The sequence below is a fragment of the Rhinoderma darwinii genome, chromosome 12 (genome assembly GCF_050947455.1).
Source record: "Rhinoderma darwinii isolate aRhiDar2 chromosome 12, aRhiDar2.hap1, whole genome shotgun sequence".
NCBI lineage: Eukaryota > Metazoa > Chordata > Amphibia > Anura > Rhinodermatidae > Rhinoderma > Rhinoderma darwinii.
The window spans coordinates 3,864,037-3,989,036 of NC_134698.1; the positions used below are offsets into that span (position 1 = coordinate 3,864,037).

The 125,000-nt window shown below is 43.5% G+C and overlaps 4 protein-coding genes and 1 non-coding gene across 7 annotated transcripts in view; 3 read left to right on the forward strand and 2 right to left on the reverse strand.

Moving 5' to 3' along the window:
• CASQ1 (calsequestrin 1) overlaps nt 1–11,194 on the reverse strand; it is a 62,615-nt gene extending 51,421 nt beyond the window's left edge. The window contains exon 1 of the mRNA XM_075844540.1: nt 11,186–11,194. Coding sequence (XP_075700655.1) covers nt 11,186–11,194 — 9 coding nt within the window. The remainder of the gene's footprint in view (nt 1–11,185) is intronic.
• Nucleotides 11,195–51,911: 40,717 nt separating this feature from the next.
• On the forward strand, nt 51,912–60,849 carry KHDC4 (KH domain containing 4, pre-mRNA splicing factor). 3 transcript variants are annotated; one of them, XM_075844877.1, is made up of 14 exons: nt 51,914–52,022; nt 52,947–53,205; nt 53,353–53,481; nt 53,567–53,646; nt 54,195–54,247; nt 54,361–54,524; nt 55,122–55,333; nt 55,415–55,475; nt 55,985–56,042; nt 56,793–57,052; nt 57,176–57,319; nt 58,133–58,245; nt 58,928–59,016; nt 59,487–60,849. In XM_075844877.1, the coding sequence occupies exons 1-14, from the start codon at nt 51,994–51,996 to the stop codon at nt 59,681–59,683; spliced, it is 1,848 nt and encodes a 615-aa protein (XP_075700992.1). In that variant the 5' UTR covers nt 51,914–51,993; the 3' UTR covers nt 59,684–60,849. The 3 variants fall into 3 exon arrangements, with proteins under 3 accessions (XP_075700991.1, XP_075700993.1, XP_075700992.1); XM_075844876.1 differs by lacking the exon at nt 59,487–60,849 and having other exon boundaries at nt 51,912–52,022; nt 58,928–59,459; XM_075844878.1 differs by lacking the exon at nt 59,487–60,849 and having other exon boundaries at nt 51,913–52,022; nt 58,161–58,245; nt 58,928–59,021.
• Nucleotides 55,542–55,671, forward strand: LOC142665358 (small Cajal body-specific RNA 4). Its single transcript, XR_012851490.1, has one exon.
• A 6,960-nt stretch (nt 60,850–67,809) lies between the features above and the next one.
• NOP9 (NOP9 nucleolar protein) lies at nt 67,810–84,968 on the forward strand. The gene is made up of 11 exons (XM_075844737.1): nt 67,810–67,894; nt 68,399–68,675; nt 69,503–69,946; nt 70,968–71,048; nt 71,123–71,264; nt 71,401–71,593; nt 71,879–72,019; nt 72,098–72,217; nt 83,562–83,792; nt 84,011–84,116; nt 84,504–84,968. Exons 2-11 carry the CDS (start codon nt 68,420–68,422, stop codon nt 84,659–84,661), a joined length of 1,872 nt encoding a protein of 623 aa, XP_075700852.1. The 5' UTR covers nt 67,810–67,894; nt 68,399–68,419; the 3' UTR covers nt 84,662–84,968.
• A 28,258-nt stretch (nt 84,969–113,226) lies between these two features.
• Nucleotides 113,227–125,000, reverse strand: part of LOC142665314 (uncharacterized) — a 17,000-nt gene continuing 5,226 nt past the window's right edge. The window contains exons 2-9 of the mRNA XM_075844989.1: nt 122,209–122,379; nt 121,536–121,637; nt 121,207–121,287; nt 120,450–120,773; nt 117,074–117,181; nt 116,507–116,599; nt 115,941–116,021; nt 113,227–115,140 (exon numbers count right to left, since the gene is read on the reverse strand). Of these exons, the coding sequence (XP_075701104.1) occupies nt 113,941–115,140; nt 115,941–116,021; nt 116,507–116,599; nt 117,074–117,181; nt 120,450–120,773; nt 121,207–121,287; nt 121,536–121,637; nt 122,209–122,379 (2,160 nt within the window). The 3' untranslated portion in view covers nt 113,227–113,940. The remainder of the gene's footprint in view (nt 115,141–115,940; nt 116,022–116,506; nt 116,600–117,073; nt 117,182–120,449; nt 120,774–121,206; nt 121,288–121,535; nt 121,638–122,208; nt 122,380–125,000) is intronic.

A 125,000-nucleotide genomic window follows, 5' to 3' on the forward strand; every position in this document is an offset into this window, starting at 1 on the left:
TTATACCAGCTGTACATATATAATTATATACAGAAGATTCCCAGGTTATACCAGCATGCTCCATATCACTATATACAAGAAGATGTATAACTTATACCAGCTGTACATATATAATTATATACAGACAATACCCAGGTTATTCCAGCATTCTCCATATCACTATAAACATGAAGATGTATAACTTATACCAGCTGTACATATATAATTATATACAGAAGATACCCAGGTTATACCAGCATGCTCCATATCACTATATACAAGAAGATGTATAACTTATATCAGCTGTACATATATAATTATATACAGAATATACCCAGGTTATACCAGTATGCTCCATATCACTATATACAAGAAGATGTATAACTTATACCAGCTGTACATATATAATTACATACAGAAGATACCCAGGTTATACCAGCATGCTTCATATCACTATATACAAGAAGATGTATAACTTATACCAGCTGTACATATATAACTATATACAGAAGATACCCAGGTTATACCGGCATGCTCCATATCACTATATACAAGAAGATGTATAACTTATACCAGCTGTACATATATAATTATATACAGAATATACCCAGGTTATACCAGCATGCTCCATATCACTATATACAAGAAGATGTATAACATACCAGCTGTACATAATTATATACAGAAGATACCCAGGTTATTCCAGCATTCTCCATATCACTATATACAAGAAGATGTATAACTTATACCAGCTGTACATATATAATTATAGACAGAATACACCCAGGTTATACCAGCATGCTCCATATCACTATATACAAGAAGATGTATAACTTATACCAGCTGTACATATATAATTATATACAGAATATACCCAGGTTATACCAGCATGCTCCATATCACTATATACAAGAAGATGTATAACTTATACCAGCTGTACATATATAATTATATACAGAAGATACCCAGGTTATACCAACATGCTCCATATCACTATATACAAGAAGATGTATAACTTATACCAGCTGTAAATATATAATTATATACAGAAGATGCCCAGGTTATACCAGCCTGCTCCATATCACTGTATACAAGAAGATGTATAACTTATACCAGCTGTACATATATAATTATATACAGAAGATACCCAGGTTATACCAGCATGCTCCATATCACTATATACAAGAAGATGTATAACTTATACCAGCTGTACATATATAATTATATACAGAAGATACCCAGGATATACCAGCATGCTCCATATCACTATATACAAGAAGATGTATAACTTATACCAGATGTACATAAATAATTATATACAGAAGATACCCAGGTTATACCAGCATGCTCTATAGCACTATATACAAGAAGATGTATAACTTATACCATCTGTACATATATATTATATACAGAAGATGCCCAGGTTATACCAGCATGCTCCATATCACTATATACAAGAAGATGTATAACTTATACCAGCTGTACATATATAATTATATACAGAAGATACCCAGGTTATACCAGCATGCTCCATATCACTATATACAAGAAGATGTATAACTTATACCAGCTGTACATATATAATTATATACAGGAGATCCCCAGGATATACCAGCATGCTCCATATCACTATATACAAGAAGATGTATAACTTATACCAGCTGTACATATACATTTATATACAGAAAATACCCAGGTTATACCTGCATGCTCCATATCAGTATATACAAGGAGATGTATAACTTATACCAGCTGTACATATATAATTATATACAGAAGATACCCAGGTTATACCAGCATGCTCCATATCACTATATACAAGAAGATGTATAACTTATACCAGCTGTACATATATAATTATATACAGAAGATACCCAGGTTATACCAACATGCTCCATATCACTATATACAAGAAGATGTATAACTTATACCAGCTGTAAATATATAATTATATACAGAAGATGCCCAGGTTATACCAGCCTGCTCCATATCACTGTATACAAGAAGATGTATAACTTATACCAGCTGTACATATATAATTATATACAGAAGATACCCAGGTTATACCAGCATGCTCCATATCACTATATACAAGAAGATGTATAACTTATACCAGCTGTACATATATAATTATATACAGAAGATACCCAGGATATACCAGCATGCTCCATATCACTATATACAAGAAGATGTATAACTTATACCAGATGTACATAAATAATCATATACAGAAGATACCCAGGTTATACCAGCATGCTCTATAGCACTATATACAAGAAGATGTATAACTTATACCATCTGTACATATATATTATATACAGAAGATGCCCAGGTTATACCAGCATGCTCCATATCACTATATACAAGAAGATGTATAACTTATACCAGCTGTACATATATAATTATATACAGAAGATACCCAGGTTATACCAGCATGCTCCATATCACTATATACAAGAAGATGTATAACTTATACCAGCTGTACATATATAATTATATACAGGAGATCCGCAGGATATACCAGCATGCTCCATATCACTATATACAAGAAGATGTATAACTTATACCAGCTGTACATATACATTTATATACAGAAAATACCCAGGTTATACCTGCATGCTCCATATCAGTATATACAAGGAGATGTATAACTTATACCAGTTGTACATATATAATTATATACAGAAGATACCCAGGTTATACCAGCATGCTCCATATCACTATATACAAGAAGATGTATAACTTATACCAGCTGTACATATATAATTCTATACAGAAGATACCCAGGTTATACCAGCATGTTCCATATCACTATATACAAGAAGATGTATAACTTATACCAGCTGTACATATATAATTATATACAGAAGATACCCAGGTTATACCAGCATGCTCCATATCTCTATATACAAGAAGATGTATAACTTATACCAGCTGTACATATATAATTATATACAGAAGATACCCAGGTTATACCAGCATGCTCCATGTCACTATATACAAGATATATAACTTATACCAGCTGTACATATATAATTATATACAGAAGATACCCAGGTTATACCAGCATTCTCCATATCACTATATACAAAAAGGTGTATAACTTATACCAGCTATACATATATAATACATTCCAGAAGATGCTCAGGTTATAGCAGCATGCCCCATATCACTATATACAAGAAGATGTGTAACTTATACCAGCTGTACATATATAATTATATACAGAAGATACCCAGGTTATACCAGCATGCTCCATATCACTATATACAAGAAGATGTATAACTTATACCAGCTGTACATATATAATTATATACAGAAGATACCCAGGTTATACCAGCATGCTCCATATCATTATATACAGGAAGATGTATAACTTATAGCAGCTGTACATATATAATTATATACAGAAGATGCCCAGGTTATACCAGCATGCTCCATATCACTATATACAAGAAGATGTATAACTTATACCAGCTGTACATATATAATTATATACAGAAGATTCCCAGGTTATACCAGCATGCTCCATATCACTATATACAAGAAGATGTATAACTTATACCAGCTGTACATATATAATTATATACAGACAATACCCAGGTTATTCCAGCATTCTCCATATCACTATAAACATGAAGATGTATAACTTATACCAGCTGTACATATATAATTATATACAGAAGATACCCAGGTTATACCAGCATGCTCCATATCACTATATACAAGAAGATGTATAACTTATATCAGCTGTACATATATAATTATATACAGAATATACCCAGGTTATACCAGTATGCTCCATATCACTATATACAAGAAGATGTATAACTTATACCAGCTGTACATATATAATTACATACAGAAGATACCCAGGTTATACCAGCATGCTTCATATCACTATATACAAGAAGATGTATAACTTATACCAGCTGTACATATATAACTATATACAGAAGATACCCAGGTTATACCGGCATGCTCCATATCACTATATACAAGAAGATGTATAACTTATACCAGCTGTACATATATAATTATATACAGAATATACCCAGGTTATACCAGCATGCTCCATATCACTATATACAAGAAGATGTATAACATACCAGCTGTACATAATTATATACAGAAGATACCCAGGTTATTCCAGCATTCTCCATATCACTATATACAAGAAGATGTATAACTTATACCAGCTGTACATATATAATTATAGACAGAATATACCCAGGTTATACCAGCATGCTCCATATCACTATATACAAGAAGATGTGTAACTTATACCAGCTGTACATATATAATTATAGACAGAATATACCCAGGTTATACCAGCATGCTCCATATCACTATATACAAGAAGATGTATAACTTATACCAGCTGCACATATATAATTATATACAGAAGATACCCAGGTTATACCAGAATGCTCCATATCACTATATACAAGAAGATGTATAACTTATACCAGCTGTACATATATAATTATATACAGGAGATACCCAGGTTATACCAGCATGCTCCATATCACTCAATACAAGAAGATGTATAACTTATACCAGCTGTACATATATAATTATATACAGAATATACCCAGGTTATACCAGCATGCTCCATATCACTATATACAAGAAGATGTATAACTTATACCAGCTGTACATATATAATTATATACAGAATATACCCAGGTTATACCAGCATGCTCAATATCACTATATACAGGAAGACGTATAACTTATACCAGCTGTACATATATATAATTATATACAGAATATACCCAGGTTATACCAGCATGCTCCATATCACTATATACAAGAAGATGTATAACTTATACCAGCTGTACATATATAATTATATACAGGAGATCCGCAGGATATACCAGCATGCTCCATATCACTATATACAAGAAGATGTATAACTTATACCAGCTGTACATATACATTTATATACAGAAAATACCCAGGTTATACCTGCATGCTCCATATCAGTATATACAAGGAGATGTATAACTTATACCAGTTGTACATATATAATTATATACAGAAGATACCCAGGTTATACCAGCATGCTCCATATCACTATATACAAGAAGATGTATAACTTATACCAGCTGTACATATATAATTCTATACAGAAGATACCCAGGTTATACCAGCATGTTCCATATCACTATATACAAGAAGATGTATAACTTATACCAGCTGTACATATATAATTATATACAGAAGATACCCAGGTTATACCAGCATGCTCCATATCTCTATATACAAGAAGATGTATAACTTATACCAGCTGTACATATATAATTATATACAGAAGATACCCAGGTTATACCAGCATGCTCCATGTCACTATATACAAGATATATAACTTATACCAGCTGTACATATATAATTATATACAGAAGATACCCAGGTTATACCAGCATTCTCCATATCACTATATACAAAAAGGTGTATAACTTATACCAGCTATACATATATAATACATTCCAGAAGATGCTCAGGTTATAGCAGCATGCCCCATATCACTATATACAAGAAGATGTGTAACTTATACCAGCTGTACATATATAATTATATACAGAAGATACCCAGGTTATACCAGCATGCTCCATATCACTATATACAAGAAGATGTATAACTTATACCAGCTGTACATATATAATTATATACAGAAGATACCCAGGTTATACCAGCATGCTCCATATCATTATATACAGGAAGATGTATAACTTATAGCAGCTGTACATATATAATTATATACAGAAGATGCCCAGGTTATACCAGCATGCTCCATATCACTATATACAAGAAGATGTATAACTTATACCAGCTGTACATATATAATTATATACAGAAGATTCCCAGGTTATACCAGCATGCTCCATATCACTATATACAAGAAGATGTATAACTTATACCAGCTGTACATATATAATTATATACAGACAATACCCAGGTTATTCCAGCATTCTCCATATCACTATAAACATGAAGATGTATAACTTATACCAGCTGTACATATATAATTATATACAGAAGATACCCAGGTTATACCAGCATGCTCCATATCACTATATACAAGAAGATGTATAACTTATATCAGCTGTACATATATAATTATATACAGAATATACCCAGGTTATACCAGTATGCTCCATATCACTATATACAAGAAGATGTATAACTTATACCAGCTGTACATATATAATTACATACAGAAGATACCCAGGTTATACCAGCATGCTTCATATCACTATATACAAGAAGATGTATAACTTATACCAGCTGTACATATATAACTATATACAGAAGATACCCAGGTTATACCGGCATGCTCCATATCACTATATACAAGAAGATGTATAACTTATACCAGCTGTACATATATAATTATATACAGAATATACCCAGGTTATACCAGCATGCTCCATATCACTATATACAAGAAGATGTATAACATACCAGCTGTACATAATTATATACAGAAGATACCCAGGTTATTCCAGCATTCTCCATATCACTATATACAAGAAGATGTATAACTTATACCAGCTGTACATATATAATTATAGACAGAATATACCCAGGTTATACCAGCATGCTCCATATCACTATATACAAGAAGATGTGTAACTTATACCAGCTGTACATATATAATTATAGACAGAATATACCCAGGTTATACCAGCATGCTCCATATCACTATATACAAGAAGATGTATAACTTATACCAGCTGCACATATATAATTATATACAGAAGATACCCAGGTTATACCAGAATGCTCCATATCACTATATACAAGAAGATGTATAACTTATACCAGCTGTACATATATAATTATATACAGGAGATACCCAGGTTATACCAGCATGCTCCATATCACTCAATACAAGAAGATGTATAACTTATACCAGCTGTACATATATAATTATATACAGAATATACCCAGGTTATACCAGCATGCTCCATATCACTATATACAAGAAGATGTATAACTTATACCAGCTGTACATATATAATTATATACAGAATATACCCAGGTTATACCAGCATGCTCAATATCACTATATACAGGAAGACGTATAACTTATACCAGCTGTACATATATATAATTATATACAGAATATACCCAGGTTATACCAGCATGCTCCATATCACTATATACAAGAAGATGTATAACTTATACAAGCTGTACATATATAACTATATACAGAATATACCCAGGTTATACCAGCATGCTCCATATCACTATATACAAGAAGATGTATAACTTATACCAGCTGTACATATATAATTATATACAGAAGATACCCAGGTTATACCAGCATGCTCCATATCACTATATACAAAAAAATGTATAACTTATACCAGCTGTACATATATAATTATATACAGGAGATACCCAGGTTATACCAGCTGTACATATATAATTATATACAGAAGATACCCAGGTTATACCAGCATGCTCCATATCACTATATACAAGAAGATGTGTAACTTATACCAGCTGTACATATATAATTATATACAGAAGATACCCAGATTATACCAGCATGCTCCATATCACCATATACAAGAAGATGTTTAACTTATACCAGCTGTACATATATAATTATATACAGAAGATACCCAGGTTATATCAGCATGCTCCATATCACTATATACAAGAAGATGTATAACTTATACCAGCTGTACATATATAATTATATACAGAAGATACCCAGGTTATACCAGCATGCTCCATATCACTATATACAAGAAGGTGTATAACTTATACCAGCTGTACATATATAATTATATACAGAAGATACCCAGGTTATACCAGCATTCTCCATATCACTATATACAAGAAGGTGTATAACTTATACCAGCTATACATATATAATACATTCCAGAAGACACCCAGGTTATACCAGCATGCTCCATATCACTATATACAAGAAAGTGTATAACTTATACCAGCTGTACATATATAATTATATACAGAAGATACCCAGGTTATACCAGCATTCTCCATATCACTATATACAAGAAGATGTATAACTTATACCAGCTGTACATATATAATTATATACAGAAGATACCCAGGTTATATCAGCATGCTCCATATCACTATATACAAGAAGATGTATAACTTATACCAGCTGTACATATATAATTATATACAGAAGATACCCAGGTTATACCAGCATGCTCAATATCACTATATACAAGAAGGTGTATAACTTATACCAGCTGTACATATATAATTATATACAGAAGATACCCAGGTTATACCAGCATTCTCCATATCACTATATACAAGAAGGTGTATAACTTATACCAGCTATACATATATAATACATTCCAGAAGATGCTCAGGTTATAGCAGCATGCCCCATATCACTATATACAAGAAGATGTGTAACTTATACCAGCTGTACATATATAATTATATACAGAAGATACCCAGGTTATACCAGCATGCTCCATATCACTATATACAAGAAAATGTATAACTTATACCAGCTGTACATATATAATTATATACAGAAGATACCCAGGTTATACCAGTATGCTCCATATCACTATATACAAAATGTATAACTTATACCAGCTGTACATATATAATTATATACAGAAGATGCCCAGGTTATACCAGCATGCTCCATATCACTATATACAAGAAGATGTATAATATACCAGCTGTACATATATAATTATATACAGAATATACCCAGGTTATACCAGCATGCTCCATATCACTATATACAAGAAGATGTATAACTTATACCAGCTGTACATATATATTATATACAGAAGATACCCAGGTTATACCAGCATGCTCCATATCACTATATACAGGAAGATGTATAACTTATACCAGCTGTACATATATAATTATATACAGAAGATACCCAGGTTATACCAGCATGCTCCATATACTATATACAAGAAGATGTATAACTTATACCAGCTGTACATATATAATTATATACAGAATATACCCAGGTTATACCAGCATGCTCCATATCACTATATACAGGAAGATGTATAACTTATACCAGCTGTACATATATAATTATATACAGAAGATACCCAGGTTATACCAGCACGCTCCATATCACTATATACAAGAAGATGTATGACTTATACCAGCTGTACATATATAATTATATACAGAAGATACCCTGGTTATACCAGCACGCTCCATATCACTATATACAGGAAGATGTATAACTTATACCAGCTGTACATATATAATTATATACAGAAGATACCCAGGTTATACCAGCATGCTCCATATCACTGTATACAAGAAGATGTATAACTTATACCAGCTGTACATATATAATTATATACAGAAGATACCCAGGTTATACCCGCATGTTCCATATCACTATATACAAGAAGATGTATAACTTATACCAGCCGTACATATATAATTATATACAGAAGATACCCAGGTTATACCAGCATGTTCCATATCACTATATACAAGAAGATGTATAACTTATACCAGCTGTACATATATAGTTATATACAGAAGATACCCAGGTTATACCAGCATGCTTCATATCACTATATACAAGAAGATGTATAACTTATACCAGCTGTACATATATAATTATATACAGGAGATACCCAGGTTATACCAGCATGCTCCATATCACTATATACAAGAAGATGTATAACTTATACCAGCTGTACATATATAATTATATACAGAAGATACCCAGGTTATACCAGCATGCTCCATATCACTATATACAAGAAGGTGTATAACTTATACCAGCTGTACATATATAATTATATACAGAAGATTCCCAGGTTATACCAGCATGCTTCATATCACTATATACAGGAAGATGTATAACTTATACCAGCTGTACATATATAATTATATACAGAAGCTACCCAGGTTATACCAGCATGCTCCATATCACTATATACAAGAAGATGTATAACTTATACCAGCTGTACATATATAATTATATACAGAAGATACCCAGGTTATACCAGCATGTTCCATATTACTATATACAAGAAGATGTATAACTTATACCAGCCGTACATATATAATTATATACAGAAGATACCCAGGTTATACCAGCATGTTCCATATCACTATATACAAGAAGATGTATAACTTATACCAGCTGTACATATATAGTTATATACAGAAGATACCCAGGTTATACCAGCATGCTCCATATCACTATATACAAGAAGATGTATAACTTATACCAGCTGTACATATATAATTATATACAGAAGATACCCAGGTTATACCAGCATGCTCCATATCACTATATACAAGAAGGTGTATAACTTATACCAGCTGTACATATATAATTATATACAGAAGATACCCAGGTTATACCAGCATGCTTCATATCACTATATACAAGAAGATGTATAACTTATACCAGCTGTACATATATAATTATATACAGAAGATACAAAGGTTATACCAGCATGCTCCATATCACTATATACAAGAAGATGTATAACTTATACCAGCTATACATATATCATTATATACAGAAGATACCCAGGTTATACCAGCATGCTCCATATCACTATATACAAGAAGATGTATAACTTATACCAGCTGTACATATATAATTATATACAGAGGATACCCAGGTTATACCAGCATGCTCCATATCACTATATACAAGAAGATGTATAACTTATACAAGCTGTACATATATAATTATATACAGAAGATACCCAGGTTATACCAGCATGCTTCATATCACTATATACAAGAAGATGTATAACTTATACCAGCTATACATATATAATACATTCCAGAAGATGCTCAGGTTATAGCAGCTGCACATTTGTTATTTATTTTAGCTATTTTAGGTCTCCTGAGTGAACAGTTGCACCTCTAGTTCACGCCCTGAGGTCAGATCACTCCTCTGACCTTTAGTTCTAATTCCACAAGGAGGACTCGTTCTGTGAGAACAGGACTATTTCGGAACTAAAATAGGCTGCTGCGGTGGGATCGGTCATGAGAAGGGGGCGATCACCTCAGTGTAGTTTGGAACTACTGGAATTTTTGGGAAGGAGAAGCTGAGATTGTGAAATGAGTAGAATAGGGCTATTATGATAGAGAACTAGTGCCATCTTCTCAAGCCCAGTGGTCCGGAGTGATCCAGTCTCCAACACAAATTTCCGCTACTGTTTCCCACATACATTATGAATACCTCTCCCATCATGCCCTAGGATAGAACCCAGATTTCATTTTTAAGCTGGGGGGGGGGGGGTTGTGCTCTTGTCGCCACCTGCAGTAAAAATTGCCAAGAAGTATCTATACATAGGCAAATGGCCAACATCTACTCAGGGCTGTTGGCCAACTATGATCATCTTCAATATAGAACAACAATGGAGGGTCTACAGACAACATGGAAACCTTAAGGAGCAGTATGCCATCTCTAGGGTACTGTACCTGCTGGTGTTAATAAAGTTGGGTGAAGATCAATCATAGAGATCGCAAGTAATGTCTTGAAGACTAAAGACGGCAATAGTTGAGTAGTTTTCTCCCTGATCCAACCATCACCGGCTATTAAATAGGTTTTCCCACCAGATACATCGATGACGTTTTTTTTAGGATATGCCATAAATGTCGATTGATAGGGGTCGCATGGGTCGTACATGCACTGTTTGCTAAAACTAAGTATCAGTGAGACGATTCAAAGCTCAGGAAACATATGGTTGACCGATTTCAGTTAATGGGCCAACCAGTTGCCCTTCGAGTGAAGTTGACTTTGGCTGTAGTGGTATCGAACTTGGGGGAAAATCCTGGTCACCTTGAATAGGCATTGATGGTGGTGGTGCGCACGTCAACCAGACATCTATAGCACATCATATATACATGTCATATCTATATGGTGGGAAACCCCTTATATATTGTGTTCTGCATGTGAAGCAGCCGCGGTGGTCTTCATATTGTAGAATTATGAATGTTTTCTCCAGAAGAGCCATGTATTTCATAACTAATAAATCTCCTTTATGTTCGTCCAGGCGGGATGGGCGTCCCGCCATTGGAAGGATCCAGAAATTATTTCTGCTGAGCATATGTGGAGTGTTAACCATTCAAATGCCTGTATAACACTTCTACTAATATTCCCATCACTGGAACATTATATGTATACTATACAGGTGGTCATAGTACAATTTTATTATACTGTATACTCAGAACACTACAACCCCCAACATGACTCAACCACTAGACATGATCATCATACAAATCCATTATTCCCTATGCAAAGGACAGAATTCTGCTGGTTGCCATTAGAAACAGTCAACAAGATTGTCGCCAGAGATTTTAACAACTTAGCTGAGCTTATATAATGCAGTGGGACAGTTAGTTTTTCCTACATCGGATTACTGTACAGAGGACACTTCCCAGAATGCAAATCATCAGAGTACATTCCGTGCAGACACTAAACAAACAGGAAATGTGGGGAGATTTCAGGTCTGAAGCCTGAAGAATAGTGAGTACAGCTCTGGATTATAATACAGGATGTAACTCAGGATCAGTACATGATAAGTAATGTATATACACAGTGACTCTACCAGCAGAATAGTGAGTGCAGCTCTGGAGTATAATACAGGATGTAACTCAGGATCAGTACAGGATTAGTAATGTCATATATTTACAGAATGACTCCACCAGCAGAATAGTGAGTGCAGCTCTGGAGTATAATACAAGATATAACTCAGGATCAGTACAGGATAAGTAATGTTATGTATGCACACAGTGACTCCACCAGCAGAATAGTGAGTGCAGCTCTGGAGTATAATACAGGATGTAACTCAGGATCAGTACAGGATAAGTAATGTAATGTATGTACACAGTGACTCCACCAGCAGAATAGTCAGTGCAGCTCTGGAGTGGGTGGAGTAGGACGTGTGGAGAGAGCTGCTGAGACTACCGTGCAGGCCTTGGATCCAGGGACTTTCCTTATTCTATCTGCCCAGGCCTCATACCATCTGCCTGGGCTTGGAAAGTACCCTGAGGGGGGTTCCATCCTAGGATGGAGCCTCAGACCTCTACCTCCCGGAGCATGCCAGCGGGGGGTAGAGGGTCATCCCAGCTGGCTGGGAATATGCAAACAGTCGCGGGGGTGAGGAGATCATCTCGGGGCAAGGCTGTCCTGGCTCCCCCTGACGCTGGAACCCTGGATAAGGGTATGGAGACGCGGTCCGGCAGGGTGATCGAGGTGTTGTCATCTGGAGAAGGACCAGCGCCGTCCGGACATTTGGATGACGGTCGTGTGGAGGAATGGGGACAGCTGAGGACCGGAGAGACGGTGGAGAACTTCAGCTCCCGTCTGGCTATGCGGTTGGAGGAGTATCGGGACCTCAGGAAGTCGCTGCAACGGCTCCGTGCGGACTTGGCGGTCGCCAGAGGAAGAGCTGCAAAAGCCTCAGGAGGTAAGAGGTCCCGATACCTTTTAAATGTGAAATCCTTGTTGGAGGAAATAAAAGAAGTGGAAGAGAGACGTGAGGAGATTTTGGCAGGCGGAGGGGTGTTTGGTGAAAAATTAAAAAATGAAGAGAGGTTTGCCGAGATGGCAGAACCTATAAAAATAGAAAGTGTGGAGGAAGACACAGCAAAGGAAAATGTGGTGGAGAAAATGGAGCATGAGAATGCAAAGTCCAGAGAAGGCTCAGATTCTGAGGCACCCAGGAGCAGTGAGGAGGAGGAGGGTGGACTCACAGCTGGGAGAAATCAAGAGTGTTTTGATACTGACAGTGAGCGGCCTCCAGGATTACTTACACAGATCCGTAACGTGGAGTCGCCGGTATCCTTCCAGGGATTTTGTTTTGGTGCGGAGTTACCCGCAGAGGAGGAAAAGCAAAAGAAAAAAAAATTTAAGAAGAAAAAAAAGACAAAGGAAAAAAAATCTGCTGAAGGTTCATTTAAAATGGTGTATACAGCAAGATCCTTCCTGTGCTCTGAGCCAGATGAAAGTCAGGATCAGAGCACAGGTCCCGCAAGACCCCAAGCTCAAGCCTCTGCAGTGGGGCTGGAGCGGGAATGCGGGGAGAGTGTTACGGGTCCGGCATTAGAACACGTGGTGGTCAAAATGGCGCCGGACGCCAACCCCTGCAAAGGGGGCGGTACTGGTGGCCTGGTGACGCCAGGGGGTGTGTCCCCGTGTCCGGTTAATGGCGAGCCCGGGAAACTGGTCTCTGATGCGAGTCAGCGGTCTGGAGAACGGGTAAACCAGAAACCGGATGTGGTGTCTGAAAGCCGGAAGTCTGTCGGTGTCGCAGTAAAGCCGTCAGACGTTCCGGACAAGGGCGGTCACAGAGGGGGCTCCGGCTCTGTTGGCCACTCCTCTGTGGGAGGGGGAGTGGTCCGGCGCCGGAGGCGGCTCCAGTGACATCAGTGGCTCCTTCGTCCGCATCACTGAAAAGTGGTGTAGGCGAGAAGGGGGCTGCTGGCGTCGGGGGCGGCGGTGGCCCCTTTCCCAAAAATGTTCCGCACATAGAAAAGATGGAGGTTAATGAGGCGGAGGGCACAGCGGGGACACCGCTTATAACATCTGGTAGCGTCCCTGCAAAGGTGCCTGATGATGCGGAGACTGAAGCAGTGTCTACCCACACAAAATGTACAGAAAAAATACATAACATAGGACCAGGCCTGGCCAGAAGGATGACTGCAGGGGGACCTGGTGGGTTAAATAAAAAAGTTGCGGCTGTGGATGTGGGAACTGCTGGGGGTATGCAGGTGTCTGTAAATAAAGTTGCTGGAGTGTCTGCTGGTAATGGGGTGTTGAGTGCTGTGTCTGTAGGTGGTGAGGTGGTGGGTGGTGGGGATGGGGTATCAACCAGGGGCAATGGGCCTGGCGCTCCTCTTGCTGTGACATCCGGCAGGTCTTATGCTGGTGTGGCAGCGGGGGGACAGCGGGCCCACCCATCTTCATCCTCAAGGTCCGGGGACGGTAACTTGCAACAACGTCTCTTGGACGCTTTAAGAGAGGGAAAGCAAACCCTAACCATAGGGGGAGTGCAGAAGGACCTGTCTTTCTGGATAGACAGATATGGTCTAAATGCCTTCCGAGAGCAACGAGGAGATCAGTGGTCGCTCCCAACAGCCGGGCAGGCTGTAGCCAGGAGGAATGTGGTCCGTCTCCGGTGGCGTGGCAATGATGCGTGCCCTCCCAGAAAGAGGGTGGTGGAGCTGCTGCTGGGGATGGGCTTCAAGGCGAGTGACATCTTTGCCTTGATACATCCTCATGGCTCGGTCGAGTTTGACATCAGCTTTGTTCACCTAGGGGGCCTTGAGGTCTTCTGGGGGAACTACGAGCTGATGAAGGACGAGCCTGGCTGGCGAGACTTTGCTGCACAAGCAATTTCTCGCCAAAGTGGTCCCAAGAGAGTGACCGTTCTTACCCGTAATGAGTCACTCTCTTGTATTGATATCATGACCTGGTTGGGAAGGTACGGAGAGGTAGTAGAGATGCCACGGAAGAACATGGATGAGTTTGGCATCTGGTCAGGGGCCTGGACGTTCATGGTTAAATTAAAGCGTCTGGGACAGACGGTGTCCCACATACCATCGTCTGCTTTCCTGGGAAGAGATCGGATCCTTGTCTTCTACCAGGGGCAGCCGAAGTTGTGTCACCGGTGTGGCGACCCCTCACATTTGAGTGCAGGCTACAAGGTGCAGAAGTGTGCTCATTGTGGGGGGATTGGTCATCTAGCCGCATCGTGTGACCGTATTCGGTGCAACCTGTGTGGTGACTTAGGTCACCCGTTCAGTCGGTGTCCTCGCTCTGTTGTCAATGCTTGTTCCAAACCTGCGGAGGATGAAAGGAGGGAGGCCTCCGTGGGTGAGGGTGCGGGCAGGGACGATGGGGCACAGGGGCAAGGGAAGAATGCAAAGAAGGGTCCCCCTTCTTGCCAGAGAAGGGCGGAGAAGCGAAGGAAGGAGAGGATCTGGAGGGCGCTCCAGGAAACTGGGACAACCTCTGATTCGGATCTGGATGCCCCCCCTGAATCTGATGCCCCTGGGGAGGCCGAATTGAATGGGGAGATGAGGAGGATCCAAAGGGAGCAGAGGGCTGAGGACTCTCAGTCCTCCCACTATGAAAGTGTGGGAGAGGAAGAGAGGACTCAGCCTACAGCAAAAGGGACACCGGGCAAAACCCAAGGGCCAAATACATCTGGCCCCGCCCTGGCCCAGGAAGGTAAATCCTGTACCCCCCTGGTGCGCTCTACTGATCGATACCATGCTCTCGTGGACATTCCAGCCTCTCATACTAAGAGGGAGGGCATGGTAGGGCACCCTAGAGTCGTTGAGCCTCCCCTGCTGCAGGGGCCGTTGCCCCCAGAGGGGGAGGTTGACCTGGTACTTGGGGATGAAGATGGGAATAGGGTGGTGAATATGGACTCCTCAGTTTGCAAGAAGCGAGGCAAAGAAGGGGGGTCCTCATCAGATAGAGGGGGGGGTGGGAAGAAGAAAGCCGTCTAACTCAAACATCCATGATGGCGGCACCCACTCCGTTGACGCTGGCATCAATTAACGTTGCCAGCATTAAGTCAGATAGGGCGAGATTTGCAGCCTTTGATTTTCTTGGCCGAGTTGAAGCCGACATTTTGTTTTTGCAGGAGACCAGGCTGTCACTTTTGGCAGACGTCGTTAAATCTAGGAGGGAGTGGCGACGCGGGCCCTCCTACTGGTCTCTTGCGGCTGAGCCCTATAGCGGAGTGGCGGTCCTTTTCACCGCACCGGTAACATGCCGACGGATGATTGAGTTAGAAATGGGGAGGTGCTTGATCTTAGATGTCCTCATGAGGGGACAGGAATTAAGACTAATCAATATATACGGACCCCAGAGCAAATGGGACCGTAAAAGTCTCTTCATGAGGATTAAGCCTTTCCTTTTTTCAGGTCGACAAGTTATCTTTGGAGGGGACTTCAATACTGTCATGAGACCCCGAGATAGAGGAGGTTCCGGAGATAAAAAATTGACCTACGATAGTGTAGCATTAAAAAATATAGTTAGCGATGCTCGCCTGGTGGATATCCACATCAGGCATACCCCAGGCCACTCGGGTTTCACCTATCGTAGAGGTAGTTGTAGGTCTAGGATAGACAGGTTTTTTTTGAAGGAGGAAGCCATCTCTTCACCAGTGTCCGTTGTTGAGGTGGAGTTCTCCGATCACTGTATGATTATTTTCTCTTTGAACATTGCAGAGTCCCTCCAGATGGGAAGAGGTATATGGAGGCTGAATTCTACTCTCTTGGAAGAAGCGGAGATAAGACAGGCCTTTGAGGATTTTCTTCAGAGCCAGGTACCTTTGTTGGATCTCAGTGGTACTAAGTCTGAGTGGTGGGAGTTGTTTAAAGTCCGGGTGGCAGGATTTTTCCGCAGGCTCTCGAGCCTCAGGTCCATGAGTAGGTACCGCCTATATCAGGAACTGAGGAGGAAACTCGAACATCTGGTCTCAACCGGGGGTAGTGGGGAGGAGATCTCCGTGGTGAAAGCTTTGCTCAGGAGGTGTCAGTATGATAGGCACACATCTTTAGTTCTTGAGAGGGATTTCGGGAGGTACCGCTCGCCCGACCCCTACAGGAACTGTAAGATGTCAGTGAGTCGTAAGGTTGTGACAGGACTGATTGATAGTACAGGATCTCTGAAGAGATCCAAATCAGGTATCTTGGAGGTCGTCAGATCCTTCTACTCGCACCTCTTGGGGAAGCAAGATCCAAACCGAGACGAGATGTCGGCTTTCCTGGCTGAAACCATCCCTGAGCCAGGGGTAGACCCCTCTCTCGGTGTTTTGATAGATTCGATCAAGGAAGAGGAAGTGGGATTGGCGATTGATGGGCTTGCCCTCAAAAAATCGCCAGGGCCGGATGGCTTAACATCCGAGTTTTATAAGACTTTTAAAGGAACCCTAGTTCCCCTCTTGACTGAGGTGTTTAATGAGTGCCTTTCCTCGGGTACTTTGCCAATGTCAATGAGGAGGTCGGCCTTGATCGTTTTATCGAAGGGTAAAGACTCGACCCGTATTGAGAATTGGCGTCCCATAGCGCTGCTCAATACGGACAGAAAGGTTCTCGCAAAGGTGCTGTTTAATCGGCTGGTGAAGTTTGCATCCCGGCTCCTTTCGCCGGTCCAGCATTGCTCTGTTCCAGGCCGCAGCACATTTAGTGCTGTCCTCAGTGTCAGAGAGGCAGTGGAGCAGGGAAATTCTGGTCGGTGGGAGGGGTACATCCTGTCCTTGGACCAGGCCAAGGCTTTTGACCGGGTGGACCACGAGTACCTCTGGTCGGTCCTTCTGAGGTACGGCCTACCGGGGGGGTTTGTCAATTGGCTACAGACCTTATACACTGGGGCTGAGACTTTTGCGCTGGTGAACGGTTGGGTTGGAACCCCCTTTGAGGTTGGGTCTGGTGTCCGCCAGGGTTGTCCCTTGAGCCCTTTGCTATATGCGTTCGCAATTGATCCTTTTCTTAAAAGGATCGATCGTGGGCCATTGGCGGGAGTCGGGGCCGGCCTGGAGGGGCCGGAGGCCACTCAGAGGGTGGTTGCGTACGCAGACGACGTCTCCATTTTTGTCTCCTCGAGAGGGGAGGCAGAGTGGGTGATGTCGGAAGTGGAGCGTTACTCATTGGCATCTGGGTCCAAGATCAACCGGGATAAGTGCAAAAGTCTCTGGCTGGGAGGAGGAGATCCTGGTTTTGATCTCCCGGACACCCTTCCAGAGCCTCAGGGGTCTGCTAAGATCTTAGGAGTCGAATTTGGCCCGGGTGATTACCCCAAGAAGAACTGGGAGGATAGGCTGAATCTAGTTGCCCAGAAGGTCGACCAATGGAAGGGTTGGTCCTTAACCCTGAGGGAAAGGGTTCACTTGGCCAAGGCCTACCTGGTGCCCATGTTGCTTTACCTGGGCAGTGTGTGCATCTTGCCAGAACCTCTCTGGACTCGGGTCTATAGCCTGTTCTTCCAGCTGTTATGGGGGAACAGGCTCAACCTAATCAAGAGGGAGGTTACTTACCTACCAAGGACACTAGGCGGGTTAGGTATGGTTAACCCGGTGGTGTTCCTAGTGAACACCTTTGTTAAGATCAACCTGGCAAACCTCTGGCAAGAGAGGGCTCCTTGGTGGATATCCTCCTGCAGGGGGTGGTTTCGGCCTTTCTTCCAGGAATGGGAGAGAGGAGGGCAAGTGAAAGACCTGCGTACACCTCACGGACATCTCCCGGCTTATGCCACCCTGGCGCTGAAGATTGTTCGCCGGTGGGGTCTGGAGGTGTGGGAGATCAGGACCATGTCGAGAAAATTTCTTGACAGGAGGGTCCTGATGACCCACTTCCAGAAGCCCCTGGCGCTCAAAGACTGCCCAAGTAGTGACCTCGGGGTGGGATTAAAACTTTTAAATTCAGCGAGGATTCCCCAGAAGTTTTGGGATCTGGCTTGGCGTTGCTTCCATGGGAGACTGTATGTGAGGGACAATCTAAAGTGCAGAAGCTCTGATGATCGGGATTGCCCCCGGGAGGAGTGTGGCGGAGTGCTGGAAAGCATGGAGCATTTCCTGCTTCATTGCCCTTTCAATACAGAGGTATACAAAAGGGTGGGAGCCTCCATTGGTTGGCCAGGCCTAACCAGCCTCTCCTATGCTGGGTGGGCCTATGGAGTGTTCGGAGACCTCGGTGGTAGGGACCATTGCACCTTGTTTCTAGTCAGTATAGTGGTCAGGCACTTTATGTGGAATGCACGATGTCTAGTTTCTACCCAGAAGAAAATCCTCCTAGTGGATGAGGTTGTTAGCAATATCATGGGTGACCTGGTGAAGGTGCATTCTTTGGAGGTTGGCAGATTTGGAGCATCCAAAGCCTCTCGTCTTTGGAGGGGCTTTTCCTTTTGGGTGCCTTAATGTGTCTGCCTTCATGAGGGAGGGGGAGTCGTCACCGGTGCTCAACTGGAGGTGGGGGTCTGCGTTCCGCTGAGGCACCAATAAAAAATATAGCGATAGGACTCGGAATAAGGGAAAGGTGAGGGTCAGCATAGGGTCAGCTTTCAATAGGGTCAAGAAAGGGTTAGTAATAGGGTAAGGAGATAGGGCAAGCGATAGGGAGGGTGCAGCGGTGGACGTGGTACCTTGGCCTCTGGGGGGGAGCTGGGGGGGGGCTTTCCCTTCTCTCTATCTGGTGATGGGCTAGGTAAGCACTGGAAGATTTTTGTTTTGTTTAGGATTGAAATGGCAGGAAAAAGGTTTACAAGCGACCGAACTTGGTGCTTTCGGGTACGGTGTATTTTGTATATGGTTTGGTATTTGGACAGGTTGGTGACGTGTATTGTATTATAATGTAGAAATGTTGTTAGAATAGGGATAGACTTAAGGGGGTTAATAGATAGGTTGGGAGGGGGTCGGGGGGGGGGGGGGGGTTTGCCTGACCCAGCCCCGGACTATGCGGACATGGGAGGACATGGGGCGGGGGGCTGGGCTGGGGTGTTGGGTGTGGTGGTGGGGGCCAGCATCTGGACTATGCGGACGTGAGAGGACATGAGGCGAGATGCTGGCTGGGGTGGTGGAGTTTAGGTAAGAAGGGTAAGGTTAGGGAAAGTCAGGATGTGTATAGTGTGATTAAAAAATATATATATATAAAAAAAAAAAAATAATTGGGATTAGTATTATTATATTTTGGATTTTTGGGGTTATTATTATTATTTTATTATTATTATGTTGTTGTTTTATTATTATTATCATCATTATTATGTTGTTTGATTATTATCATCATTATTATGTTGTTTCTTTAGGCCCTTGGTTGACGCGGGTCGGGGGATTTTCTGTTGGTACTTTGGATTACGTTTATATGATGTTTGTATATATTCTAGTTATTGTTTAGTTTCGGATGAAGTGTAGATGTAAGTATATAAGAGTGGGGTGTATGTGGCCGGGTCTGGTATCGTTTTCTCTTCTCATATACAGAGATGTATATAAGAAAATTTGTTTATAAGAATTGGGTTGTGACTTTTTGGTTATATGGAATTAGTTATGTATTTGTTTTTCAGTTTATGTTTTGTAAATTTATATAAAATAAAGAGATACAGGATGTAACTCAGGATGAGTACAGGATAAGTAATGTATGTACACAGTGACTCCACCAGCAGAATAGTGAGTGCAGCTCTGGAGTATAATACAGGATGTAACTCAGGATCAGTACAGGATAAGTAATGTATGTACACAGTGACTCCACCAGCAGAATAGTGAGTGCAGCTCTGGAGTATAATACAGGATATAACTCAGGATCAGTACAGGATAAGTAATGTAATGGATGTACACAGTGACTCCACCAGCAGAATAGTGAGTGCAGCTCTGGAGTATAATACAGGATGTAACTCAGGATCAGTACAGGATAAGTAATGTAATGTATGTATACAGTGACTCCACCAGCAGAATAGTGAGTGCAGCTCTGGAGTATAATACAGGATGTAACTCAGGATTAGTACAGGATAAGTAATGTCATATATTTACAGAATGACTACACTTTTTAAGTAGGTTTAATATCTAGGTTCAGTGCCTAAATCCTCATAAAATCCTCTCACATTCCACATACAATACAATTCACGTTAATAGGAGATTTTATTCCCCTTTCTCATGCAGCCGGAAAAACCATAAGTGACGCGCTCATTATCTCAGCGGATTCCACACAGAAAAGCCATGGATTAGCCCCATTAAATGATAATGGGGCTAATCCACGTGCGGATCCACTGACATAACTGTGGCAGAAATCCAAGTGTCAGCCTTCAGCAAATTCTGAACGTGTGAACACAGCCTAAGATAGTGAATACAGCTCCGGAGTATAATACAGGCTGGAGTCAGGTGAGGTCCTTGGCGCTTTTATAACATACAGTATACATAAGGGACATGAAAATCTCAAAGCCTTCTCTGCAATATACCAAAAAAAAAGACATTCCGATGCACTGCCTGCTGAGGGTTATCCTCCACCCGCATCACTCAAGAACATACAAACAGTAACACTCCACCTGCACATCTATCTATCTATCTATCTATCTATCTATCTATCTATCTATCTATCTATCTATCTATCTATCTCATATCTATCTATCTATCTATCTCATATCTATCTATCTATCTATCTATCTATCTATCTATCTATCTATCTATCTATCTATCTATCTCATATCTATCTATCTATCTCATATCTATCTATCTATCTATCATCTATCTATCTATCTATCTATCTATCTATCTATCTATCTATCTATCTATCTATCTATCTATCTATCTATCTATCTATCTATCTATCTATCTATCTATCTATCTCTCATATCTATCTATCTATCTATCTATCTATCTATCTCATATCTATCTATCTATCTATCTATCTATCTATCTATCTATCTATCTATCTATCTATCTATCTATCTATCTATCTATCTATCTCCTATCTATCTCTATCTATCTATCTATCTATCTATCTATCTATCTATCTATCTATCTATCTATCTATCTATCTATCATCTATCTATCTATCTATCTATCTATCTATCTATCTATCTATCTCATATCTATCTATCTATCTATCTATCTATCTATCTATCTATCTATCTATCTATCTATCTATCTATCTCATATCTATCTATCTATCTATCTAATATCTATCTATCTATCTATCTATCTATCTATCTATCTATCTCATATCTATCTATCTATCTATCTATCTATCTATCTATCTCATATCTATCTATCTATCTCATATCTATCTATCTATCTCATATCTATCTATCTATCTATCTATCTATCTATCTATCTATCTATCTATCTCATATCTATCTATCTATCTATCTATCTATCTATCTATCTATCTATCTATCTATCTATCTATCTATCTATCTCATATCTATCTATCTATCTATCTATCTATCTATCTATCTATCTATCTATCTATCTATCTATCTATCTATCTATCTATCTATCCAGACATAGATTATTTTGGCAGGTTCCCACCCAGCTGCACATAGACATACACCCCAATCATCATATATATTACTCACCCCTCTACCCATCTTCCTCCCACGTTACAGATGGGAATCGGTGGCCCTAAAATAAAATAAAAAAAAGAAAAGTCCCAAATAAAAGTGAATTGGATAATTCTTTCTTTAAATAGCAGCCGGTCTGAATCTCCTTCTCGGGGAAGAAGCACTTGTTGAAACTGGAGCTGGTTCGGGGACAAACTCCTCCCTCTCTGGGGGCACCCGGGACCCTCCTCCTGCCCCCCTGGATTCTGGTGCCAGATGAAAAAAAGTTTGGCTGCGTCTAAAGTCCATCGGATTCTGGGGTCAATTCCAAAACAAGCGCCCATCCCCCTCGCCCCATACCCCCCATACCCACCGTGTCCCTTCCAATGGCTGTCGCCTCGTCTTCCTCCTCTCCTGTGTGTCACATTCGATTCTTTCTTTCCTCCATTCTACGATTGTCTCCTCTCTGCCCCCTCCCTCCTTGTCCTTATTTCTAAATTTATCTTCCTTTTCCCCGGATCATCCCTCGCCTCATTCTTCGCTCGTCTCCGTCCTCATTTCTTCATAAAATTCCTGGTTTTTCATTAGGACCGTCCTCGTCTTCAGTTGCTATAAGAATCGCCTTTGGGTCCTTCCTCCGATATACATCACGGTATGCTTCATTATCTCCTGACATCTCCGAGTAACCCTTACCCTCCCAGTCCCCGACCTCCACATTGGAGCTACTTCGGAAATTGCTGTAATTCCCTGATATTATGATATTACACCCATTCATTCCAATGGACACTGTGTAATACCTCATCTCCCCTGTGGTGGCACTGCAGGGAAATGAAACACTTGCTGCCAAATTACCCCAAAGATCACAGTCGATCACTGAGGTCCCCGGCACAAAGTGTGATCAGGTTATCATTGGAGGACCCTTCTAACAAAAAGAGATTGTCCTAAGCAGATATTTAAAGGGATTGTCCACTTTGAGTTATCCTGATATTTCGTTGAGACATGTAGAGACAATATCTACAGGGGTCTGTGAGCCCGACCAGTGACCTGTATGAAGTGGTCATGACTATTTCTTCAGTGGTGACACAGAGGCAGCACCTTTAATCTAGGAATCAGTGGGGATGATCTACTCATATTTCATCATAACATATCAGAAGATACCTAAAAGTGGAGTTCCCCTTTAAAAAATTGTAAGGCATGGAGAAGTCTAAGCAGTGGGATGCCCTGAGAACAGCTTCTAGTTGGGAGACCTCTCTAATTAAAAAATTATTGTCCTAATTGGAGCTCCCCTTTAAGGTATTGCTATTTAAAGGAATTGTCCACTATGAGTTATTTTCTGATAAATTATTGAGACGTGTCAAGAAAACTAGTGGAGTTCCCCTTTAAGCAATTACCCATTAAGAAATTCTTATATATACTAGGGCATGGAGAAGTCCCAGTAGTGGGATTTCCTGCAAAGAGCTTATAGTTGGGAGACCTCTCTAACAAAAAGAGTCCTAAGTGGAGTTCCCCTTTAAAGAATTGTAATTTAAAGGGATTTTCCATGTCAAGATAACATCAGCAGGAGTCTGTGATCCCAACCAGTTACCTGAAAGAAGGTATAGTGGCTACTAAAGGGGAACCCCTTTGACTGAACCATAGCGCAACTCCACCTGCACTACCGAGCTCTGCCTTGCCTTCATTCTAGGAATCAGTGGCGATCACCTACTCATATTTCATAATAACAGATCACAAGAAAACTAAAAGTAGAGTTCCCCTTTAAGCAATTCTCTTTAAAAAAAAAACAACTGTGGGATACCTGGACCTCTCTAACAAAAAGCGATTGTCCTAAGTTGAGTTCCCCTGGAGAAGTCGATACCCTGAGAACAGCTTATAGTTGGGCGGTCTTTCTATTCTCAGTGGAGTTCCCCTTAAAGCAATTCCCCTTTAAAAAAAAAACTCTACATAAGATGCAGTCCCCTTTAAGATTTCCTGTACAACGATCATAGACAGATCCTCCCTGCTTAATAGGATATTTACTGCGGTCCCATAGATTTTGACCCCCCTCGTTGACTGTGCCGCTCACCTGCCCCCGGCCTCGCGCAGCGCGGACAGACCGCCCTGTAGCTCCGGTGCAGCTGGGTAAATAACATTAATAGATTTCAACACATGCTCCGAAATAACCAAAAAAAAAATAGAAAATTCCCTCTGGGTAAAAACATCGAATTTTTTATGCTTTACGGTTTCAGTAATGTCGTTGCCATTGATGAGGAAAGTACAGGCGTGCGGTTTTGATTGGTAGAGTGTCAGCTCTTTGGGCCAGAGGGGTTCTGTTTAGGAACTGATCTTGTGCTATATAAGAAGTGAATATTACGATTCCGGTCTGGGGTCGAGGGCATCGGCTTGTGGTTGGTAATGGGGAGTCGCAGTACATTCATCTGCCTCCGAGAGATGGCACTGATAAGAATTGGCACATTACACGGGCGGTCTGAACCAGCTGCCGCGCTGCCCCTGGACAGTCTGAACTGGAGACTAGGGCTGGGTGCGGGGATTCCCACGAGCTGCCAAATGTAAATTTAATATTCTCGTCCTACGCATCCAACGGTCAAATGATATCAAGTCCCCTGAAATAGTAGAAAGGGCCGGGGGTCGGTGTTCAACTATGGAGAGCAATGTGTATTTATAACCCTAACCATGGATAGATAGATAGATAGATAGATAGATAGATAGATAGATAGATAGATAGATAGATAGATAGATAGATAGATAGATAGATAGATAGATAGATAGATATGAGATAGATAGATAGATAGATAGATAGATAGATAGATAGATAGATAGATAGATAGATAGATAGATAGATAGATAGATAGATAGATAGATAGATAGATAGATAGATAGATAGATAGATAGATAGATAGATAGATAGATGATAGATGATAGATAGATAGATATGAGATAGATAGATAGATAGATATGAGATAGATAGATAGATAGATAGATAGATAGATAGATAGATAGATAGATAGATAGATAGATAGATAGATAGATAGATAGATAGATAGATGGATATTAGATAGAAAGATAGATATGAGATAGATAGATAGATAGATAGATAGATAGATAGATATGAGATAGATAGATATGAGATAGATAGATAGATAGATAGATAGATAGATAGATAGATAGATAGATAGATAGATAGATATGAGATAGATAGATAGATAGATAGATAGATAGATAGATAGATAGATAGATAGATAGATAGATAGATAGATAGATAGATAGATAGATAGATAGATATGAGATAGATAGATAGATAGATAGATAGATAGATAGATAGATAGATAGATAGATAGATAGATAGATAGATAGATAGATAGATAGATAGGAGATAGATAGATAGATAGATAGATAGATAGATAGATAGATAGATAGATAGATAGATAGATAGATAGATAGATAGATAGATAGATAGATAGATAGATAGATAGATAGATAGATATGAGATGATAGATAGATAGATAGATAGATAGATAGATAGATAGATAGATAGATAGATAGATAGATAGATAGATAGATAGATAGATAGATAGATAGGAGATAGATATGAGATAGATAGATAGATAGATAGATAGATAGATAGATAGATAGATAGATAGATAGATAGATAGATAGATAGATAGATAGATAGATAGATAGATAGATAGATAGATAGATAGATAGATAGATAAATAGATAGATAGATAGATAGATAGATAGATAGATAGATAGATAGATAGATAGATAGATATGAGATGATAGATAGATAGATAGATAGATATGAGATAGATAGATAGATAGATAGATAGATAGATAGATAGATAGATAGATAGATAGATAGATAGATAGATAGATAGATAGATAGATAGATAGATAGATAGATATGAGATAGATAGATAGATAGATAGATAGATAGATAGATAGATAGATAGATAGATAGATAGATAGATAGATAGATAGATAGATAGATAGATAGATAGATAGATAGATAGATAGATAGATAGATAGATATGAGATAGATAGATAGATAGATAGATAGATAGATAGATAGATAGATAGATAGATAGATAGATAGATAGATAGATAGATAGATAGATAGATATGAGATGGTACACGTGCATAGCGGCGACAGCCACATATCGGTGTCATTACTGGGGGCTACCAATCAGATCTCTTCATGTAGAGATGATGGTGGTCTTCATGCCCTTGGTTGACAATCTTGGGTAGATGTTGACACCACCAGTTCTTCCTGGGTGATTGTTTCTTCCATTGACTACTCCGCATTTGGCATACTGAGGCCACCAATCAGATCTCTGGAGGGTAAAGTCACTCTCATGGCCTGCCTTACATTATTTGCCTAGCCCCCCTTGACTAGTAGTCCTACATGTGATGGCAATGGCAGGACTTGTGCCCGGTGGGTCGACATGATTGTGAGCTTCTTAACCGTTCTGAATGGTTGTGGTGCCAGAGGATCAATAAGCGACAAGGAGGCAAAAAGTAACTTCTAGTAGGAAGCCACCTCTGGACATCAGCATGTGGTGGTGAGAGGTGCATGTAGGACCCCTTGGCTGTCCCATCCTTGGGAGCGCTATCCTATTGCTTGGCTATAAACAATGGCCTACATTTACCTAGACTGGTATAAAGGAGGCGGTTGGAGTGATTTGCACCAAATTTCTTGAAAGCTTCTTCAGAGTATTCGGTTTCTCGTCATTTTCATTCTATTTTCCTAGTATTTCCTGTTGAAATTTTACCATGAGCTCAGGTGGCGTGTTGCAGGCCCCATCGCGGTCCCCTATATCTCATTTTAACCTGTCACTTCCACTCTGAGGTCTTCTTCCTGCAGAGGAGAGGTGACAGGAGCTGAATTGAATCTTATCCACCACCTGCTGTTTACTCCAGATTTATGTCTTCCCAGGATTGTTTCTTATATCGCTTGTGACTTATCTAGAAGGATGTCCAACCGTTCCCGGAAATTGATTCCGCATTGTAAATCTAGGGGTCAATTCATGTAAAAACAGGATTATAGTTTGAAATTATAGGAACTATATAAAGTCAATGGTCAGTACTTTTAATGAGCATGTTCATATGGACTGAAGCTGGACTGTGGTGGCTTGTTCTCCTCCCTACTGGCATCTTCATGATGAATGCACGAGAATCTCTCTCGGTTCCAAATCTTCTTTCTCTCAGGCTCTTCCTACTTTTCATAACTGCAACTTCAGGTCAATGATTGAAATAAAGATCTTCAAGGGCAATTTATTCTAAAGGGGGGGTTTCAATTGTAGTGGTGCCTACTGTGGAGACGGTGAAATGCCCCTCCGACCCCAATTTTATAAACGGTACAGGAATTTAACTATTACAGGTATCCATTGATGGGATGGTGAGGAGTTTAATGAAAGTAGTCTAGGATAGGAAAAGGTACCTACAATACTATTGTATACACTCTAAATAGGTCCAAAATTCTTTATCGGGGGTCAGGTTTTTTTTGGGGGTTACATGGTAAAATTCTGGCTTCCTGCATCCACCACTAGGGGGAGCTCACTGCATAGAGATTTACACAACTCCCATTATCTCCTATAATAAATATATGTGCAACATATAATAACTACCCAATAAATATATGCAAAATATATAATAAACATATGCAATGAGCACCCCCTAGTGGCAGCAGAATTTTTTCATACAAAGCGGACCTGTCACCTGCCCTGACGTCTATTTTAATAAATAATTGTATTTTACATAAAATAACAATTCTGGAGCATCTCTGTCTTAAAACGTTACATTGTGCCATTCCTCTGTTAGTCCTCCTGGAAATCTATGAATAAATTGACAACTGCGTGTTGCCAGTTGGGGGCGTGTCCCTACACAGACTGACAATGTCCAATCAGTTCTGACAGTAAGCCTGTGTAGGGACACGCCCCTTTGACAAAGGGAATGTTAACACCCAGTTTTGAATTTATTCATACATTTCCAGGAGGAATAGCAGAGGGACGGCACAACACAAAGTTCTAAGAAGAGATTTCATGGGGAATACAAGCATTTACTAACACAGACATGTCAGGAGAGGTGACCGATCCCCTTTAACTTCACATCTTTTGGGAAAGTTGAGTGACAACCCTTGTGGGAGTTGTAATGGCGGCCATTTTGGTTGTCACCCAGCTTTCCCAGGACTTTGATTTCTCCTTTAAGGTGGATACTTGAAGCCTCGGAGGGACTGAAATCTGTTTTTAATGAATTTGTGTTGTTCCCGTCTAATACTTTGGGTTATTTGACCTCATGTTGTGTCTTATTTTGCTTTTTGTTCCTTGCAGGCTGTAATTGGAGGTTGTCTGGTGTTCCCCGCGGTGGCATCTCGGGGACCTCTGACCTCGGTGGACGCGGTGCTCTTTTGATGTGCCCTGAGCGGTGCCGCAGGTGGCGAGGTCGGTCGCTTCGTTGCGTTGACACAGCTGAACGTCTCCGCAGGTAGTAGGGTTGACAAACAAAGCGAAGGACTTATCCGGACTGAGGAATGCCGAGGGGTCCAGACTAAGAAATTACGACTAATGCAGAGTACAAATTATAATCTCAGAGAGGCTTTCCAAACGATGTTCCTTTAAGAACCACAGTTTGGACGCAAACCAGTGCCCCCATAACAGTAACAGCACAAGGAGCCCCATATCACTGCCAGCCTCCTCCCTTACACCACGACAATTTTACCTTGCCTTTACAAACAGCTATCTGATCCCAGTGTGCTCAGGTGCCAAAACTCATCTCTGGGAACACCAAAACATTTCTGCCTATGGTCGTACCATTTTCAAGATCTCTGCTTACTGTCAGTGACAGGGAACATTCTTGTTTACACCTAGAGGCTGAAACGACAGACCTTCTATTTCTCACAGCTGAGTGTTCGTTACCATTGTCTCCAGTCTAGGCAATTCTCTGTGAGCTACATAGACCCAGGCTTATACATGCACTGATACATTGCAACAAACTATCAGGAGATGTATTTAGCTCACAGAAGATTGTCTAGACTGGATGTAATTGTAACAAACACTCAGCTGTGAGAAGTATTCGATCTGTACAGCGTTTTCAGCCTCAGGATGGGAACAAAAGTATATTAGGAAGTCGGAGAACGTAAGACCCCTGTAATGTCGGGGCCCCCCCGCGGGTCTGTGGCCCTTTTGGTGTATGAATTCTCTTATTTATGTGGAGCTACGTATGAATGCGGGCGGCTTATCGGTGAGGTCATCCTGTGAACGGCGGCAGCATCTGTGAAACCTCCGTTATGTAATGTGCCATCCCGGCGGCTAATGAAGCGTGAGGACCCAGATGTCAGCATGGAAGTCCAATCAGGTGTGGAAAACGCGGAGAAAAGAGCGAAAACAGCGAGGAAAGCCAAGCGCCATAAAGCCCGGATCACCCCCTATATTGTCCCGTTCCCATATATATAATTTCTCCCACAATTCCATGCTTTACAACCATCCCCTATCTGGGCTAGACCAAGAGTACTGTTCATCCTGGGCATGAATAGAATTCCATTATGGCAGTGGAGACTGACACATGCATAGCAGTAGGAGGGAGGGTGATGAAGCGGAGGGAGGGTATATCATCATTATGGCTCCTCGTGGAAACAATATTGAGTGGGGGGGATGAGGATGACACGTTAAAGGGGTCAAGTATTGGAACCCTCTGGTGATCAGCGCAATAAAGGGGCCACGGCGCCATGGAACGGCACAGGACGGAGCTGCAGAGTACCAGGATGAGTCGCTGTGCCCGGGTAAATAAATAAGGGGACGCGGCACAAGCGCCACAGTCACTTTATTGAGGTGATGGTCCCGGAGGTCAGACCCGCAGTGGCCTATCCTATAAATAAATTCCTGGAGAAACCCTTTAAGTCATGGACCACTGTCACACGGCCATGAGATTTTCTTAAAGGGGAATCACCAACATGTCACTATTGGGAAAGGCCATTGATTGGTCATAGGGGCGTTTTCCCCCTCCAGCATGTTGAGGTATTGGATTGTAATAAAGGTGGACTGATCCTTTAATGCGGACACTGGTTGGAGTTGTTGTTATTTTGCCAGCAATATACCCATCATGCATTGCAGCGTATATGGTGTGGGGTCTTGTAGCTCCGCCCACATGTGTATAACGTTAGGGAGATCTGATAAATGAGCGTCCTTGTTCCATGGATTCAGCGCTGGTCCCCGTCCCCACACCGCCAACAATCAGCTCCCTTGTCTGTAGAAGTGCGAGCGGCGAGTAATACTCCCACCATCCGCACGGACTCAGCACCGACCACATGGGGTCACATATATCTCTAATCACATATCTATCTATCTATCTCATATCTATCTATCTATCTATCTATCTATCTATCTATCTATCTATCTATCTATCTATCTATCTATCTATCTATCTATCTCATATCTATCTACCTATCTATCTATCTATCTATCTATCTATCTATCTATCTATCTATCTATCTATCTATCTATCTATCTATCTATCTATCTATCTATCTATCTATCTATCTCATATCTATCTATCTCATATCTATCTATCTCATATCTATCTATCTCATATCTATCTATCTATCTATCTATCTATCTATCTATCTATCTATCTATCTATCTATCTATCTATCTATCTATCTATCTCATATCTATCTATCTATCTATCTATCTATCTATCTATCTATCTATCTATCTATCTATCTATCTATCTATCTATCTATCTATCTATCTATCTATCTATCCATCTATCTATCTATCCATCTATCTATCTATCTCATATCTATCTATCTATCTATCTATCTATCTATCTATCTATCTATCTATCTATCTATCTCATATCTATCTATCTATCTATCTCATATCTATCTATCTATCTATCTATCTATCTATCTATCTATCTATCTATCTATCTATCTATCTATCTATGCCTTAGATACATAATAGGGTTAAATATGACAGCTCAACAGACAGTATCACACATACTAGGCTTAGATACTCCTGGAGACTATCTGGACTGTATCACACATGATACTCTTAGATACACCTGGAGGCTATCTGGACGGTATCACATATGATAGGCTTAGATACACCTGGAGACTATCTGGACGGTATCACACATGATAGACTTAGATACACCTGGAGACTATCTGGACGGTATCACACATGATAGGCTTAGATACCCCTGGAGACTATCTGGACTGTATCACACATGATACTCTTAGATACACCTGGAGACTATCTGGACGGTATCACAGATGATAGTCTCCAGGTGTATCTAAGCCTATCATGTGTGATACCGTCCAGATAGTCTCCAGGTGTATCTAAGCCTATCTGGACGGTATCACACATGATACTCTTAGATACACCTGGAGACTATCTGGACAGTATCACACATGATATGCTTAGATACCCCTGGGGACTATCTGGACGGTATCACACATGATATGCTTAGATACACCTGGGGACTATCTGGACGGTATCACACATGATAGGCTTAGATACACCTGGAGACTATCTGGACGGTATCACACATGATATGCTTAGATACACCTGGGGACTATCTGGACGGTATCACACATGATAGGCTTAGATACACCTGGAGACTATCTGGACGGTATCACACATGATAGGCTTAGATACACCTGGAGACTATCTGGACGGTATCACACATGATAGGCTTAGATACTCCTGGAGACTATGCCCGGTGACACTGCACAGCGCTCATATCTGTCTCTCTGGAGCTGGAATCCTGTTTATTCCGTGCTGAGATTATAAAGCAGCCGGGCCCGGGACAATGATAAATCAGGGTATTGAATAGACAGCACTTTGTATGGGGATGCTGTCCCAGTGCCAGCGGCTGCTGCGATGTGTCCGGTGACAAAAGCTCTATTTGGGCACAGTCCTGCTGTCCTGAGCGTCTCTGGGCCAAGGTAAATAATGACTTCTCATTCCTGAGCCTGTCGTCCTTATAATAAAAACCAGATGGAGAATCAGAGATGACTAAAAGGGAGATGATCAGTGATCGAACAGAGGAGCACGACGACTTCCCCCCGGCTTACGTGCAGCTTACTGACGCTGTAACACGCTGAGATCACAGTGATCGAACAGTGGAGATGATCAGTGATCGAACAGAGGAGCACGACGACTCCCCCCCGGCTTACGTGCAGCTTACTGACGCTGTAACACGCTGGGATCACAGTGATCGAACAGAGGAGATTATCAGTGATTGAACAGAAGAGCACGACGACTTCACCCCGGCTTACGTGCAGCTTACTGACGCTGTAACACGCTGAGATCACAGCAATGTGGCCCCTTATTTTCCATCCGTGGCAGGCAATCTATTCCTGAGCCGGGGGTGCAGGTACTATAGATACAGTCCCTGGGGTCCCAAGAAGGCCGGAGCATAGTCCCTTTCCTAAAGTCTACTGGAGACGTCTCGGCCTACGCGAGGGGTCACCAGGAGCGGGATACGCCGGTCACACATAGAATTGGTTGTGCTCATCGCTTCAGGTCTCAGGGGTTAATGTCCGCAAACCTCCTCACATCCATGGCCCTTGTGTGATTGCGGCTCGCTTCTTATTCCCGTCTGTGAGCCCATACTGGCATTGTCTCCATGGAAACCGGTCAGACGGACCCCCCACCACCCTGTGCATCTTTATCTGGCACACAAAGTCTTCTCAAGGTCATCAAGCCCCGGGCAGACGGGCAGATTAAGAGCCACGACCAACTCAGCCCGCCATGCAACTATCACCGGCTGCCCCTTCACCGAGACAAAGAGCAGGAGCTGCTGAAGTGTACAGCGCCCTGTCCACGTGTCAGGGGATGATACAATAATGTGCTCATTATCAACTACATCACTGTCATCACCGTCATCATCATCACAGTGCCCCCATAACAGTCACCTCATAACCCCATGACAATGACAGGAACAGTGCCCCATAACACTGTCACCTCATAACCTCACAACAATGACAGTCACAGTACCCCCATAACAGTCACCTCATAACCCCATAACAATGACAGTCATAGTACCCCATAACAATGACAGCCATAGTACCCCCATAACACTGTCACCTCATAACACAATGACAGCAACAGTATCCCAATAACACTGTGACCTCATAACCCCATAACAATGATAGCCACAGTACCCCATAACACTGTCATCTCATAACCCCATAACAATGACAGCCATAGTACCCCCATAACACTGTCACCTCATAACACAATGACAGCAACAGTACCCCCATAACACTTTGACCTCATAACCCCATGGCAGCCAGAGTGCCCCTTAACACTGCGACATCATAACCCCATAACAATGACATCCACAGTGCCTCTACTACAGAGACAGCTACAGTGCCCCATAGCTATGATAGACAATGCTCCCCCATAATACAATCATCCTCAGAGCGGACGGCCGTGTTCATGACGAACATAAATAACGTATAAAACAATGAATCGCGGCTCGTCCTACATTATTATAAATCTTCACCCCCCTCTCGCTGGAGGACAGGGTCATTCTACAGACAGGGACCTCAGCTCATTTCTGGGGACCATTGTTCATTTCTGGGGACCTGTAATAATTTCTGGGGACCTGGGTTCATGTCTGGGGACCTGTAATCATTTCTGGGGACCTGTAATCATGTCTGAGGACCAGGGTTCATGTCTGGGGACCTTGGTTAATTTCTGGGGACCTGTAATCATTTCTGGGGACCTGGGTTCATGTCTGGGGACCTGTAATCCTGTCTGGCGACCTGGGTTCATGTCTGGGGACCTCTGTTCATGTCTGGGGACCTGGGTGCGTGTCTGGGAACCTGTAATCATGTCTGGGGACCAGGGTTCATGTCTGGGACCTGTAATCATGTTTGGGGACCTGTAGTCATGTCTGGGGACCTGTGTTGGTCTGGGGACCTGGGTGCATGTCTGGGGACCTGTAATCATGTCTGGGGACCTGGGTTCATGTCTGGGGACCTGTAATGATGTCTGGGGACTTATAATGATGTCGGGGGACCTATAATGATGTCTGGGGACCTGGGTCCATGTCTGGGGACTTGTAATAATTTCTGGGGACCTGTAATGATGTTGGGGACCTGTAATCATATCTGAGGACCTGTAATCATGTCTGGGGACCTGTAATCATGTCTGAGGACCTGTAATCATGTCTGGGGACCTGTAATGATGTCGGGGGACCTGTAATGATGTCTGGGGACTTATAATGATGTCGGGGGACCTATAATGATGTCTGGGCACCTGGGTCTATGTCTGGGGACTTGTAATCATTTCTGGGGACCTGTAATCATGTCTGGGGACCTGGGTTCATGTCTGGGGACCTGTAATCATGTCTGGGGACCTGGGTCCATGTCTGGGGACCTGTAATCATGTCTGGGGACCTGGGTCCATGTCTGGGGACCTGGGTCCATGTCTGGGGACCTGTAATGATGTTGGGGACCTGTAATCATGTCTGGGGACCTGTAATCATGTCTGGGGACCTGGGTCCATGTCTGGGGACCTGTAATCATGTCTGGGGACCTGTCATGTCTGGGCACCTGTCATCATGTCTGGGGACCTGTCATCATGTCTGGGGACCTGTCATCATGTCTGGGGACCTGTCATCATGTCTGGGGACCTGGGTCCATGTCTGGGGACCTGTAGTCATGTCTGGGGACCTGTAATCATGTCTGGGGACCTGGGTCCATGTCTGGGGACCTGTAATCATGTCTGGGGATCTGTAATCATGTCTGAGGACCTGTCATCATGTCTGGGGACCTGTAATCATGTCTGGGGATCTGTAATCGTGTCTGGGGACCTGTCATCGTGTCTGGGGACCTGTCATCGTGTCTGGGGACCTGTCATCATGACTGGGGACCTGGGTCCATGTCTGGGGACCTGTCATCATGTCTGGGGACCTGTAATCCTGTCTGGGGACCTGTCATCATGTCTGGGGACCTGTAGTCATGTCTGGGGACCTGTCATCATGACTGGGGACCTGGGTCCATGTCTGGGGACCTGTCATCATGTCTGGGGACCTGTAGTCATGTCTGGGGACCTGTCATCATGTCTGGGGACCTGGGTTCCTTTCCATCCTGATCCTCGTCAGTCCTGAGAGCGCGCGCTGCGATGTTCGCTCAGATTAAAATGACATTGGCTAAAATGAGAGACGGCGAAGCGGAAAAGAGCAGAGAAGCGCGGACGACGAGGGACGAGGTGATGTCATCATGATGTGAGGAGACAAGTGTCCGTGAGAAGGTCGATCTGCTGAGGACGGGAGGATATTCTGCAGAATACAGACAACCCCTTAATATAATGTTCCCAGCGGAATCCATCCCTACAGCGCAAAGAAACGGAAAATACCCCCTTATACAGACTCCCCCCATAACAGTGTCTGCCAGCCTCTGCCACAAGTGCCCCTCTCGGTATCTTCTCCCCATGTTCCCATGTTAGTGTCTCTGCCATAGGTGCCGCCTTTAGGGCATGTTCACACGGCGCAGATTTACCATAATCTTCTCAAATTCAGATTTCTGCTGCAGATTAGCCCCATTGTAATTCAATGTATATGATCCGAAGCGAGAATGAAATGGTAAAAGTTCTGTCAGGAATCCTAAACGTGTGAACATGGCCTTATTCTCTCTAGCACAGGTGCCCCCCAATTGTGTCCCAGCCACAGGTGCCCCTTTTACCATGTCTGGTCTGGGTGCCCCTTTAGTGTCAATGTGCCAGGACCCTTGTAGAAACTCTGGCTCAGGTGCTCCCATAGAGTCTCTGTCCCAGGTGCCCCCATAGCTACTCTGTCACAAGTGCCCCCATAGCTACTCTGTCACAAGTGCCCCTGTAGAGTCTCTGTCCCAGGTGCCCCCATAGCTACTCTGTCCCAGGTACCCCCGTAGCATCTCTGTCCCAAGTGCCCCCCATAGCTACTCTGTCCCAGGTGCCCCCATAGCATCTCTGTTCCAGGTGCCCCTATAGCGTCTTTGTTCCAGGTGCCCCCCATAGCTACTCTGTCCTGGTGCCCCCGTAGTGTCTCTGTCCCAGGTGCCCCCCGTAGCGTCTCTGTCCCAGGTGCCCCCCGTAGCGTCTCTGTCCCAGGTGCCCCCCGTAGCGTCTCTGTCCCAGGTGCCCCCCGTAGCGTCTCTGTCCCAGGTGCCCCCCGTAGCGTCTCTGTCCCAGGTGCCCCCCGTAGCGTCTCTGTCCCAGGTGCCCCTGTAGCATCTCTTCTCCAGGACCCTTGTAGCATCTCTGGCCCAGGATCCCTGGTAGTGTTTCTGGCTCAGGTGTTCCAATAGCGTCTCTGCCCCAGGACCCTTATAGTGCCTCTCGCCCACGTGCCGCCTTAGCGTCTCTGTCCCAGTTTCCCCCATGGCGTCTCTCTGACCCAAGTGCCCCCGTAGTTTCTCTTCCCCAGGACCCTTGTAGCCTCCATGGCCCAGGTTCCCCCATAGCGTCTCTGCCCCAGTAACCTTATAGCGTCTCTGGCCAGGACCCCCTGTAGTAGGTCTGGCCAGGACCCCCTGTAGTAGGTCTGGCCCAGGACCCCTGTAGTGCCTCTGCTCCATGTACCTTCTTTAGTGTTTCTGTCCTAGGTGCCCGTGCCCATACTAAGTCCTCATTCAGACGGCCGTGATGCAGCCGCATTGTAGTGTCCGTATTACGTCCGAAAGTCCCGGCCCGACCGCAGAGGGATCTACGATGCTGCTGGACTCACGGTCAGGCTGGGACCTGCGGCCGCATTACGGAGGTGTGAACGAGGTCTTACTATAAAACCTCTCCGGAAAGACGGAAACGTAGGCTCCAATGTTAACCCCCGACCTGACCGCTCCGTGATTCCACATACCCCCTCTGCCCCCACACTCTCCAGCTATTGCAGGCTGCCAGGGTATGATGGGAGTTGTAGTTTTACCGCTATCCAAACTTGTACCGCCATCCATTCTCGTCAGGTCGCTGCTTCGTCTCGTCACCACACGGGCGCAGCTTCTACGGACACGCATGAGGGCACTTGTCTTTACTACTACACATCCCAATATCTCCTGACCTGGGGGTCCGAGGACACTAAACATCTGATAACCCGGCACCTATAGCTCCCACTGATGCCGAATTAAAGGAATTTGACAGAATATAGTGTAAAATCAATCCATCAACAAGACCGGCCCCCATTGGTTGTAATGGCGGCCATCTTGGTAGTCACCCAGCTTTCCCAGGAACAGATATAACTACGAAATGACTCGGGTCTTGGGGGCAGGAATGGTCTCCTGCGGGATGTTCTTATAAGACGTCTTCTTCCTGAGCCCACAATTGGCATCACTGATATCCGGTGCCCAGGAAACACACTCAGGCCCTTGATAATTAAAGGGGCGCCCCTCTTTATCCGTCTTCCCCCTCCCGGCTGTCACTATGTGCCGGGCGCTCTGATGGACGGGGGCACAGATTATCTTTTGTGAGGCAGTGTGGGAAAACACAGTCCTTTCATTCATTTCTATGGTCCCTCTTCCAGCTCCGAGGAGATTCAGGGACCTACAAAAGGAAACGGGGCTGGCATGTCCTTCCCCAGGAACGCCGCTGAGCCGCCGGCCCCTCCTAATAAAACCATGAGGTGGGACGTGCCTCGTGCCTCAAAATCCGGATACTTGTCGATGATGTTCATTAAAGGGGTCGTTGACTTGGGGAGGGGGTCTCGGTTTGTGAAATCACAGGTCCTCTTGTTGTGGGGGCTCGGTGCTGTGGTTAATAGAGAGGGGGTCACAAGACTTAACCCCTCTTCATTCACTAAAGAATCTGATACTAGGACAATGGAGGACTGAGGGTGCCATTGAAAATCCCCATCCCCCATAGCAAATGGTAAAGACCTCAACCCCCTCCCCCATAACGTCCTCCCCTAACGCTGGAGATTATCACGACCAACATATTTTATTATTCACAGGAGAACTAATGGTGAGAAGAAAGTGCACAATGGAAAAGCCCAAAATGATTGGGAGGAGTCATGGGTAGGAGTCATGGGTAGTCAGTCATGGGTAGTCAGTCATGGGTAGTCAGTCATGGGTAGTCAGTCATGGGTAGCAGTCATGGGTTGTAGTCATGGGTAGTAGTCATGGGTAGCAGTCATGGGTAGTCAGTCATGGGTAGCAGTCATGGGTAGCAGTCATGGGTAGCAGTCATGGGTAGCAGTCATGGGTAGTCAGTCATGGGTAGTCAGTCATGGGTAGTCAGTCATGGGTAGCAGTCATGGGTAGGAGTCATGGGTAGTAGTCATGGGTAGCAGTCATGGGTAGTCAGTCATGGGTAGTCAGTCATGGGTAGTAGTCATGGGTAGCAGTCATGGGTAGCAGTCATGGGTAGTCAGTCATGGGTAGTCAGTCATGGGTAGTAGTCATGGGTAGTAGTCATGGGTAGTCAGTCATGGGTAGTCAGTCATGGGTAGCAGTCATGGGTAGCAGTCATGGGTAGCAGTCATGGGTAGCAGTCATGGGTAGCAGTCATGGGTAGTCAGTCATGGGTAGTCAGTCATGGGTAGCAGTCATGGGTAGGAGTCATGGGTAGTAGTCATGGGTAGCAGTCATGGGTAGTCAGTCATGGGTAGCAGTCATGGGTAGCAGTCATGGGTAGCAGTCATGGGTAGCAGTCATGGGTAGTCAGTCATGGGTAGTCAGTCATGGGTAGTAGTCATGGGTAGCAGTCATGGGTAGCAGTCATGGGTAGTCAGTCATGGGTAGTCAGTCATGGGTAGTAGTCATGGGTAGTAGTCATGGGTAGTAGTCATGGGTAGTAGTCATGGGTAGTAGTCATGGGTAGTAGTCATGGGTAGTAGTCATGGGTAGGAGTCATGGGTAGGAGTCATGGGTAGTAGTCATGGGTAGTCAGTCATGGGTAGTCAGTCATGGGTAGTCAGTCATGGGTAGGAGTCATGGGTAGGAGTCATGGGTAGGAGTCATGGGTAGGAATCATGGGTAGCAGTCATGGGTTGCAGTCATGGGTTGTAGTCATGGGTATTAGTCATCGGTAGTCAGTCATTGGTAGTAGTCATGGGTAGTCAGTCATGGGTAGTCAGTCATGGGTAGCAGTCATGGGTAGCAGTCATGGGTAGCAGTCATGGGTAGCAGTCATGGGTAGCAGTCATGGGTAGCAGTCATGGGTAGCAGTCATGGGTTGTAGTCATGGGTAGCAGTCATGGGTTGTAGTCATGGGTAGTAGTCATGGGTATTAGTCATCGGTAGTCAGTCATGGGTAGTCAGTCATGGGTAGTCAGTCATGGGTAGTCAGTCATGGGTAGTCAGTCATGGGTAGTCAGTCATGGGTAGTCAGTCATGGGTAGCAGTCATGGGTAGCAGTCATGGGTAGCAGTCATGGGTTGTAGTCATGGGTATTAGTCATCGGTAGTCAGTCATCGGTAGTCAGTCATCGGTAGTCAGTCATCGGTAGTCAGTCATGGGTAGTAGTCACGGGTAGTAGTCACGGGTAGTAGTCACGGGTAGTAGTCACGGGTAGTAGTCAGTAGTCATAGGTAGTATTTATTGGTAGTTGTCATTGACACGTCCCGGTTATTTAAGAACTGTGCTTCATTTCTGTCCCTGAACACACAGGACTGGCGAATCGGGAGACGCTATCTATCAATAGACGGAGCGGACATGATTTTCATCCTCTGTTGAGTGGTAGTGCCACCTTGAGGCAGATGGGAGTCACTTCAGGATGTTGGAGAAGGATCCAGTGCAGTGACTGGGGAACGCCATATTGGGGTTCTCTATATGGCCATTTTGAGGGTCACAGAAGGGCCACACCCCAAAACACCCCCAACCTAATATTCCTGTATCACGACTAGTGCACATGACTGCTGATCCACAGAAAACATAACAGTGCTGCCGGTCACAGTGGCCCCATAACAGTGCTGCCGGTCACAGTGGCCCCATAACAGTGCTGCCGGTCACAGTGGCCCCATAACAGTGCTGCCGGTCACAGTGGCCCCATAGCAGTGCTGCCGGTCACAGTGGCCCCATAACAGTACTGCCAATCGCAGTGGCCCCATAACAGTGCTGCCAATCGCAGTGGCCCCATAACAGTACTGCCAATCGCAGTGGCCCCATAACAGTACTGCCAATCGCAGTGGCCCCATAACAGTACTGCCAATCGCAGTGGCCCCATAACAGTGCTGCCGATCACAGTGGCATACCTCCCAACTTTCAGGTATCACAAAGAGGGACAACCAATGCGGCAATTTTTTTTCTTTTAAGCCAAACCTCTAATCCCACCCAATCCCTTTCCATACACACCCGGTTCAGCCCGCACAGTATAATGCTCCCATAGTGCCTCCCACAGGGTATAATGCTCTCTAGCCGCCACCATACAGTATAATGCCCACATAGCTGCCACTATACAGTATAATGCCCACATAGATGGATCCATATAGTATAATGCCCACACAATTGCCCCCATACAGCATAAAGCCCCCACAGCTGCCCCATATAGTTTAATGCCCCTAAAGCTTGCCCCATACAGTATAATGCCGCCTTAGATGCCCCCATGCAGTATATTGCCCCCTTAGCTGCCCCTAGTGCCAGTGCCGACATGTAAAGGGTCAGTGCCCATGTAGATAGTGCCCATGTAAATAGCGCTACTGTCCCCTGTAGATAGTAACCCCATATAGTGCGACACCCCCCTTGAAGATAGTGACACGGTCCCTGTAGATAGCGCTACCCCTCCTGTAGATAGCGCCATTGGGGCTCCCTCTAGGAGGAGAATCCCCATTGCTGACGCTCTGGCCGGGGATTCTGCTCCTACAGGGAACCCCTGATGTCACTGTCCATATGTAGACAGTGACCTCAGGGGATACCTCTAGGAACAGAATCCCCGGCCAGAGCGTCAGCAATGGGGATTCCCCTCCTAGAGGGAGTCCCAATGGCGCTATCTACAGGAGGGGTAGCGCTATCTACAGGGACCGTGTCACTATCTTCAATGGGGGATGTGGCACTATCTACATGGGCACTGTGGCACTATATAGGGGAACTATCTACAGGGGACACTGGCGCTATTTACATGGGCACTGCGGCACTATCTACATGGGCACTGACACTTTATATGTGGGCACTGGCACTAAGGAGCAATATACTGTATGGGGCATCTAAGGCAGCATTATACTTAAAGTAGCTCTTTGCCCGGGGAGTCCTCGGCGAGCGGGGGAGCTCCCTCTGCTCCTGGACTAATTCTGAAGTAGGAGGCGATGGTTTCTTGCTTCAGCATTGGGTTCAACTGTAACTGCGTCCTGAGGTTGCACATAGAGTTGACAGCGGGACACCAGCCGGAATCCGGGACTGTCCCGCTTAATCTGGGCTGGTTGAGAGGTATGCAGTGGCCCCATAACAGTTCCACCCACAGGGCCCCATAACTGTGCCAGCCATGATGTCACACACAAGGCCCATATAATAGTACTAGCCACAGTGCCCCCGCAATGCTCCCAAAACTAGTCCAACAGAGCTACACACAGTGCCCCCAGAATACAACTATCTCACTGCCCCCACTGACAGCCACAGTCCCCCCATAATACAACTACCACACTGCCCCCACTGACAGCCACAGTCCCCCCATAATACAACTACCACACTGCCCCCACTGACAGCCACAGTCCCCCCATAATACAACTACCACACTGCCCCCACTGACAGCCACAGTCCCGCCATAATACAACTACTACAGTCCCCCCATAATACAACTACTACAGTCCCCCATAACACAACTACTACAGTCCCCCCCATAATACAACTACTACAGTCCCCTCATAATACAACTACTACAGTCCCCCCATAACACAACTACTACAGTCCCCCCCATAATACAACTACTACAGTCCCCCCATAATACAACTACTACAGTCCCCCCATAACACAACTACTACAGTCCCCCCATAATACAACTACTACAGTCCCCCCATAATACAACTACTACAGTCCCCCCATAATACAACTACTACAGTCCCCCCATAACACAACTACTACAGTCCCCCCATAACACAACTACTACAGTCCCCCCCATAATACAACTACTACAGTCCCCCCATAACACAACTACTACAGTCCCCCCATAATACAACTACTACAGTCCCCCCATAATACAACTACTACAGTCCCCCCATAATACAACTACTACAGTCCCCCCATAACACAACTACTACAGTCCCCCCATAACACAACTACTACAGTCCTCCCATAACACATCTACTACAGTCCCCCCATAATACAACGACTACAGTCCCCCCATAATACAACTAGTCCCCCCATAATACAACGACTACAGTCCCCCCATAATACAACTACTACAGTCCCCCCCATAACACAACTACTACAGTCCCCCCATAATACAACTACTACAGTTCCCCCATAACACAACTACTACAGTCCCCCCATAACACAACTACTACAGTCCTCCCATAATACAACTACTACAGACCCCCCATAACACAACTACTACAGACCCCCCATAACACAACTACTACAGTCCCCCCATAACACAACTACTACAGTCCCCCCATAATACAACTACTACAGACCCCCCATAATACAACTACTACAGTCCCCCCATAATACAACTACCACAGTCCTCCCATAATACAACTACTACAGTCCCCCCATAACACATCTACTACAGTCCCCCCATAACACAACTACTACAGTCCCCCCATAACACAACTACTACAGACCCCCCATAACACAACTACTACAGTCCCCCAATAATACAACTACCACAGTCCCCCCATAATACAACTACCACAGTCCCCCATAATACAACTACCACAGTCCCCCCATAATACAACTACTACAGTCCCCCCATAACACAACTACTACAGTCCCCCATAACACAACTACTACAGTCCCCCCCATAATACAACTACCACAGTCCCCCCATAACACAACTACTACAGTCCCCCCATAATACAACTACTACAGTCCCCCCATAATACAACTACTACAGTCCCCCCATAACACAACTACTACAGTTCCCCCATAATACAACTACTACAGTCCCCCATAATACAACTACTACAGTCCCCCCATAACACCACTACTACAGTCCTCCCATAACACCACTACTACAGTCCCCCCATAATACAACTACTACAGTCCTCCCATAACACAACTACTACAGTCCCCCCATAATACAACTACTACAGTCCCCCATAATACAACTACTACAGTCCCCCCATAACACAACTACTACAGTCCTCCCATAACACCACTACTACAGTCCCCCCATAATACAACTACTACAGTCCCCCATAACACATCTACTACAGTTCCCCCCATAATACAACTACTACAGTCCCCCCATAATACAACTACTACAGTCCCCCCATAACACAACTACTACAGTCCCCCAATAATACAACTACCACAGTCCCCCCATAATACAACTACCACAGTCCCCCCATAACACAACTACTACAGACCCCCCCCATAATACAACTACTACAGTCCCCCCATAACACAACTACCACAGTCCCCCCATAATACAACTACTACAGTCCCCCCATAACACAACTACTACAGTCCCCCCCATAATACAACTACCACAGTCCCCCCATAACACAACTACTACAGTCCCCCCATAATACAACTACTACAGTCCCCCCATAATACAACTACTACAGTCCCCCCATAACACAACTACTACAGTCCCCCCATAATACAACTACTACAGTCCCCCATAATACAACTACTACAGTCCCCCCATAATACAACTACTACAGTCCCCCCATAACACAACTACTACAGTCCCCCATAACACAACTACTACAGTCCCCCCATAACACAACTACTACAGTCCCCCCATAATACTACTACTACAGTCCCCCCATAACACCACTACTACAGTCCCCCCATAATACAACTACCACAGTCCCCCATAACACAACTACTACAGTCCCCCCATAACACAACTACTACAGTCCCCCATAATACTACTACTACAGTCCCCCCATAACACCACTACTACAGTCCCCCCATAACACAACTACTACAGTCCCCCCATAACACCACTACTACAGTCCTCCCATAACACCACTACTACAGTCCCCCATAACACAACTACTACAGTCCCCCCATAACACAACTACTACAGTCCCCCCATAACACCACTACTACAGTCCCCCCATAACACAACTACTACAGTCCCCCCATAACACAACTACTACAGTCCCCCCATAACACAACTACTACAGTCCCCCCATAACACAACTACTACAGTCCCCCCATAACACAACTACTACAGTCCCCCCATAACACAACTACTACAGTCCCCCCATAACACTACTACTACAGTCCCCCCATAACACCACTACTACAGTCCCCCCATAACACCACTACTACAGTCCCCCCATAACACCACTACTACAGTCCCCCATAACACAACTACTACAGTCCCCCCATAATACAACTACTACAGCCCCCCATAACACCACTACTACAGTCCCCCCATAACACCACTACTACAGTCCCCCCATAACACAACTACTACAGTCCCCCCATAACACCACTACTACAGTCCCCCATAACACAACTACTACAGTCCCCCCCATAATACAACTACTACAGTCCCCCCATAACACATCTACTACAGTCCCCCCATAACACAACTACTACAGTCCCCCCCATAATACAACTACTACAGTCCCCCCATAACACAACTACTACAGTCCCCCCATAATACAACTACTACAGTCCCCCATAACACAACTACTACAGTCCCCCCATAACACAACTACTACAGTCCCCCATAACACAACTACTACAGTCCCCCCCCATAATACAACTACTACAGTCCCCCCATAATACATCTACTACAGTCCCCCCATAACACATCTACTACAGTCCCCCCATAACACCACTACTACAGTCCCCCCATAACACATCTACTACAGTCCCCCCATAATACAACTACTACAGTCCCCCCATAACACAACTACTACAGTCCCCCATAATACAACTACTACAGTCCCCCCATAACACATCTACTACAGTCCCCCCCATAATACAACTACCACAGTCCCCCCATAATACAACTACTACAGTCCCCCCATAACACAACTACTACAGTCCCCCCATAATACAACTACTACAGTCCCCCCATAATACAACTACTACAGTCCCCCCATAACACCACTACTACAGTCCCCCCATAATACAACTACTACAGTCCCCCCATAACACAACTACTACAGTCCCCCCATAACACAACTACTACAGTCCCCCCATAATACAACTACTACAGTCCCCCATAATACAACTACTACAGTCCCCCCCATAATACAACTACTACAGTCCCCCCATAACACCACTACTACAGTCCCCCATAACACAACTACTACAGTCCCCCCATAACACCACTACTACAGTCCCCCCATAATACAACTACTACAGTCCCCCATAACACAACTACTACAGTCCCCCCATAATACAACTACTACAGTCCCCCCATAACACAACTACTACAGACCCCCCCCATAATACAACTACTACAGTCCCCCCATAATACAACTACTACAGACCCCCCCCCATAATACAACTACTACAGTCCCCCCATAACACCACTACTACAGTCCCCCCATAATACAACTACTACAGTCCCCCCATAACACAACTACTACAGTCCCCCCATAACACAACTACTACAGTCCCCCCATAATACAACTACTACAGTCCCCCCATAATACAACTACTACAGTCCCCCCATAATACAACTACTACAGTCCCCCCATAACACAACTACTACAGTCCCCCCATAACACATCTACTACAGTCCCCCCATAACACAACTACTACAGTCCCCCCCATAACACAACTACCACAGTCCCCCCATAACACAACTACTACAGTCCCCCCATAATACAACTACCACAGTCCCCCCATAACACATCTACTACAGTCCCCCATAACACAACTACTACAGTCCCCCCATAACACAACTACTACAGTCCCCCCATAATACAACTACTACAGTCCCCCCATAACACAACTACTACAGACCCCCCATAACACAACTACTACAGTCCCCCCATAATACAACTACTACAGTCCCCCCATAATACAACTACTACAGTCCCCCATAATACAACTACCACAGTCCCCCCATAACACAACTACTACAGTCCCCCCATAACACAACTACTACAGTCCCCCCCATAATACAACTACTACAGTCCCCCCATAACACAACTACTACAGTCCCCCCATAATACAACTACTACAGTCCCCCCATAATACAACTACTACAGTCCCCCCATAATACAACTACTACAGTCCCCCCATAATACAACTACTACAGTCCCCCCATAACACATCTACTACAGTCCCCCCATAACACAACTACTACAGTCCCCCCCATAACACAACTACTACAGTCCCCCCATAACACAACTACTACAGTCCCCCCATAACACAACTACTACAGTCCCCCCATAATACTACTACTACAGTCCCCCCATAACACCACTACTACAGTCCCCCCATAACACAACTACTACAGTCCCCCCATAACACCACTACTACAGTCCCCCATAACACAACTACTACAGTCCCCCCATAATACAACTACTACAGTCCCCCCATAACACCACTACTACAGTCCCCCCATAACACCACTACTACAGACCCCCCCATAATACAACTACCACAGTCCCCCCATAATACAACTACTACAGTCCCCCCATAACACATCTACTACAGTCCCCCCATAACACAACTACTACAGTCCCCCCATAACACCACTACTACAGTCCCCCCATAACACAACTACTACAGTCCCCCCATAACACCACTACTACAGACCCCCCCCATAATACAACTACCACAGTCCCCCCATAATACAACTACTACAGTCCCCCCATAACACATCTACTACAGTCCCCCCATAACACAACTACTACAGTCCCCCCATAATACAACTACTACAGTCCCCCCATAACACAACTACTACAGTCCCCCCATAATACAACTACTACAGTCCCCCCATAATACAACTACTACAGTCCCCCATAACACATCTACTACAGTCCCCCCATAACACAACTACTACAGTCCCCCCATAACACAACTACTACAGTCCCCCCCATAATACAACTACTACAGTCCCCCCATAACACAACTACTACAGTCCCCCCATAATACAACTACTACAGACCCCCCATAACAAAACTACTACAGTCCCCCCATAACACAACTACTACAGTCCCCCATAACACAACTACTACAGTCCCCCCCATAATACAACTACTACAGTCCCCCCATAATACATCTACTACAGTCCCCCCATAACACATCTACTACAGTCCCCCCATAACACAACTACTACAGACCCCCCATAACACCACTACTACAGTCCCCCCATAACACATCTACCACAGTCCCCCCCATAATACAACTACCACAGTCCCCCCATAATACAACTACTACAGTCCCCCCATAACACAACTACTACAGTCCCCCATAATACAACTACTACAGTCCCCCCATAACACATCTACTACAGTCCCCCCCATAATACAACTACCACAGTCCCCCCATAACACAACTACTACAGTCCCCCCATAATACAACTACCACAGTCCCCCCATAACACAACTACTACAGTCCCCCATAACACCACTACCACAGTCCCCCCATAACACATCTACTACAGTCCCCCATAACACAACTACTACAGTCCCCCCATAATACAACTACTACAGTCCCCCCATAACACAACTACTACAGTCCCCCCATAATACAACTACCACAGTCCCCCCATAACACAACTACTACAGTCCCCCCATAACACAACTACTACAGTCCCCCCATAACACAACTACTACAGTCCCCCCATAACACAACTACTACAGTCCCCCCATAATACAACTACTACAGTCCCCCCATAATACAACTACTACAGTCCCCCCATAACACAACTACTACAGTCCCCCCCATAACACAACTACTACAGTCCCCCCCATAATACAACTACTACAGTCCCCCCCATAATACAACTACTACAGTCCCCCCATAACACATCTACTACAGTCCCCCCATAATACAACTACTACAGTCCCCCCATAACACCACAACCACAGTCCCCCCCATAATACAACTACTACAGTCCCCCCATAACACAACTACTACAGTCCCCCCATAATACAACTACTACAGTCCCCCCATAACACAACTACTACAGTCCCCCCATAACACAACTACTACAGTCCCCCCCATAATACAACTACTACAGTCCCCCCATAACACAACTACTACAGTCCCCCCCATAACACATCTACTACAGTCCCCCCCATAATACAACTACTACAGTCCCCCCATAACACCACAACCACAGTCCCCCCCATAATACAACTACTACAGTCCCCCCATAACACAACTACTACAGTCCCCCCATAATACAACTACTACAGTCCCCCCATAACACAACTACTACAGTCCCCCCATAACACAACTACTACAGTCCCCCCCATAACACAACTACTACAGTCCCCCCATAATACAACTACTACAGTCCCCCCATAACACAACTACTACAGTCCCCCCATAACACAACTACCACAGTCCCCCCCATAATACAACTACCACAGTCCCCCCCATAATACAACTACTACAGTCCCCCCATAACACAACTACCACAGTCCCCCCCATAATACAACTACCACAGTCCCCCCCATAACACCACTACTACAGTCCCCCCATAACACAACTACCACAGTCCCCCCCATAACACAACTACTACAGTCCCCCCATAACACAACTACTACAGTCCCCCATAACACAACTACTACAGACCCCCCATAACACAACTACTACAGTCCCCCCATAATACAACTACTACAGTCCCCCCATAATACAACTACTACAGTCCCCCCATAATACAACTACTACAGTCCCCCCATAACACAACTACTACAGTCCCCCCATAACACAACTACTACAGTCCCCCCATAACACCACTACTACAGTCCCCCCATAATACAACTACTACAGTCCCCCCATAACACAACTACTACAGTCCCCCCCATAACACAACTACTACAGTCCCCCCATAACACAACTACTACAGTCCCCCATAACACAACTACTACAGACCCCCCATAACACAACTACTACAGTCCCCCCATAATACAACTACTACAGTCCCCCCATAATACAACTACTACAGTCCCCCCATAACACAACTACCACAGTCCCCCCCATAATACAACTACCACAGTCCCCCCCATAACACCACTACTACAGTCCCCCCATAACACAACTACCACAGTCCCCCCCATAATACAACTACTACAGTCCCCCCATAACACAACTACTACAGTCCCCCATAACACAACTACTACAGACCCCCCATAACACAACTACTACAGTCCCCCCATAATACAACTACTACAGTCCCCCCATAATACAACTACTACAGTCCCCCCATAATACAACTACTACAGTCCCCCCATAACACAACTACTACAGTCCCCCCATAACACAACTACTACAGTCCCCCCATAACACCACTACTACAGTCCCCCCATAACACAACTACTACAGTCCTCCCATAACACAACTACTACAGTCCCCCCATAATACAACTACTACAGTCCCCCATAACACAACTACTACAGACCCCCCATAACACAACTACTACAGTCCCCCCATAATACAACTACTACAGTCCCCCCATAATACAACTACTACAGTCCCCCCATAATACAACTACTACAGTCCCCCCATAACACAACTACTACAGTCCCCCCATAACACAACTACTACAGTCCCCCCATAACACCACTACTACAGTCCCCCCATAACACCACTACTACAGTCCCCCCATAACACAACTACTACAGTCCCCCCATAATACAACTACTACAGTCCCCCCATAATACAACTACTACAGTCCCCCATAACACAACTACCACAGTCCCCCATAACACAACTACTACAGACCCCCCATAACACAACTACTACAGTCCCCCCATAACACAACTACTACAGTCCCCCCATAATACAACTACCACAGTCCCCCCATAATACAACTACCACACTGCCCCCATAACACCACTACTACAGACCCCCCATAATACAACTACTACAGTCCCCCCATAACACAACTACTACAGTCCCCCCATAACACAACTACTACAGTCCCCCCCATAATACAACTACCACAGTCCCCCCATAACACCACTACTACAGACCCCCCATAATACAACTACTACAGTCCCCCCCATAATACAACTACTACAGTCCCCCCCATAATACAACTACCACAGTCCCCCCCATAATACAACTACTACAGTCCCCCCATAATACAACTACTACAGTCCCCCCATAACACAACTACTACAGTCCCCCCATAATACAACTACTACAGTCCCCCCATAATACAACTACTACAGTCCCCCATAATACAACTACCACAGTCCCCCCATAATACAACTACTACAGTCCCCCCATAACACAACTACTACAGTCCCCCCATAATACAACTACTACAGTCCCCCCATAATACAACTACTACAGTCCCCCATAATACAACTACCACACTGCCCCCACTGACAGCCACAGGGTCCGGACCCCAAAACTACAAAAATAACACAACACAGGTTTGTCTCTGTGGGCATTAATTACAATAAGGTTTAAAAACAAAACAAAAAAAAACACCATACCCTTGCTCACAGCAGCCAATTAGAATCCATCTTACATTTCCCCACCACAGTTTAGAACATAAAAGCTGAGTTCTGATTGGTTGCTATGGAAGGCCTCTGTTTATAAACATGGCGCCCGCTGAGATTGATGAGACGTTACCATACATCATACATGAAGTAGAAGCAGCGTCTGACAGGCTGGGCGTGGCTACATGACGTAACTGTACACAGGCCGCTCAGAGCGCTCGATGGGCGTTATTATAGAACGTTTGTGGGCGTGGTCTGGCTGCCGACGTACGTGCGTCCTGACGTAGCTGGAGGACTACGAGAAGGCGGAGAGTTGTGTGGTCGCCATGTCAGAGATGAGCGCACAGACCGGCGGGTGAGCCTGGAATCTGGGTTCACAGGGATACAACCTGGGGCTGTTGGATGAGGGGTGTGCGGGAGGGGGCGGTGCGGTGTTATATGGGATTGCGGCCCTGGCTGGGCTGGTTGAGCCGGTGCTAGGCCTAGTTTCCTGGAGGAGGCCGCCACCAGGAAGTGGGGTACATAGCTAATGGGGTGCGGGAGAGTCCTAGTATAATGACGTGTGGGGGTGCATGATATGGGGGGGCTTGTATTGTGGTACAGGGAGGGATATGGGGGCTGGGATTAGATTATAGGGACGGATATGAGGGGGGGCACAGATTATTGGGGGCTGGGATTGTGGTACAGGGAGGTATATGGGGGGGCACAGATTATTGGGGTTGGATTAGGTTATAGGGAGGGATATGAGGGGGACACAGATTATTGGGGGCTGGGATTGTGGTACAGGAAAGGATATGAGGGGGTGCAGATTATTGGGGGCTGGCATTGTGGTACAGGGAGGGATATAAAGGCACAGGTTATTGGGGTTGGATTAGGTTATAGCGAGGGATATGAGGGGGTGCAGATTATTGGGGGCTGGGATTCGGGTACAGGAGAGGATCTGGGGCACAGATTATTGGGGTGCAGTGTAGTCGTTTAATGGGGTCATCGGGTAAATTCTGGGAGTTTGGACACGGTGGGGGAGGGTCATGTTGGTGTCATTAGGGGAGCTAAATCCTGGGTCCCCCTGTTATATTAGATTTGTTATCTGGGTGTAGTTCTGGTTCTGGGGGGCTGTATATTAGTTGGGGGCTGGGTAGTCAGGTGCTGGGATGGTAGTTATGGGGCACTATGTAATAAATGGGGGTACACAGTGTGACCTCTGATTGGCTGGAAGGGGCGGGGTCTCTTGGGCCGGACGTTGTCAATCTCAGATATGGTTTCCTTTTTTTTTTTTTAGACGAAGAAGTAAATGGGACCAGCCGGGCCCCGCTGCCGCCGCCGCCTCCTTCCTCCTCCCTGGGATGATGTCGCTTATACCGCCCATTGGCACGACCATGTTCATGCCACCCGCAGAGGAGAAGCCACCGACCGGCACCAACGAGACAGTCAGTGCGCCCTCCGGGGCCCTCGACGCTGCTGCCGCCGTGGCTGCTAAGATCAATGCCATGCTGATGGCGAAGGGCAAAATCAAACCCGCCCAGAATACTCCAGACAAGGTGCTGACGCATTAGACTTGGCATATTAAATGTCGCACCCCTGTGGTGAAGCTTTGGCGTGTGACCCCGGCCTAAGGGAGTCATCCTGATCTAGAATGTCTCCGGTGCCGTTTCTTATTTTTTTTTTAACCCCTTTCTTATTTCTAGATCCCGGTAGGCGGAAAACCTTCATCTGCGACCAAAAGCAAAGACGACCTCGTGGTGGCGGAAGTGGAGATCAACGACGTGCCGCTGACCTGCCGGAATCTGCTGACCCGGGGGCAGACGCAGGACGAGGTCGGTCACGTTTAGTACAGACTGTGATCTTAAAGTGACGCTCCGCTGGTAATAATAATTCTAACCCGTTACACGGTCCCTGCAGATCAGCCGGCTGAGTGGGGCCGCTGTGTCGACGCGAGGGCGCTACATGACCCCGGAGGAAAAAGCCAAATTGGGGCCTGGGTATGTATGGTCGGAGGAAGGTTTACTATGGGAGACAGTTATATATAGACGTGATGGGGACCCCTATATTCTGGTGACTAGAGTCGTGGGGGTGTCCCCAGCGCATGGATCCACATTGATCAAACCAGAGGGAGGGTCCCCTTTTAAAGGGGTTGTCCAGTTATAAGAAATTGATGACAGGCCATCAATATCTGATCAGTGGGGGTCCGACTCCCAGCGCCCCTGCCGATCAGCTGTTTTAAAGGGGCACAGTATTCAAGTGTGTGGGCGATTCACAGTACGAGCAGGTAAGAAATTAAGGGGAAGCCGCGCACGCCACGACCCCTTCAAAACGGGAGTGAGACCCCGACCGATCAGATTGTGATGGCCTGCCCTGAAGATAGGCCGTTCATCTCTTATGGCTGGACAAGCCCTTTAAAGGTTTCCCATAGTTGTGATTTGCTGCCTGGTCTGACATCGGGCATGACGAGATGCTGCTGCCCGTTGGGCGGTAGGTTGGCGTGATCACTGGGAGAGTATTTCACCCTCTGCTCTTCTCATTTTGGCAGAGATCGACCGCTCTACCTGCACGTCCAGGGCCAGACGCGGGAGCTCGTGGACCGTAAGTTGTGTATTTCAAATGAACAACCCCCATCTTTAATGGGGAGACTGGGATTGTGCGGTGGGGGAGGGGGTACAGCGCTCGTATAAAATGATATATGGTCTGTCTTATAGGCGCAGTGAATCGAATCAAAGAAATCATTACCAATGGAGTCGTCAAAGCGGCCACTGGTTCCAGCCCGACCTTCAACGGCGCCACCGTGACGGTGTATCACCAACCAGCCCTCATGACACCCGTCACGCCCGTGGCACCTCCCAAGCCTCCGTTCCAGTCCGGGGTATGTCTTATGGCCAATGCGATAAATTTACCAAAACTGGTGCAAAGGAGAAAAGCACTAGCGACCAATCAGGTCTCTGCATTTCTTCCACAAAAGGACCTCTGGAAATGAGAGCCGGATGCTGATTGGTGTTTTATCTTGAGCTAGTTTTGATCGATACCCCCTCCCCCATAGTTCCACTACGGCCTTGTAGTCCTGTCTCTGCCCTTCTTTTGAGCGATCCAACACTGAAAGGGTTAGTCTGACGACCGCTCCCATTTGTATGTCCTATAAAGGAGTATGGACGTCATTGAATTAACCTTTTAAAGGGGTTTTCCAGGGACACTCAATTTTTGGGATGGGCAGCGCACGAGCCCTGAGGAACTTCGTGAACACGAATAAAATGGGGCGCACATTGAGGCGTAAGCAAAGAATTGAACGGGACGGGCATTGAGGAGGCTGTGGACCAATAGGATGCCTCAAGCCCAGGACTTCTGACATATACCCCGGTTTGAGGCATCCTATTGGTTCACGGCCTCAATGCCAGACCGCATGATGTAATGACCCCCGTGTTAACCCCTTAGGTCTGAGGACACGTCTCTCTCTCTCCCCTGGCAGATGCATTACGTCCAGGACAAGCTGTTTGTGGGGCTGGAGCACGCCGTGGTCACTTTCAATGTGAAGGAGAAGGTGGAGGGGCCGGGATGTTCTTACCTTCTGCACATCCAGATGGAAACCGGAGCAAAAGTGTTCCTCCGGGGGAAGGGCTCGGGCTGCATTGAGCCCGCTTCTGGCCGGGAAGCCTTCGAGCCCATGTATATCTACATCAGGTCTGTCTTCAGTGAGGCCCGTATTGCTAAGGATTGTATAGATCTTGAGTGTAAAGATTTTTTTCCACTTTCTCGCCACAGCCACCCGAAGCCTGACGGCCTGGCGTCCGCCAAGAAGCTGTGTGAGAATCTCCTCCAGACGGTAAGTGTCCGGAACTCTTACCGCAAGACGCCGCCGCACGTGGCCTCCGTTCACTGTATGCCTGGTCATGGAGGGTTAAGAAAGCAGAGCCTATGAAGTGAGTCTCTGCTGATACCGCCCTCCTATAGGAAACGTATGGTCAGAGAGCAGCCGTGCTGCCAGGCGGAGTAATGGCTGACTGCTCCATTCTACATATAGCGTCCCGGCGGCAGGATTTTTCCATTTCCATTCACTGTTTCCAAGATCTCTGCTTGCCGTTATTGAATTGGGACTTTCGAGAGTTGTTGCCAGAGGCCGGATACCTGTCCTGGTTCATGTAGTGGTCACTCAAGTGCATGGTTTTCCGCCAGAGCGCTCTGATGCCTGTACTGGGCGGGCCTCACAATGCATTGTTCCCGTTCAATGGCAGCAAGCAGAGATCTTGGAAACGGTGAGATATAAAAATACAAGACTAGTGGAGATTTGTAGAGCTTCAGGTTACAATCGTTGAGATTTCTTTTGTCCCGCAGGTTCACGCAGAGTATTCGAGGTTCGCCAATCAGATCAGCTCAGCGGCTCCTCTGCCGGGTATGTAATCCTGTCCGCAGGAAACCCGACTCTGCTGTATCACAGGTGGGGGGAGGGCCCGGGGATCCCATCAAATGTCGCTGGATATGCCATCTCGTTACGATACAGGGGGGTCGGACTTTTGGGTTCGCCACCAAACCTGAAAATGAAGGGACTGCAACGCAGATTTAACGCTCCGTCCCCTGCATGGGTCGCGTGGCCAGGAGCGCCGCTGTACAGGCAGTTTCGAAAAGTGGGCGTGGTTTGCTGGATATGGGCCTGGTTTGCTGGATATGGGCGTGGCTTGCTGGATATGGACCTGTTTGCTGGATATGGACCTGTTTGCTGGATATGGGCGTGGCTTGCTGGATATGGGCGTGGCTTGCTGGATATGGGCGTGGTTTGCTCTTTTTTTTATACATTTCTTCTTCCTAAAGCCAGAAAATAAAGCACTTCTACACCTGCTGATCGCTCACGTAGATTTCCTTTACTGACTCGAGGACCGTTACAATTTGACGTGAACCTTTCTAATAAATTTGGCGCAATTCACGTCAACAATCCTCCAGTTTTAATAAACGTGGGCCTTTGTTTCGATTCTTTGGTTTTCAAGATCTCTGCTTGTTGTGCCCCCCTCCCCCATGGAAGTGTAAAGTCTGGCAGACATAAGGCAGCGCTGTCGGCTCCTGTAGTCATTGGCTGATCGACACTTAAGTGCAGGCTCGTTGGTGTTGTATAGATTTTAGTCTAAGACTGCAATACTTTTTCTTCCAGGGTATGCCCAGCCGCTGCCAATGAGCACTGTAGCCATGCAGCCGCCGTACTATGCAACAAACGGCTACCAGACTGGATTTCCCGTAGTGCCGCCTTTACCACCTCAGCAACCAGTGCAAGTGCCGTATGTGGTTCCTTCACCAATGAGCAACCCGCTGCCTCCAGTACCTGCTATGGTGTCCACCATGCCCGCTCCTGTGCCCCCTGTACCAACACGTTATCCAGTCCCACAAGTGCAGCCTCCGGTGACCACTATTCCAGTAAGTGACTAGGATCAGGCGACCTCTTATAGGATTACCCTTTAAATTGCATTACTTAAAGGGGTATTCCCAATTCATTTATAGCCTCTCCACATGTTTGTTTTTTTTTCCCCTGTTCGTCAGGTTCCAATGGCTGGTCCGTATGCTTCACCTGGTAAACCAACCGGCACATCTCAGCTGGCATTAAGCTTGCCCCCTCAAGGCCAGAAAAGGAGATTTAAAGAGGAGCTGCCTGAAGAACAAGACTCCGGCCTGCTGGGCTACCAGGTGCTTTAACACCTCCATATGAATGTGTTCTCCCACAGCTCAGCCCCTTATGAGTAGGTCATGGAGCATGATCTTCACTCTAAACTTGGCCCCAAAATTTCTGGGGTTGTCATTATGACAAGCCATTAGAATAAAGCCGGCCTAGCGATCAGCTGATCGCCTGATCACGGGTCCTGGGCGATCGCCTGATCACGGGTCCTGGGCGATCGGCTGATCACGGGTCCTGGGCGATCGGCTGATCACGGGTCCTGGGCGATCGGCTGATCACGGGTCCTGGGCGATCGGCTGATCACGGGTCCTGGGCGATCGGCTGATCACGGGTCCTGGGCGATCGCCTGATCACGGGTCCTGGGCGATCGCCTGATCACGGGTCCTGGGCGATCGCCTGATCTCGCTGGGGGAGTTGTGGCCACCCATACGGTTTCCCTACAGGGGCAATATAGTGTTATTCGGCAGTCGTTCACATTCGGGGAGCCACTGATGCTTATGACTTTGGCTCGTAGAGGTGGGACCTAAGCAGGGGACCTCTCCATCATATCCAAATGCCCTACTGGGGTACTTGGAAAGTTGCTGGATAGTATCATACTGTGGGTACATTGAGGAGCCGTTGATGTAGTTATTGTAGCCCTGGGGTAGTTATTTTGGAGTGGGTCTGCACCCCTCGTTAATGCACCGCAGTGCGGGATCTGATGGCCGCCCCCCCCCCCCCCCCCCCATGCGATGAAGTTCAGTAGGCTGATAAATGAGGAGCAGGAGATGACAAAGCACCGGTAGAACTGCTAATAATGCCACTGTGTATTTTTCTGCTCATAGCATGGACCCATTCATATGACTAATTTAGGTACAGGCTTCCCAGGCCAGAACAAGGTGGACACTCCGGCTGCTAAACCAGACACCGCCTCCTGCAAGGACCGAGAGAGGGACAGGTGAGAACCAGGAGGCTTAAAGGGACAATGCTGAGAGCCGGGGGGGGGGACAGCAGCTGAGCCGCGGGGGGAGGGGGGGGGACAGCAGCTGAGCCGCGGGGGGGAGGGGGGGACAGCAGCTGAGCTCCGTCATATTCCCGGTCATACTCTGATTCTGGAGATGTTTTTGCGGTGAATGTGAGGAGTAAATGAAAGATCTGAGTTGAGCATTACCTTAAGACAGTGGGCGGCTGCCCGGGAGTTCTAGCAGAGCCGCACGCTGAGATGAGACATCAGGATTAGGGAGGTTAGTGGATGGTGGCAACACAAGGAGCTCAGTATTAGAAAGATAAAGATACAGAGGACGTGAGACGGGACAGACAGTCACTGGAGGACATGATGATAGAGACAGCGGACAGACAGTCACTGGAGGACATGATGATAGACAGCGGACAGGCCGTCACTGGTGTGTTGTATTATAGCGGTGGTGATGTCACGGTGGGAGGTATATAATTGGGTGTCAGGGTAGAGATATAAATATCATCTACATTGCGGCTCGCTGCTTCTATCCCCTCTCAGTGGTGAAGCCCCTATAAGGAATATTAGACGTTCCATGGGGATTATATTTCGCTGTTCTGCCGTTCTTCTCCTGTTGCTGCCCCTTATATCTCGTGAATATAATCCCCCCCCCCCCCCCCTGCAGGCATCTGATGCCCCCGCCAGGTTTGCCAGTGTCAACGCAGAGGAGCCCAGAGGAGCGCGGGAACACGTGGAGCATTGACGGTGCAGATGGTGAGTGTCGTGAGCCCGGGCAGCTCTCTGTCTGGTGGGCAGCACCGCCCCCTGCCCCCCGTTTCCTGATCAGCATTCTCCCTGGCTCTGGTGTCGTCTCCTATGACTCGAGCCGGTCCCGTGTATATAATGCCGCCCCTGCCACCATTACACAGAGGGTGGGGGACATCTTGGTGCCGTGTTTCCACTGTCATCGCTAACTGCATATTTTTGTATTTTTTTTTGTGTCTTCTTTTTTTTTTTTTCTCTCTTCTCCCTTTTCTCTTCTATGACCGTGGACCGTGCGCCTGCGCTGTGGCTGACCGGACGCGTGATCCGCCTGGTTTCCGACTAATGTGTTTATTTCTCATGAATTAACGGACGCGGGTATTTTGTCTCTTGTTCCCTCCCGTGTCTCCTTTTCTCGTCTCAACCCCCATATACGCCCCCCCCCCCCCCCCCCCGGCTCTTGTTCTGCTCTTGTCTTTCAGACACCCCCACCAAAAAGTTAAGGACGGACAAAACCTTCGGCCTGGTAGCGTACGCCGGAGACTCATCCGACGAGGAGGAGGAACACGGAGGGCACAAGAATTCAGGTTCCTTCTCTCAAAGGTGGAATGTAGGATACCAGTATCCCGCCGCCGCCCAGCAGCGGGCCAATCAGATGCCTTTTTGGATGGCACCTTAGAGCGGTGGGCACAGCCCGGCCTGCAGTGACTTGTAGCAATAATCCAGCATGTGATTACACCACAAACTTGTCGTCCGCTGTTATTTTATTTTTTTTTGTTTTTTTTTTTTGTTTTTTTTAACACAAGGAGACTTTATAAGCAGGTAAAGAGATGCAAACGGGATCGGTCGGTTTTTGTTTTTCCTTATTCTCATCCCCGTTTTGGAAAGTCGGACCGGTCTGGTCCTCCCTCCACATAGTCTTGCTGTTCCTAGGTATTTGGGTTTTGCTGAAGCTCGGCCTTTTCTGATTTGAATTTTCTTGCAACAGGTGCCCCCCCCCCTTATGGTATCTATCGTCTGGGCCCAATTATAATGACTTGAATGACTGGATGTACTTGAGCGCTGAGCCCCATTAAGGGGTAAATCATAAATGAAGGAGATTTCCAACCCCCTCCTTCCTCGTATAAGAAGATTCCTTTAGTCAGGTCACGACAGGTGCTGGTTTACATGTTGGACCTTTTTTTTTTTTAAGGGAATAGGGGGGGGGGGGGTTGCCTAAAAAGCTGGGACGCATTGGGCTCACCGCTACTTTGGGCCCCACCTCCGCAGTATTACAGGTAGAATGGGCTGATTAGAAAGCCATGTCCAACCTGCCCTATGGGGGGGCGCCACCTTTCAGCAGCATTGCTGGTCTTGGGCCATGACAGCTGATTTGGGAGGAGGGGGGGTGGGGTTTGGTATCGCACCCATTAACCCCGCACTGCTCAGTCAGCTGCTGACACTTGTGCATATAAATCTGGGAATGTCACTAGGAGATCTTATATGGCAGTAACTCCGCCGGGCTTAGGGGTGAGAACAGTGCGAGCCTTGTCCTTCCTGCTGACCCCTCCCCCGTGCCGTACACAGCTGCCCCCGTCAGCGTTCAAGCCGACGCATCCACGCCTCTGGTCACCTGAACCCCCCCCTTATCTGCATGTGGTCACAGCGCCCGATCCTCTGATCTATATAATCCTGATCACCACTGCCGACCTCTTATAAACTCCAGATCTGTTCTCCTCACCAGGATCCTTCTGCGCCCGCCTCCCGCTGCCTGTCAATACCGCTTTGTACCTTTTCCATCTTTTTATTTTGCTGTAAATATTGAAAAAAAAATATTTTATTGTAAATAAATGTATTCATATTCAATACGCTGTGCGGGTGTTTTTGTTGGCGAATGGGCGCAGGTTTTGTCACATGACCTCCTCCTGACTGCTAAATGGCTGAGGTCTCAGAGGCTAGAACCATGTGGAAAAAAGCTTAAAGGGGATGTTTCGTTTCAGCAAATCAATGTTTTTTTTGTATGATTGAAGTCCTACAATTCTCCAATATACTTCCTGTAATGCCTTACACTTTTCAAGATCTCTGCTTGTTGTCATTCAGTAGGAACAGTCATTGTTTACTTCCAGTGGATAAATCTGTTCATTGTCATGTGATGGAGACCCAGGTGCTGGGATCGTTGGAAGACACCACTCTGATAAACATACTGGAATGATCCCAGCGCCTGTGTACCCATCACATGACCATGTAACGATCCCAGCGCCTGTGTACCCATCACATGACCATGTAACGATCCCAGCGCCTGTGTGTCCATCACATGACCATGTAACGATCCCAGCGCCTGTGTGTCCATCACATGACCATGTAACGATCCCAGCGCCTGTGTGTCCATCACATGACCATGTAACGATCCCAGCGCCTGTGTGTCCATCACATGACCAGGTAACGATCCCAGCGCCTGTGTCCGTCACATGACTATGTAACGATCCCAGCACCTGTGTCTCCATCACATGACCATGTAACGATCCCAGCACCTGTGTGTCCATCACATGACCATGTAACGATCCCAGCACCTGTGTGTCTATCACATGACCATGTAACGATCCCAGCACCTGTGTGTCCATCACATGACCATGTAACGATCCCAGCGCCTGTGTCCGTCACATGACCATGTAACGATCCCAGCACCTGTGTGCCCATCACATGACCATGTAACGATCCCAGCACCTGTGTGTCCATCACGACCATGTAACGATCCCAGCGCCTGTGTGTCCATCACATGACCAGGTAACTATCCCAGCACCTGTGTGTCCATCACATGACCAGGTAACTATCCCAACACCTGTGTGTCCATCACATGACCAGGTAACTATCCCAGCACCTGTGTATCCATCACATGACCATGTAACGATCCCAGCACCTGTGTGTCCATCACATGACCATGTAACGATCCCAGCGCCTGTGCATCACATGACCATGTAACGATCCCAGCGCCTGTGTCCGTCACATGACCATGTAACGATCCCAGCACCTGTGTGCCCGTCACATGACCATGTAACGATCCCAGCACCTGTGTGTCCATCACATGACCAGGTAACGATCCCAGCACCTGTGTGTCCATCACATGACCAGGTAACGATCCCAGCACCTGTGTGTCCATCACATGACCAGGTAACGATCCCAGCACCTGTGTGTCCATCACATGACCAGGTAACGATCCCAGCGCCTGTGTGTCCATCACATGACCAGGTAACTATCCCAGCGCCTGTGTGTCCATCACATGACCAGGTAACGATCCCAGCACCTGTGTGTCCATCACATGACCATGTAACTATCCCAGCACCTGTGTATCCATCGCATGACAATGTAACGATCCCAGCACCTGTGTGTCCATCACATGACCATGTAACTATCCCAGCACCTGTGTGTCCATCACATGACCAGGTAACGATCCCAGCACCTGTGTGTCCATCACATGACCAGGTAACGATCCCAGCACCTGTGTGTCCATCACATGACCATGTAACGATCCCAGTGCCTGTGTGTCCATCACATGACCAGGTAACTATCCCAGCGCCTGTGTGTCCATCACATGACCAGGTAACGATCCCAGCACCTGTGTGTCCATCACATGACCATGTAACTATCCCAGCACCTGTGTGTACATCACATGACCATGTAAGGGTGTGGTGTCTTCTCTCCACTATAGTGTGTGTGTGTTTTTGTGTGTGTGTGTGTGTGTGTGTGTATATATATATATATATACACACCTGGCTGGCCAAACCTCAGCAAACGTTTCGAAACCAACCATTGACTTTCCTGGGAAGTGACTGGCTGCGGACCGGGCGACCCCATAAGTCTACTGGGAATTGTCTTTGAAGCCACAGAATAAAGGGGTCTTTTGTATTTGTTCCCTTTCACCCTCCTGCACTATGTACGTGCTCTACTGTCCTCAGATACCCTGCACATGGGGTACAGCAAGGCCAGGTAGCCATTAAAGGATAGGGGATACATGTATGATCGGTAGGAGTGCAACCGCTAGGACCCCCAGTGATAAGGAGAACGAGGGACCGAAAGTCCCCCGAAGTTCTCCAACACTAAATCTGGTGCACATGCCCGACCAGCGCTCCATTCATTTCTATGGGACTTCCAGGACCGCTGTCTCCGGCAGCTCCGTAGAAATAGAGTGCTGGCCGAGCATGAGTACCAGCGCTCTATCCTCATGCTTCACTTCGGGGGACTTTCGGTTTCTCCTTCTCATCGATGGGGGTCCAAGAGATCATACATGTATCCCCTATCCTGTGGGAAAACCCCTTTTAAGCTTATATCCTTTTTAATAATGAACTGTCCCTTTAAGTGACGAGGAACAACTGGGGGCCAGACGCTCTGGATTGCACTCGCACTGTATGAAGTGGACAGATCGCTCGTAGCATCTCCTGCCGCTGGTAGACTGTTCGTGCGTAACATCCTCCTGAAGCCTCTCACCCGTGGACCGACCGGATTTTCTGTGTGGAGAGTCCGCCGCATATTGGGGTGTGGTCCAGTGGCGGACACAGACTGCAAAAGGCCCCTGTGCAGATAATGTGCCAGGGCCCCCCCGCCCCCCCCCCAATACCGACAAAGTTACCTAAACATATATATGCATATAAAAATAAACCTTACTAATAAAAATTATGAAGGAAGATTTATATTGTACATTTTATTACCAGTTTAGAACACAAGTAACACATTTTTTTCCGGGTTAAATTCTTATCTAAACTAAGTCCCTAAATGTGGGCAAAGAAAATGAAAAACCTATACTCACCTCCTCCGGCGCCTCCGTTCCCCCTCCGCAGCCCCTATCCCTTTCTGTGTTTACAAAGCTGCTGTGGTGACGCGCGGTCGATGGCACATGACCGCTGCAGCCAATCAATGCCCTCAACAGCGATTTGCTGTGGAACTACTGTCCTCAGCAGCACACCAATGAGGAGTTATTGGCAGCAGCGGTCACGTGCCATCGGCAGCGCGTCACCAGTGCAGCCTTGTACACTTGTAACACAGACCGAGACAGGAGGATGGGGGCTGCGGCGGGTGAACGGAGGCGAGGGAGGAGGTGAGTATAGTTTTTTTATTTTCTTTGCCCACATTTAGAGACTTAGGTTAAATTGAATCATTGAATATAACACAAAGCACTCATGCAACTGAGATGCAATAATTTAGATGATCTTATCATGCTTAGCTTACTGCACTGTTACCTATCAAGCAGGACTGAATCTCAAGATATCTACAGAGGGGGCTGTATGGCGTTATCTACAGGGGGGACTGTATGGCGCTATCTACAGAGGGGTCTGTATGGCGCTATCTACAGGGGGGTCTGTATGGCGCTATCTACAGGGGGGACTGTATGGCGCTATCTACAGGGGGGACTGTATGGCGCTATCTACAGGGGGGACTGTATGGCGCTATCTACAGGGGGGACTGTATGGCGCTATCTACAGGGGGGACTGTATGGCGCTATCTACAGGGGGGACTGTATGGCGCTATCTACAGAGGGGGCTGTATGGCGTTATCTACAGGGGGGCTGTATGGCGTTATCTACAGGGGGCTGTATGGTGTTATCTACAGGGGGGACTTTATGGCGTTATCTACAGTGGGGTCTGTATGGCGTTATCTACAGGGGTTCTGTATGGCGTTCCCTACAGGGGGGGTCTGTAGGGAAAGTCATACAGCCCCCCCCTGTAGGGAACGCCATACAGACCCCCCTTTAGGGAACGCCATACAGACCCCCCTGTAGGGAACGCTATACAGCCCCCCCTGTAGGGAACGCTATACAGCCCCCCCTGTAGGGAACGCCTTACAGCCCCCCCCTGTAGGGAACGCTATACAGCCCCCCCCCTGTAGGGAACGCCATACACCCCCAATCACTCAAAAAAATGCGACCTACAGTGTGAAAAGACAAAAGACATGTATCCCCTATCCACAGGATAGGGGATACATGTGTGATCGCTGGCATTGATAGGGAGAGCGGGGGACCGAAAGTCCCCCGAAGTTCTCCATCACTCACCTCTGACTTCCGGTGTCTGCGCAGCTCAAGTGTGACCGGCGCTCCATTCATTTCTACGGAGCTGCCGACACAGACCCCGGAAGTCCGAGGTTTGTGATGGAGAACTTCAGGGGACTTTCGGTCCCCCGTTCTCCCTATCAATGCCAGCGATCACACACGTATCCCCTATCCTGTGGATAGGGGATACATGTCTTATGTTTAATGGCAGAGCGGGGAGATACTCCCTGCTCTGCCGTAGTGTTCCGTGGCATCGCGCTGTAGCAGCCATAGCGGCAGCTAGCGGAGATTCCGGCCAAGGTGGGGGCCCGTGCCGGCAGGTGACGCGGGCCCCCTCATGCCGCGGCCCCGTAGCAGCCGCTACGGCTGCTATAGCAGTAGTTACGCCCCTGTGTTAGGGGGAGTTCACACTGAGGTTTTTTTCGCGAAAAACGTCAGAAAGTGCCTCCCATTGAAATCCATGAAATTTTTCCTGCGAGCAGTAAAAACCGCATGCGGGAAAAAGAAGCGCAATGCCCTTTCTTCGGGCGTTTCTGTCTCTGACTTCCCATTGACAACAATGGCAGGCAGAAAATGCGTTTTTTGCTGCGTTTCCCTGCCCACGGCCCGATGGCCGAAAAACGCCACAAAAAAACGCAATGAAAAACGCGGGAAGTGTTCTACCGGCAGGTCAAAATATGCCTCAAAATTCCGGAAGGAATTATGAGGCAGATTTTTCTACATAAAAACTTCTCCCTTCTGACATGAACTTTTTAACTTCATCTACCTGTCCTCTGCAGTCTGCACGTCCTCCACTCGTCCTGTGTCTGTCCTCCGCTCATCCTATGAGTTCTCCGGCAGTCCTGACTGTACTGTCCAGCCGCCCGAAGTCTTACGTCGCACCGCCCCCTGTCCTCTCCCCTGCCTGAGCGCTCCTCCTACCACCAGCATCGCCGTCCTGTCCTATTCATCTGTGCCAGATTGGCAGTGCAGTGTAGCGGCTATCACCGGGCCCGGGCACCCGCCCCCTCCCTCCCGATTGGTAGTGCAGTGTGGCGGCTATCACCGGGCCCCCGCCCCCTCCCTCCCCTCATGCCTAGTGTTGTGATGCTACTAGGCATGAGGGGGCCCGTGCCGCCAGGCCTGGTACATAAAATGTAATGTGCCTGTCAGGGCGACACGGGCCCCCCCATGCCGCGGGCCCCGTAGCAGCTGCTACGGCTGCTACTGTGGTAGTTACGCCACTGAACGGGCCCCCTTCCCACGCGGGGCCCTTGTGCAGCTGCACCGGCTGCACATGCGGTATGTCCGCCCCTGGTGTGGTCCCAGGTCTATTCGACTCTGTAATATATTCTGCAACTCCGGCCTGGTTCACATCGCCTTGTTTTCTTCTATCGGAGGTGTACGTTGGGAGGAGTCCTGATCTAGAACCTCCAACGGTAGGTAGTGACGAACCCCACTGTATAGGCGAACCGTGGGCAACATCGCCTGAGCTCCCTGGGCAGAGTGCTACTCAGCGCTGTGCCCGGGGAAGCTGCTGACGTCACTGTCTATATACGTACAGTGATTTCAGGTGCTGCAGTTTTGGTAGCGCTCTGCCCTGGAACTGGTAAGTCCCTGACGTCTCTGTCCATATATAGACCGTGCCGGTAGAAGCTTTAAGAGCCCCGAGTCGCCAGTCAGAGGGTCCCCCTGATGTTAATGTTCATCTATACATGTGAGAACAGTGATGTCAGGGGTTCCCCCGAGCTGAGAGCTACCTGAGGCTCTTCCCGGGAAGCTCCCTGACGTCTATGGTTACTGTATGTCTCTGCCAGACGCGTTCACATAGGCTCCCGTGTTACAAATTGTATACCGTGTGGTATAGGTGGGTTTTGTTTTTTGGCGGGATCCCTCAGGATGTAACCACCTGGTCTACTACATTATTCCATGCTCCCAAAAAGAAACGGTATACCGACTTACACCAGCCTGACGGAGCCCAAGTGGACGCTCTACGGCGGGTGCTTTCCAAATGTACACGCTAAACACAGGGCGCAACCGTGACGTGAATCGGGCCTCGAAAAGATTCTATTTAATACAAGGCAATCAGGTCGCGTGCGACTGCACCCTAAGGCCTTGTTCACACAGTGCAGAGTCGGCCGTGTTCGTGTATTTGGGATCCGTGCTCTATTTTTTGCCTCATGAGGGTAAAAAATTAAATATATTAATACATGTTAATGGGGTCATATCTGAGATATCCCGTACCTTCATTATAAGAACAGTCCACATAAAAGGAATATATTATTGCAGGTGGAGGGCGGAGTATCCTGTGTCATGCTCCGCCCACACGGGCTCATGCACATGGCAGGGCACAGAAGCGTACAGGTTCCTCGTATGGTGCGGCGTGGCCTACGTTCACTGCCGGACAGTACGGAGAAATACTTGCACCTCTATATACGGAGTGCAATAGAATATGCCACCATTTTTTTAAATTTTTTTTGATGTTTCGTATGAAACGGGAGGGCTCGTACATCTCAATAGCGACCCTACAAAACAGAGCGGTGTAATACCGCCTAGTGTGGACAATCCCTTTAAATGCTGTATTTCAGTAGGCAGGTCTGATGGTAGCTGCACTGGTCACTAGTAATAATAACGAAGAAACCAAATATCATTTTATTTACAACATAATCTATCAGCAAAACACGGGTCACACAGACAGGCGGGATTATAATCCAGGAAGAAGCAGCCTGAGACGTTTTATCACAGCGCATCATGACGTCATCACTCGTAGCCAGGGTTGAGCCGCGGCCGCCGCTGATGACACGTCATCACTCCGCGCAGAAAGAATCTACGGCGCTGCGCGGTGACGTCATCGCCCGGCGCCGGGAGCACATGTGGACGTTTCCGGATAGAGAGGTGGGAGATTTTATGTGTGACCCGGGGCGCGGTGTACGGGACATCCCGTTTATTACAGCAGAGCAGCCGTTATACGGGACGGTGCACTGTAATATATTCACCCGGCCATATAATGATATATTGGGGTCATTACTGGGAGAAGTACGGGGGGCGCAGCCTGGGGTCAGTGATCACCTAGGACACCCCCTGTTTTCCAGCATATGTTGGTATAATATGTGGTCACGGGCGGTTATGGGGTGGGCAGTGCCAGTCCTGTATTAAATGAATATAAAGTGGTATAACCCACGACCGCTGCAATACTACTCCACCCATCAGGCACAGCTATAGGGGGTGCGCAGGTAGCAGACCGTGCCTGAGGGGGCCCAGAGCTTCAGGATACGACCCTCAACATCCCCTGCGTGGGGAACTACTACAGCTGTATCCTGTCACTCCAGATGGGAGTTGTAGTTTTTCTTGAATGTTTGTGACGCCGCCCGTCTTCACGGATTAACCTTTATTTTCTAGGAAACCTAAAAAGAGAAGACGATGGGAACGGATCAAAAGAAACTTACTGGAAAGAAAAGACCCCAACGGGGCGAGAGGAGCCGGCCGCCACCTTCTCAGGAGGAAGCGCCACCCAAAAGACAGAAGAAGGACCCCAAGGACGCCGCCAAGAAGCCCACTACTGACCCGGGCCAGAGAGGTCCACATGACCTCCCGCGCCTCGACCCCAAGTCGGTGGGATATTTCCGAAGAGTGGGAGAAACTCTGCAGCAAGACTTCAAGTCAGATGATGACCGGGGTAAGAAACTACAGGGGGTCCTGCTACACCCGCCTCCACCAAGATCCAGACCACAGCAACCTTGCTGTCAGTGAATGGCAGATTTAAAGGAGGGCGATCATAGACTACCCCTTTAAGTTTGGAGTCGTGGCGATCAGATGATTGTAGCAGGTCTGACGCCCTGGAAAATAGTTGGTTTTGCTGGGTGACATTTCTCCTGCACTGGTTTCATTTCCAACATCTCTGCTTGCTTTCACATTCTTCCTTACATCCAGAGCCTGAAAAACTGTACCGACCTATTACTTCTTGCAGCCTAGTGTAGACAATCCTCTGTGAGATGAACATCCCGGACTCCAGACTGATACATTGTAACTGCACTGATACATTGTAACGAACTATCAGGACAGGATTGAGATTTGCACTGCTGATGTGTTTAGCTCCTAGAGCGGGGGTCCCGCAACCTTCGGCACTTCAGCTGTTACAAAAGTACAATTCCCAGCATGCCCTGAAAAAAATAAAACCTTGGTCTGTCAGGGCATGCTGGGAGATGTAGTTTCACAACAGCTGAAGTTTGCTGACATCGGTCATAGAAGATTGTAACAACCCCTCAGCTGTGAAAAGTTTTTGCTCCTATTCACTGTCAGCAAGCAGAGATCTTGAAAATGGTGGAAAAACAAACACAAAATATGGTAAAAGGTTTCATAACATTTAGTCACACAATGATTAAGCTTTATTAATATAACATGAGATCCCCCCTTGGTTTGAGGGCAGGTGGTACCTGGTTTGTATTGGACTGTACTATTGTGTATGAGTTCCTGGGGGTGTCTGACATCTCTGTGCCCCCGCAGCTCTCTTTGTCCGGAACGTCTTCAATGAGGTGAAGGGGAACGAGCTGGCTCTGGCCACGGACATGTCGGGGAGCGTCGTCCTGCAGAAACTGTTCTCTGTTGCAGCGTCGACCCAGCTGTGCCAAGTTCTGGATGTCCTCAGTAACAGCTGGCAGAGCGTATGTTGGCATCGCAGCGGCGCTCACGTGGTACAGACCGCTCTCCTCCAGTACAAGCGGCTTCAGGACCAGAAGACTACAGAGGAGGATGATGATGATGATGGGGGTGATCCCTGCAGCAGCCTGGAGGATCTGCTGCTCAGTCTCTGCAGGGAAGTGAAGGAACATTTCCTGCCCTACAACCAGAACACCCACGGAAGCTTCATCGTACGGACGCTGCTCCAAGTGCTGAGTGGAACCGTCCTCAACCAAGAAGCCTCCAAGAAGGGAGGTCAGGGGTTAACAGGTAAACGTCGCCCTCCCTCCTCCTTCCCTACATGCTGCATTCAGTTCTCTGATCTTGTCACTAGGGGGCGATCCTGAGCTGCACTCTCAAATAAAGCTGCCCGTACACCCGAAATATGGGAGGGCCGACAGCTAGAGGTGTAGACTCAGATGAGTGTGTCATTAGTAGGGAGAGGGGATTAAATTGCTGCCAGGCTCTACTAGCTCCCGCTGGAACGAAGGATCGGACATGTTGGAATCCATGAAGAGTTCTGCAACTTTCTAATGTACTTTTTCTTATTTTATTTACCAATTACAAGAGCTCTGCTTGCAGTCATTGAATAGAAATAATAATGGTTTCCATTTAGAGACTGAAAACATGTCCTGACCTAGACCGGCCACAGCTGAGGTCTTGTTACAGTTGTAGCCACTCCAGCAATTCCCTGCGAGCTGAGCCGTGTGGACTCCAGGTCAATACTTCCAGGCTCCTCTTCAGTAGGTCAAATGGCGCCCCCTGCTGGTTCCCAACACTACACCTGCACTGATGCATTGTAACAAACATTCAGCTCAGAGACAAATTTCGGCTGCTGATGTTTTTAACTCGGAGGATTGTCTAGACTGGATACAATTAAAGCAAACCCTCCGCTGTGAGAAGTATTAGATCTGTACAGGTATTCTGCCCCGACCATAAAAAAAAAAAAAGTACAAATTCACTATCAGCAAGCAGAGATATTGAAAATGCTGTGGAATTGAAGCACAAAGAAGGTTGCAGAACTTTTTATTATACAACAATTAAGCATCATTTGCATAGAGCCTTATTTTAAGTTACATTGTACTCTAGTCACATCCAGAGCTGCAATAAGAATTTACTTGGCTGACACTTATAACCCCACCCCCCCCCCCCCCCCAGCTTTCAGGTTTCATGCTCACGTGTAGTATGGGAGCTAACAAAAAAACCTAAAGCTTATAAATGCAGCTTTGGTTGTGACTAGAGTATAAGTAGAGCTGCCCTTTAAGCCCCCATTTTTCTCACTTTATGGCAGTGACGTCGGAGTTTGAGGTTCCGCCCAGTTTCTTGCAGCAGTTACAGGAGATGAGCGGATTATTCACGGGTCACGTCGGAGGTGAGTTCTAATCCGCCCTGATTAACCCGTTACCCCCTGAGACGCCTCTCACCCTCGCTCTGTCCCCTCACCAGTCTTTGCCACCCATAAACTGGCCAGCCTGGGGATGCAGACGGCTCTACAGGTTCTACAGAGGAAGTCGCCGTCCACGTGCGCCGCTCTCTGCGATGATGTCATGAGTTACCTGTCCTCCAGGACCGTCTCCGGCGATGGCAGGTAAGAGCTGGGGGAGGGGCTTATCTTCAGTAGGTCAAATGGCGCCCCCTGCTGGTTCCCAACACTGCACCCACTTACCTCTTTATCCCTTGCGCAGTTCTTTTTACTTTTTTTTTTTTCTTTTCCGTTTTTTCAGCGCCCTCTTGGTCTTCCTGAAGGATGAGACTAGCAGTCGCCTGTTGGAGAAGATTCTAGAGGTTTCGGGGAAGAAACAACTACGCCGTCTCTTTAAATCCCACTTTAAAGGCCAGCTCCAGGCGCTGGCGGCTCATCCCATCGCCAACTACACGGTGCAGAGACTTATCCGCGCCATGCGGACCAAGAAGCTGGTTAGTGTTGCCCCACCCCCTTCCTTCAACTATGCTAATCAGCGATGTCTTCATTATCGCGGATACTTGGTGACAACCGCTCGCGGCAGCCATTACGTTGTCCAGTTTGGTTGCTACCGCGCTTTACGGAGACGCTGAATGACGTATATATCTGTATTATGTAGAGCTCTATCTATTCCTTTCCTGTGTCAGTCTTCACTGTAGTTCTGGCATTCCGTTCATGAACCAGGAAGCACTGGATGAACAGAACTTGGCAGTGGCTGGTAATGTTATTTGTCTCCTCAGTTCTCCGCGCTGTTTGAGGAGCTGTCACCGGCAATGGAGGACGTTCTGGCTAAAGGTCACATGGGAATCATCACCACCCTGGCGGAGGCTTGTAAAAGACTGGAGAGTCACCAGACGGAGCTGGTCACCCATCTCATGGAGGTAGGAGCCCCCGAAACAAGTCTCCGTCCTTGTCCTTTCGTGTCTTCCAGTGCTAAGCAGCTGTTCTCCACTCCTCAGGCCTTCCACTGCTGCGCCCCGACCTCCCGCCGAGTCACCGGAGTGCCGCTCATCCTGTCCTTACTGACCTACGAGACGTACTACAAGATCGAGGGAGAGGAGGAGCCATCCGAGCATCAAGTAATAACAACTGACTGCCTGTTCACTCATATTCTTATACATAGGGGGCAGTATTATAGTAGTTATATTCTTGTATATAGGGGGCAGTATTATAGTAGTTATATTCTTGTATATAGGGGCAGTATTATAGTAGTTATATTCTTGTATATAGGAGGCAGTATTATAGTAGTTATATTCTTGTATATAGGGGGCAGTATTATAGTAGTTATATTCTTGTATATAGGAGCAGTATTATAGTAGTTATATTCTTGTATATAGGGGGCAGTATATAGTAGTTATATTCTTGTATATAGGGGGCAGTATTATAGTAGTTATATTCTCATACATAGGGGGCAGTATTATAGTAGTTATATTCTTGTATATAGGGGGCAGTATTATAGTAGTTATATTCCTGTATATAGGAGCAGTATTATAGTAGTTATATTCTTGTATATAGGATGCAGTATTATAGTAGTTATATTCTTGTATATAGGGGGCAGCATTATAGTAGTTATATTCTTGTATATAGGGGCAGTATAATAGTAGTTATATTCTTGTATATAGGGGCAGTATTATAGTAGTTATATTCTTGTATACAAGGGGCAGTATTATAGTAGTTATATTCTTGTATATAGGGGGCAGTATTATAGTAGTTATATTCTTGTATATAGGGGGCAGTATTATAGTAGTTATATTCTTGTATATAGGAGCAGTATTATAGTAGTTATATTCTTGTATATAGGGAGCAGTATTATAGTAGTTATATTCTTGTATATAGGGGGCAGTATTATAGCAGTTATATTCTTGTATATAGAGAGCAGTATTATAGTAGTTATATTCTTGCATATAGGGGGCAGTATTATAGTCGTTATATTCTTGTATATAGGGGGCAGTATTATAGTAGTTATATTCTTGTATATAGGAGCAGTATTATAGTAGTTATATTCTTGTATATAGGAGCAGTATTATAGTAGTTATACTCTTGTATATAGGGGGCAGTTACATAGTTACATAGTAACATAGTTACATAGTTAGTACGGCTGAAAAAAGACACATGTCCATCAAGTTCAACCAAGGGAAGGGAAAAGGGAAGGAAAAATTTCTACACATAGGAGCTAATATTTTTTTGTTCTAGGAAATTATCTAACCCTTTTTTAAAGCCATCTACTGTCCCTGCTGTGACGGCTCCTGCGGTGACTATTCCATAAATTCACAGTTCTCACTGTAAAGAAGCCTTGTCGCCTCTGCAGCTTGAACCTTTTTTTCTCCAGACGGAGGGAGTGCCCCCTTGTTTTTTGAGGGGGTTTTACAAGGAACAGGATTTCACCATATTTTTTGTATGTGCCATTAATATATTTATATAAGTTAATCATGTCCCCCCTTAGTCGTCTTTTTTCAAGGCTAAATAGGTTTAATTCTTTCAATCTTTCCTCATAACTTAAATTCTCCATGCCCCTTATTAGCTTCGTTGCTCTTCTTTGTATTTTTTCCAACTCCAGGGCATCCTTTCTATGAACTGGAGCCCAGAACTGAACTGCATATTCTAGATGAGGCCTCACTAATGCTTTGTAAAGTGGCATTATTACATCCCTGTCCCGCGAGTCCATGCCTCTTTTAATACACGACAATATCCTGCTGGCCTTTGAAGCAGCTGATTGACACTGCATGCTGTTATTGAGTTTATGATTTACAAGTACACCCAGATCCTTCTCAACAAGTGAATCCGCCAGTGTAGCGCCCCCTAGGACATATGATGCATGCAGGTTGTTGGTACCAAGATGCATAACTTTACATTTATCTACATTAAACTTCATTTGCCAAGTGGACGCCCAAACACTTAGTTTGTTTAAATCTGCCTGTAATTCATGAACATCTTCCATAGTCTGAACTATATTACATAGCTTGGTGTCATCTGCAAAAATAGAAATAGTGCTATTAATCCCTTCCTCTATATCATTAATAAATAAGTTGAATAATAGGGGTCCCAGCACTGAACCCTGGGGTACACCACTTATAACCGGGGACCATTCAGAGAAGGAATCATTGACCACAACCCTCTGGATACGGTCCTTGAGCCAATTCTCAATCCAATTACAAACTATATTTTCTAAACCTATAGTCCTTAATTTACCCATTAGGCGTCTATGGGGGACAGTGTCAAATGCCTTTGCAAAGTCCAAAAACACTAAATCCACAGCGGCCCCTCTGTCTAGACTTCTGCTCACCTCTTCATAAAAACAGATTAGGTTAGTTTGACAACTTCTGTCCTTAGTAAAACCGTGCTGGCTGTCACTTATAATGCTATTTATTGTCACATAATCCTGTATATAGTCCCTCAATAGCCCCTCAAACATTTTCCCCACGATGGATGTTAAGCTTACTGGTCTATAATTACCCGGGGAAGACCTAGAGCCCTTTTTGAAAATAGGCACCACATTTGCCCTGCGCCAGTCCCTTGGCACTATACCAGTCACTAGAGATTCTCTGAATATTATGAAAAGGGGGACAGAAATAACTGAACTAAGCTCTTTAAGAACTCTAGGGTGTAACCCATCTGGTCCCGGGGCCTTGTGCACATTTATTTTATTTAATTTAGCTTGGACCATCTCTACATTCATCCAATTCAGTATATCAACTGATATATTAACAGCACTGGCAGCGGCTACATCAGCTGCTCTTTCTTCTGTTGTATATACAGAGCTAAAGAACCCATTTAGTAACTCTGCCTTCTTTTGATCCCCTGTGATCAACTCCCCATTACCATTATCTAGGGGTCCTACATGTTCAGACCTTGGCTTTTTTGCATTTATATGCTTGAAGAATTTTTTAGGATTTGTTTTACTATCCTTGGCCACCTGCCTTTCATTTTGTATTTTTGCTAATTTTATTACATTTTTACAGATTTTATTAAGCTCTTTATATTTTACAAAGGCTGCAGATGTACCCTCAGATTTGTATTTTTTAAATGCCCTTTTTTTGTCATGTATTGCCCCTTTCACAGAAGGTGTAAGCCATGTGGGGTTTAATTTGAGTCGTTTATACTTATTACCTGTAGAATAAATTTTGCACTATAATAACTCAAAGTAGATTTGAAAATCTCCCATTTATCATTTGTTCCATTATTTGACATTAGTTCTTCCCAGTCTATATCCTGAATTGCAGCCCTCATCCTGGGGAAATTGGCCTTCTTAAAATTAAATGTTTTTGCCCTCCCAGCCTGCGTTTGTTTTTTACAGTATAGGTAAAATGTAACTATATTGTGATCACTGTTACCGAGGTTTTCACGAACATTGACGTTCCCAACAAGCTCTGCATTATTAGAAATGACCAGATCCAACAGAGCTTCACCTCTAGTCGGGTCTTCCACAAACTGGCCCATAAAATTTTCCTGCAATAGGTTGAGGAAATGTCTCCCCTTTGCAGTTGAAGCCGAACCATGACACCAATTAATATCCCGGAAATTAAAATCTCCCATTATCACTACAGTACCCGTGTGCAGCCCGCTCCATCTGTTTATATATCTGACCTTCCATCTCCTCAGTTATATTGGGGGGTCTATAGATTACACCAAAAGTAATTTTTTCAGTGTTTACCTCCCTTTCTAGTTCCACCCACAAGGTTTCAACCTCCTCACAGTCTTGACCCACTATTGTCTCTTTCACACTCGCCTTCATATCACTTCTCACATACAGACATACACCACCACCTTTCCTATTTGTCCTGTCTTTACGAAAAAGTGTAAAACCCTGTAGATTTACAGCCCAGTCATGTGAAGAGTCCAGCCATGTTTCAGCAACACCAACTATATCTATATTTTCTTCCAGTATCAAGGCCTCCAGCTCCCCCATTTTGCTTGCTAGACTTCTGGCATTTGTGAACATACACTTTAACTTGCCTGTCAGTTTTTCACTTTTATTATCAGAAATGTGATTTGACATTAATCGGTCCTTTTTATTTACACTGATGTTTTGTAACGAAAGGATCTCCTTATCTTGTTGTCTAGTCCTCTCCCCACATTCTGTTTCTCCCCCCACCAATATAGTCTGACCCCTCTCTAACCTGGCTACCCCTTTTTTTTCTACATTGAGTATTATAGTAGTTATATTCTTGTATATAGGAGCAGTATTATAGTAGTTATATTCTTGTATATAGGGAGCAGTATTATAGTAGTTATATTCTTGTATATAGGGGCAGTATTATAGTAGTTATATTCTTGTATATAGGGGGCAGTATTATAGTAGTTATATTCTTGTATATAGGGGCAGTATTATAGTAGTTATATTCTTGTATATAGGGGGCAGTATTATAGTAGTTATATTCTTGTATATAGGGACAGTATTATAGTAGTTATATTCTTGTATATAGGGGCAGTATTATAGTAGTTATATTCTTGTATATAGGGGGCAGTATTATAGTAGTTATATTCCTGTATATAGGGGCAGTATTATAGTAGTTATATTCTTGTATATAGGGGGCAGTATTATAGTAGTTATATTCTTGTATATAGGGACAGTATTATAGTAGTTATATTCTTGTATATAGGGGCAGTATTATAGTAGTTATATTCTTGTATATAGGAGTAGTATTATAGTAGTTATATTCTTGTATATAGGAGCAGTATTATAGTAGTTATATTCTTGTATATAGGGGGCAGTATTATAGTAGTTATATTCTTGTATATAGGGGGCAGTATTACAGTAGTTATATTCTTGTATATAGGAGCAGTATTATAGTAGTTATATTCTTGTATACAGGAGGCAGTATTATAGTAGTTATATTCTTGTATATAGGGGGCAGTATTATAGTAGTTATATTCTTGTATACAGGAGGCAGTATTATAGTAGTTATATTCCTGTATATAGGGGTAGTATTATAGTAGTATATTCTTGTATATAGAGGCAGTAGTATAGTAGTTATATTCTTGTATATAGGGGCAGTATTATAGTAGTTATATTCTTGTATATAGGGGCAGTGTTATAGTAGTTATATTCTTGTATATAGGGGCAGTGTTATAGTAGTTATATTCTTGTATATAGGGGGCAGTATTATAGTAGTTATATGCTTGTATATAGGGAACAGTATTATAGTAGTTATATTCTTGTATATAGGGAGCAGTATTATAGTAGTTATATTCTTGTATATAGGGGGCAGTGTTATAGTAGTTATATTCTTGTATATAGGGGGCAGTGTTATAGTAGATATATTCTTGTATATAGGGGGCAGTATTCTAGTAGTTATATTCTTGTATATAGGAGCAGTATTATAGTAGTTATATTCTTGTATATAGGGGCAGTATTATAGTAGTTATATTCTTGTATATAGGGGGCAGTATTATAGTAGTTATATTCTTGTATATAGGAGCAGTATTATAGTAGTTATATTCTTGTATATAGGAGCAGTATTATAGTAGTTTCTATTCTTGTATATAGGGGCAGTATTATAGTAGTTATATTCTTGTATATAGCGGACAGTATTATAGTAGTTATATTCTTGTATATAGGGGCAGTATTATAGTAGTTATATTCTTGTATATAGCGGACAGTATTATAGTAGTTATATTCTTGTATATAGGGGGCAGTATTATAGTAGTTATATTCTTGTATATAAGGGGCAGTATTATAGTAGTTGTATTCTTGTATATAGGGGGCAGTATTATAGTAGTTATATTCTTGTATATAGGAGCAGTATTATAGTAGTTATATTCTTGTATATAGGAGCAGTATTATAGTAGTTATATTCTTGTATATAGGGGCAGTATTATAGTAGTTATATTCTTGTATATAGGGGCAGCATTATAGTAGTTATATTCTTGTATATAGGGGCAGTATTATAGTGGTTATATTCTTGTATATAGGGGGCAGTATTATAGTAGTTATATTCTTGTATATAGGAGCAGTATTATAGTAGTTATATTCTTGTATAAAGGAGTAGTATTATAGTAGTTATATTCTTGTATATAGGGGCAGTATTATAGTAGTTATATTCTTGTATATAAGAGCAGTGTTATAGTAGTTATATTCTTGTATATAGGGGGCAGTGTTATAGTAGTTATATTCTTGTATATAGGGGGCAGTGTTATAGTAGTTATATTCTTGTATATAGGGGGCAGTATTATAGTAGTTATATTCTTGTATATAGGGGCAGTATTATAGTAGTTATATTCTTGTATATAGGGGGCAGTATTATAGTAGTTATATTCTTGTATATAGGGGCAGTATTATAGTAGTTATATTCTTGTATATAGGGGCAGTGTTATAGTAGTTATATTCTTGTATATAGGAGCAGTATTATAGTAGTTATATTCTTGTATATAGGAGGCAGTATTATAGTAGTTATATTCTTGTATATAGGAGGCAGTATTATAGTAGTTATATTCTTGTATATAGGGGGCAGTATTATAGTAGTTATATTCTTGTATATAGGAGCAGTATTATAGTAGTTATATTCTTGTATATAGGGGGCAGTATTATAGTAGTTCTATTCTTGCATATAGGAGCAGTATTATAGTAGTTATATTCTTGTATATAGGAGCAGTATTATAGTAGTTATATTCTTGTATATAGGAGGCAGTATTATAGTAGTTATATTCTTGTATATAGGAGCAGTATTATAGTAGTTATATTCTTGTATATAGGGGGCAGTATTATAGTAGTTATATTCTTGTATATAGGGGGCAGTATTATAGTAGTTTTGTTCTTGTATATAGGGAGCAGTATTATAGTAGTTATATTCTTGTATATAGGAGCAGTATTATAGTAGTTCTATTCTTGTATATAGGAGGCAGTATTACAGTAGTTATATTCTTGTATATAGAGGGCAGTATTACAGTAGTTATATTCTTGTATATAGGAGGCAGTATTACAGTAGTTATATTCTTGTATATAGGGGCAGTATTATAGTAGTTATAGTCTTGTATATAGGGGGCAGTATTATAGTAGTTATATTCTTGTATATAAGGTGCAGTATTATAGTAGTTATATTCTTGTATATAAGGTGCAGTATTATAGTAGTTACATTCTTGTGTATAGGAGGCAGTATTATAGTAGTTATATTCTTGTATATAGGAGGCAGTATTATAGTAGTTATATTCTTGTATATAGGGGCAGTGTTATAGTAGTTATATTCTTGTATATAGGAGCAGTATTATAGTAGTTATATTCTTGTATATAGGAGGCAGTATTATAGTAGTTATATTCTTGTATATAGGAGGCAGTATTATAGTAGTTATATTCTTGTATATAGGGGCAGTATTATAGTAGTTATATTCTTGTATATAGGGGGCAGTATTATAGTAGTTATATTCTTGTATATAGGGGCAGTATTATAGTAGTTATATTCTTGTATATAGGGGCAGTGTTTTAGTAGTTATATTCTTGTATATAGGAGCAGTATTATAGTAGTTATATTCTTGTATATAGGAGGCAGTATTATAGTAGTTATATTCTTGTATATAGGAGGCAGTATTATAGTAGTTATATTCTTGTATATAGGGGGCAGTATTATAGTAGTTATATTCTTGTATATAGGAGCAGTATTATAGTAGTTATATTCTTGTATATAGGTGGCAGTATTATAGTCGTTATATTCTTGTATATTGGGGGCAGTATTATAGTAGTTATATTCTTGTATATAGGGGCAGTATTATAGTAGTTATATTCTTGTATATAGGGGGCAGCATTATAGTAGTTATATTCTTGTATATAGGGGCAGTATTATAGTAGTTATATTCTTGTATATAGGGGGCAGTATTATAGTAGTTATATTCTTGTATATAGGGGCAGTATTATAGTAGTTATATTCTTGTATATAGGGGCAGTATTATAGTAGTTATAGTCTTGTATATAGGGGCAGTATTATAGTAGTTATATTCTTGTATATAGGGGGCAGTATTATAGTAATAAATACCTATAAAGAACCAGACCTAACAATAAACGTTATGGTAAACGTCCACACATATCAAGGAAAACAAGTAATAAATACCTATAACTGTATGTGAGGACAGATATATGCACCCCTAAGGGTAAAATATAAAACCCAGTACAACCAAAGAATTTGCAAAAATATATAATCCTTTATTACAATAAATACAAGAACATTTTGGCCATCAAGACCTAAAAACCACAAACAATTAAAATATGCACAGTGGACAACATGGGATTTATTGACAAATGGCATATATACAATAAATCAAAAAATGCCAAACAAGAATCATACTGTCAGTCATGCCATAAATGTGTATACTCAAATGAATATATAGCAGAAGCCTGGAGCTGTATCTCCAGAAAGATATGCAAAGACTTAACAGTAAAGTATAGACCCTGGTCAAAAATGACATACAAAAAAAGCTAAGTAGCCAACACTGAGTAGTCAGTGTGAATATGTAGGTATAGAAACCAGAGAATCACCTAAAGTCATAATAAGTCCCAGAAGCCATACCAACCAATATATTGCATGCCAGATCAGTGTAAATGAATGTCCACAGCAGAAGCCCCTTATAGTAGTTATATTCTTGTATATAGGAGGCAGTATTATAGTAGTTATATTCTTGTATATAGGGGGCAGTATTATAGTAGTTATATTCTTGTATATAGGAGCAGTATTATAGTAGTTATATTCTTGTATATAGGGGGCAGCATTATAGTAGTTATATTCTTGTATATAGGAGCAGTATTATAGTAGTTATATTCTTGTATATAGGAGCAGTCTTATAGTAGTTATGTTCTTGTATATAGGAGCAGTATTATAGTAGTTGTATTCTTGTATATAGGAGCAGTATTATAGTAGTTATATTCTTGTATATAGGGGGCAGTATTATAGTAGTTATATTCTTGTATATAGGGGGCAGCATTATAGTAGTTATATTCTTGTATATGGGGGGCAGTATTATAGTAGTTATATTCTTGTATATAGGGGGCAGTATTATAGTAGTTATATTCTTGTATATAGGAGCAGTATTATAGTAGTTATATTCTTGTATATAGGAGCAGTATTATAGTAGTTATGTTCTTGTATATAGGAGCAGTATTATAGTAGTTATATTCTTGTATATAGGAGCAGTATTATAGTAGATATATTCTTGTACATAGGGGGCAGTATTATAGTAGTTATATTTTTGTATATAGGGGGCAGTATTATAGTAGTTATATTTTGTATATAGGGAGCAGTATTATATTAGTTATATTCTTGTATATAGGTGGCAGTATTATAGTAGTTATATTCTTGTATATAGGTGGCAGTATTATAGTAGTTATATTCTTGTATATAGGAGTAGTATTATAGTAGTTATATTCTTGTATATAGTGGCCAGTATTATAGTAGTTATATTCTTGTATATAGTGGCCAGTATTATAGTAGTTATATTCTTGTATATAGGGGGCAGTATTATAGTAGTTATATTCTTGTATATAGGGGCAGTATTATAGTAGTGATATTCTTGTATATAGGAGGCAGTATTATAGTAGTCATATTCTTGTATATAGGAGCAGTATTATAGTAGTTATATTCTTGTATATAGGGGCAGTATTATATTAGTTATATTCTTGTATATAGGGGGCAGTATTATAGTAGTTATATTCTTGTATATAGGAGCAGTATTATAGTAGTTATATTCTTGTATATAGGAGCAGTATTATAGTAGTTTCTATTCTGTATATAGGGGCAGTATTATAGTAGTTATATTCTTGTATATAGCGGACAGTATTATAGTAGTTATATTCTTGTATATAGCGGACAGTATTATAGTAGTTATATTCTTGTATATAGGGGGCAGTATTATAGTAGTTATATTCTTGTATATAGGGACAGTATTATAGTAGTTATATTCTTGTATATAGGGGGCAGTATTATAGTAGTTGTATTCTTGTATATAGGGGGGCAGTATTATAGTAGTTGTATTCTTGTATATAGGAGCAGTATTATAGTAGTTATATTCTTGTATATAGGAGCAGTATTATAGAAGTTATATTCTTGTATATAGGGAGCAGTATTATAGTAGTTATATTCTTGTATATAGGGGGCAGTATTATAGTAGTTATATTCTTGTATATAGTGGCCAGTATTATAGTAGTTATATTCTTGTATATAGGGGCAGTATTATAGTAGTTATATTCTTGTATATAGTGGCCAGTATTATAGTAGTTATATTCTTGTATATAGGGGCAGTATTATAGTAGTTATATTCTTGTATATAGGGGCAGTATTATAGTAGTTATATTCTTGTATATAGGGGCAGTATTATAGTAGTTATATTCTTGTATATAGGGGGCAGTATTATAGTAGTTATATTCTTGTATATAGGGGGCAGTATTATAGTAGTTATATTCTTGTACATAGGGGGCAGTATTATAGTAGTTATATTCTTGTATATAGGAGTAGTGTTATAGTAGTATATTCTTGTATATAGAGGCAGTATTATAGTAGTTATATTCTTGTATATAGTGGCAGTATTATAGTAGTTATATTCCTGTATATAGGGGCAGTATTATAGTAGTTATATTCTTGTATATAAGGGGGCAGTATTATAGTAGTTATATTCTTGTATATAGGAGCAGTATTATAGTAGTTATATTCCTGTATATAGGGGCAGTATTATAGTAGTTATATTCTTGTATATAGGAGCAGTATTATAGTACTTATATTCTTGTATATAGGAGCAGTATTATAGTAGTTATATTCTTGTATATAGGGGCAGTATTATAGTAGTTATATTCCTGTATATAGGGGCAGTATTATAGTAGTTATATTCTTGTATATAGGAGGTAGTATTATAGTAGTTATATTCTTGTATATAGGGGTAGTATTATAGTAGTTATATTCTTGTATATAGGGGTAGTATTATAGTAGTTATATTCTTGTATATAGGGGTAGTATTATAGTAGTTATATTCTTGTATATAGGATCAGTATTATAGTAGTTATATTCTTGTATATAGGGGGCAGTATTATAGTAGTTATATTCTTGTATACAGGAGCAGTATTATAGTAGTTATATTCTTGTATATAGGGGGCAGTATTATAGTAGTTATATTCTTGTATATAGGGGGCAGTATTATAGTAGTTATATTCTTGTATACAGGAGCAGTATTATAGTAGTTATATTCTTGTATATAGGAGGCAGTATTATAGTAGTTATATTCTTGTATATAGGGGGCAGTATTATAGTAGTTATATTCTTGTATATAGGGGGCAGTATTATAGTAGTTATATTCCTGTATATAGGGGCAGTATTATAGTAGTTATGTTCTTGTATATAGGAGCAGTATTATAGTCTATATATTTTTGTACATATGGGTCCTATAGGGAATTAATTTAGAATAGAAGAAGTTCATGTTGCTTATATATGTATGTCCTTTCCCTCCCATGTTCAGGATCACCCGGACATTAAGCTGCAGTCTGTTAACTACCATGGCTCTATATTACTTCAGCACCTCCTCCATTTTCAAGATCCTTCCCCAGTTCTGTACAGCTTGGGGAATATGACAGAAGTGGACCTCCATACTGTAGCTTGCAGCCAGGCCGGGAGCCACGTATTTGACGCCCTGCTCAACAGCGCCACCATCACGGAAAAACAGAGGAAAAAAGTTCTTCGGAAGTTAAGGGTAAGGCTGTAGGGGAGGTCGCCTCGGGGTCATCCCTCAGGTTACAATGTTGGGACATCAGGCCGGGTCCGCACTTGTCGGCTTTGTTCTATTCTGGCCACTTCTATGGCCTCAAACCAAAATATTTCCACCTTGAGCTGAGACTCAAAATGTCACATCCTTTAATGTCCGGGTGAGTCTTATCTATAATAGACGATACTTCCATTTTTCCTCCCCAGGGTCACTGCATGGAGTTGGCGTGTAACAAGTATGGCAGCCGCGTGCTGGACCGTGTATGGAAGGCGTCCAGCATGGGAGTGAAAGAGGAGGTGGCTCAGAAGCTAGGTAACAATACGTCTATATACTGGGGAAGGCTTCTATATACCCTGGAAGGACATGAGACTAATTACAGTCTGATTCAGCATTCTTAAAGAGACAGTACGACTTATGTGCACATATAGATAGGTATCATTGTCGTCGTCTCCCTCCCCCCCCCCCCCCCCCCCCCTCTGTCACAATCCCCAAGTTCAACATTTTGGGGACTGAATTGTAGAATCTGAGCACAGCAGGACCTTGTACCATTAACCCCGTTTTGGCCAAACTGAGTATTTCCTTGTTTTTGAAAGGTCAAGGTGATTGAAATAAGTGTCAGAGAATATAATATATGGACGAGCAGCTGTGACGACCATTCATGTGTCCACCATACAATTATATTTCCCTTCTTATTAACAGTCGAAAGACTCCGTGAGCTCCAGAACGACCCCATTGGCCACCACATCGCCCGTAACTTCGCTCTCAGTCACTTCGTGAACCGGCGGAAAGACTGGGAGGAGCACCAGCAGGCGGAGAACAAGAGGCGCAAGATGTTTGCTGACATCCTGGAGGACTAAGGAGAAGCTTAGCGGCTGCCCGCTGAGTCATGTGTGAGGTGCGCGCCACGAGGAACTGTCCCTGGTGCCGCCACCTTACGTATCCTGACATGTGAGGTCAAGCCGTCATATGCGGCCGCTAGGGCATTGTTATGGATGGTTGGGATGGGACCACTCTTGGTGCCGGACAGTGGGGTCAGAAGACAATCACACTGGAGACCTCAGTAGTTGGCTCCTTCCAATAAGAATCCATCATTGGGGACTGAGATGTTGTCTTCTATTCTACGCACGTCATGGTATAGAGCCGGGGTCCTGGCGTCGGCTGCCGGATGACTATGGGTGACGTCATCGTCTACGTCTGTTGCTGGATAACTCGGAACTTCGTTGCATTGGACTTTGTCTCCTGAGAACATCTGTGGTCCCCATATCTTCATCGTTTTAAATAGGAACCGTTCCCCATAAAAGTCTTATATAGGGATTCAGGTGTCCGTTAGAATCGATTTATTTTCTAAGACGCTCGTGAAGACCTCCCTATCAGTGTGTCCTATTGGGACACGACGTCATAGAGGGGGTCCTGAATGGAGAGCGGATGTGTAAGAGCGGCTCCTGTTGTAGTGGACTTGAGCCAACCATTTATCTGAATTCCTGGCTGGTTGTGGCTTCACATGCAAAATTAAAAAAACAAAACAGCGCCACACCTGTCTATGGGTTGTGTCCGGTATTGCAGCTCCACTTTATTTACATTGATGAATCTGAGCTGTAATTCCAGGAACAATCCTGTTCACATGATACTTGTTAAAGGGGGCTAAAGACTATCTGCATTATCTCCCTTTTCTCCGTTCCTAGTCCGTTACCTCTGTTTCTCATACAGTCCGCTTACTTTGTATTGTTCACAATTTGCACACACTCCAGTCCTTCACACACCACAGGAGTAACATACAACCCTCGCAGATACTTAAATATATAAACATACTTTACTCATAACATAGACGTGACAAACCAATATACACTACATGAAGATACAATACATTACATAGACAACACAACCACACACAGCTGCCTCTGTTCCTACCTTCCCTGGACACTTTGCACATGTGACTAGTAATGTGTATGTATATATAATATAAATCCAGGTCCCAACCTTATACGGTCTCCTGGTACTACCACTATAACCAAAGCCACATACAGCGCCTGACCATTAGTACATGTACATATAGAGACTCATGCATAAACAGCATATATATATCTACTCATCTATAATCCACATAAGATTCCTAGCATATCTCTATGTACACATATAAAGTCTGCTGTAATATAATTATACTTATATACATACACAGAAAGCACACATATAATAGAACTTAGCTTGCTCCTGATGTTAAGTGCTGAGCGTCCAGGGCTGGCAGGAAAGAGCCGGCACCAAGAGCTTCCCATGACCTATATGTTCCTATCCCTGGGTTGAACCCACCCATTCCATTGACTCCGCCTTATGACCACCCATACACCTTCCAATGTGCATCTGTACAGTATAGGTAAATCTATTCCCAGTATACTCAGCTGTCTCTACATCCAGTTTACAATGGCTCCTTCCTGCACTGAGGTCCATTGTAATGCTAATAAGGCAGTAGATAAGAATCTATGACCAAATGGCTTCTGAGCATATTGCCACCTCAAAGGGGGAACACCACTGAATAATATCAGTATATACTATATCTATTTACCAGGTATATTTTATGTGGTCATAAGACAGAGTGTCTGGATGGGAACAATATTCTCCTGTAACAATACTCTTAACATTTTCTTTAGTATTGAACATGAAAGAAGTGGGAACTATTATTAGCCAGTCCCAGTTTGTAGAGCTCCCCCCTCCCAACAACGCTCCAGCTCTCCATGCACAAATAAAGAAAAAGACAGCAAGTCCAGGTGACGTGTCCTCACATCTGTATATTTGACACGGTCTCTATGATCTGATGACGTGGATATTCCCCAAACTGCGCCACCGTGCTGCCCGCACGCTGGCTGTGCAGTCCATACGCTCCGGCACGCTGGCTGTGCAGTCCATACGCTCCGGCACGCTGGCTGTGCAGTCCATACGCTCCGGCACGCTGGCTGTGCAGTCCATACGCTCCGGCACGCTGGCTGTGCAGTCCATACGCTCCGGCACGCTGGCTGTGCAGTCCATACGCTCCGGCACGCTGGCTGTGCAGTCCATACGCTCCGGCACGCTGGCTGTGCAGTCCATACGCTCCGGCACGCTGGCTGTGCAGTCCATACGCTCCGGCACGCTGGCTGTGCCGTCCGCACGCTCCCGTACAGTCTTTTTTTGCCAGCTCAGTCCTTGGTCCCCATCACCTCCATGATTCGCTCTTAGGGTCCAGGACTCCCACTGATGTTGACTGATAACTGGCATCGCTGGACTCCACCGGCCGCACCTTCCTCGATGTAGTCCTGGGGCTCGGCCACAAGCCAGACTGCTAGCTCTGCCCCCTCACATGTTATTATTGATGTTCGGGTCTTGACCGCTGATAATGATGTTCACTCCTATTGGATGGTACGTGGGGACGTGAACTACAACCTGTGGGCACAAGAAGAAACGCTACTTATTATCACCTCAAGAAGATCAACGACTAATGGGAAGATACGGTGCTATAAAAAAAAACAACAAGACCTCATACAGCTATGTCGACGCAAAAATAATAAAGTTATAGCGCTTTGAATGAGACGATGGAAAACGTAAAATAATAGCTTGGTCATTAAGGGGTTTTAAAGGGACTTCACCTCCTGTGTCATAAATGACAAGTATGAGATCATCATGATGGACACGGGACAAGGTGAAGGGTTTCTCGGATGGAGGAGTGACGGAACAGGCGTTTTAGGGACTGGATATTTTATGAAGATTTGTATGAGACACTTCACGGATGATTCGCTTCTTCTGGATAAACAAGGAGAAGCTTCAGACAAGATGGAGATGAGGAAACTTGTGTCTGTTCTATGTGGTGAACACGGAGAGAAGACTAGAAGCCCCTAGTCTAAAGATGTCGCTTACCTTGATGTCTCTGTCCTCAGCGGTTCATCCCTGACTCGCGTGATTTATTTGTTGGCAGTGCCGATATAAAACCATGTGGTGGCCGGGATGGAGACGGCTCTTTCGTTGGTTTTTCTGATGTTCCACGAGAAGTTCTCGCAGTGCAGTGGGGCCAGACTTGAAAAGAAAGATGAACAAGTCTATGCGAAGTGATTGGTCGGAGATGGCTTTTTTTAATTTTTATCGTGGGTGTTCGGGGTTGTATGATGTCCTCATACGCCGGCTATGAGCTTCTCAACGTGGTGAAGATGTTCTGCTGCCGTCTTGACCTGACCAAGATCTTCTAGGTAGAGCGACCCAAGACAATGAGTTGTCCCAGCACTGTCATTGGATCAACCGCGTCTCTACAGGTTTGTAATTCGAGCAAATAAATTTTTTGGTGCGTTATGGGCCTGACATATCCACCACAGCACTGGTTATACAGGGACAGAGGAGGGGACAACCTATATACCCACCTCCACCCCCTCTTATTATAAACACCCCTCATTACTCCACCACTTACCTCGGCTGAGACCATATAAGTCCAGCTCTTTCAGGACGTCATGGTTGATGACATCATGGTTGACGGCTACAGAACATCAGAGGTGACCAAGAGGAACCAAGCTCTGAGCCATATTGTCCTATCGGAGGAATATATATAACAAACAGTGTCCAACCCAAGAGCTCCATCCATTATTCGGCAGGGATGAAGAGGTTCAAGAAGGAGCAATTGTCATTATACCGATGACATCACAGGTGTCACCGCATTACTCACCAACATGTCTGACTACGGCCACCTTGTCCTCTGTGTTGACCAGATAGCTTGGGGTATGGAGGAGCAGGGTCTTCATCAATTTTGGGTGGTTATGAGCCGGGAGGAGACACCTATAGATTTGATGGTGATTGACTGGATTAAATGGGATCTCCACAGTCACCTTGCTCACATTTCCTAATATATGCTGTATCATATTTCTGTCCACTAGGGCGGGGGTATTGCTTGTTTACTAAAATACTCAGTAGAGGGGATACATCTATTTCTCACCATGGACCTATCCGGTGAATCCTGTCTACTCTGTTATATAAAATTCCCTTACCCAGGGTCACTAGCCAATCACTGAGTTGCCGGGAACAGTGGGTGACCCCAAACCCATGTATACTATTCTATCCAACCAAAATCAGACCCCAATAGTGACGTGATAAAAACCAGATTGAAAGCAACGCTTTTTAGAAACCTGAAATATCGGGTTGCGTGGTGCGGGATTATTGTGTGATGCCGCCAGTTATTGCCACTTGTCGCAAACTGAGGACAGAATCCTTGATCGGAGAGATCTTGGTTTACCACTCCCGGCAGATCGACAACAAGAGATGCGTGGCGTGAACCTCTGCACAGACAGATCGTCTGATTGGAAGAATGGCAACTAGTGATCCATCCTGCACTGCAGGTGAAATTGAACGTCACATCCCAAGCCTAGGGCGGCAACCAGTGTCTACACAAACCATCAGAAGGCGTTTCCACGACACTGGGCTACGAGTGGACGTCCAGCTACAGGTGTTCTACTAACCACACGCCGCCGCTCTAAGAGGCTATCATGGTGCATAGCAAGACGGCAATGGAGGTCTATCCTCTTCAGAAGGTAACATCATACCGGTCCTGCTCCTGGAGTTATGGCGGGGAGTGGCATAATGAATGGTAGCCGGAGCCCTCTAGTCTTCATCTCAGGTACAATAACAGCTCGGCATTACATTGACTTAGTCATGGAACCAGTGGTACGGCCACTTCTCCAAAGTGTCCCACAAACCGTTTTTCAACAGGACAACTCCAGGCCGCATGTTACTCGTGCTACTGTGAGCAGCCTGCGTGGTCTAAACGTGGTACCATGGCCTGCAGCGTCTCCGGACTTCTCTCCCGTTGATCACATCTGGGACCTCATCTAGATTGTCTGCTGGCAGCTCCCTTTACAATGATTTGCATGCCCAAGTGGTGGCATAACATTCCTCAGACAACCATTAACCTTATAGATAGTATGACAAGGCGTGGAAGTGCTTGGATTTCTGCGCATATATTTTTGTATATAGAGGGCAGTATTTGTAGTAGTTATATACTTGTATATAGGGGGCAGTATTATAGTAGTTATATTCTTGTATATAGGGGGCAGTATTATAGTAGTTATATTCTTGTATATAGGAGCAGTATTATAGTAGTTATATTCTTGTATATAGGAGCAGTATTATAGTAGTTATATTCTTGTATATAGGGGGCAGTATTATAGTAGTTATACTCTTGTATATAGGGGGCAGTATTATAGTAGTTATATTCTTGTATATAGAGGCAGTATTATAGTAGTTATATTCTTGTATATAGGGGGCAGTATTATAGTAGTTATACTCTTGTATATAGGGGGCAGTATTATAGTAGTTATATTCTTGTATATAGGAGCAGTATTATAGTAGTTATATTCTTGTATATAGGGGGCAGTATTATAGTCGTTATATTCTTGTATATTGGGGGCAGTATTATAGTAGTTATATTCTTGTATATAGGGGGCAGTATTATATTCGTTATATTCTTGTATATAGGGGGCAGTGTTATAGTAGTTATATTCTTGTATATAGGGGGCAGTATTATAGTAGTTATATTCTTGTATATAGGCGCAGTATTATAGTAGTTATATTCTTGTATATAGGGGGCAGTATTATAGTAGTTATATTCCTGTATATAGGAGCAGTATTATAGTAGTTATAGTCTTGTATATAGGGGGCAGTATTATAGTAGTTATATTCTTGTATATAGGGCAGTATTATAGTAGTTATATTCTTGTATATAGTGTGCAGTATTATAGTAGTTATATTCTTGTATATAGCGGCAGTATTATAGTAGTTATATTCTTCTATATAGGGAGCAGTAGTATAGTAGTTATATTCTTGTATATAGTGTGCAGTATTATAGTAGTTATATTCTTGTATATAGGGGCAGTATTATAGTAGTTATATTCTTGTATATAGGGGGTAGTATTATAGTAGTTATATTCTTGTATATAGGGGGCAGTATTATAGTAGTTATATTCTTGTATATAGGGGCAGTATTATAGTAGTTATATTCTTGTATATAAGAGCAGTATTATAGTAGTTATACTCTTGTATATAGTGGGCAGTATTATGGTAGTTATATTCTTGTATATAGGGGCAGTATTATAGTAGTTATATTCTTGTATATAGGGGCAGTATTATAGTAGTTATATTCTTGTATATAGGGCAGTATTATAGTAGTTATATTCTTGTATATAGTGTGCAGTATTATAGTAGTTATATTCTTGTATATAGCGGCAGTATTATAGTAGTTATATTCTTCTATATAGGGAGCAGTAGTATAGTAGTTATATTCTTGTATATAGTGTGCAGTATTATAGTAGTTATATTCTTGTATAAAGGGGCAGTATTATAGTAGTTATATTCTTGTATATAGGGAGCAGTATTATAGTAGTTATATTCTTGTATATAGGGAGCAGTATTATAGTAGTTATATTCTTGTATATAGGAGCAGTATTATAGTAGTTATATTGTATATAGGGGCAGTATTATGGTAGTTATATTCTTGTATATAGGGGGCAGTATTATGGTAGTTATATTCTTGTATATAGGGGCAGTATTATAGTAGTTATATTCTTGTATATAGGGGCAGTATTATAGTAGTTATATTCTTGTATATAGGGGCAGTATTATAGTAGTTATATTCTTGTATTATAGTAGTTATATTCTTGTATATAGGAGCAGTATTATAGTAGTTATATTCTTGTATATAGTGGGCAGTATTATAGTAGTTATATTCTTGTATATAGGGGCAGTATTATAGTAGTTATATTCTTGTATATAGGGAGCAGTATTATAGTAGTTATATTCTTGTATATAGGAGCAGTATTATAGTAGTTATATTGTATATAGGGGCAGTATTATGGTAGTTATATTCTTGTATATAGTGGGCAGTATTCTAGTAGTTATATTCTTGTATATAGGGGCAGTATTATAGTAGTTATATTCTTGTATATAGGGGCAGTATTATAGTAGTTATATTCTTGTATATAGGGGCAGTATTATGGTAGTTATATTCTTGTATATAGGGGCAGTATTATGGTAGTTATATTCTTGTATATAGGGGGCAGTATTATAGTAGTTATATTCTTGTATATAGGGTCAGTATTATAGTAGTTATATTCTTGTATATAGGGGCAGTATTATAGTAGTTATATTCTTGTATATAGGGGCAGTATTATAGTAGTTATATTCTTGTATATAGGGGCAGTATTATAGTAGTTATATTCTTGTATATAGGGGCAGTATTATGGTAGTTATATTCTTGTATATAAGGGGCAGTATTATAGAAGTTATATTATTGTGTATATAGGGGCAGTATTATAGTAGTTATATTATTGTATATAGGGGCAGTATTATAGTAGTTCTATTGTATATAGGAGTAGTATTATGGTAGTTATATTCTTGTATATAGGGGGCAGTATTATAGTAGTTATATTCTTGTATATAGGGGCAGTATTATAGTAGTTATATTCCTGTATATAGGAGCAGTATTATAGTAGTTATATTCTTGTATATAGGGGCAGTATTATAGTAGTTATATTCTTGTATATAGGGAGCAGTATTATAGTAGTTATATTCCTGTATATAGGAGGCAGTATTATAGTAGTTATATTCTTGTATATAGGGACACTATTATAGTAGTTATATTCTTGTATATAGAGGCAATATTATAGTAGTTATATTCTTGTATATAGGAGCAGTATTATAGTAGTTATATTCTTGTATATAGGGGCAGTATTATAGTAGTTATATTCTTGTATATAGGGAGCAGTATTATAGTAGTTATATTCCTGTATATAGGGAGCAGTATTAGGCTGGGTTCACACGTGGCGGAATTTCACTTAAATTCCGCTGCGGACACTCCGCAGCGTTAATCCGCAGCGGAGCCGTTTCTGCATTGACTTCCACTTCTATTTAGAAGTGTTCGTTTAGACGATGCGTAACATTCCGCTGCGGAGCATAGGCTGCGGAGCGGAATTTGGTGTCCGCAGCATGCTCTGTCTGTTGCGGAGCAGTGGCGGACTCATGGCGGAATTTCTCCATTGACTTCAATGGAGATTCTAAGTTCCGCAATGAAGTCCGCAGCTGTCATGCACATGTCATGTGTGCTGCGGATGCGTCTTGCTTTTTTGCCATGACATTTCTTCATTCTGGCTGGACCTATGTATTTCTAGGTCTACAGCCAGACTGAGGAAGTCAATGGGGCTCCCGTAATGACGGGAGCGTTGCTAGGAGACGTCTGTAAATAGTCACTGTCCAGGGTGCTGAAAGAGTTAAGCGATCGGCAGTAACTGTTTCTGCACCCGGGACAGTGACTACCGATCACAATATACAGCAACCTGTAAAAAAATATAAGTTCATACTTACCGAGAACTCCCTGCTTCTGTCTCCAGTCCGGCCTCCCAGGATGACGTTTCAGTCTAAGTGACGGCTGCAGCCAATCACAGGCCAAGCACAGGCTGCAGCGGTCACATGGACTGGCGCGTCATCCAGGGAGGTAGGGCTGGATGCCGAAAGAGGGACGCGTCACCAAGACAACGGCCGGTAAGTATGAAATTCTTTGACTTTCACTAGGGAAAGTGCTGTCCCTTCTCTCTATCCTGCACTGATAGGGAGAAGGGAAGCACTTTTCCCGCAGTCCGCAGCAGCTAGTCCGCATCAATTTTCTGCACATTTTGTGCAGATCCGCAGCAGAATCTGCAACGCAGATTCTGTGCGGCATTGATGCGGACAGTTGCGGAGGAAATCCGCCACGTGTGGTCATGCCCTTATAGTAGTTATATTCCTTTATATAGGAGGCAGTATTATAGTAGTTATATTCTTGTATATAGGGACAGTATTATAGTAGTTATATTCTTGTATATAGAGGCAATATTATAGTAGTTATATTCTTGTATATAGGGAGCAGTATTATAGTAGTTATATTCCTGTATATAGGAGGCAGTATTATAGTAGTTATATTCTTGTATATAGAGGCAATATTATAGTAGTTATATTCTTGTATATAGGAGTAGTATTATAGTAGTTATATTCTTGTATATAGGAGCAGTATTATAGTAGTTATATTCTTGTATATAGGGGGCAGTATTATAGTAGTTATATTCTTGTATATAGGGGGCAGTATTATAGTAGTTATATTCTTGTATATAGGGGCAGTATTATAGTAGTTATATTCTTGTATATAGGAGCAGTATTATAGTAGTTATATTCTTGTATATAGGGAGACAGTATTATAGTAGTTATATTCTTGTATATAGGGGGCAGTATTATAGTAGTTATATTCTTGTATATAGGAGTAGTATTATAGTAGTTATATTCTTGTATATAGGGAGCAGTATTATAGTAGTTATATTCTTGTATATAGGAGCAGTATTATAGTAGTTATATTCTTGTATATAGGGATCAGTATTATAGTAGTTATATTCTTGTATAATGGGGCAGTATTATAGTAGTAATCTTGTATATAGGGGGCAGTATTATAGTAGTTATATTCTTGTATATAGGAGCAGTATTATAGTAGTTATATTCTTGTATATAGGGAGCAGTATTATAGTAGTTATATTCCTGTATATAGGAGGCAGTATTATAGTAGTTATATTCTTGTATATAGAGGCAATATTATAGTAGTTATATTCTTGTATATAGGAGTAGTATTATAGTAGTTATATTCTTGTATATAGGGGGCAGTATTATAGTAGTTATATTCTTGTATATAGGGGGCAGTATTATAGTAGTTATATTCTTGTATATAGGGGCAGTATTATAGTAGTTATATTCTTGTATATAGGAGCAATATTATAGTAGTTATATTCTTGTATATAGGGGGCAGTATTATAGTAGTTATATTCTTGTATATAGGAGTAGTATTATAGTAGTTATATTCTTGTATATAGGGAGCAGTATTATAGTAGTTATATTCTTGTATATAGGAGCAGTATTATAGTAGTTATATTCTTGTATGTAGGGATCAGTATTATAGTAGTTATATTCTTGTATAATGGGACAGTATTATAGTAGTAATCTTGTATATAGGGGGCAGTATTATAGTAGTTATATTCTTGTATATAGGAGGCAGTATTATAGTAGTTATATTCTTGTATATAGGGGCAGTATTATAGTAGTTATATCCTTGTATATAGGGAGCAGTATTATAGTAGTTATATTCTTGTATATAGGAGCAGTATTATAGTAGTTATATTCTTGTATATAGGAGCAGTATTATAGTAGTTATATTCTTGTATATAGGCGGCAGTATTATAGTAGTTATATTCTTGTATATAGGGATCAGTATTATAGTAGTTATATTCTTGTATAATGGGACAGTATTATAGTAGTAATCTTGTATATAGGGGGCAGTATTATAGTAGTTATATTCTTGTATATAGGGGTAGTATTATAGTAGTTATATTCTTGTATATAGGGGGCAGTATTATAGTAGTTATATTCTTGTATATAGGGGCAGTATTATAGTAGTTATATCCTTGTATATAGGGGCAGTATTATAGTAGTTATATTCTTGTATATAGGGGGCAGTATTATAGTAGTTATATTCTTGTATATAGGGGCAGTATTATAGTAGTTATATTCTTGTATATAGGAGCAGTATTATAGTAGTTATATTCTTGTATATAGGAGCAGTATTATAGTAGTTATATTCTTGTATATAGGAGCAGTATTATAGTAGTTATATTCTTGTATATAGGAGGCAGTATTATAGTAGTTATATTCTTGTATATAGGTGCAGTATTAGTTATATTCTTGTATATAGGATAAGTATTATAGTAGTTATATTCTTGTATATAGGAGGCAGTATTATAGTAGATATATTCTTGTATATAGGGGCAGTATTATAGTAGTTATATCCTTGTATATAGGGCGCAGTGTTGTAGTACATATGTTCTTGTACGTAGGGGTGTTGCTAACAGCGGGTTGTGGACTCACTGAATCTGCCAGCCGCTACTCTCACTGCTGGAGTAGGATAACAGGACACAGGCCGTAGTGGGCAGTTGGATACAGGCTGATAACAGAGAGAAACAGCAGTCCGGAATCGGATGCAAACTGGATCCTTGGCAGGACGCAACAATGTTGTTCCAATATTCTTCAGGCCGGGTGAGTCCAGTAAAGCAGACTAATATACCTGGTGACTGACAGGCATAGGCTGGGGAAGGATTTGGGTGTGCGCACTGGCCCTATAAAATGCAGGAAGTGATCCCGCGCTACCTGCAGACCCAGCAACACCAAATCGGACGGAAGTGTGGAGATGCAGGAACTGTACAGCATGTATTAAAGGTAAGCTGGCAGCGGTAGTCCGCCGCCGAGCAGAGCGTCGTTGTTACAAGGGGCAGCATTATAGTAGTAATTTTCTTTTATAAACTCTCCAGTTAGGGCTCGTGTAGTATACAGAAGTGTGGGGGTTCTCCATTTTTATATATAATCGATGCTTAGCGTCTATATATTGATCAGATTACGGTTTTCATGAACGGGGCGACTTTTGGCTAAACTTTAATATAGATCGGAGGAACCCCTATCCTGGATATACATTATTATGATATATGGAAAGGGATTGACTGAAGAGAATCGTATCACTGGTCAGCCAGCATTTTGGTTTTTTTATTCCTTATATATCCCGTACATGCAGAAAATATAACAATCTAATTTTACCATTGATACCTGAGATACCGGCTGCCGCCATCTTTGCTGGTAATGTAATTGACGGAGTTACATAATTGATCTAATTAACTAGTTGTGGATTTGTTTTCACTCATTGATTTATCCTCTATCCGTTTTTTCATAACGGTCCAAAGCCCAAAAATAAAATGCCACCACATGGTAATTCTAGACCCTTTGCCTAATTAGTTTGATTGGGGGTAAAATGCCATTAATAAAGGCGTAAACTGATCGGCCATTTGTAGCTGGCGTCGAGCTCGGACTCTAAACGTCATCTGACTGCCCCATAAACCGCTTCTGTGTATAATGTTCTAGAAAGGTGGCATGTGCCCCTTGTGGTTTTCAGTGAAAAACTTAAACCTTATTATAATGTCAAAGCCCGATGCATCACAGATATGGAAAACTATCAGTAATAAGATTATCAATGAGATCAAGGTTAGAAGACACCAAAGCACAGAGTTAAGCCTCGTCAGAAACCTGAAGATCCAAGAAGGTTGATTTGTGGGAGCCTCTGGTGGAACTTGGTCTCCTGCCTCAGGGCCACTATCATCAGTGCCCTTTGTGAGACTCTCACGCATGCCCAGAGCCTCACATTGGTCACCCTGCTCGTGAGAATCACCAGAACTGTCACTGTCTTGTATGTCTTCTGCATCGGTATTACAACTTTCATGTGTCAGCAAATGGTTCTCCTGTGCCTTAAGAGCGACATCTTCCTGGGCGCCACCATCTACACTTTCCTGAGCACTAGGAGCCAAATCTTCCTGGGCGCCACCATCTACATCTACCTGAGCTCTAGGAGCCACATTATCCTGGGCGCCACCATCTACACTTTCCTGAGCACTAGGAGCCACATCTTCCTGGGCGCCACCATCTACACTTTCCTGAGCACTAGGAGCCAAATCTTCCTGGGCGCCACCTTCTACATCTACCTGAGCTCTAGGAGCCACATTATCCTGGGCGCCACCATCTACACTTTCCTGAGCACTAGGAGCCACATCTTCCTGGGCGCCACCATCTACACTTTCCTCTGCACTAGGAATCACGTTGTCCTGGGCGCCATCATCTAAACTTTCCTGTGTATTAGGAACCACGTTGTTCTGGGCATCACCATCTACGCTTTCCTGTGCACTAGGAGCCACATCTTCCTGGGCACCACCATCTACACTTTCCTGTGCACTAGGAGCCACATCTTCCTGGGCGCCACCATCTACATCTACCTGAGCTCTAGGAACCACATTATCCTGGGCGCCACCATCTACACTTTCCTGAGCACTAGGAGCCAAATCTTCCTGGGCGCCACCTTCTACATCTACCTGAGCTCTAGGAGCCACATTATCCTGGGCGCCACCATCTACACTTTCCTGAGCACTAGGAACCACATCTTCCTGGGCGCCACCATCTACACTTTCCTCTGCACTAGGAATCACATTATCCTGGGCACCACCATCTATATCTTCCTGAGCACTATGAACCACATTATCCTGGGTACCACCATCTACACTGTCCTGTGCACTAGGAGCCACATCTTCCTGGGCGCCACCTTCTACATCTACCTGAGCTCTAGGAGCCACATCCTGGGCGCCACCATCTACACTTTCCTGAGCACTAGGAACCACTTTATCCTGGGCACCACCATCTATATCTTCCTGTGCACTATGAACCACGTTATCCTGGGCGCCACCACCTGCACTTTTCTGTGCATTATGAACCACATTATCCTGGGCACCATCATCTACAGTTTCCTGTGCTCTAGGAATCACGTCCTGGGCGCCACCATCTGAATCTTCCTGAGCACTAGGAACCACATTATCCTGGGCCCCACCATCTAACTCCTGTTTATCTGTATTTGTAGTTTTGTCCTGTAGTCCCTGTTCTCTCGTGTCCTCAAACCCTTGCTCACCCATTCCATTTGACCCCTTCTCACCAGTTCCTTCACACCTTGTCTTTCGGGAGCCCATATATTTACTCTTTTTACCAGTTCTTCTGATGCCATGCGCATCTGAATATATTGTTTCCTGTGGCTTCATATTCAGCGTTTTCTCTGATGTAGTATTCAATTTTTCTGCTCCCACCAAGGCCGTGCCCTCTGTACTTGTACCAGCACTTTCTTCATCGGCGACAACCGTTTTCTTAACCTGTCGTGAATTATGGTGATCTGCTTCATCTTCCTTCTCATTATCACCATTATTGATGCATAATGCAGACAACGCTGCCAAAATAACAATCCCCACCCCCATCACATAAAGTATTTCTGTTTCCTCAGGAAAGTTCTGTTTTTTCTTGCCCATCTCCTTCAATTTTTCTTGGAAATTATGTCTAAAAGCATCCCTCCTTCCGCTCCTGCCGCAGAAGAACCTAGAAGCCAGCTCTGAAATATCCCGGATAAGATTTTCTCTCTGGTCCATGACCTTCTGGAAAATGTCCAATCTCGTACTCCACTCTCGAAACATCTGCATGACAATTAACATGGTCATTGGTAGACATAGTCATCAAGGAAGTCCCTTTGCAGTGAGGGATATCTACACCACCATTAGAGGGTTTTAAATCTAGGTATTTCGGTTTCGTTGGCCGTGGAAGACCTTTGGCCAAAAGCATTGCTTGGTGGCACCAGATTAGATTAATTTATTTAGAAAACCCCCATATCCCACCAGAATCCACCTCCTTCTAAGTGTTCTTTAGATCTAATTTAGGTTACGTACCATCAGATGTTCAGCAAAAGCCATAAAATGGAAGGAAGAGGCCAAACTATGGGTATCTTCATAATTTTGAAAAAGTTGGACCTACAAAGACAAAACAATAGTGGTTATAGCTTGTTATGTTCAGGAAATTGAAGTACTCCTAAGTTAAGAAATCTAGAAATTTGGCAACATGGATTGCTCTTGAAGAACGTATTGGTGGTCCATGAGAACAAGTTGGAGAGAAAGGACCATGTAGTGGTCTGTGCATTGTGGTTGACTCTACCTGTGTACAATATAGAGGGGTGATGATCTTAAAAAATTGGTCCCTCGTGTGGCATCCTAATGTATGACGACATTGCTAAATACATCATGGTCAACAGTGGCCTAACGTTTTAAAGATCTGCCCTGGACCACATAAATTACGATTTTCTTCTGCCAGGGATATTAGACCTATTGTTTTATTTCTTACCTGCCATTTGTCTCCAGAGATGGAGAAATTTTTAAGGTACAGGCCGGAAGTGAAGATTTTCCCCGAATGTATATACTTCTTTCCCATCGGCCCCTGGTGAACAGTGATAAACATGAATTATATGTAATGCAACTATCAACTTAATGAAGGTAACAGACCATGCATTGGCTTCGTTGGGTGAAGGACATATTCATATCGTCATTACTACTTCATTAGTAGGGTTTTTCACCAGTGGTGTACATAGAAGCAGACTATGGGACCTCCTGTTATTGTTGGTTTAGGCCATCACACCATCTCAACACTGGCTTGTTTCCAACCCCCAACCCATTCTCATTCTGCATTGGAGAAAAGGTTTATAGTTGAGGTATAAGAGCAAAGGTTTTATGGGCACCAAAATTATCAGATGTGATTTCTATACTTGACCAAAGGATGGAGGTCTCCATATCTGCTCATTGATATGGTGGTGTGCCTGGGTTTTCCCCAAACCCTAGGAGAACTTTGGGTCTACTCAATGCTATGAAGGGGATGGAAGGTGGCAACTTCTCTGAACAGATTTAATACTCTGATCAGCAGTCGTCACTTCCTCAGCTCCACCAGCCGTTACCCAGGAGAATCATCACAGAGACATTCTCTAGGTGGAGAACTCGGGAAAGCAATCCTAAATAATGTTGAAGGAAGTTCCTCCCTAACTTCAACACCTCCAACACATTCCATCAGAAGAAGCTCCAGAGCAAACAATTTCTGAACCACCTGGTATCAGGCATGCAAATAACTCAACTGGTGGTGGCCAACCTCTAATGGTCCAGAAATGGCTTTACTAGACTGGAGTCCGTATTGGGGGCCCCCTCTATCAGAGGAGGACATTTTTCAATAATACATGACTAAGCCTTGGAAAAAAAAAAAAAACAGATGGATTTCCTTACCCAGCCATTTAGGGATTTGTTTCTGTAGAGTGAGTAAATCTTTTTTGTCCAACGCATGCCAACCTTCAGCTCAATCTTATCATCGAAATCTCTTACCATCTGCTCAAACTGGAAAGAAATACATTATAACTGGAACGGTTATTACAGATATTACACTTGCATTGTTCTGGTCCATTGAACCCCTTAGAAATGTTATCGGAGCAGGAATTGTTCACCTCCTTATGATGCTTCATCTGTGGTTGCTTGAGACACCATTGGATGTCTTCTTCTGTGCCATCAAAATCTTGAGTTGTCGCCAATTCGGCAGCCACTAGACCAATGAGGGCACCACAAATCAAGCTGCCAGTAGATTCCCCAAACCTTCTACACTCTGCTTTGATCTCATGATCCATGACTCTTTGTAGATCTTCAAGATGTTTCTGACGTTGAGTCATGCATGAAGAGCAGAAAAAATATCCGGCTGGCTGGCAGAGCTTCTGGAGGACATTTGCGTCTTTGGTTTCTTGCAGGAATGATCTCAGATGTTCCATATATTCCTCAGATGCCTGGATGCGAAAAAAAAATCATCACTCTGTGATACCCTCAAAAAGTTCAGAAGATGACTCAAAGCGTTGGAATATCCTCCACGTATTATGAGAGAGGACCAACTATTTAATCTATTAAACGTCCTATGATGGTAAAGAAAAGTTGTTGCAATTCCACCCCTATTACTCAGATCATAAGGAATAAGCCCTGACCATAATTAAAGGGTAACTCCACCCAATCTCGAATCCCTGCCTTATTCTCAAAGCATTTTACATAAGAATTCCTAAGAAGAGAGGATCATGGTAGAGGAAGAGAGTACCCTTTCCTTAAAGGAACAGTGTCACCAATTTTATTTTTTTTATATCAGTTTTATGTTAGGGTTTTATTAAAAACGTTTATATTTATTTGTGTGTTACTTTTTTCTATTTTTACACTTTTTCTTCCCTATGGGGGCTGCCATTTTTTTTTCCATTTCTGTATGTGTCGATTAACGACACATACAGACATGGAATACGGCAGCTCCAGTCCCATAGGGACTGCGAACGGGGCCCGTTCCATCCACTTTGGTGTACGCCGTGTGTGTGGGAACGGCGCATGCGCCGCTCCCACACAGTCAGATTTGAAATGCGTGCCGTCCGGCGCCATTTTCCTGTGGACCGGAAGTCGCAGCCGGGCAGTAAGATTACTACTTCCGGTCGCGGCTTCCGGACTTGTGCACATGGAGCAGCGGCAGCAGACGGAGCGGACGGACCGGAGGGAGCGGCGGCGACTGGAGCAGGTAAGTGATTTCTATGTATGTGCGTGTTTCAGTGTGTTTTACTACTGTATGTAAACCTTCTACACTGTGTGTTAGCTCAAGAAATGGCGACACACAGTGTAGGAGGTTGGACCGTTCAAACCCCTCGTTTCTCCCGGCACTAGCCACGATAAAGGAGGGGGGGATTCTGTGAGCTCACTAGAGCGAGGGCTTTTTTCCCAATTTTGCAGCATAAAGCAATGTGGTTGCTTTACCACATGCAATGCTGCAATTTTGGGAATGGCTCCATCTAGTGACCAGCGCTGGGAAATATTATAAATTGAATCCAATTTATAATATTTCCTGACTCGTGAAAAAAAAAAATGTAATTAGAACAATGTTTAATCACCTATACACTAATTGTTTAACTAAAAAAAAACAAAACATGTTTTGCTGGCAACACATTCCCTTTAAATTTCTGGACTGCGAAGTCTTTATCGACAGCTGAGTACCTACCAAATGTGATACAGTGAATCCGATGAGGTTGTAGTTGAAAGACAATCGTGATATTTCCTCCCTGCTGAGATGTAATCTTACCTGCAAAGATAAGAGTTAATTTGGTACATGCAGTGGTCTCTCCTACCAGAAGAACGGTCACCCTAGTATTACCAATGTGGAAGATCATAGAAGATAATCTCAGCACCTTAATCTTCTGCAGAGGAGAAACCTCTTGACATCTAGTCTACCCTATAGGTCTCAAACCTAGCTGAATTTATAATTTCAGATGACACCAAGTCAAGATTTCAAGTTATTGAAGACATTTTCCACCTAATTTTCTTTGCCCTAAAAAAATAGTTCAAAATCAAGACCTATGTCATAAGTCAACCTAAATGGCAACCCCAAGCTTAACCAAGTCAAGCCCGAAGACTGAGTTGTAGTTAGGTTTTCCTTCACCTGGGTTAAAGATTCAATCGGCTGTCCTAGCCCTGTTTCTAAAAAGATTGGCCAAGGCAGAGTGGCTTGTTGAAACTCTCCTGACACCAAGCTCCCAGGGCACTTGCCCATCAAATATTAAAAGGGGTTATCCACTTTGGAAAACCCCTATTAGTTAGAAGAGTCTCTTTACGATAAACTGATAAAGTATCCTCCTGCTGGGACATCTAGTGATCAGCTGTTCTCTGTAGGGGAACCTGGCATTAAGTGTTCACTTTTCCAACAGTGCCCCCACAGGGAAAATGAAGTATTACACCATGCTCCTATCAATGTTATGTCTGTGTAATCTAGGAAAGGACAGGTTCTCCAGAGCAAGAGATGCTCTATGTTACTGTTCTCCACTCCTGCCAGGAGATGAGGATCCTGAACAGAGGAACCCCAATTGGACAACCCCTTTAATATCAGAGTTCTAATAGACTCTTGATATAACTAGTCTACACCACTAGACTAAGTGAAATCATTCTTCAATACAGAAGTATTACCACCAATATCCATTTATTCATTATATACCACTAAAAAGAAGACACCCCCATCATGTATTTACGTGGATAGTGCTGACCTCACAGTCGGACTCTACTGAAAATAGCTTGGTGGAAATTCCATAGTAGAAAGACTTTAGTTGGATCTTCTTAGCGTCCTGTAAACACAATCACACTAAAATGAATATGAAACAACCTAAGCTTCAATAGGCACATTTCTGTACAGTGCCACGTCTTACCGAATTTCTACTTATTTGACATCGGACTATTGTTTTGGTCCACAAAATGCCCATCCCTCCCTCCACCTTTCTCCATGAAATGACAAACAATGGAGCAAATGAGGTAATGGCCATGGGTCACCACTGTCTAGAGGCTCTATCGTTAGGGCATTTAGTAGCACTGTATGGTGGTATTTCTTGGGCACTCTATAGTGTTGTTATATGGGCACTATGTGGTAGCATTTGTTATGCTTTGTAACATCGACTCTGCAGACTAGACCTGGTGGTGGCCACCTCCGTCTTTTTGGGGATGTCATGTACTCACTCTACGGTAGGTTTGTAGACCCAGAAGAAGACCTTTTGTAAGTTTTTTAGACCCAGAAGAAGACCTTTTGTAAGTTTTTAGGCCCAGAAGTAAACATTTTTGTAGGTTTTTAGACCCAGAAGTAGACATTTTTGTAGGTTTTTAGACCCAGAAGTACATCAGATGTTGAATGCTAATGTTCGATACTCACCTGAATCTGCTTGGCTCTCTCGTCATTGTAATCTTCTAACTCTCCAGTGCTAGGCAACCAATTATAATGTTGTCCTGATTGTAATTACTGGTTGAATATCATTTTTAACTCTTGGTTGCTCTCGTCTTGAGTTTTCAACCATGAGATGGAAGTAAACAGGAAGGTTTAAGCCACTGACGACAATGAGAAGCTCCAGTGTGGAAACACCTTGATCTAAGTTGTATTAGGGAACTAGAACTAGTAATCCTCTAGTATAGACTACTTAAAGGGGGTGTCCATTAAGTACCTTAATCAACCACGACCGAATTTCCTAATTTTGGAGTCTCCGAATAGTTTGCGCTCTCCCACCACAAACAAATGTTCTTGTCTGCTCCTCACCACAACAGACCACGCTTACCCTGGTGGGAGTCTTGTATAGCACATAGTCCCGGCTCTTCTGATTGGTAACGATGTACAGGGGCTTCTTATCCTTCCGGAGAATGTTCTTGGGCAACTTTTCAATCTTCACTGATCCATCATTCATAAACTCTATCAGGAGCCCTCTATGTTCCATTTTAGATGATGTCTGTATACTGTGTTCTAGTGACAATATACATCTATTAGAGCATTATACCTATCCATGCAAGTCACATAGCATTCTGATCACCTATATAGATATCACAGAACATGTAATCGCCTATATTTACCATAGAGCATTCTTCTCACACATACACGTCAGATAATCTAATAATACATATAGATCACATAACATTATAATCCCCAATATAGATATGACATATATGGGGCGCAATAACGAGCGCCGATCAACGAGACAGCTCGTTGATCGGCACTCGTTTGCTCCTTTCACAAGGAGCTACGTATGAAGAGGAGCGATCGTTACTACGATCAATCGTCCCCATACATATACATCATGTCGGCAGCGCATCTCCTTGTTTACACAGTAATATGATCGATCTTTCATATGACCCGATCATTGGTTTGTCTAAAAGGGCCTTAAGAAAAAGAAAAATATGACCGGAACGGCGCCAAGCAGGGCGCTTTATGCAATTTACACCCCGATAATTGGCACATATTGCCCGCGGTCCTAAAATCTGATAACATGTCCAACCAATGGAACAGATTTTCATTGGTCAAAAGTGATCGCTGGAAAACAATCTGCAATTATTAAAGGGGAAGCTCCATAGTCTGACATTTCACAGTGACCCATCATAAGGAAGCATCAGTGGTGGTCAGTGAGTCTGCGGTGATCCGTCCCTATAGATGGGTTATTAGGATAATTCACCGACTACCTCCAAATGGGGTTTGGACGCTTTACATAACTCCTCCGCCCCTTTAATTTAGGAATTTGCAGAGGTTTGATGTCATGGCATCATGTCATCTTCTGATGTCACGGTACCATGTCAGAGGATATTTTATAGGTGGAGTTACCCTTTAAGTATACTGTATAGTTATATCTTGATAATACCATCTAAAATGTGATGAGCCGGAATAATAGAAGAATCTCGTTACTCACAGATCCTCATCCTCCTGCCGCAGAACAGCAGAGCGTCGGGTGAAGGAGAGAGGAACGCTCCGCTCACAGCTCTTATACACAAGACACTTTCCATTTCAGAAGCATTTGCATTCCCCCGGGGCTCCTTCCAGCAAACACAATAATACCTACTAATACACCGGCTCAGCAGACAGTATCACACATGATAGGATTAGATACACAGTTCAGCAGACAGTATCACACATGATAGGATTAGATACAGTGCTCAGCAGACAGTATCACAGGAAGTCAGGTACTATTTAAAATCATGAAGTGGCGTGTTTTCTCCGGGTCATCTCAGGTGAGGTGTGTCATGCCTCAGTTGTGTCGGGTGAGGTGTATGATGCCTCAGTTGTGTCGGGTGAGGTGTATGATGCCTCGCTTGTGTCGAGTGAGGTGTATGATGTCTCGGTTGTGTTGGGTAAGGTGTATGATGCCTCCGTTGTGTCGGGTGATGTGTATCATGCCTCCGTTGTGTCGGGTGATGTGTATCATGCCTCCGTTGTGTCGGGTGATGTGTATCATGCCTCCGTTGTGTCGGGTGAGGTGTATGATGCCTCCGTTGTGTCGGGTGAGATGTATCATACCTCCATTGTTGGGTGAGGTGTATGATGCCTCCGTTCTGTCGGGTGATGTGTGTCATGCCTTTGTTGTATTGGGTGAGGTGTATGATGCCTCCGTTGTGTCGGGTGAGGTGTACGATGCCTCCGTTGTGTCGGGTGAGGTGTACGATGTCTCCGTTGTGTCGGGTGAGATGTATTATGTCTCCTTTGTGTCGGGTGAGATGTATCATACCTCCATTGTTGGGTGAGGTGTATGATGCCTCCGTTCTGTCGGGTGATGTGTGTCATGCCTTTGTTGTATCGGGTGAGGTGTATGATGCCTCCGTTGTGTCGGGTGAGGTGTATCATGTCTCCGTTGTGTCGGGTGAGGTGTGTCATGCCTTTGTTGTGTCGGGTGAGGTGTATGATGCGTCCGTTGTGTCGGGTGAGGTGTACGATGTGTCCGTTGTGTCGGGGTGAGGTGTATGATGCCTCCGTTGTGTCGGGTGATGTGTATTATGCCTCCGTTGTGTCGGGTGAGATGTATCATGTCTCTGTTGTGTCGGATGAGGTGTATCATGTCTCCGTTGTGTGGATGAGGTGTATCATGCCTCCGTTGTATCGGGTGAGGTGTATCATACCTCCGTTGTGTCGGGTGAGGTGTATCATGTCTCCGTTGTGTCGGGTGAGGTGTATCATGTCTCCGTTGTGTCGGGTGAGGTGTATCATGTCTCCGTTGTGTCGGGTGAGGAGTATGATGCCTTCGTTGTATCGGGTGAGGTGTATGATGCCTCCGTTGTGTCGGGTGAGGTGTATCATGTCTCCATTGTGTCATGTGAGGTGTGTCATGTCTCCGTTGTGTCGGGTGAGGTGTATCATGCCTCTCTTGTGTCGGGTGACGTGTATCATGTCTCCGTTGTGTCGGGTGACGTGTATCATGTCTCCGTTGTGTCGGGTGACGTGTATCATGTCTCCGTTGTGTCGGGTGACGTGTATCATGTCTCCGTTGTGTCGGGTCACGTGTATCATGTCTCCGTTGTGTCGGGTCACGTGTATCATGTCTCCGTTGTGTCGGGTGACGTGTATCCGGCCTCCATTGTATCACGTGAGGTGTATCATGTCTCCGTTGTGTCGGGTGAGGTGTATGATGCCTCCGTTGTATCGGGTGATGTGTATCATGCCTCCGTTGTGTCGGGGGGAGGTGTATGATGCCTCCGTTGTCGGGTGAGGTGTATGATGCCTCCGTTCTGTCGGGTGAGGTGTACGATGCCTCCGTTGTGTCGGGGGGAGGTGTACGATGTCTCCGTTGTGTCGGGTGATGTGTGTCATGCCTCCGTTGTGTCGGGTGAGGTGTATGATGTCTCCTTTGTGTCAGGTGAGATGTATCATGCCTCCGTTGTGTCGGGTGAGGTGTATGATGCCTCCGTTGTGTCGGGTGAGGTGTAACATGCCGCCGTCGTGTCGAGTGAGGTGTATGATGTCTCCTTTGTGTCGGGTGAGATGTATCATGCCTCCGTTGTCGGGTGAGGTGTATGATGCCTCCGTTGTGTCGGGTGATGTGTATGATGCCTCCGTTGTGTCGGGTAAGGTGTACCATGTCTCCGTTGTGTCGGGTGAGGTGTGTCATGCCTGTGTTATGTCGGGTGAGGTGTATGATGCCTCCGTTGTGTCGGGTGAGGTGTGTCATGCCTGTGTTATGTCGGGTGAGGTGTATGATGCCTCCGTTGTGTCGGGGGGAGGTGTACCATGTCTCCGTTGTGTCGGGTGAGGTGTGTCATGCCTTTGTTGTGTCGGGTGAGGTGTATGATGTCTCCGTTGTGTCGGGTGAGGTGTGTCATGCCTCCGTTGTGTCGGGTGAGGTGTGTCATGCCCCCGTTGTGTCGGGTGAGGTGTGTCATGCCTCCGTTGTGTCGGGTGAGGTGTATGATGCGTCCGTTGTGTCGGGTGAGGGGTATGATGCCCCCGTTGTGTCGGGTGAGGGGTATGATGCCCCCGTTGTGTCGGGTGAGGTGTATGATGTCTCTGTTGTGTCGGGGTGAGGTGTGTCATGCCTCCGTTGTGTCGGGTGAGGTGTGTCATGCCTCCGTTGTGTCGGGTGAGGTGTATGATGCCCCCGTTGTGTCAGGTGAGGTGTGTCCTGCCTCCGTTGTGTCGGGTGAGGTTGCTTCTGTAGTGTTTTTGGACTGATCTCCATGTTTGCGGCTGATCGTACAGTTGTTGTTAGGGAAGCTGATTTTTGAAAGAGAAGATGTTTGCCCCCAGGATTAACTCGGATTATTTCATAGCAAAACTAATTGGACACATTTCAATTTTCTTTCGGAGATTCGGTTACATAATCAGACGTGTTGAATACGATCTGCGCTGTCTCTTGATTTATTGTGATGGACTTATTGTCTGAGATTGACGTTTCCCACATAGAGGAGGATCCAGGGAGGGGTCACTTGTATCAGGGCGGCGGGTCCGTTGCAGGCAGAGTCTTTATAGTTTAGGGCTTGTGAAGGGTGAGATATTCCTATCTACACCCCTGATCAACTGTATCGCCCGTCCTGCTTATCCAAAGTCACTTATTATGTTTTTTTATGTAGTTTAGACCGGCTAAATTTAGTGTACATAATTGGATTAGATACACGGCTCAGTAGACAGTATCACACATGATCGGATTGGATACACAGCTCAGCAGACAGTATCACACATTATAGGATTAGATACAGGGCTCAGCAGACAGTATCACACATGATAGGATTAGATACAGCGGCTCAGCAGACAGTATCACACATGATAGGATTAGATACACAGCTCAGCAGACAGTATCACATGATAGGATTAGATACACCAGCTCAGCAGACAGTATCACACATGATAGGATTAGATACATAGCTCAGCAGACAGTATCACACATGATAGGATTAGATACACACCCCAGCAGACAGTATCACACATGATAGGATTAGATACACAGCTCAGCAGACAGTATCACACATGATAGGATTAGATACACAGCTCAGCAGACAGTATCACACATGATAGGATTAGATACACAGCTCAGCAGACAGTATCACACATGATAGGATTAGATACACAGCTCAGCAGACAGTATCACACATGATAGGATTAGATACAGCGGCTCAGCAAACAGTATCACACATGATAGGATTAGATACAGCGGCTCAGCAAACAGTATCACACATTATAGGGTTAGATACAGGGCTCAGCAGACAGTATCACACATGATAGGATTAGATACACGGCTCAGCAAACAGTATCACACATTATAGGATTAGATACAGGGCTCAGCAGACAGTATCACACATGATAGGATTAGATACAGGGCTCAGCAGGCAGTATCACACATGATAGGATTAGATACAGCGGCTCAGCAGACAGTATCACACATGATAGGATTAGATACAGCTCAGCAGACAGTATCACACATGATAGGATTAGATACACAGCTCAGCAGGCAGTATCACACATGATAGGATTAGATACACAGCTCAGCAGACAGTATCACACATGATAGGATCAGATACACAGCTCAGCAGACCGTATCACACATGATAGGATTAGATACACAGCTCAGCAGACAGTATCACACATGATAGGATTAGATACACCAGCTCAGCAGACAGTATCACACATGATAGGATTAGATACACAGCTCAGCAGACAGTATCACACATGATAGGATTAGATACACAGCTCAGCAGACAGTATCACACATAATTGGATTAGATACACCAGCTCAGCAAACAGTATCCCACATGATAGGCTTAGATACACAGCTCAGCAGACAGTATCACACATGATAGGATTAGATACACCAGCACAGCAGACAGTATCACACATGATAGGCTTAGATACACCGGCTCAGCAGACAGTATCACACATGATAGGATTAGATACACAGCTCAGCAGACAGTATCACACATGATAGGATTAGATACACAGCTCAGCAGACAGTATCACACATGATAGGATTAGATACAGGGCTCAGCAGACAGTATCACACATGATAGGATTAGATACACAGCTCAGCAGACAGTATCACACATGATAGGATTAGATACAGCGGCTCAGCAGACAGTATCACACATGATAGGATTAGATACACCAGCACAGCAGACAGTATCACATATGATAGGATTAGATACAGGGCTCAGCAGACAGTATCACATACGATAGGATTAGATGCACAGCTCAGCAACAGTATCACACATGATAGGATTAGATACACATCTCAGCAGACAGTATCACACATAATAGGATTAGATACATGGCTCAGCAGACAGTATCACACATGATAGGATTAGATACACCGGCTCACTAGATAGTATCACATATGATAGGATTAGATACACAGATTCAGCAGGCAGTATCACAAATAATGGATAGGCTTAGATACATCTATTCAGCAGACAGTATCACATACGATAGGTTTAGATACATTGGCTCAGCAGATAATATCACACACAGCTCAGCAGATAATATCACACATGATTTGATTAGATACACCAGCTCAGCAGACAGTATCACACATGATAGGATTAGATACACAGCTCAGCAGATAATATCACACATGATAGGATTAGATATGCGGCTCAGCAGATAAAATCACACATCATAGGATTAGATACACAGCTCAGCAGACAGTATCACACATGATAGGATTAGATACACAGCTCAGCAGACAGTATCACACATGATATAGGGAGTAATAATATTGACCAGTACAAGAAGAAGTTGTGGCGCTCGCCAAGAAACATCTGACGCCGATAGCGCAAAACGACTGTTACCTTCTCACTAGTGATTGTGTCCACCGCGCGGTGAATCCACCATCATGGAATGAATCTTTAAGTTTTCTAAGTTCTTTGTTGAGTGCCGCAACGTCTTCTGACACTGGACTATATACGGTGAGTGCATTATTTGCTGCTGGGCAACACCACTGATTGCTGTGATCAGTCTCCTAGGTCTGGATACGTGCCAGCGTGCCGGTATTATATAGGATTAGTAATATTGACTGTACTCCTGAAATGACCTTCCGTGGGAACGCTCGGCTCTCTTATCACTATGGAACTGAATAATAACGTGAGATAAGGCGCCGCGTATATTACTGTACATCGCGTGCCATTCTTTGAACATTTATAAGGGTAAGTTCACACGGAGGAAATTTTGCGGCGGAATCCTAGAAGTCGGAAGATAGGTAATGTCCCTAAAGTGATTGGTCTAATTTAACCCAAACCTTTCCAGGAGTTGTGTGATCCAGTCCCTGACCTTGGATGTCCTTCAGGAGATTGAGGAACATAAGGGATCGGCTCGTAAGGACGGATGTTGAAAGACCACACAAATTGGCTACCAATGAGACCGATCGCTTCCCTCGCCTGGGGTGCTGCAATTGTAACACGCAGAAGGGTGACACCTTTGTGCACCCGTTGACAGGGAAGCGATACCCGATCAAAAAATTTAATGTGGAGGTGTCCCAATACTTTTGTCCATATAATGTTATATTGGTGCACTGTGACTTGAACATTGTGCGATTGTCTGCTGTTATCTGCCCATAGACCCCTAGGTGGCCTTGCCTAGGAGAGTCGGTCCGCTTACTGTATATAGCACTTTTGTGATCGGCAGTGACCTATGTGTAATGTTGCGCTGAGGAGCATCTATGTTATCATGGCGATCAGACAAGCTACATGCTCCATGACATCAGTGCTATTGCATAACTTTATGAAGTGCTGCCCTCTGTTGGGAGGCAGCAGGAGCGTAAAAAAAAAAAGACAATTAATGTTAAAATTTCCAGTGAAAAGTTATTATCAGCACCGGCCTCCAGCTAGTAATACCGGCTAGGTGGTAATTTACCGGCTGGGTTTCAACTCTAGTGTGGCGGTGTGTACCTTCAGCCCCGACCTGAAAAGAAAGTTTGAGTTTTTAACTACCTCCTGTCTCCAGACCATCTGTATCGTGACCACCGTATCTTACACCTTGCATCTATTTTGGCGTAGTCGGCAGGATGTCGCGATACTGGACTTTGTAACAAACTTGGCCAGTCACTGCTGGTATTGAGGAGATGACTTGGTGGTGGTAGAGGAGCTCCACCATATGCAGCTAGGGCCGCAAGAACAGCGAGGTAGAGGTTATGCCCTCATTCGAGGCCTGGTCGCAAGGTAAGCACCTGAGTGAATTGGGAGGAAAGTGGTGGTCGCCACCTGTGGAGTCGGAATAGGTGGGAGTCAGTGAGACTATCTGGCTAAGCAGGGTAGAGGCCATGAGGCTGGGCCTGAGCGTGGCTGTGCATCCGCTATGTCTGTTGGCAGGAACAACCAGGCCCGCACCTTTGGAAAAAAAGCGGGAAAAGGAGCCACCACTTCATGAATCTCTCTGCATCAGGCAGGAGAAGCAGGTCCGAGAGACTTTAATGGCGTTCCAATAACCAGAGAACATGAGAGCAGAGAGTACGGGGACAGTTCGTCTAGTTCAACAAGAGCAAGGACTCTGGCTATGCCTACGTAGACTCAACTGTCGAGGAAATCTTTATTCACAGGAGGTCCCTCATCTGGTATGCCCGAAGGCCTGTAGACCCTGCAGACTGGGGAGGCGATCAGTCTCACCCTGACTGGGTTACCCAAAGGGCAATGGCTGCGTGTCTCTAGTATCAGAGTCGGCCAGGAGCATTCACCAGTTATGCCTTGTGTTACGCGTAGAAGGGAGAACGCAACCGAAAATTAACTCAGAGTTCACAACTACCTCCCTCCTGTCTCTATACCATCTCTCTCAGACCTGCGCCACCGGTTTCTACACCATCCGGTGTACAACATGAACTAGAGGGCGCTGTTGCTCCCACTAAATTTCCTCCCAAAATAATTCATGCCTCCCCTCTATGAGCAGACTTTTCTCTGAGTGAGGAAGAGCCCCATTACCAATGGGTCACGTGGGCAGCTTTCACCACATATGGCCAAAAGATTGGACTACGCCCATTGGTTCAGTAAAGCTTCGGCATCGCATGGCTCTAACATAAAAGGAGACTTCCCTGGTGACATGTTCCTTTAAAAAAAAAAAAGTCCTATTCCGCCCAAGAAACCCAGATTTACAATTGGTTGTTAATTCTTGTTCAAGGGGTTGTCCACATCAGAGGAAAAACAAACACTCACTAGTTTCTTGGACAAGTAGAAGATTTAATAATGTTGTTTTTACATCAGTTACCGCTCTTATCTCCGATACAGCAAGAAAATAATAGCTACAAAAGTTTATACGGTTTAAGGAGACCTCTCACCAGGACATGCCCCAATGCTAGGTACAACGCATACAACAAAATGGTCCCAGAGGGACCAAACGGACCAGGACTAGATATCTTGGACACAGGCCTTAGTCATATGACACATTCTCTGGGCTGTGGGGATAGGACCTTTTGTTAGGTCTTCTAAATGGTAGAGGACTAACAGCGGGGAGGGACACAAACCACTTCCAGCTCTAGATAGGCATTTCAGAAGGCCATTTAATGCCCCGTCCAGATTAGTATTATTAAGGCCAAGGGCGTAAATACCAAAGCAGCAGACCAGGAACCATGGAGAGAGGGGGCCTAGCTCTGGGTAGTCCCACCCCCTATGCTATTGGGTGGCAAGAACCTGTGCAGGACTCCCCTCTACAGAGGAATTACATTATCAAACAAGGGGGTGAAGTATTGGGCCCAAGGGTCATGGAAATAGAATGGCCCTTCTGTCCTGGGTGACCAAACCTGGCATCATAAAAGGGGGTGCCTTTGATTAAGGTGTCGATTTGATGTCCTGGTGACAGGTTCCTACAACAGATCTTGATTACATACTTGATAAAGATTATACTTTTTCGTAAGGATTTTGAAATGACATTAATACGGGGTCTTCTATGGAGCAGAAGAACCTAAGGTTGCTTGCCATTTTACAATCAGTAGGCCAAGAGTAATTGCCAGAAGAACAGGGATCAGCATGGCCACAAAACTTGTGTTGAAGATTGTGTTCAGAAAAGAAGAGTCCTCTGTCTCTGGAGCATTGTCTCGAACTACTACACTTGGTTGCTCTCCTCTGTCATCATCATTGGAATCATCTAGACTTGGACCACGGCTGCTGTCCTGACTATGAAGAGTTCCTTCATCTTCTCCACTGGTGGGACCACTCTCATGAGCATTGTCTCGAACTTCTACACTTGGTTGCTCTCCTCTGTCATCATCATTGGAATCATCTAGACTTGGACCACCACTGCTATCCTGACTATGAAGAGTTCCTTCATCTTCTCCACTGGTGGGACCACTCTCATGAGCATTGTCTCGAACTTCTACACTTGGTTGCTCTCCTCTGTCATCATCATTGGAATCATCTAGACTTGGACCACCACTGCTATCCTGACTATGAAGAGTTCCTTCATCTTCTCCACTGGTGGGACCACTCTGATGAGCATTGTCTTTAGAATCTGGATATTTACCAAAATTCTCATCAGCATCATCATTAGATTTCTCTATTTCCTGGTCGGCAGTATCCGGTGTACTAACACCAGGAGGCTCTGCTAAAGGTTCTGCAGTGTTTGAAGAACCGTGAATATAGATGCTTCCTTGATTGTCTGTTCTTAATACATTGGGGTCATCAATAGAAGATTCAGCACCACATATACCCACTACACCATTCTTGAATTGTACTCGGTTTTTAACAATGATACTACTTCCTAAGTCAGGTTGTGCCCCATCATTTTCCACAATTACTGTGGTGATGATCTCATAGGAACTGTCATCTAAGGAAGTGGGTTCTTCTGGGTCTTCTACTTCTTCACTATCTGGAATGCGTCTGCCTACCATGGACTTGGCTGTGACGGCTGCCAAGATGGCCACCAAAATACCAAAGGCACATACTACTTCATCACCCACTAAAAAAGCTTCTACGCTTGACCATTTTTCCACCATTTCCCTTTGTAGCTCCTTCATGAAGGCCTCCTTTTGGCACGTCTTGCTGCAGACGAACCTCACAGCCAAGGACGACAGTTCATTAATGATCTCCTTCCTTTGATTTTGTTCCTTCAGGAAAAGTTCTATCTTCTTTCTCCATGCTGAGGTCATCTGTAATATATTGAAGAAAAACTGATGATTATAAAACAGAATGAACAAATGAAAAGTTCTTTTAGAAATGAGTATTGTAACCCTTCATAGGTAGGTTGGTCCATCTCTATGAGGACACAGCTGCCAAAGAAGTCCAAGTTATGGAAATCTTCAACCAACATGGAAGTGGTTTTGGCAAACGAACACCGCAGGTTCCTCATACTGGGAATCAGTGGGGGTTCCAGATCAAGAACCCTCACAAATGTCTACTGACATAGAAAAGTAGTAGTAGGCCTTTCTATAATCCGGTTTCTGTAGCTCAGTCCCTTTTTGAAGACCTCAACAAGAGAGGAGATCTACCTTAGGAAATGTAGGTGTAACCAGACCTTGGTTTGATCAGTGTTTTTCTAAGCATATTGAAGTCCTTTGATGGGTTCTTTGGGACTACAAGTCCTGTAGCTTCGACCTGCTTCATGGACTGAAGTTATAGAAGGAGAACTATATATTAGCATGCAGAACCTCCCAGGAAGAGGAATACATAGGTCCATGGACTCCTGCATGTAGACCACCAGTGTAGCCTCCATAAATGTGGTCTAGAATGTAGCGACCAGTTGGCCTTACTATCCTAATTTAGGCCATCAAAAGGTTTTATATTCCTCCAATATTGTCTAATAGGCGTGGCCATTGATTATAGGGGTGTGGTCGAGTATTTTATTATAGGTGGGGCTTATATGTGGCCCATTTGCTTTCCATTCTACCTTCTTACTCACTGAACTCATTTCTTAGTGGGCAATTAGGACTCATAGCGTTTACATATTTACCAATAAGTGTTCCACAAAAGCAGGAAGGTGGAAGACCGAGACCAGGTCGTAGGATTCTTGCAAATTTTGTAAAAATTGGATCTGTAAAACAAACAGTTATAAAGTTTTCTGAATATTAACTCTTCCGTAGCCATATCAACATCAGTATCTGATATTTTACTGGTTGTCACACTTATTACATGAGTCAGTGCGAGAACATGGTGGATTTCATATCAAAATTTAAATTGGTTGCAAGGGTGAACTATGAGGACCCCAACAGAAATTGGTGGAAATGTGTAATTTAAGTGGAGTTCCCTTTTAAAAAAAAAAAGCCCATCTATGGCTGGAGATCATGGTTGACATTCCATCTACAAGGAGTCAACTTAGGGGATGGGATGCAGCCCACAACCACCCCCATCTTCCGCTAGTAGACAATGAAGTCCCTCCAGAAGCCGACTTTGGGCCACGTCGCTTCTAATCGGTTGAGCTTCCCCACAGCCAGGCATGGGAACCTCAGTTGTCCCAACCTGGGGGTCCAGAGCTGCCCCTGATTCATGATCAAAATTATGGAGGCACATCTAACTCACCTCAGACTGAGCTTCATATATGGACACCACCTTGTGACATAATCCAAACACAAATGTCTCTCCAGACTTGACAAGCTTCTTGCCCCCCGATGCCTGAAGATTTGGAAAGAGAAGTAAATACCTTGAGTCAGGCTAGTAGTGAGATCCTCGGAGTCAATTCTGCTTAGCAATAAGAAGAAACTATTGTACTGATTTTCATGAAAGGTTAGCCTTTAGGTGGCGCTATTTTATTGATCTTGACTTTACCCTATATTGAAGTTTCAGCTTACCCTTCTAGGGGTCTATGATGGGACTGCTGAGAGGGCTAGAGTCTCCTACTTTCAAGAAGCTGAAGGTTGTAGCATTTCCATATACGATATTTGGTGGAGGTTCCTTAAGCTTTTGTCAATAGAAGACCACTGAACACTCGAACAACATTTAAAGTGGATATCATATTATTTTAATGGCCGCCCCATCATGCTTAGTCCTCACAACAGGAGGGTTCTTTCGAAATCAGTATGTTAGGGGGTGGACGGACGACAGCCTGAGAAGATACATTCTTGAAAACTTTGGGAAGTCTATACTTACCCAGTTATCAGGGCAGGGGTTCCTAAATATAATCTGCACCCTCTTCCCTCTGTGTGATACAGTTAACAAAGAGGCCGTCACGTCGAAAATATTGATTATTTCCTGAACCTAGAAAAAAAAAGCATGAACGATTATTGCAGTATTATAGTAGTTATATTCTTGTATATAGGGGGCAGTATTATAGTAGTTATATTCTTGTATATAGGAGCAGTATTATAGTAGTTATATTCTTGTATATAGGGGGCAGTATTATAGTAGTTATATTCTTGTATATAGGGGCAGTATTATAGTAGTTATATTCTTGTATATAGGGGACAGTATTATAGTAGTTATATTCTTGTATATAGGGGGCAGTATTATAGTAGTTATATTCTTGTATATAGGGGCAGTATTATAGTAGTTATATTCTTGTATATAGGAGCAGTATTATAGTAGTTATATTCTTGTATATAGGAGCAGTATTGTAGTTATATTCTTGTATATAGGGGCAGTATTATAGTAGTTATATTCATGTATATAGGGGCAGTATTATAGTAGTTATATTCTTGTATATAGGGGGTAGCATTATAGTAGTTATATTCTTGTATATAGGGGCAGTATTATAGTAGTTATATTCTTGTATGTAGGGGCAGTATTATAGTAGTTATATTCTTGTATATAGGAGCAGTATTATAGTAGTTATATTCTTGTATATAGGAGCAGCATTATAGTAGTTATATTCTTGTATATAGGAGCAGCATTATAGTAGTTATATTCTTGTATATAGGGGGCAGTATTAGAGTAGTTATATTCTTGTATATAGGGGGCAGTATTAGAGTAGTTATATTCTTGTATATATGGGCAGTATTATAGCAGTTATATTCTTGTATATAGAGGCAGTATTATAGTAGTTATATTCTTGTATATAGGAGCAGTATTATAGTAGTTATATTCTTGTATATAGGAGCAGTATTATAGTAGTTATATTCTTGTATATAGGGGGCAGTATTATAGTAGTTATATTCTTGTATATAGGGGGCAGTATTATAGTAGTTATATTCTTGTATATAGGGGACAGTATTATAGTAGTTATATTCTTGTATATAGGGGCAGTATTATAGTAGTTATATTCTTGTATATAGGAGCAGTATTATAGTAGTTATATTCTTGTATATAGGGGCAGTATTATAGTAGTTATATTCATGTATATAGGGGCAGTATTATAGTAGTTATATTCTTGTATATAGGGGGTAGCATTATAGTAGTTATATTCTTGTATATAGGGGCAGTATTATAGTAGTTATATTCTTGTATGTAGGGGCAGTATTATAGTAGTTATATTCTTGTATATAGGAGCAGTATTATAGTAGTTATATTCTTGTATATAGGAGCAGCATTATAGTAGTTATATTCTTGTATATAGGGGGCAGTATTAGAGTAGTTATATTCTTGTATATAGGGGGCAGTATTAGAGTAGTTATATTCTTGTATATATGGGCAGTATTATAGCAGTTATATTCTTGTATATAGAGGCAGTATTATAGTAGTTATATTCTTGTATATAGGTGGCAGTATTATAGTAGTTATATTCTTGTATATAGGAGCAGTATTATAGTAGTTATATTCTTGTATATAGGGAGCAATATTATAGTAGTTATATTCTTGTATATAGGAGCAGTATTATAGTAGTTATATTCTTGTATATAGGAGCAGTATTATAGTAGTTATATTCTTGTATATAGGGGGCAGTATTATAGTAGTTATATTCTTGTATATAGGGGGCAGTATTATAGTAGTTATACTCTTGTATATAGGAGCAGTATTATAGTAGTTATATTCTTGTATATAGGGAGCAATATTATAGTAGTTATATTCTTGTATATAGGGCAGTATTATAGTAGTTATATTCTTGTATATAGGAGCAGTATTATAGTAGTTATATTCTTGTATATAGGGGGCAGTATTATAGTAGTTATATTCTTGTATATAGGAGCAGTATTATAGTAGTTATATTCTTGTATATAGGGGGCAGTATTATAGTAGTTATATTCTTGTATATAGGAGCAGTATTATAGTAGTTATATTATTGTATATAGGGAGAAGTATTATAGTAGTTATATTCTTGTATATAGGAGGCAGTATTATAGTAGTTATATTCTTGGATATAGGGAGCAGTATTATAGTAGTTATATTCTTATATATAGGGGGCAGTATTGTAGTAGTTATATTCTTGTACATAGGAGCAGTATTATAGTAGTTATATTCTTGTATATAGGGGCAGTATTATAGTAGTTATATTCTTGTATATAGGGGCAGTATTATAGTAGCTATATTCTTGTATATAGGGGCAGTATTATAGTAGCTATATTCTTGTATATAGGAGGCAGTATTATAGTAGTTATATTCTTGTATATAGGAGGCAGTATTATAGTAGTTATATTCTTGTATATAGGGCAGTATTATAGTAGTTATATTCTTGTATATAGGGGGCAGTATTATAGTAGTTATATTCTTGTATATAGGGGCAGTATTATAGTAGTTATATTCTTGTATATAGGGAGCAGTATTATAGTAGTTATATTCTTGTATATAGGAGCAGTAGTATAGTAGTTATATTATTGTATATAGGGGCAGTATTATAGTAGTTATATTCTTGTATATAGGGGCAGTATTAGTAATTATATTCTTGTATATAGGGGCAGTATTAGTAATTATATTCTTGTATATAGGAGCAGTATTATAGTAGTTATATTCTTGTATATAGGGCAGTATTATAGTAGTTATATTCTTGTATATAGGGGGCAGTATTATAGTAGTTATATTCTTGTATATAGGGAGCAGTATTATAGTAGTTATATTCTTGTATATAGGGGCAGTATTATAGTAGTTATATTCTTGTATATAGGGAGCAGTATTATAGTAGTTATATTCTTGTATATAGGGAGCAGTATTATAGTAGTTATATTCTTGTATATAGGGGCAGTATTATAGTAGTTATATTCTTGTATATAGGGAGCAGTATTATAGTACTTATATTCTTGTATATAGGAGCAGTATTATAGTAGTTATATTCTTGTATATAGGGGCAGTATTCTAGTAGTTATATTCTTGTATATAAGAGGCAGTATTATAGTAGTTATATTCTTGTATATAGGGGCATTATTATAGTAGTTATATTCTTGTATATAGGGGGCAGTATTATAGTAGTTATATTCTTGTATATAGGGGCATTATTATAGTAGTTATATTCTTGTATATAGGGGCATTATTATAGTAGTTATATTCTTGTATATAGGGGGCAGTATTATAGTAGTTATATTCTTATATATAGGGGGCAGTATTATAGTAGTTATATTCTTGTACATAATCTTAATTCTCTATATCACAAGCTCCTCACCTGCTTGCTCTGATCCTCTTGAGTCTTTTCTTTCTCAACTTTGTAGTCAAAGTTCCTGGTACCTGCAACAGATGTTGCCAGCTCAGCTGCCACCAATACCACCAGGGCACCAACCACCATGTCTTTCATATTCTCTTGACCTAAGCAAGATGCTCCAAGTTTCTCAATCAAGATCCTGTTGAGTTTCTTCTGATAATCATTGACTTTATTGTCTTCGGAACAGCTGATAAACTGTGTGGCTGCCATGCTGAGCTCTTCCACATCTTCGTGTCTTGTTTGATGACCATAAATGGAGGAGAGAGATTCTTGATATGTTTCCGATGTCTGTAAGTTGCAAGAGTGAAGAGATGTCATGGAGAATTGTGAAATCTGCCTTGAACAAGACGTTTTGGGAGGATGTGGTGATCTGAGATGATCATGGCACCAAGTGACATACTTGCCATGGAAGCAGGACATGTCTATGCAAAGATGTGGTGGATCAACCATGGTGCCCAAGAGCAAGCCATCAATAAGGCTTTAAAATCACCCTCCCCTCTCATTCCTCACTATGGATGCCTGTCAATTGCCATTGAGAACCTTCATAAGTTCTTGAAAAATGGCTGGAAAAAGCCGTTGACCACAGAGTAGACGAAGTCTGAATTTACCGACCTACTTTCGACATGTTTTTGTGCAACCAATTTAAAGGGAGCAAAGGAGTGAAGATCAATTAAAGTGGAATTCTCCTAACTATTATTCTATAAATTAGTATAATACTCACCAAACAGGCACTGACAAAACCAGTCAAGTTGAAATTTGAGGACAGACGGGAAATTTCCGAAGGACTAAGCAACAAGCGGACCTGTAATGGAGTGAAGGTAGGAAATTTGGTGAGAACAGTTGCATTGAAGTCACATAGACTGTTGCGCACTCCTAGATCTTGAGGGCTTTGGGATAAGATTGGAAAACACCAAGCCTGTAGACGGGACCTTTCTTGACCTTCTCGAAACTTATTTTGTAATGATTTTTAAGAGTCAAACCCATCTGTCTCATGAAGGTCCATGTTCCTCATCATATCTTGACCACAGATATTCAGATGTTGTTCCTCACCTCCCATTCAGTCCCAGTTGGGTCCGTTACGGCAAACACCTTGATGGACGCTCCATGCCGAAATATACTCTTCTCTTGGAAAGCGTTCCAAGTGTCACCACCCTATATATAATAGAAATAGGCCATGATAATCTAAAAGAGTTATTGACAACATCTTGAAGAATGAAGCGGAAAGTTCTACCATATCTTCTCATGGCGGGAAACTAGGACTGTTGTATGAGAATATTCTGGAGTCCCCACCAGACAAGGTAAGAAATTAGAATGTGGTAATGTTTTCTTTCCCATGCTCAGATTGGTTTAGTTGAGAGCCAATCACAGCACAGCTTTGATAAATTGGGGACCAACACCACTAATGAGAATGACCTCTGACTATTCTCATTGCTGTGATCTAATGAACCACAAATTGTCTCGAAATGGAAATACAGCCACCCGTGTAACTGGAGAACAGTTGTGGACTGGGCAAGCGTGCAAGGCAGTGCCCGAGCGGGCGGTAGATAGGGCACATAAGTTGTACTTGTCCTATGCCCAAGTGGGGGCCCCAATTGGGAACCCCACAAGTGACGAGAAGACCAAAAGTCGAAACCACCATTAGGGGACAAAATGTTGACTTGTGCCCCAACCCCCTTTGTTTTATCTGGTCTTCTAGCACTTATTCTTCACAGCGGCATCTTACCTCCTCTGTTCTTGGGCTTCGTATCGAATTGTTGAGAAATCGCAGTTGGGTTTTTTGGTTGGTTACGATCAAGAGGCGACTTTTGTTGACTCCACGAAACATCAGAGGAGCCTCACGTTTTTTTACTGAGCAATCATTCTGTAACTCGTACACAGTGACCTCGGAGTCCATCTGTACAGCAATGAGATGGCAAAAATGAGAACTGTAAACTGATGTATCTAATCATATCATGACTGTCTGCAGAGCCGCTGTATCTAAGACTATCATGTGTGGTACTGTCTGTATCTACCAGTAAATAGTTAATAGTTCTCATATGATCGGCGGTCTATCCGGCAGTAGTTCTGGTGATGTAGTTGGCACATTATAAATATGGGGTATTACAGGGGATGTCGGGGTTCTGGGGAGATAGTGAAAGAGTAAGTGAAAAACGCACCGAGATGGAGGGGGGGGGGGGGGGGCGAGACTATCAGATTCTCATAATAACCTGCCTAGAATATGCCAGGAGAACGTCACTCACCTGTATAGTGCCATATATATATGTGTGTCTGTATATATATATATACACACACACACACACACACACACACACACACACACAATAGAGCCGCACGCTACCCGTCTATACACTACACTATACCCCTATACTATATACAACCACACACACCTATACTATATACAACCACACACACCCCTATACTATATACAACCACACCCCCTATACTATATACAACCACACCCCCTATACTATATACAACCACACACACCTATACTATATACAACCACACACACCCCTATACTATATACAACCACACCCCCTATACTATATACAACCACACCCCCTATACTATATACAACCACACCCCCTATACTATATACAACCACACACACCTATACTATATACAACCACACACACCCCTATACTATATACAACCACACCCCCTATACTATATACAACCACACACACCTATACTATATACAACCACACACACCCCTATACTATATACAACCACACCCCTATACTATATACAACCACACACACAGCTATACTATATACAAATATAATGGTGGTTTCTCTTGGCTCAAATACCCACAAAATCTCTCTCAGACAAAACTAAATTGGGTATGATCCAACAAATACCCTAAATAACATATATAAAGTACAGTGAAGTTACCGCTCAGACGGCACTGGTAACAGTCCAATATCATTCAGTATAGACACTCTCTCCCAGAAAAATGCTGTGGACAGTCATGCCCCAGAGGAAGCCGGAAGGGCGAAACCCAGGGTCGGGCGAGAGTGTTTGGCGTGCCGCCTAGAAATTGTAAAGATTTTTACTTACCTTGATGCTTTTATTTCTTGTTACTTCTGTGAGTATGGATTAAACTTGGCGTGGAGCAATCTTTTTCAGAGGGTGTTGCACGATGTGTCTTCCTTTTTCCATCTATTAGAGACATAAGATCCTTTTCCTACCAGGAGTTCTTTGAATGTGGAGGGAGACGATAAGGAGCTCGGTGGAACTACAAGGATAAGAATTACCATCCACACCCTCATTGGATTGCGGACTGTCCACTGCATTTTTCTGGGAGAGAGTGTCTATACTGAATGATATTGGACTGTTACCAGTGCCGTCTGAGCGGTAAACTTCACTGTACTTTATATAAGCTATACTATATACAAGCGCAAACACACACACCTATACTATATACAAACACACACACACCTATACTATATACAACCACACACACAGCTATACTATATACAAGCGCAAACACACACACCTATACTATATACAAACACACACACACCTATACTATATACAACCACACACCTATACTATATACAAACACAAACACACACTTATACTATATACAAGCACACACCTATACTATATACAACCACACAAACCCCTATACTAAACATACACACACCTATACTATATACAACCACACACACCTATACTATGTACAACCACACACACACACACACACACACACCTATACTATATACAACCACACACACACACACACCTATACTATATACAACCACACACACACACCTATACTATATACAACCACACACACCTATACTATGTACAACCACACACACACACACACACACACACACCTATACTATATACAACCACACACACACACACCTATACTATATACAACCACACACACACACACCTATACTATATACAACCACACACACCCCTATACTATATACAACCACACCCCCTATACTATATACAACCACACTGACTTATACTATATACAACCACTCGCACCCTATACTATATACAGCCACAAACACACACCTATACTATATACAATCACACACTATATACAACCACACACACCTATACTATATACAACCACACAAACACCTATACTATACATACACACACCTATACTATGTACAACCACACAAACACCTATACTATATACACACACACACACACACACACAACCCTATACTATATACAACCACAAACACACCTATACCATATACAACTACACAAACACCTATACTATACATACACACACACCTATACTATATACAACAACACACTATATACAACCAAACACCTATACTATATACAACCAGAAACACACACCTATACTATTTACAACCACACACCTATACTATATACAACCACACACACCCATATTATATACAACCACACACACCTATACTATATACAACCACACACACCTATACTATATACAACCACACACCCTTATACTATATACAACCACACACACTATATATAAGCCCCACACACCTATACTAT

What these genes read in the sequence shown, in the direction of transcription:
- NOP9 (XM_075844737.1), top strand. Translation starts at nt 68,420, where the DNA reads ATGGGAACGGATCAAAAGAAACTTACTGGAAAGAAAAGACCCCAACGG. An exon ending in TGGTCACCCATCTCATGGAG is followed by an intron (nt 72,020 to 72,097) that starts GTAGGAGCCCCC and finishes TCCACTCCTCAG; the next exon opens with GCCTTCCACTGCTGCGCCCC. An exon ending in AGGAGCCATCCGAGCATCAA is followed by an intron (nt 72,218 to 83,561) that starts GTAATAACAACT and finishes TCCCATGTTCAG; the next exon opens with GATCACCCGGACATTAAGCT.
- KHDC4 (XM_075844876.1), top strand. Translation starts at nt 51,994, where the DNA reads ATGTCAGAGATGAGCGCACAGACCGGCGG. An exon ending in ATGAGCGCACAGACCGGCGG is followed by an intron (nt 52,023 to 52,946) that starts GTGAGCCTGGAA and finishes TTTTTTTTTTAG; the next exon opens with ACGAAGAAGTAAATGGGACC. An exon ending in GTGAGAATCTCCTCCAGACG is followed by an intron (nt 55,476 to 55,984) that starts GTAAGTGTCCGG and finishes TTTGTCCCGCAG; the next exon opens with GTTCACGCAGAGTATTCGAG.